The sequence below is a fragment of the Phascolarctos cinereus genome, unplaced genomic scaffold, assembly GCF_003287225.1.
Source record: "Phascolarctos cinereus isolate Bilbo 61053 unplaced genomic scaffold, phaCin_HiC Scaffold_3;HRSCAF=262, whole genome shotgun sequence".
NCBI lineage: Eukaryota > Metazoa > Chordata > Mammalia > Diprotodontia > Phascolarctidae > Phascolarctos > Phascolarctos cinereus.
In genome coordinates this window covers 82736449-82868369 of record NW_027555736.1, presented here as the reverse complement: position 1 = coordinate 82868369, position 131921 = coordinate 82736449, and the positions used below count along the sequence as shown (strand labels likewise).

The 131921-nt window shown below is 38.6% G+C and overlaps 1 protein-coding gene across 3 annotated transcripts; it reads right to left on the bottom strand.

Moving 5' to 3' along the window:
- Window positions 1–12366: 12366 nt before the first annotated feature.
- Window positions 12367–111205, bottom strand: SLC16A12 (solute carrier family 16 member 12). 3 transcript variants are annotated; one of them, XM_020964162.2, is made up of 8 exons: window positions 82105–82483; window positions 53105–53181; window positions 38526–38780; window positions 30170–30273; window positions 24886–25029; window positions 21769–22351; window positions 18486–18745; window positions 12367–15837 (listed from the first exon to the last, which is right to left on the bottom strand). In XM_020964162.2, the coding sequence occupies exons 3-8, from the start codon at window positions 38633–38635 to the stop codon at window positions 15578–15580; spliced, it is 1461 nt and encodes a 486-aa protein (XP_020819821.1). In that variant the 5' UTR covers window positions 38636–38780; window positions 53105–53181; window positions 82105–82483; the 3' UTR covers window positions 12367–15577. The 3 variants fall into 3 exon arrangements, with proteins under 3 accessions (XP_020819821.1, XP_020819819.1, XP_020819818.1); XM_020964160.2 differs by lacking the exons at window positions 53105–53181; window positions 82105–82483 and adding an exon at window positions 110953–111205; XM_020964159.2 differs by lacking the exon at window positions 53105–53181.
- Window positions 111206–131921: the final 20716 nt, after the last annotated feature.

The window sequence follows — 131921 nt, the reverse complement described above, 5'->3', positions numbered from 1 at the left end:
TTATCTTTTATGTTTTATAAGAGTACTTTCAACAGCCCTTTCAGGTAGGTAATGCAAGTATTATTATCCCTATTTTTTAGATAAAGAAACTGAGGCCCAGAAAGGTTATTTGACTTACCCGTGGTCCCAAAGTTTGAAAGTTTCAGAGCTGAATACTACCAACTCCAAACCCAGCATTCTTTCAATACTGTACAAACAAACTCCACCATGACTCTATCCTGGACCAGCTTTCCTACTTCCTTTGTGTACTCTTTCACTTGGTGACCTCATTCATTTCCTACCTTCAATTACCATCTGTATGCATATGATTTCCAAATTGATTTATTAAACCCCAATCTGTCCCTTGAACCCTATCTCTTTGACATATCAAACTCAATATGTCTGGGAAAAAAGTCACGTTTCGTCCCCCCTTCCAAACTTTCCTATTATTGATGATTATTGACACCAACATCCTCCTAACCACTCAAGGTTGCAACCTAGGTGTTATTCTCAATTTCTTGTTCACACTCATCCCACATTTCCAATCTGTTGCCAAGAAGTTTCATCATTTCTACTCTGCCACATCTCTCATTTGCATTCCTTTCTTTCTGCTCAAACAGCTGAAACCCTGGTGCAGGCCCCCATCACTCACATCAGCAATAGTCTGTTGGTTGGTGTACCTGCTTCAGGTCTCTCTCTGCTCTAATCCATTCTCTGTTCAGTTATCAATGATCTTTTTAAAGCAGAGGTCTGACATGTCACCTCCCAATTCAATAAATTCCAGTGACTCCCTGTTACTTCCAAGGTCAGATATAAAAAAGCTCTGTTTGGTTTCTAAAGGCCTTTACAACCTGACCCTTCCTACCTTTCTATTCTCCTTGTATTTTAATTCCTCTCCCCTTCCCCCTACACACACACATATTCTATAATTCAACAACACTGGCCTTCCTGGGTGTGTCTCCCACATCATACTCCACCTCCTGACTGTGTCTTTTCCCTGACTGGCCCCCAGGCCTATTTTGCTCTCCCTCCTCACTTCTGCCTCCTGGCTTCTCTGGTTTCCTTCAAGACTCAACTCAAATCCTGCCTTCTACAAGAAGCCTTTCTTGGTCCCCTCAATTGCATATACAACTTTTTTCATATTATGTCACCCATTGGAATGTGAGCTTTTTGAGGTCAGGGACCATGTTTTTGCCTTACTTTCTATACCCAGCACTTAGTACCTACCATGCCTGGTACATAGTAAGTGATTAGGAAATACCAGTTGACTAACAGACTTTGGTTACTAAAAATCATTAACTCCTATCTCACCTTTGGCATGCATGTCTGAGACTGTCAACTCATGTGCTAGCTAAATTATAGAATTACAGATTTTTAGAGCTGAAAGGGACCTTAGAGATCATCAAATTCAATATCTTCAAATCAACAAATATGTATGTAGCACAACTAGATGGCACAGTGGATAGAATGCCGGGCCTGGAATCAGAAAGACCTGAATTCAAATCCAGTCCCAGACATTTACTAGCTGTGATACCCTGAGCAAGTCACTTGACCCTGTTTGACTCAGTTTCCTCATCTGTAAAATGAACCAGAGAAGGAAATGGCAAGCCACTCCAGTTGCCAAGAAAACCCCAAGGGGCGGGAGGGAGGGGGGCGCACGACACAAAGAGTCAGACATGATTGAAACAACTGAACAACAACAAACATTGGTAGGACTCATTTTATAGATGAGAGCACTGAGGCACAAAAGTGTTTAGTCACTTGTCAAAGGTGCTAATGGCCCATCTGAGACTGGGCTTTAAGAATCTCTGAACTCAGGCCAATCAGTGTTTAATCGGCTCCAGTACACTACTTCTTTTCCTTCCTCTTTTTGCCAAGATCAGTCCTGCCCAGCAGAATTTAATTGTCAGACACTATTGCCATTGGAACTGGCCAACTTTCTGTGAGGTGTTCTCACATGCTTCCAGCAGATGGCAATGCTGCCTCTCATTTTGCTTTGGATTCAGGCCGACCTACTGAAGGATTTGAAATTCTGTCAGGGTATAGGAAGAGGGGGGAAAAAATCCATCTCCACCTCCCAGATGATTCTACTCAAAGACTTAAGGCTTGGCAATCCAGAGATGGGGAACAGAGATGTGATTCTTGATTCATAAAACAAGAAATCCCCACTCTCAGCCTGGTGAACCAAAGTTTATTCCTGGTCATAGAACATCACAGCTGGAAGGAACTGTGCAGTACTACCCTGTGATTTTATTGAGTAAGCAGACAGAAGGAAGGTTAGAGACTCTTGGACTTTTGTCAAAGGGACTAATTCTTTGCTGTATGTATTGTAAAGGTGATTAAGTCTGCATACAACTCTGCTGGGTTCAACAGCGGTCAGAGATATTGCCTCAGCACCAAAGAACTATGTAATTCAAGACCACATATACCAAGATGAATTTTTAAAACAAATTAATCCAGTCCTTTCAGCACTATCAAATAATCCACCACTGTTTTTTGGCAAAAATAAAATAGCAAATAATGACTTGTTCCAACCCATTATGAACTCTCAGAGCTGAAAGAGACCCAGGGTGGCATCTGGTCGCTGTGGGGGAGGAGAAAGAACATAGGATGTTGAGTTAGAAGATTTAGGCTTGAATCCCAGTTGTGTAACCTTGAACTGGTCATGGGATTATAGATTTACAGCTGGAAGGCTCCTCAGAGGTCACCTAATTGGACCCCTTCATTTACAAATAAGAAAACAGAGTCCCAGAGGTTAAGTGGCTTGCTAGACAGAGGTCACACAGCCAGCAAATAATAGAGCCAGGATTTTGTTGTTGTTAAATGGTTACAGTTCCAATTCTTCCTGACCCCATTTGGGGATTTTCCTGGCAGAGATGCTGCAGTGGGTTGCCGTTTTCTTCTCTAGCTCATTTTGTAGATGAGGAAACTGAGGCAAACAGGGTTAAGTCACTTGTCCAGAATATCATAGCTAGTAAGTGTCTGAGATTAGATTTGAACTCAAGAAAATGTATCTTTCTGACTCCAGGCCTAGCACTCTATCCACTGTACCACTTAGCTGCCTCTGATACCTCCCTTCAATACTCTTTCCATTACATCAGAATCTCTCACTATGTCTTTCTGCCTCCATCTCTACCTCTCTGTCTCTGTGTCTGTTTCTCTGTGTGAATGTGTCTCTCTCTCCCTCTTTCTCTCTATCTCTCTGATTCTCTCTGTGTGTTTGTCTCTCTATCTCTGTTTCTTTGTCTCTGTCTCTGTTTCTGTCTCTCTGTCTCTGTCTCTTTTTCTCTCTGTCTCTCTCTGTCTTTCTGTCTCTGTGTGTGTGTGTGTGTGTGTGTGTGTGTGTGTGTCCTTTAGTTTCCTTACCTAGAAAATGAGGAGATTGGATTAGAGCAGGGGTCCTTAATTTTTTGTGTGTCTTGGAACCCTTTGGCAATCTAGTGAAATTTATGGGCCCCTTTTCAGAATAATGTTTTTAAATGCATGAAACAAAATTCTGAGAATTACAAAAGTAACCAATTTTATTAAAATATAGTTATCAAAATATTGTTTAAAACAAGTTAAGGGACCCAAGGATAAGATCCCCTGGAGATGATCTCTTGGGCCCTCATCATCTTCAATATTCTGCAATAGATCAGCCTCTCACCTCAAGAAGAAATTCCTTGTGCAATCTACTGAGAAGGCGGTGGCCCAGCTTTTGCTAGCACACACTTCCAGGGGCGATGTTCTCATTTCTTTAGGAAGGAACTTCATTCTGTTTCTGCAGAATGCTAATTGCTAAGTTCTCCAAGGTGTGTCACAATCTGCCACCTCTGACTTCCCCTTGCTTCCAGCTCTGCCTTGCTCAATTAAGTCTAATCCCTGTTCGGTGAGGCAGTAGCCCTTCAAATATTTGAAGATAGTCATCATGTGCCCCTTCAAGCTAAACCTCCTCACAGTCTTCAATTAATCCTCACCTGATAAGGTCTTTATCTAGGCTCTCTCCTCTCCCGGATGCCCTTTGGATGTGAATTGGCTCATCAGTTTCGCTGAAAGGTGATGTTCTGAAAATAACACTCCTAATGTGCTCAGCAGAGGACAGTCTGTCTATGAAGCATCTCCGTCTTTCTGGGCAACATGTATATAAGTCCACAAGAGCTTTTGTTGTTTTGTTTTGTTTTTGGCAACAGGACCACATGTCAAGTTTGCAGCCTACTACAAGCTTTACAAATTGTTCTTCAACTACTCCAGTTTATTATGATCTCTCTATTCCCCAAGAGCCCAGAACCTATCTGAACAATGTCTCTAAATGAGCATAGTGTAGTGGAAAGATAGCTAGACTAAGAATGTCTGGATTCCAATCCTGATTCTCCCAGTCAGTCAGTCAATAAACATTTGTTAAATATCTATTATATGTCAGCCACTGTTCTAAGCTATGAGGATACAAATAGAACTTTAAAAAAAAACAATCACTACCTTCAAACAGCATGCAATATAATGGGGAAAATATACACAAAAGGAATCTGATAGGGATGTGGGAGGGGAGAAAGTACTGGCTAGGTCACCTTAAGCAAGTCACCTCACTTTTCTGGGCCTCAGTTGCCTCATCTGTAGAAAGAAGGAGGTAAAGCACGCTCTAGTTCAAAAGACTGTAATAGATTAATTCCAAATCCAGACATAAATCTTCCCCAGAAGATCTTCTGCATCAATGGAAAAGAAAGAGGCAGGCAGGCCATCCTAACTGAATCTTACCTGGGCTTGGCTAAGGCTAAGATCACACCCTAGATCACACCTCTTCACAGAGGCTAACATAGAAAACCAGTAGACTCCATGAAATTGGGCTGAGCCCATATAACATTTCCCCTATTTGGGTGAAAAAAAAGAAAACACCTTAGAGACAAACTTGCCTCTACTTGCTTCTATTCATATTCACTCTAAGAGCTGAAAAGCAGAGAGGTCATCTCATCTTATGAGTGTTGTGGGTCGGTTCTAGAAAAGCCAACACTTTCCCCTATGCCTCTCATATACTAACTATAAAATAGGAATACTCCTAGAACTGTTCCTTCCAGGTGTTGGTAGGGAGCTCGCCTTCAAGAATACTTAGTTAGAGAAGGGAACTTCAAGGTTAGGACAAAGTCAAGACCAAGTTCCTATGCTCTTCCATCTCTCTCACCTGGACCCTTGTCCAGTCTGTCCCACTGACAAAGACAGACTGTCCTGGAAACAGACTGCTCACCAGCTCGGCCTCCCACATTTCTAAGCATGGATGATTTTGACACAGGAAACCCCACTCTGGGCCACCCCACCCAATGGACCACTTTGCCTGTTGCCATATGAAGCTTTTCAGACACATGTGAGCCTTTAGGCAAGATAAATGCATGAGTCTGTAGCTGAGTATTGGCTCATCTCATTAACACAGAGATTGGATCCATAAATTATCACTACCTCAGAGACAAGTGTTCTTCACTGTTTGGAAAGTTGATTGTATATAGAAGCTTGGGACCATACACTGGACAGTCAGACAAGAGAAAATTACTACTGTCTTTGACAAGTGGCAAAGTGATAGATTTAAACAGGGACAAGCCTTTAAAAAAGGTAAATAAAATCAAGTCCAGCTTTTCAAAAATTATATTCCTAGACTATTAGAGAGAGAAAGGATAGTTCCCTCTTCAAAGATTGCTGACTGCTGACCTAATCCTTTTAGTTCGCATCTGCTATTACATACACACACACACACACACACACACACACACACACTAATATTGTAAGTGGATAAACAATTACTCTCAAGAATGACTTTGGGCAAGTGATTATCCTTCTCTGAGTTAGTTTCCTTATCTGTAAATGGATGTAATAGTATTTGCCTTGACTACCGCACAGGGTAGCAGTGAAGATTATGCAAGTCAATAAATCATAAAACTATTATTGTTGTTTTTATTGTTATTACATTGTCCTTCACTCTAGTGTTCCTCTGATGTCTTGTCCTGACATGAGGATGACACTAGATGCACTTTGTGTCCAGGGAGTTATTACCCACAATGTTAAGTCACTACTTTTTGGAAATACTTGCGTGGAAATATTTTCTTTTTGTGGACTTTTCATGCAGATTCTAATCTTCAGTGCAAATACACTCATCCACAAAACACTTTTTATTTGTGATATACTTTGGACCACTGAGGATCCTGAAGCACATCATCTCTGACCTCAAACAAAACTGAACTCAAGCAAAAGTATTCTGTACTAATGGCTCTCTTCTAGAACTTCAAAGTCCTCCATGTTTGCCATCTCACATGTCCTTGGGTAGTTGTGGTCCAGTAGGATGATGACTGGTGCAAAGGCCTCAGTTAATAGACCAGAACAGAACCAGCGAAAAACTTAGCCTGAGTGGGAAGGAAGGAAGGAAGGATATATGTCTGTGTCAAGGCTGTTCATTGCAAGGAAATACCTCTTTCCATGCTTCCTTTCACTTCACTTCCTACAAGGAAGTATAGGGTCTGACTGGGTAGAAATGAGGCATAGGTGTTCAATGGTTTATATCCATTATTATCAAATATAACAATTTCCTATATAATATACATTTAGCATACACTAGGTACATATGCACTAACCACTTACCACAGGTCAGGCTAGGCCCAGTGGGATATATAAAGGCTACCATTAAGTAAAGGGGAAAAGATATGGATAGAATTACCTATTAACACAGGATGAATAGGGAAGGAACTAGGATGACAAAACCTAAGCCGGAAGACCATTAACCCCAGTCCCCTCATCCCCAGGAAAATTAGGCCTAAGGCCTAAGTAACTTGCCCAAGGTCACACAAGCACAAAGTACATTTCAACCTGAGATAAGGGAAAAGTTGCTGTACTGGGGAGATCAAAAGATGCTTCATCAAGAAGACAGTGTTTGAGCTGAACTCCAATGGGACAACCACCATGAGGTATACGATGGAGAGTCGATTGAGGAAGAGTAAAAACGTTCCAGCATTAAGGGCCCATTTGAAATTAGATAACATAGTAGTGGACCTAACCAGCCTAGTTGTGTGACTTCCTCCATCTTCATTCAGTAGCACATGAATAAGGTCAGAAGAGGAGGTCACCCTCTGTAAGGGGATTCTAGAGTCCGTGCTCCTCACTCTGACTGTAGGAGAAAATTAATCAACTCAGCTTTGAGATACCACTAGGAATTAAGCTGTCCTGAAGGACTCACCTAACTCACCATATTTAGTCAGCCCCAGACTTTGCTTCACATCCCATCTAGCCACCCACTAAGATGCCTGGGTCTATCTGTCTGCCTGAGCATCTTGTCATCTGCATCTGCCCTTAAGTACCTTCCCTTGATCCCACCCCATAAGCACTGCCTTCTGGCTTTTGCTCTCACTCTCACTCTGGGAACAATAATCAAATAGGTAACATTATGGCTACTGAGAAGGGTGAGGCAGTCTACTGCTCTACCAATCCATTCACAATCCTTGTGCCTATCCAGACCAAACCTCCCTTCTCTGGCAATATTCTTCTATACATGCCATATCCCTTTATTAGATTCTAAGTCCTTTTGGATAAGAATTATCTCCTTTTTTATATCTATATTCCTAGCACATGGTAGTTGCTGAAATAAATGCTTATGGACTGATTAATTGATTCATATGGTAAGAGTAATCAGGGGTTTAACAAGGCATGAGAGTTAATAACATAAGGGCCAAGGAATCTGAGAGTGGAAGACCATTAATGTTGAATTGGTTAACTAAGGTAAAGACTGGGAAGAGAAAAAAGTGGTTTCAAAGCAGGGACGGGTGATGGCCTAGGAGAACACTGAGGGTTGGAGGGACTGGGAGTCATAGTGAGGATGAGGAACAGCTTTCAGAAACATGAGAAATATGGAGAGATGGAAGGATAAAAGATTATAACTGGATAGAAAAACTTCAAAATTGTTTATCATGGAAGTAGATGACTTGCAGCTGATGGTGGGGTCAAAGTAGTCACTCTCCTTTAGTGCTACTGGGGTAGAGTGAAAAAGTGGACTATGATAATTGAGGAGACTGAGGAACTTGGAGATCTAGGTGTTTGAAGGAACATGTTGAAGTCCCCTAGTGTAAGGGGAAGGCTAATGGTGGAGAGGAAGATTGTGATCCAGGTACTAAACACCTAGAGAAAGGAAAGAACATCATCTGTGGGTGGGAAGATAACTTCCACCAGGATCTGGATTGGCTGATTTATCTGGATAGAGTGAACCTCAGAGGAGGAAAGGTTCCTGAGTGATGGCATCAGAAGGAGGGTCAGGTAGCAATGGGAAGCATGGACAATCTCTTAGAACTCTTCCTCCAGAAGCAGTGTGTTCAGGACATGAAGAAATTAGTTGTGGTTCATTCATATCTGACTTTTTCTGACCTCATTTGGGGTTTTGTTGCCAAAGATACTGGAGTGGCTTGCCATTTCCTTCCCCAGCTCATTTATAGACAAGGAACTGAGGTAAACAGGGTTAAGTGACTTGCCCAGGGTCACACAGCTAATAAATGTCTGAGGTTAGATTTGAACTCAGGTCCTTCTGACTCTGGGGCCAGCACCCTATCCACTGTGCCAGCTAGCTGCCCCTGAAGAAGGGTCAGTATCTTCTTGGGGGAATCATTGTTGACACCTCAAAGACCACTGCCTCTCAGGCTCTGGTGAAGACAGACCCACACCTTTTGCCCAAAAGCCCCAAAAGGGGTAGCATTCCCACACCACCTGCACTGCTTCTAGTCCAGTTCCAGAAGCCATGATCCAGAAATACAGCCATTGTGGTAGAAGAGGTCTACCATCCCAGATAACACCAACACCAATTGCCAACCACCTACCACCTACAGACAAGTGGGCCCAAGAGCTCTGGTAATTAGAATAATCTCCTTAAGCCCTAGCTTACAAGCCCTGCATATAGCTTATCCTTTGTAGCCATCATCTTCACTCCACTTTACATCTGCTGCTCTGCCTAGTCTCAACTCCCCAGAACAAGATGCCCTTCCTGGGTTAAGGACATCACTTCTAATCTTATGACCATCCTGCTAACTCAAGTTCTGCTTGACACCACCTCTCTCACCCTCTTCTCCCCTAGGATTGGAGGGTAGCAGTGGAGAGTACTAGACTCCTCCCAATGACTTTCTTTATAGAGGGAAGAAACTAAACTTTTGGCTTACTCCAGTCTGTATCTGCTGCTCTGCCAGGCCTTAACTGCACAGAACAAGATGCCTTCATGCAAGGCATCTCCTGGTGCTCCCCATCCCTTTCTTGCCTCCTTTTGTATGTATTCTCCTCTAGATTGTAAGCTCCTTGAGGGCAGGGATTATCTTTTTTTAATTAATTGTATTGCCAGCACTTAGTAGTGGGCTAGCCTACCACAGCCTGGCAAATAGTAGGCATTTAATCAGTGTTTATTGGATTGAATTGGATTGGATCAGATCAGATTGGATTGGATTGCATTAGATCATTCATATTTTGTGGAGAGGTGATGTGGCAACCAAGTCTAGCTCTAGCCCCTCCTCAGTAGCCACAGTTACCAAAGTACCAGGAAGCAAAGTCCTTACCACTAAAGTCCTTGGGAACATCATATAGTCCAAAGAATGCAGTCATATTAATGGAAATGATACTAGAGAAGATGCATAACCATCAATTTTGTCCATGCATGCTAAGGACCACTGGGCCCTTCCACTTGACTTATAGCTGAAACTTCTTATGAGTTGTCTCCTCTTGTTAAAATGTGAACTGCTCAATACTAGTGCTAATTCTGTATCTCAAAGGCATCAAAAATAAGCAGGGGAGAATCTATTTGTACAAAAATATTTATTGCAGCTCTTTTTGTGCTGGCCAAGAACTGAAAATCGAAGGGATGCCCATCAATTAGGGAATGGCAAAACAACCTATGGTATATGAGTATATTGGAATATCATTGTCCTATAAGAAATGACAAGCAGGATGATTTCAGAGACACCTGGAAAGACTTTATATGAACTGATGCAAAGTGAAGTGAGCAGAACCAGGAGAACATTGTACACAGTAACACTGTATGGTGAAGGATTGTAAATGACTTGGTTATTCTCAGCAATGTAATGATCCAAGACAATCCCAAAGGACTCATGATAAAGCATACTATCCACCTCCACAGAAAGAACTGATACTGTCTGAATAGACTGAGGCATGCTATTTTTCTTCCTTCCTTCTTTCCTTTTTCTTTTCTTCCTTCCTTCCTTCCTTCCTTCCTTCCTTCCTTCCTTCCTTCCTTCCTTCCTTCCTTCCTTTCTTTCTTTCTCTCTTCCTTTCTTTTCTTTCTCTCTTTCTTTCTTTTCTAGTCTTCTTGTATAAAATGACTAATATGGAAATGTTCCCACGATTGCACGTGTATAAACTATTTCAGATTCTTTACCGTCTCAGGGAGTAGGGAAGGTCTAGGGAGCAAAGGAGGGGTAGAATTTGGAACTCAAACCTTTTTTTAAAAAAATGTTAAAAATTCTTTTAACACGCAATTGGGGGGGAAATATTATTTTAAAAAATATGAGCTCCTTGATAGCAGACACTGTCTTAACTTTTCTATCTATAGCCTTAGCTCTTAGCAAAGTATTTGCATGTAGTAAATGCTTTTGTTTATTCATTTATTCCGAGGTTATGACTTCTAGGTGGGTGCTAGGTAGAAAGTAAGACCCAGTTATATGGGAGCCATGGAATTCCTCTTAGTCCTCCTTGAAGGTGTTCACCAGGGTCACCATTCACTATGGAGAACACTCTCAAAGACATACCTGGGTGTACTCTTCCTTTCTTATCTCCACCTCCTGGCTTCCTTCAAGTCCCAGCAAAAACTCCACTTTCTACAAGTAGCCTTTTCTGATCCCTTTCAGTGTTAGTTAAACTAATTTAATGCTAGTTAATGTTAATCCCTCTGTTGATTATCTCCATTTTCTCCTGCATACATCTTGTTTGTAGATAGTTGTTTGTATGTTATCTTTGCTATTAGACTATGAGGCCCTTGACAGCAGGGTCTATCTTTCACTTTCCCTTGTAGCCTTAGTGTTTAGCTTAGCACTTGGCATAGTAGTCTTAGCAAATGCTTAAGCAACTGACAAGAGTAGAACACTCACATTCCCTACTGTAAAGCATGGCTTTGTAGAAAAGCTGTAGCAACCAGAGTTCTGACAAATAGGAATGGTTGAATATTATACTTTGGTTGGAATCAACTACAGTTAAAGAGATTTCAGAGTTTCCTAGAAATGGAATTGGAAAGAACCTCAGAGGTATGCGCATAAAATCCCATTTTACAGATGAGAAAACTGTGAAGCCATAGAACTCACACAGAAGTGAGTTGCTGAGCTGGGACTTGAACCCACATCCTCTTACTTTAAAGCCAAAACATGTGGAAGTCTTGCCCACTCTTATAATATGTCCTTTGGCTCCTACTTGCATCTAGTTCCCTATGAAAAAATTAAGGATCTATTTTATTATTCATGACCTTTTATAGACTAATACATCAAGAAATATTGTGGCAGACGTTACCTGCATCAATACATTCTTTGCTGCTATCTGTAGGAATCTTCCACTAACGTTCTTTTCTGATGGCATTTGGGGGGCACAGTGGATAGAGTGCTGAGCCTGGAATCAGGAAGTACTGAATTCAAATCTGAACTGACACTTAGTAGCTGGGCAAGCCACTTCTCTATCTGCCTCAACTGTAAAATGGGGATAATAATAATAATAATAATAATAATAATAATAAATAATAATAATAATAATAATGATGATGATGATGATGATGATGATGTCTACTTCACCTATTTCATTTGAGACAATAATTCTAAAGCATTTAGTATGCTGCCTGACACATAGTAGGTGTTTAATAAATACTTATTCCCTTCTCTTCTCCTTGCCTGATGCCTCATTGAATGGTGGAAGTTACCCTGGTTTCTCATAGTTAAGCTAGTTGGGCATAAGTTCTATACAATCCTACCTCATTGGAAAGGCTTTAGGATGAGTTCAGGGGCAGCTAGGTGGTGCAGTGGATAGAGCACCGGCCCTGGATTCAGGAAGACCCGAGTTCAAATCTGGCCTCAGACACTTGACACTTACTAGCTGTGTGACCCTGGGCAAGTCACTTAACCGCATTGCCTAGCCAAAAAAAAAAAAAAGATGGGTTCAGTGATACACTTTTTGTCAGGATTCAGGGGCTTATTCCCAGGTCAATAATGTTTTTGCTTTGTTATTTGGAGGGTGAAACTGCCTACCAATTTTAGAAGGGATGTAATTTGAATTAGTGGGAGAAGCACCAATACCAATGAAATTACACATCCTTGGAGTAATGAAGCATCCATTTGGATCAATTCTCAAACCGCCTTGACCAGACCCTTTGCCTGGGGGGGGCCACATAGGAACCAACAAAACTTTAGTTTAAACATGTAACTGTAAACTTTTTATTATGTCATTGAGATGAGAAAATATCAAGATAAATAATTAAATCTGGTAACAAGGCTACAATATGCATATGATATATCCCAAAAAATGAACCATTTTCTTGCATTTTTCTACCTATAACTAATTCCACAGTACCATTTGCAATAAGATAACAGCATATTTAAGAAAAAGAACTCAACTCTTTACAAATTGTTCCTATGAAACCCACCATTTCCCACAAATCCCCTGTGAAATAGCCAAAGTATAGGCACATAGCACTCCACTAGTGGGGTTTAATTAGTAAATGACAAAGTTCTAGAGTGACAAAATCTATAATTTCCTACAGGCTTTTTATAATGCTGTTCCCCAAATGAATAAACATCAAAATGGACAATTGCACATATTTGAAATATATCAAAGGCTTCTGGTCCAGAAAAGCTCAGGGATCTATTCTACTTCTCATTAACTTTTCTGACACTCTAAGGTAATATTTCAAAATTTCTCCCCAACCAACTTGTAAAAAAAAAAATCTAGGAGTATGCTGAAAAAGTCAAGCATCCTTGATCCCCTGTATAACTATAGTACAAAAAATTATGAAGATTCAAGAACTGATTTTGTGTGATGTGCTATTGAAAGCCGTATATATGGGTTGTTGCCTTTTTCTTTTTTTCATTTAACTGCAGGCTTTTACAGATATTTTCTCATTTTTTAAAATATATAAATGACAGTGATACCTTGGTGAATTCATGTCCTCATCAGTCTCTGTGCTTCCTGATTCAGAGCAGAAGCCCCCCACGCTTTCACATCCTGTAGGATTCTTACACGTTTCTCCATGATTCCTCCACAAACTATCTCACCTAATGTACTGAGACTTGCCCCTCTCCTTTTAGCATCTTAGAGACACCTGACTGCCCCCTCCCCCTTCTCCAAATCTGCCTAGATGATCCTTTTTAAATGCCTCTTCAGGTGCATGGAGAAGGGTTGAAATTACATAAAGAAAACCAGCCTAAGAGATAACAGAAAGATGTAACATCGACTTTCCATCTAATGGAGTTGATTTTTTATTCTGAAAGCTAAAGGGAAAGTATCATTTCTATTCCATTAATAGCTCCCATTTATCTAAAGTTTATAAAGTTATTTTTAAAGTTGCCATAAGGTTTATAAAGTTTATTTTACATTCATTATTTCCTTTGATCCTCGCAACAACCCTGTGAGATAGGTGTTGTTACTCTCATCTTCCCCTTTTATGGATGAGGAAATTGAGGCCCAGAAAAATGAACTACTTTGCCCCTAGTCAAATAGCTCAGGAGGGTCAGAGGCAGATTTGTAATTTAGGTCTTCCTGACATCAAGTACAGCATACTAAGCATGACGATGCCTTGTCTTTCAATCAAGATTTATTGAAAGGTTAAGCTTGGAGCCACGTGTATATGCCGAGGAGTGTGTAACTTGTTCTCTACCTTGTATGCAAGTACGGTTATTCCCTAAGCAGCCCTTTTTAAAGGAAGCTGCCCGGAACCCTCTAGGACACATATAAGGGTATTTCTGGGGATCTCTGGAATTAAAAAGGGATCCTGTGTAAAATTTTGCTTGCAGATCAGGAACTGATGGTTTGGTGAAAAGAATACTGAACAAGGAGTCCATTATCCAAGCCCTGCCATGAGAATTATCAGCATGGTCTTGAGCAAGTTATTTAACCTCTGCGGGCTTTTTGAAAATTTACTGGGTTGGACTAGATGATCTTTCTTAGTACTCAACTGCTATGCTATGAAATTCATTCTGAGAATTACAAAACCTCACAGAAGACAAGAGGAGAGAAGCAATTTCTTTGTCTTTGCACCTATACTTGAAAGAGTCAGGGAAGTGCTAAGTGCAACAGATTCTCCATTCTCCTCTTCCAAATGAGGTCTTAAAAGGTGATCTGAATCCCCACAGGAAAATCCATCCTTTCCTTCTCCTTTGACCAATGCTCTAGTGAAGGAACAGGCCTAGTGTTGATGTTAACCATCAGTGTTTTCTCATTCAATAGAAAGCCTCAAAGAGGACCTGATAACTTACATACATATAGAAGAACTAAATGAATGTAGTATGTCTTGGGGTGGGGGGAGGGGAGAAATGGGGAGAAAATCTTATGGAAGTGAATGTTGAAAGCTAAAAATTAATAAATATATTTTTTTAAAAATTGCAAACCCCTCCAAAAATGAATGTAGTATAAAAGATGTTTTGTCTTCATTATAGCATACCAAGAAGGACAATGTGATGAGAAGAACTACCTAAAATTCTTAGTTTGAGAAACAACATGCCAGGCTAAACACAAAAATCTTGCCATGTGATGATGGTTCCATCTAGAACATTTACGACATTAATAAAAAAAAAACCTACTAAGTCATTGATGCTTCTAATGGAATGTCCAGAAATATAAATTATATTTGGGGAGAAAAAAAGTATGGTTTTCACATTGTAAGCAAAAACCAGAAGACCTGAGGTGGGCTTTTATATACTACTAATGCACTGTAAGCCATTTTCTACATGTTTAAAGAGAGAATTTGGCATTGGATAATTATGAGAAAGTAGCCTTAAAGTTATCAGGAAAATAGCCTTCAAGTTGGAAGGCAAAAGTCATTAACTTGATGGTCTGCAGACATGGGCAGAGTGGGAGAAATTGGGAGAAGAATGGGAGAAAGGATTGAGCTGGGGATTCTATTTTGGATCTGGGCTAGACTAGATGGTCACTCAACCATGAGAAAATGTTTAGAATCTTTCTTCTACAAGTAGCATAATAAAGATAGAACAATCTGCTAAACATTTCAACTTGTCCCTTGCTGAGGAAGGTCAAGGACAGGAGATAAAGACACAAACCACCAAGAACTACAGTTTGGTGCACACATTCTGATGCCCAACAGAACCCAATTCTCAGGGCTATGATATTATTTCTAATTATAATCAGTGCTCTTAGCTACTTCCCCATATTACCCCTGTGGCAGAGCTGACAAAAGAATGAGATTAGTAGAATTGACCAGCACATATTAGAAATAAGAAAGAAAAACACCAGATGGGTCCAGTTTTCCTTTGTCGTTTGCCTTTTTATATCAGTTATCTTTTTCCCCCTATAAAAATATAACAGAGAATCATTCACTTGAGAGATCATATTTCAGGCAGAGAACATTTTGGCCTCAGCTCTCATATCTCTGAATGTTTCCAGGCTCTGTAGGCATTGGTCATGTGTTATAACTAGGTCCTCCAGTGGTCATCAAGTCCCCATCCCTCTGGTCTAGTTCTCCTGCTACAGAATAAGCTACTGTCCCATTAGGGCAAAGCTGCAGTTTGGGGCCAGGATCTCTGTCAAGAGACGGCACCTGGGATGTTTTCATCTTTTTTAGAAGCCTAGCAAAGCTGAGTAATACAGAACTGAAGATCATTGAAAAGCCACAGAGAAGGAAAGCTGCGGTATAACTTCGAGTGGTATCAACCAGCCATCCTGTTAGGGAACAAAACAAAACATCATCTTTATTATTTGCAATTACTAGAGAATATGCTACAAGATCCAAATATTATAGAAAATGTAAGTCATTGAACTGAGCAACTTGCTTTAAGATACCAACTCCAAGGCCCAGCCTCTATCCGTTATACCATTCATTTCTCCTATTCATTCCAAATCCCCTGCCATTAGAAGTTGTTAATGGAGAAACTAAAACAAGTTCTAGTAAACTTATTTTAATTCAAATTTCAGAGTGTTCAGAACATTGTAGTGGATTTGGAAGGGAGAATATGGAAGGCTTCTTCATTGAGGCCTCCAACATTCATACATAGGCCCCCTGTACATTGTATAACAAAATTATAGGAAATGTAGGTCATTGAACTGAGTGACTTGCTTTAATTAAAGTAGTATCAGAGTATCAAATTATTATCATTATTCTGAATTTTTGTACTGCAACAAATTCAATCTATGAGCAGCCAATCCTGAGCTGAATGTTGAAGAATAGGGATTAGACACAAGCCATAGTTTGAATCATAGATTAATACTTGGCAACTGAAGCCATGGAATGAAGGGAATAAAAGCAGTTCTTAACAAAATTTTTATTGTATAAGCTTCACAAAAATGAATGTATTTTCTTTTAAAAACTATTCTGATACAACTGAACAATCAGAATTTATATTTCAAAGAATTTAACAGAATAGATACACTACGCTATGACGTCTACACTAAAGGAAACACCCCATACTGATAAAGAACCAGCAACATCTTGGTCTGTAGCTTACATTTAAAGCGTGGTCAGCAGGCACTAAGGGGTTAAGTGACATGTCTGTGGTCATGCTGCTAATGTGAATCAGAGAGAAATCTTGAACTAAGGTCTTCCTGATTCCAAAACCTGATTTCTATCTGCTGTACTGCTCATTTCTCCTACACACTCCAAATAATTAGAAATGGTAATGGCAAAACTGTTAAAAGCCCCAGTGAACTTATTTCAATTCAAATTCCAGGGCATTTTAGGGAGGATGTAGAAGCATTCTCCATGGAGGCCTTCAACATTCCTATGTATGTCTCCTACATATTGTGTGATACAAATTAACTTAGCATGGAAAATAACCTAAATTTTCCAGTTACACTGGTTAGGCAGCTACACATCTTCCCTGAGTTTGCTGCATAAGCAGTGCCTATGGTCAGTAGTGGCCCACTGCAGTTCAAAGCAGATGCTGAGAGCAGAGATATTATTTCTCTGAGGAATTCTCATCCTTCTCGTACCCCTGATCTCTGAGTGTTCAAGGTTCCTAAGTAAGCTGCTTTTCTCTTTCCATACTGCCCTTCAGATAGCTTGCCAATTCTAGTGGTTTTACTTACGATCTCTATCTGAATGACTCCCACGTCCACATTTCCAGCCCTTACCTCTCTCCTGAGCTTGTTTCACATCCCTTTCTTCTTATTGTACAATTTCCACTAGAGATCTCATTGGATCCTCAACCTCCACATGTCCAAAACCTTCCTTAAAAAACTTAGCTCTCCCACTAACTTCCTAATTTCTATCAATGGCGACAATATTCTCCAGTCACTGACTCAAAAATCTCATCTTTTACCTTCTCTCTCTTTCGCTCTGAGGATGTCTTACCCTTTTTCAGTGGGGACTCGTCTACCTAACAGCACTTCTAAACTCCTTCATCAGGAAATGAAAACTATTTTTGTTATAATTGTTCAGTCATTTCAGTTGTGTCCGACTCTTTGTGACTCTTTTTGGGTTTTCTTGGCAAGGAAACTGGAGTGGTTTGCCATTCTTTCTCTAACTCATTTTACAGATGAGGAAACTGAGGTAAACAGGGTTAAGTGATTTGCCCAGGGTCACACAACTAGTAAGTGTCTGAGGCAGGATTTGAACTCAGGTCTCCCTGACTCCAGTCCTGGGACTCTATCCACTGTGCCATCTAGCTGCCACCAAAAAACAACTTTAGCAGAGATGAAAGATAAATAGAAGGGTAAATCTGTTTTCAATTTATACTAGGGAGAAAAAACAACAACCACCTAAAAATGATTTTAATGTATTGCAGACCCCAGATAGGAGATAATTTCAAATGCATGATGTTTTGAATCCCTCCATCAGTGTGTATAACTAAAAATGGCTTGTAGATGAAATTGTTATATATACTGAATAAAAGTGATTATGTGACTTAAAGTATACATTATCTAAATATATGTGCTGATATGTTGATATTCATAGATGTATAATGTGTTATAAACACCCATACATACAATGAGAGAAAGAGAGAGAGAGACAGAGAGAAAGAGGCAGAGAGAGAGAGAAGAGAGAGAGAGAGAGAGAGAGAGAGAGAGAGAGAGAGAGAGAGAGAGAGAGAGAGAGAGAGAGAGAGAGAGAGAGAGAAACAAGAGTGTTTACTAGAGTTTCCACCTAGTTTAAGAAAAGTCTAAGTTTGGAATGTCAGGTTGGAAGGTAGCCATTTTGTGAATGTGTCACTCTCCCAAATCCTCTGCCCCCTCTTTCTTTCTTTATTTACTTACCTATTTATTTATCTATCTGTTTGTTTGTTTGTTTAGTATTTGTGTGACTATCAGCTGTTCACTCACCAAACAGGGCTGGTGATTTAGAATGAGGGGGAACATCTCTCTGTGAAACTGACCTGCAATGGGCGGGCTCACTAGGTATGGGACTGCATGGAGGAAGTATACCACACCAAGAGCTGATGATAAGGAGGTGGTCCCCACCATTTCGGCCGTCACTACGGGGATCAGGGTGACATAGGCACCATCAAAATACCCAAAGGTACAAGAGAAAGGCACGAGCAGGGGGAAACTTTGGAGCATTGGAAGGAAGAGGTAACAGAGACCATCTAATCCCACAGCAAAGAGATAGCAAATATATCTGGAGTTCTTCAGGCACCTGTGGATTGGAAGAACAAGAGTGAGCATGGCACGCACAGATGTTCCTCTGTTCCCATTGAGGAATTTGTTTTTAACTCCCGGAGCACAAACTAGCAAATGCTGCAATTACTTCTTGAGGCAACTTCTCTCACTTTTCTACCACTGAAAAACTCAGTGCCCCTTCCTATGGGCTATCTGACTTCTTTTCCTCCCAACTTTTTGGGGGGAGGGCAGAAAGACTGAGGCATAAAAAAAAAGAGTTTTGCATCATTATCGGCACAAGGAGCCAAATCCTGATATCATGCCTGCTACTAATGCTCCTTCCATTACATACTGTACTGCTTTCTGTTGCTTCATCTCTGATCCTACTTAAATAACTTAACTGCATTCAATTCAACTCAACACACCATTATTGAGCACCTACTAAGTGCAGGGTACTGTGCTAGGCACTGAGGATTCAGATAGAAAAGAAAGAGTTCTTGCCTTTAGGGAGCATACGTTCTATTTGAATTATAGCTCATATGAATAAAAAGGAATGAGATTTGTCCAGCACTGTACAACAATGTCTCATTTGGTTTTCACAACAACCTTAGGAAGTAGGTGTTAATATTATCCCCATTTTGCAAACAGAAAGCTAGGGGACTTTTCTAGGGTCACACATCTTGCTGAGTGTCTGGCACAAGACTTGAACAGAGACCTTCCTGACTGGGTTAGCACTCTCTCTGTTATGCCATGCTACCTTTGGGGGAAGGGAGAGGGCTTGTCACTATGATCATGTAACATGCCCAGAGATAAATAAATACAAAGCATGTATAAAGTCTATATGAAGCAATTCCAAGAGGGGGAAAAGTACTGAGAGCAAGGAGAGGTTTGAGGTGGGGTGGGGGTGGCAGCAGGAAATAATGAAAACTTTAGTTTAGGAGATGATACCTGAGCTATACTTTAGGAAGATTAATTTAGCTCAGTCTGGATAATCTAGAGGGTAGCAAACATCTTAGTGCAGTTTTAACCTACTGAAGGAGAGAAAAGCTGAGAAGTGAGATAAATGAAGAGGCTTTCATGGCCAAGATCATCATGGTTTACTAATTTAGGATTCAAAACTCTCACGATCATTCACGACAGATCATCAAAGATTTCACTCCCTTCTCCCTTTCAGTAATATTGCCTTGTGTTTATGTGAGGCAGCATGATGGAATGATTGAATCAGAAAGGACTAATTTCAAATCCTCTAATACTTATTAGCTCAGTGACCATGAACAAGTCACTTAACAATTCTGAGCCTCAGTTTCCTCATTTGTAAAGTGGGAATGTGTACCTCTTGCTCTCACCCAATGAGGTTGTTGAGAGAATCAAACGAAATAGTGTATAAAATGATCTGTTAAACTTTAAAGTACTGCACAAATAACACTTATTATGTTGCTGTTATTATAGTTATCATCATTCACCACTCTATTCTTTACAAAGTATTTTCTTATCCAATATTTCATCAGATCTTCACAGCAACCCCAGCTCTATGAGGTAGAGCGATAGAAATTATCTAAGGATAATTAGTAACAGGAAAAGGCCACTTAAAGTGAATCTACTCAAAACAGGGACCACCATTTATTGCATAGTAAATAATGGGGGGGGGGAAAGGTTAATTAGAGGTTTGTCTTGAAAAATAATACTAAAAATTATTTTAAAATTAGGTCATTTCATCTGATGTCTAAAAATTTTAATTTAATTGCACCTCTATACTCATTTTTAGGACGAACAAAACACACCAAATGTTCATTGTTTCTTTGGTGCAATTTTTCTGTTAAAAGGATATGATGGCATGACATGATATCCTTCACTTCATGATTGACCTTACCATTCTTCTAAAGCAGGGTTATTGTTGAAACCATATTTGAGGACTTCATGAATTTGCCCAAAGGCCTCCCTTAATTCTTTGAGACTCATCATTCTTTGAAGCACTTGCAACAACAGGGAGCCTTTGCTCATTTTAAGCACAGAAGGATCTTTGGGGAAGGGAGACTGACTCAGTCCAGTGCCCTTTACACTATACCTTGTGACCTCTCTCTGGTGTTAAATGGAGTTGTTTATGCACATCCATAGACACCTATATGTATGTGTTAAAAATAAGATGTTAGAATGAAAATAAATTAGTAAGACTAGAGAATGATGCTATGTCCCTGCTAAGTGACAGACACATCCTTGTGGATGAGAAACAAATGATAAATCAATAAAAATTAGTTCCCTTAATTCTTAATCCTTTCCTAATGGACTAAGATTTGGGATTTTAAATTTTATTTTTTTCGAGATAAATTTCCAATTAACCCTTTTCCTCCATTATTTGCTATGAAATAAATGTTAGTCCCTTTTTAAAATAAATTCACTTTAAGTGGCTTTTTTCTGTTACTAACTCTCCTTTGATAATTTCTCCCTTTCTATCTCATGAAGCTGGAGTTGTAAAGATCTGGTGACATAATGGATAGAAAAATATTTTGTAATGAGTTGAGTACTGAATAATGATAATGATGATGATGATGATGATGATAAATGGAGTCTCTTAGGACCAAATAAAGTAGAGTTTTTGCTGAAGAAACTACTAAGTTTTTTTTTCATGGCTTGGACCAGTAAACCTCCATTGTAAATTATAATATTTGCTTCTCACTCTTATGTATGATGACATAACTGAGGATCAGGGAAGTTAAGTACTTTTACACCATACTTGCCTCCAAGTATCTTGAAGGCAAATGGAATGACATAAGATCACAAGATTTAGAACTGTAGGGGACCTTGGAGGTCATATCATCCAATTCCCTTTTTGCATAGATGCGGAATGAAAGCTAGAGATGAAATGAGTTGCCTAAGGTAACGGAGGTATTATGAAGGAAAGGCAGGATTTGAACCTGTCATCTTACTCCAAAACCAGCGCTCTTGCTACTATATCACAACTGCCTCTTAACGCATCAAGGACTTTTGATAAGGGGCACCTGGGAGAATTGGATTCCTAGGTGTTCCTCAATGGATATGCGATTGTTATTTCACACATTTTACCTTCTATCTGTCAGCCATCCAAAGGTAACGTTGCCAACAATGTCAATCACGCCAAGTATGGACATGAGAAATGCGGCTTGCTGATGACTCACTCCAACACTCAGAGCATAAGGCACCAGATACACGAAGACAGGGCTGCAGCCATAAGCCATGAACAGGATGGACGTGGCGAATACCACAAAGTCTGCTATGAGTAAGAAGTGGTATTCTTGCTGCAGGGAGCAGCACAGACAGGGCTGAGCACATTCTTTCAGTAAAGGTGAGCAGAGGGACAAAGGTGGTAAGTCCTCTTTTGGCGTTTTGGAGACAGGGTCCTGCTGGGGGAGGTTTTTGTGGTCCTCCTTCAGGGTGATGGGACGCATCAAGGCACCGCAGACACAAAGGTTCAAAACGAAGCCTCCAAGAATGAGCAATGCCCCTCGCCAGGAGAACTGCTCAATCAAGAGCTGAACCACGGGAGCCAAAATAAAGGTCCCAATGCCACTCCCTGACATAGCTATGCCATAGGCAAGGGCTCTCCTCTTGTTAAAGTACTTGCCCACCATGGCTATGGCTGGAGAATAGCAAAGTGCAAATCCAAGACCTGGAAAATAAAGAGGATTCTGTTAGTATTGGAATACTATCATTTTTTGATCCAGACAAATTCATGTCATCAGTATGGGGGTACTCCAAGTGTGGAATGCAAATTGACAGTCTATCTACAACTTATAGCGTTAGAGAGTTGTCTATGGCACTTGAAAGCTTAAATGACTCGTCTATGGCCACATAGCTAACAAATATTAAAAGCAGGGCTTGAAACCTGGTATTTCTGTTGGGGCAGCTAGATGGCACAGTAGATAGAGTGTTGGGCCTGAAGTCAGGAAGACCTGGATTCAAATCCAGGCTCAGATATTTACTAGCTATGTGACCTTGGACAAGTCCCTTAACTTCTGCGTGCCTCAGTTTCCTCCTCGGTAAAATGGGGGTAATAATAGCATCTACCACCCACGGTTGTTGTAAGGATCAAATGAGATAATATTTGTAAAGCATTTAGCACAATGCCTGGTACACAGTAAGTGCTATATAAATGTTAGCTGTTGTTGTCATTATTATTAAGTATTATTGTCATTGTTGTGAGTGCCAGTTATGGGAAGGAAAGTTCCACCAGCTATGGGAAGGAAAGAGAGGAAGCATTTGTTAAGCACCTACTATGTGCCAAGCACTTTACAAATATCTCATTTGATTATTTGATCAAATAATCCTACAGATAATTAAATAAAAATAGTAAAGATAAATAAATAAATAAATGCAGTTGCAAAGCGATCTCATGTGATAACTTTCTTTGGAGTAATGTAAAAGTGACCTTCCACATTTTCCCTATGTTAAGGTCCTTTAAAGCTCTCACTTGAAAAACTCTCCCCAACCAAAATCTAGGCTCTCTATGGTAAATAAATGGTATTCTTCTCTCCGGAAATATTTTAAAATTGTGACTCTGTAATCAGAAGTGGAAGAATAATTTTAAACTATTTCCTTTACCAAACTGGATCTAGGCAAACTATTTGAATAATTCCAATAGAAGAAATCTCCTTTTCTTAAGTTTTCTTTCCTTAGATGATCCAGGCATTTGACTCATTCTCCACTTGACTTGATCTAGGAAGACAGCCATGATATTCTGGACATTTCTATGAACTATGTTGATAAAATGAATGCCTATTATTCCATGCACTATTGCTGCTGCTGCTTGTCCTTCATTCTGGAAGAGGACCAATGACATCAGGGAGGTGATGTCATGACATACAAGTGAATTGGATTTAAGTGAGGGAGTGCTGTGCAAAGTCACCAGCCTCTCTTTCTTCTCTGGAGTTATCACTGAAGTTCAATACAGATAGGTAGGGAAGATATTCTAATCTGATGCTTGAAAGTAATAACTTCTTACATATTGACTATAATTACTGCAAACAGATATTAGAAAACCAAGTAAAGGCCTGGGAAATCTTTAGAAATACCCCCTTCCATTCCATTGATTTTTAAATGGTCTGGCAGAAAGGCAACTGGACTCAAAGTCATAATATTTAGGTTTAAATCCGCGTTCTAAAACTTACTAACTGCATGATTTGGGGCAGTTAATTTGCCTGTCTGTGTCCCATTTTCCTCATCTATAAAATAAGCATAAACATAACAAGAATTCTAGCCTCAAAGGGTTGTTGATAAGAAAGCACTTTGTAAGCCCTAAAAAGTTATAGAAATGTATATGTTCTTTTTGTTTTTAACCAGGAGCCATTCTGCAGCACAGCATTACACCACCAGAAAAGGAGGATACCAGACCACACCAAGCTCCAGTGTGCCTGACAGCAGTAACCTCTTGATTATTGCTAGCTAATGTAGAAGGAAGGATTTATCATCTTTCCACGAGGCTGCATTCTTTACTGCACTAACTCAGGCCACCTCCTATGGTGTGGTGCCTAGAAATAAGCAAGTGGTGTTCTCAGCTGTCCTCTGGGCTGAAAGTCAAATCGCTGTGTCAACATTAGCCAGCCCATCACATTATCTCATTTCTTTCCTAAGCATTCCCAGCAAAACAAAGGCACTGTCAGCCTGCTGCTTAATACAAGCTGTCCCTCTTGAAAAAGATTGACCCATAATTACTCTCCTAAAGAAGTTTCCTTGGCACTGGGAGAGCTCATGTTACCAGTGTTTTGGTTACAGGGGTCTTTTTATTTGGTACAAACCTTTTTTTTAATTTGCAAAGGTGAGGACTTTATTACTGGAGTAATACACACACACTGAAAGAAGGATTTTCATTTCCTGGCAATAAAGCTGTTAGAATGACCCCAACTACAGACTTGCAGCTCTGTAGCTACCTCCTCGTTATGACTCAGCTAGGATTCTCTATGTGAGGAAGTCAGTACTTAATTTTAATGATACAGTTGAACTTAATGGATGATGCAGTATGGTGAGGGTAGTATAATCAATAGAGGCTCTCAGCTCTTTTTCTTAACTATTAAATGTGGAGAAAGGCCAGATCCTAGGCGATTTATGGGAATGATGGAATCAATAGTTCATGAATTGCTTCTCTGATAATGTATTATCAAACACTAAATGGTGTGGGAAGAAGAGAGGTGATCTAATTGCCCTTACCTGTTAGAACTCCAAGAGTGAGGTAGAGGTGCTTCAGGCTGGTGGCAAATGAACTCAGGATGAGACCAGTAGAGGCAAGCAAGCCACCCAGCATGATTCCCACTTGACAGGATAAATAGTTACTGATAACACTCCCCAGTGGAGCTTCAAAAATAATAATAATTATGGTCAACATCAAGGCCTCCAGGGATCTTTGAAATGGCAGAAGCTTTGCATTGAAAAAGACACATTACCCCAAGATCTCAAAGCAGTTACCAAAACAACTAACTCATCTCTTGGCCAGGAAAGTCGCTAAGTTCTCTGCATACAGTATTTCATGTAAGAATTAATTTCTTATACTATAAGCAAGAAATGACAACACAGGACTCATGGGAAAGATGTTGGGATGCTATATGGTTAGCCCAAGGTTATGCAGGAAAAAATATTGAGGAGAAAGCTTCAGTGTTATATCTTGTGGTTTGGAGGTAGCAATGTTTCTTCATCTATAAATGAAACATCTACTCACAAGGTTGGTATAAGGCACAAGTGAATATATGTAAAGTACTTTCCAAATCTTAAAGTACTGTATATGTATAAGAGTAGCAATTACACAACTTTCATATTTTACAATATGGTATAATAAGAAAAGCAGTAGATTTGGAGTAAGAAGATTATAGTTTTGAATCCTGACTCTGTCCATTATTACCTGCATGACCTTGGGCGAGTGACATCACCTTTCAGGGAGCTGCATTCTCTAGGGCACAGAACTGCACCTACTTCCCAGGGTTGTTGTAAGGATAAAATGAGATAATGTTTGCAAAGCACCTAGCACAGTGCCTGGCATATAGAAGGCACCATATAAATGATAGTTACTATTGTTATTGTTGTTGTTGTTACCTTTAATACTCCTTCCAGCTCTAAATCTTATGATTCTAAGTTACAGGATCAATCAGAAGTCAACACTCAAGTCACTCAAAAAATCCCTCCCCTGAATAAATTGTTTAATAGGGACATAAGCTGCCCTACTAGACCACAGTTGGTTGAGATTGGATTTTAAATTATTTTTATCAAATCTATTTGTTGTTTGTAGGAGATTTTGGTTTTTGTTTTTACTTTTACAAGGTTTGTTAAAGACCACTTTTGATGTGGTCACAACTGAGGTTAATAAGATTAAAAGAGCCAATGCTCTTGACACTGTATTTATATGATTTTTATTATATGTAAATGATCCTTCCCTCTTTAAATTTGTCATAGCACCTTTTTGGGGCAGGAACCTCTACTTTGCATGTAGGATGTTCTCTCTTTTACCATAGTTTTTGGTACTCAAATATTTTCCACAAATCTTAAATTGAAAGTTTCTTGATATCAGAGTCTCTCTCCTATTTACTTTTGTATCCAGAGCCCTTCACTCAATACCTTGCAAAAAGTAGGTACTTAATAAGGGTTTGCTGAATTAAATGGAATTATACTGTTGCTACTAAGGTGGCCAGATTATACAAAGTATAATCAGACTTTGACCAAAAGATTCCATTGGCAAATTTCACCTGCCTCTTTGACATGGTCCAAAAGGTAGAATTGCTATTTCTAGGCTCTTGCCTATCTCGAAGCTTTGTAGGCGGTCTGTGAAGACTCAGGACAAGCAATTTTTTTGGTTTTATCCATCTTTGCCAAGCTATCTCTGCTACAGTAAAACAATTAGGATTGTCAAGACTTTCTAGTAAAAAAAAAAAAAAACAGGTTGCTTTCCTATTTTTATAGGCCTGGAGTATCATGGGTAAATGTGACAATTCATGAAAGTACCAACTCTCCTCACTTGCTAAATGAAACTCAACCATTGGTCATTTGTCAAAAAACGTAAACTCAGTGAAAAGATTGGTCATACCCAGATGTCATTTGGGAGATATATATTCCCTGCTCTGAATTTATCTATTGTTAAGGTGTGATTATACTGAATGAAGTACAGCCTGCCTGACCCAATGCCATACTGTGAAGTTTAAAGATACCACTTCCAAAATTACCTTACTGAGCCTAATGACTCAAATTGGCATTCTGTTCATTAATGGTCACCAAAGGCTGCATACCCCCAAGTAGACCTTTCTTGAGCACGCCTTGCATCAAAGGCTATAAGAGTGATATTATTCTCAGAGGTCACATAATCTCAAAGTTTGAAGGGACAGCAAGGACCAACCCATAACTGAACAAGTGTCCCCTCCTCAACATACCCAGCATCTTTTGGGATGAATGAATACATGAATGGAAAAACATTTATGAAGCACTCACTTAATGCATGAAGTACTACTGAGAGCAAAGCAGAAAGCACCCCTGTTTTCAAAGAGCTCACACTGCAATGTCTGGAGACAACGCATATAAGAGGTTTCAGGCACAAATAGAAAAGACTCCATGATCCTTAGGGGGAAGCGGCAAAGTCAGTGGGACTGCTAACACAAAGACTCCACAAAGGCAAGGAACATCTTTTCTTTTCTCCTCCTACCTCCCCTAGCTTATCCCATCTTATACTTAGTTGGCACTAAGTAAATATTCATTGAATTAAAGTCCTCACTAAAATATGAAGATAAATAACTATGGTACAAGGCGGATGGCATTTTTCCTCCTAAGGAAGGCCAGGTAATGCTTGTATTTTAATACGTTGGCTCCCTTAAATTCTTTCATTATTGTTGGTGAGGAGGTGTTACCCTGTCCCGCTGAAACTCGTCTTAGATGCAAAATGTCCATCAAATTCCTCTCTAGGGCAGGGGAACTGATTTCTTGAACATGTTTATATTTTTTCTAAAGATAGAAGTGGGTTTGGTGCAAAGGACTCTAATGCAGTAATTTCATGAACTGTTGGGTTAGAGATTACTTCTGCTAACACCAATCTGAGAAGGCCCGGTGAACAAGGAGATCTGGGACATTTGGATTCTTCCTTATGAAACAATTATATAAGTCTAGGCTATAATGATGTTATTTTAACTCAATTAAGTTCACTAAAGGCTTTCAGAGCCACTTTCATAACAAATATCTCATTTGATCAGATTGGAAATGAGCAATAGTTTCTTCTTTTACCTCTGGGTTAGAGGACTTCTGTAGTTCACTAAGTTCTAAAGCGCTGTAAAGCACAAGATCACAGATTTGTGGCATGAAGGGAATATACAGGTTTAGGGATAATAGAATTCCAGATAACAGATATGAAACATTGTAGGTCATGTAGTCCAAACCAGATTAGAATTTGGTTAAGAAATGTTAAACAAAATAAATAAAAATACAACATAGATAATGTTAATTTGTGGTTTTCTAAGTTGAAGTGATCACTTAATTCTAGTCCAATCCTGTTTTACAGATGAGGAACCAGATCACAGAACCATAGACCGAGAGCTGGAAGGAATATCCAAAGCGATTGAGTCTAACACATCCTTTATGTAGACGAGGATCGTGACACACAGAGTGGCTAAGTGACACGACCCAGGTCACACAGCAAAGCATTTAAACTCAGGTTTTCCTAACTCCAGGTCTATCACTAGATCTACTATATCATCTAACTGTCTAATTGAGAGCCAGCGAAGATAAATCACTCACCCAAAGTCACACAAGTATTAAGAGGTGCAGCAATATTTGCACCCAAATCCTCTGACTCCAAATCTCACTCATCGGTTTATCTTTATTTTAAAATAATCAAGTTTCATATCATTTCTCTGATTTCCCAAAGATAAAAGAAACTGAGGCAAATTTCTAAAAATAAAAGCCATCCCCCAATTGATAAATGGTCAAAGGATATGAACAGTTTTCAGAGAAAGAAATCAGAGCTATCAGTAGTCTTATAAAATGCTCTAAATCCCTAATAATTGGAGAAATGCAAATTAAAACAACTCTGAGGTACCACCTCATATCTATTAGATTGGCTAAGAGGGTGAAAAAGGGAAATGACAAACGTGGGAGAGATTGTAGGAAAATAGGGACACTAATGCACTGTTGGTTAAGTTGTGAACTGGTCCAACCATTCAGGAGAACAATTTGGAACTATGGCCAAAAGGCTATAAAACTGGGCATACCCTTTGATCTAGCAATATCACAACTAGGTCTATGTTCCAAGAAGATCAAATAAAAAGAAGAACTTACATGTACAAAAATATTTATAGTAGCTCTTTTGTGGTGGCAAAGAATTGGAAACTCAACTGATTTCAGTTATTTGGGGAATGGCTGAACAAGTTATGACATATGAATGTGAAGAAATATTATTGTGTTATAAGAAATAATGAAAAGGATTCCCAGAAAAGCCTGGGAAGATTTATATGAAATAATGCAGAACAAAGAGAACAATATACATAATAACAGCAATATTATAAAGACAATCAACTGTGAAAGACTTAGCAACTCTGATCAATGCAACCATCCTTGACACCTCCAGAGTACTCATGATTGAAAAATACAATCTGCCTTCAGAGAGAAAGAATTGATGGACTCAGAATACAAAATGAAGCATATTTTTCTCTTCATTTTTCTTGTATTTTTCAGAATATGGCTAATATAGAAATATGTCTTACATGACTTCTTATCTATAATGGATATCATATGTCTTGCCTTTCAATGGGTGGGGGAGGGTGGAAGAAGGGAAAACACTCGCGACTGAAAATAAAACAAAATTTAATTTAAAAAAATCTGTTACCACAATTTATGAACCTAATTAGCTAGAAGTTTAAAACCATTTGACGCTCATTTAATTTTGTGTTTCAATAAGCTTTATTAAATTAATTTTGAAGCTCATTTAATAATGAACTTCAAATACAATTTAACAAATATGGTCAAAGATAATTTAAAAAAAAACATGGAAAAGAGAAGTCAATGCCTACTGGCACCTTACTTTCACAATAATGAGTAGTCAAGACAAATAATTCTTAGCATTGAATCTCTGTCCATGGAGAATCATATAGTCTATATGTTTCTTTTTTATATATTAACCACAAGACCACCAGCTGGCCTCGGCTGCTTACTTGATCATCACAAGCTAGGCTGAGTTTGGCTGAGGGGTAGAAAGATCGTGGCTATGGAAGTGTTTTGCATGTCTTCTCACATATAATGGATATCCTATTGCTTGCCTTCTCAATGGGTGGGAGAGGGACTAGATCAGGGAAGAGAATTTGGAACTGAAAATTTAAAAATGAATGTTGAAAGATCATTGCTCGTATTCCCTTAATCAATTCTCACCATAATACTTATAGTTAGAAAAATCTGTAATGAGAGCTGATGGGAAGTCACTACCAGATACAAGTAAAGATAAGCCCGTTCTTTCTCCTTGAAAGGTAACACTCACCACATAGCATGGTGACACAGTCTACAATGGAATGGATCCATGCTGTTTGTGCATAATCCTGAGCAAAATATGTCTGGAACTCCACAAAAAAAATGGAGATACATCTGAAAAACACAAAACAATTGTTTTATACCATGGGTGGATTTCATGGGACCACAGACTTGAATTGACCAGGACCCAAAGGTTTCGTGTAATTGACTATTCAAGTCTTCATGGATCTGAATTGGCACTCCTGGAAATTCTAGCATGATCACCAGAAAAATCAGAAGTGTACCAGAAGTATATACTCACATCAGTCTCCATCTTTGTAAGTACCAAGGACTGAGGCTTGGGTACAATTAATGGAACTTTCCCTGGTCAATTGACTGCATGGCTCAGTTCCAAGTCAACATGGACTAAAGCAAACTTAGATAAATTAAAATAATAACAACAACACCAATATTTGCCCTTTAATGTTTTCAAAGCACTTTACACACATCATTTCATTTGATCCTCACATCAACCTTATGTAACTAAGTATTACTCAATATAAGTATTATTACCTCTTTTTTACAGATGAAGAACTTGGGACTCAGAGAGAGATTGTGCACTGTCCATAGTCACACAGCTGAGTACCAGAGTCAGAATTTAAACCCAGGTCTCTTTTGACTCTGAGTCCAGCATTCTTTCAATTACATCACGCTGCCTCTCTCATTTAAGAAATTCATACAGGATTTGCACTAGAATGAGATATAGTAAGGCACTGAGGCATGAGTCTAAGGCAGTATGACCAAGTGGTGCTTATTTTTAATACACCTATATTCATCCCACCATTTTGACAGTCTATAGAATCCTGGAATAGTCCTATAAACATTTATCTTCACTCCAAGATGGGATTATGGAGGATTGTAGCAGTGATCAAGGGCTGGGGCATAGGGGAGAGGAGTGCAATGGGGGGCCCAGGATCCTTTCTTGCCCTGACTCCAAGCAGTGGCTGTAAAGAATTCAGTCAAAAAGGTTTAAAATGTAGTGCTTCACTCCCAGATAAAGTCAATGTTTGCACAAGGCCTAATGCCAGGGATCCATATCATTCAGGGAAGAAATAGAGTAATGAAACAAACTGACCCCCACTACTTAGAGTTGGTGTGTTATAATGCATGGAGAGCTTTGCATAACTTTTTTTGATAATTGAACTAATTTCATTTAAGACACTTTTACAGATTTGAATTGTAAGAAAAAATCAATGAATCACTTTTCAAGCAATCTCCTTTTTGACTGTTCATTACCTAAAAAGCCAAATGTTGCAAAGGATAGAGTGCTATAACTCTGTGGAAGACTTAGGTTCAAATCCTACCCATTAACACTTGCAGCTGTGTTACCATGAGCAAATGGGTACAAATGACTTAACGTCTCTAAACCTGTATTTTCTCATCTGTAAAATAAGAATAATAATGCCTCTGGTAGCTCTTACGCGGAGATGTATGTTTGCAAACTTTAAATTGTTATATAAATGTCTGTCTGTGTGTGTTTTGCTGTCTTGACCTGTGATTTCACCAGTACGGGCAATTTGCAGTAAGGAAACTCCCTCCATTTACGCAGACTGGCAACAGTTCTGCAAGTTAAAAACTTAGGTTGCTGCTCAGGAAACTGATCAGGCAAATGACTTATACAACATCACACAGTCAGCGTGGGTCAGAAGTAGAACAAGCTGTTCCTGACTCAGAGGACAGCTGCCTATCCATTATCCAATACTGCCTCACAAGAGTCAGCTATTTTTACTACCTAAATATTGTCCTTCCTAAAATGTGATGCTCAGAACTGAATTAAGTGTCCCAGATGTGGTCTGATAAGGAGTGAATACTGTAGGACTCTATATTTCATTTAATACAGCCAAGATCATGTTAGCCTCTTTTGAAAACCAAGTCAAAAACTGAGAAAATATTTACTTCAGAACAGACAAATTGTGCACAAGCCAAATAAAAAATCCGATTTTTCTGGCCAAATCCAAGATTAATGATTTCCATTAATCCCTTTGCAACTGAACTTTTTTCTTTTTATTCCCAGATGCCTAAATATGGCCTGTTCTCATTTGATTATCTTTTTAAAAATTAGTATTTGTTTATTGATAGAACTTGACAAATATTATCAAATATGAGCATTTCCATATACAAAGAATAAGAGAAACCTCGACTCATTGTGCACATCTCTTAAAAATGTATAATAAATTCAGCACATTAGTTACAGAACTGCCTTACTTGTCCCCCTCTATTCTCTTCTGTACAGTTTTTTTAATTATTATTTCACTGGCTCTTTTTCATGTGACTGTAAATCTGTAATACCCTAACCTTGGTTGGGCCTCATAGGCTATGATATCACTGAGGAACATTCACCAATCTTAATCTTTTTTACTTTGCACTGAATCATTTTGAGGAAGTTTTGCTTTTGTGTCTGACAAACTACACAAGTTTTCTTGACTTTTTTTTTCACTCCCTCTCCATCACCACACTCAAGATAATCAAACCAGTGAGTGTGAATATATACAAACACCACCTAGAATTCAGGAGTTCTTAACCTTTTCTTGTGTAGTGATGACCCAATCTGGTGAAGCTTGTGGACTCCTCAGAATAATGTTGTTAAAAGCATAAAATAAATACATAAGATTTCCCAAAAAATCAATTATATTGAAATAAATATTTTTTTTCCATCCAACTTCATAGATTCCCCTGAAGTCCACCCAAGGATTCCTTGGGGGTCTGTAGAACCAAAATTAAGAACCCCTGGCCAGGATGAACTTGAGAGAGAAAAAAATATTTCAGGAGTAACACTTGACCTTATCACTTAAATATACAAGAATCCTGAGAACAAATTATTAAAATGTCACTAGTTTATTTCTTTAATGTTATAGTTTGAGGGAGTATGAGAGGGGAAGGGTTATTCCTCCTTTCATTTGGCCTTATGGGAACAAGTACCATAGAGATTTCTGAGCAACAATGTTTTTGGCTTATGTTTCTAAAAACAAGTTAGTACCCTAAAGATAAAAAAGTTAAATATATATACATATGTATGCATGTGTATATATACATATGTGTATATATGTGCATATATTTATATATGTATGCTAGGTGGTACAGTGGACAGAGAGCTGAGGCAGTCTGGAAAAATCATCTTCCTGAGCTCAAATCTGGCCTCAGACACTTACTGACTGTGTGACCCTGGGCAAGTCATTTAACCCTGTTTGCCTCAGTTTCCTCACCTATAAAATGAGCTGGAAAAGGAAATGGCAAACCACTATAATGTCTTTGCCAAATGGGATCACAAAGGGTTGGACAGGACTGAAACAACCAAATAACAAAAAATAGTGTGTGTATTTTTGTATATATGGATATGCATGTGTGTGTATGTATGTATGTGTATATATGTGTATGTGTATGTGCGTGTATGTATCTCCAGCTTCCAAAATGGGAGGCATGCACACATACATGTATGGACGTACAGACTTGGGCAGTCTTCCTAGCTGTCATTAGTCCGAGGTCTGGACTCAGAACTGGCCTCAAAGCCAATAAAACCTAACAGTGAAGTCCTACTTCTGACACATAGTGACCCTGGGCAAATCATTTTATTTCTCAGCATTTTAGGGCAGCAATTCTCTAAGACCCTAAGTTGCCAACCTGCACTGGTGGAATTTTCTCATCTAGGTGTTCCCTACACCAGTGACATCAGAGATCTAGTCCTGATCTCCACTTGTTAACTGAGGGGATTGGACTTGATCTCTAAGGTCCGTTTTGGCTCTCATACTCCATGCCTCTAATTCACATATTGGTCTTCCTGTCTCCGTGTTGCTTGTCCACAGTGTTTCACCCCTGGCCGCTGAGAGAATGATCTTTGAAAACAACTGGCATGTAGTGGTAATTGGGTGGCTGTGACCATTGAACAGGAACCGTGGGACATCTTCTCAGAAAGCAACAGCTTGGGGACATTTATGAGGACTCCTCTCTGATCACAAAGGGACCGCGTTCGGTAGCATTTCTGCCAGTCAATTGCTTCATTTTGCACATTTACAAATGGGGATAACAACAGCACCTGCTTCACAACGAGGCTGTGAGGAACTAATGAGATAATCCTTAAAAAGCCTTAAAGTGCTCCCTAAATGTATATACTAATAAATGTAAAATTTATGATTTTAATGATAAAAATTATTGTTTTTATAATCTCAACCCCAAGAATTTCAGCAAAAGTTGGACTAGAGAGACACTTTAAAATAACAGTGTTTCTTTCAAAGATCAGCCACCTCCAAAGGAGTGAGTTTACAATTAGACCGCAATATGGTCAGTCAGTCAATAAATATCTATTAAGTTTCTGCTCTATGCCAGGCACTGTGCTAAGGATACAAAAAAGAGGCAAAAGACAGACCCTGCCCTCAAGGAGTTTACAGTTCAATGGGGGAGAAATAAGCTAACGAATATGTACAAACAAGCTATATACAAGATCAATGGAGAATAATTAAAGGAAGGAAGGCACTAGAATTAAGACAGGTTAAGAAAAGCTTCCTGTAGAATACGGTATTTTAACTGGGACTTAAAGGAAGCCACGGAAGCCATTAGGCAGACATGAGGAGAAAACATTCCAGGAATAGGGAACAGCCAGGGAAAATATTTGGAGCCCAGAGATGGAAGATCTGGTTCATAGAACAGCAAGGAGGCCTCTGTCATTGGATTGAAGTATGTATAAAATCAGCACTATCAATAAACCCCTTTTATAGATAAGAGAATTTTTTTCAAAAATTCAATACATAGGAACCAAGAGGGAAAATAAATACACTATCTCAATAGTTTTTCATGACTTTAAAATGACATACATGTTGTGCTCCAGAGAAAGGTCTCCAATGAAGACAAGTATTTCATTCCATTGTTAGCAGAATGCTCATAAATGAGGTCACAGATCCATTGGAGGATTGGTGTCACATTAAAACGAGATCAGAATATATTTATACAACAATTTACTTACCCTTTGTACCAGCACAAACCTTTTTGTTTGTATCATTTTATTCAACAAGAAGAAGTAACTGGTTTAAGTGAAACATTATGCCTGAATTTTAGATTAAAAGGCAGAAATAATATTTGGGGTTTTTTAAGGAAGGAGAAAAGGGCACAAAATTTAGCAATACTAAAAGAGGAAACACTACCCCACACTTCGAAAACCATTGGCCATTAAAAATCATGTGCTGGAAAACTTCAGTTCATGGATGGTATCTGAATTTCAGTTTAATTTCATCCAGCATCTAGAACTGATACAGAGTAGCAAAAGGTGATGTCATTTCTGTCTAGAGTTGTGAAAATGTAAAATAATTTCCCCAAATCAGTGTAAATACTAAAATGAAAAGTTAAAAGAGAAAACTTTCTCCATGAAAGGAGAAAGTAGGTTACCATTTCTCGGTGAGGTAATATTAGACATTCCCAACTTTATAGAGCAGGAAGTTAGCATCTGTTCCCATGGAAAATTAAGAGAATGGAAGATTCTGATGCTTTGAAAAATTAAGTAAGAATCAAAAACCTTTGTACTAAACTGATAATATTTGCCTATACTTTTAATCTAGATGATTGTATTTTTTAAAATTATTGGTAAATAAGTTAGATCTTTGCCTTTCAGCACTTCAGCCAACAATGAAGTCATGAACCTCTCTCCTCTTCTTACCCAAACCCCTGCCTCTAACTTTATTATTCTCTCAATTTCTAGAAGCACAGAATCTCAGCATTTGAAAGTAACCTCTGAAATCATCTAGCCAATCAGTATCTGAACATGAAGCCCTTTTTGTGATATCCCTAACAAATGGTCATCCAATTTTTGCTTCAATTCACCCACTTAGGGACCATTCTAACTGTAAGATAGTTTTTCTGTATGTTACACTGAGGTCTTCCTTTCTTGGAACTTCTGCCTGCTGCCCTCTCTGGAACCAACAAAAAATTCTAGTGCCTCTTGCCCACAACAGCCCTTCCAAAACTGTTGACATCGATCATGACAAATGATCGGTCAACATGCATTTAATAAGTGCCTTCTATATGCCAAGAAATGTGCTGTCACTTAGCAAATATTTACTAAGGAATTACTCTGTGCCAGATCACTATCCCCCACTAAGTTTTCTCTTCTCCAGCTTAAACATCCCCAATTCCTTTGATGGATCTTTGTAATATATGGTTAAGATCCCGTAATATCATGATCACCCTCCATCTGAAATGTGTTACAGTTTGTCCTTCCCTATGTGAAATATCTAGGATGGAACATCGGTGTGGTCTAAGCAGGGCAGAATACAAAAAGAATGTGTGTGTGCACACACGTGCATATATGTATACATATATGTCTATACATGTACATGCATATGTAGGCATGTATGTCTCCATATATATATTTGCGTTCATATATATACATACATATTTCAATGCAGTCTAAAATTGTACTAGCTTTTTTTGCCTTCAGAGTCCAAAAGATGACTCATAACTCCACTTGTAGTCCACTCCTAAATTAAACTTAGATGAAGGCTGCCAGAAATCATAAGATAGTACATATGTTTCCTTCCTGCCTTTTCTCCACCATCTTGGCTCTGTCTCTAGAATACATGTGTTTTCTGTGGGGGAGGAAAATCCTATCTAAGCTTACAGACAGCAGAAGGTACAGGGTTAGTGTGCTCACTCTCCAGCCCTATCCTACTCCACCTCTTATCAGGCAATATAATCAGTAACTTTTAAAAATTTTTCTAGGATGGGAATCAATGTTGTGGGAAAGTATGTATATATCCATACCTTTGTATAAACTCATTAACTTTATTCTCTCTCATCCTTGAAGGGGTGAAGAGTTGGAGAGCAGGAACTTGGCATCCTGATGTTTTTAAGGAAACCAACTTCAAAACCAAGTGAACGCTGAACTGTTTTCAATCCTCTTGATGGCTCTTAATGACTATTTACTACCTGTGTGACCTCAGATAGGTCATTTACCTTCTCTAGGCTTCAGTTTCATCATCTCCAAAATGAAGGGATTTAACTAGATGATATCCAAGGTCCCTTGCAATTTTGTGTTCCCTTAGGAAGGGATTAGCAATGAAGTCCACAATAAAGTTGTAAGACAAGCAAATGCCTGCCCTTTTCTCTACATCAGACTTTCTTATTGGAGAATGCCTTGCTCCCTCAATTGAGTATACCATCAAATTAGGGCAAACTCATTTCATTGCCAAAGATACATCTAATCAAAAGACAATGAAAACTTCTATTTGCAGTAAAGCACCAATAGGGAACACAGCTGTGTGACCTATAATAGTAGCTTGCATAAGGTGTTATTATACATATATATGCATATATATATATGTATACATATATATATATGTATACATATATATATAGTGTGCATGTGTGTATATATAGTGTTTGTGTATATGTATATATAGAGAGTGTGTGTGTATATATAGTGTGTGTGTATATGTATATATATAGTGTATGTATATGTATAAACATGTATACATTATATGTGTGTATGTATATGCATATATGTATATATTTTTAAATCTGGGTCTTCTTTCTAATGCTTGTCTTGACTTTCAAATAGAATGTCATAACACCATTCTTTTTTCAAACAGCTTATCTTTGGGGTGACTTGAGAGGGTGGGTCCAGAGCTGCACGTTCAATTCACTCTGAGTCCCCCTTAAAGATCACTGAGCAAATTTCAAATTCAAAATAATGAATGAACTCTATGAAAGGAGCCTTCAGAAATCATCTCATCTATCCATTTGTCTCTAAACAAGTTTACACCTAATTTATCTCAGAAAGCAATGACTGCTTTACTATTCTTAAAAACTATTTTTAAAGAGCCCTGACAGACCGTGACAAGTCCCTTTTTTCTTTGAGCCTCAGTTTCCTTATCTGTAAAATGAAAGGGTTGACTTCTATGATGTTTAATGGACCTTTCAGCCCTGAACCTAAGGGCGCACACTTTTTAGCAAAGAAAGTAGTATGAAATCTATTAATAGCTAAGGAATGTATTCCCTAAAACAACAGACAAAAGCAATTTCCTCATTTGGTTAGCTTATTGGGCATATAAAACATTTTTCAAAACCTTGTGAATTGCTTCTAAAGAAGAATATCTGAAGAAGCCGCCTCAAAGCTCCGGTGTCTTCGAAAGAGTAAAATTTTAGACTGTGGATAGTTTAAATGGAGATAACTCAAGAACAATGTTAAATAAATGTAGATATTTGAGAAGATAAGGTGCCTATAAGAAAATCAGTTTATGGATTCACTGGCTCAGTCAAAGAATCATGCAAACCTAGAGGGGGGAAAAAAGAAGAGGGACACTGAACAACATGAAAAATTCAGTAATCAAGGTATTTCCACCTACCTTGTGACTGCCCTGGTGCAGATGGTGACAAGGAAACAGCCGGCCACAATCATCCAGCCCCACCCTCCATCAGGTGGGGAAATGTACAAAGTTCTCTTTGGTGCTGCCATAGTTATGACTGATGACTTCTAGTCTTTGCCAAGTTACTCCAAAAGACTCAGTTTTTGTTTCGAAGATGGTTTGCTGTCCCAAAGAATTCCTGTTGGCATTCAAGGGTGGCATGGAATGCTACCTGGCACATTGGTCACTGGCCATCTGAAATCAAAATTAGGCCATGGCTGCATTTAATCATTGCAATAAGTTAAAGCTGAATTTTCCATTTTTGCAAATTTCCATTGCATCTTCCACATGTACTATCATATCCATTCAGTTATTCCACCATCGAGAGGCAGTATGGGATAGTGGAAAGAGCACTAGCATGCAAGATTAGAATCAGGATTCTAATACTGGCTTTTGCTAACTATTTGAGCAGCTAAGCAACTGAGCAATTCCCTTCACTTCCGTGGTTTTTGGCTTCCTCCTCTGTGTCACCACGAGAAGGAAGGCAAGGCAGCTGACCCGAGCCGCAGAAATGTAGCAGCTGTCATCGCTAGCCCCAATAAGAGCACCATCCTACTCCTAATTTGCAGCTACCTATCAGCAATAGATAAATGCAGGAAGGGCCTGGGGGAGGGAGGTATGTATTTAAACTTGGTCTTTATCATAGGATCATAAAGCTGCATAATTTTTTAGGGAAGAGGAAAACCAAAACAAGGGAGATCCCACTGAGGTAGAAGATGGTGGCCCAGGTGATTTTCCCTGAGTGCTGGCATTTACATGTGGGAGAAAGGGCACAATGATTTGGGCTGTGCTGTAAGCTCCTTGAGGTCTTAGGCATCGAATACACCAAGCAGTCATGCCAAACTCAAATGGAAAGGGAAGAAGGGCACTAAACTGTACATAAAGATTCCTGCTGGCTATAGAATGACAGTTTCAAAATGCCAGACAGTGTCTGGTACATAGTAGACATTGAATAAATGTTTGCTGACTGATTGCCAATTCTGAACAATGTTCTGTCCCGTCTTCCCAAAAGTTCACTGCACAAGGTCCATCCAACATACCAAAGGCATTCCTTAATTCCTGCCAACATCATGAGGCAATAGCGAAGCACTTTGGCTGGCTACCACTCTGTGTCACTGTTGTCTCGCTATCAGCCAGTCTTTTTTTCTGTCTTATAATTCTTTGATGCCATCCTATATACTCCTTTATTTCTCTGAATTTCCTCACTGATTAAATGCTGTAATCTTCTCATATTCACAATGTACCTATTCAATGCCCTTTATGTGATGCTCATCTTTAGTTATTTGAAGACGACAGAGATCTAAGCCTCACTGCCATATAGCAATACTGGTAAAATTTTTGTATTAAATTTATGGGAATATTAAGATCAGCAAAGGTGCTTTGCAATTCCCCCAAAGTAATCCAACCTGTTCCCTTTTTTCTTTTCAACTCTAGGCCTAACTCACCATCCTTCTTACTCTCTGCCCCAGATATTCACACTACAGAAAAACTGTATAGGGTGTCCATTCAGATTCACTTTTAAAATGTACAAGAAACATTCTTTAATCATTTAGTCTTTACTGTGTATATAGGCTGACCAAAGTCCTTTAAATGCTTATACATCTCTTCTCGATATTACTCTGTAATATATTACTCTGTAGTATCTTAGGGCTTGATGAAATCAACATAATGTCATCCACAAATAAGCATCTGAAAACCCTCATTATCTGCAGGGAATCCGTCCTTGACTTGGACTCTGTGCTGGATCTCCTCCATCTCCATCACTTTTGACAAGAGCATACATCTATCTCCCTGTGTCTCACCTAGAATGTTGATTATCAGAACCTCTTGATAAGTGGATGGGAGACTCTACATTGTAAGAGAGCTTGTAAGGTCATACTTTGCTCTACCCGATCAAATATTTTTTTCATAATCAACAATAAGCACAGTGTGGTCTTACAGCATTCCCTAATTTTTTTCAGCCAATTATGAAATGATAAAGATGTGATTCTTTGTTGAATATCATTTTTGAAAGTGTTCCCTACTAAGTATCCTCTTTAAGGAAGCCCTCAATCAATGTCTAGGAAACCTTCAAAGTTTGTATAGATGGGAGTTTAGATATATTGTTGTTGTTCAGTCATTTCAGTCATGTCTGCCTCTCCCTGACTCTTGGGGTTTTCTAGGCAAAGATACTGAAGTGGTTTGCCATTTCCTGCTCCAGCTTATTTTACAGATGAGGAAACTGAGGCAAACTTGCCCAAAGTCAGACAGCTAGTAAGTGTCAGAGACCAGATCTGAACTCATGAAGATAAGTCTTCCTAATTCCAAGCCCAGTGCTCTATCCACTGTGCCACCTAGCTACATCTGGTTAGACATACAGGTCAATGGTCATTGATGGCCCTTGTTTACTTTGTGTGTGTGTGTGTTTCGATAAGGTCCAAGATTATTTCCACACTTCTGGTATCTTCCCCTCCTTTAGATGCCATGTATATTGATCTCTCAGTGCCCTTCCAACTGTAATATCTCCAGCATGAATCTACTCTATACTCAAGCCAACCCATCTGATTTTCTAGTCTTTGTTCTCTTTAGTGCTATTTCTACTTCCTCTGTAAGCATTTCAGGGACAACGATGCTAAAGGTCCAAGTATGGTGGCTTCATTATACTTGATAAAGAAAAGAACTAATTTTAATAGTTTCTGCAGTCTTTTCTGCTGTTCTTCTATCTGTAGTGTTTTTTTCCTCTTGAAATGACCTTGGGATGACTTTGCTTACCTGGATACTTGCCAAGCATATTTTAGATAAGTATTACCCTCTAATGTTCCTCTCTGCTTTACAAATTGATACTGCTCATGATCGCATATCATCCATCTTCACAGGATTTTGCAAAAAAGTTTATATTCAAACCTGTTGCTGTCTTTGACAGCCATCTTTTCCATTTGGCAAATAAGTCAAATGTTCGCTGACTAAGTCACTTTCTAGACTCTTTTGATCTTGTTGCAAATAATTTACATCAGTTGAACTTACGAATGAAATTTTTATAGCCAGAGTTGACTATTTCTCTTGTTTATTTTAGAGGCAGCTGCTTGACACAGTGGATAGGATGCTGGATCTGGAGTCAGGAAGACCTGAGTTCAAATCTAACCTCAGATATTTACTAGCTATGTGACACTTGTCACTTAACCTCCATCTGTCTCAGTTTCCTCAACTGCAAAATGGGGATAATAATACCTACCTTGCAGGGTTGATGTGAGGATAAAATGAAATATTTATAAAACGTTTAGCACATAGCAGGCACTTAATAAATTCTTGTTTCTTTCCTTCCATTTTTTCAATTTTTTCAATAGTTCATTTAAATAAGTCAAGGTTAGGTCTTTTTAGGTAGATTCCACATATTTTTCTCATTACTGTTCTTGTTTATTATAAATTCTGATCTTAGTTCTGGCAAGTCAATAGTCCAACTGTATAGATAGCAGACTCAGCTGCATACGTATTTAGACATGCATAATATACAACTATTAGATTTTATATGTGTATGTATGAATGTGTACAATGATATCTATCTATATATCTATGCACATATATCATATATTATGGGGGTCTAGTGCATGTATAAACCCCACATGTTTATTTGACTGATGCAAGCTCTCCATGTAGAAGTTTCTTGGGAATTTTCTTCCAGGAGAATCATGATTTATAAAGGAAATTCCTTGGAGAGATTGTGGAACGTGTATTACACAACTAGTTTCATGGTTAACGTTTAGTAAAGGGGAGACTCTCTGGAGGCATTCAAAACAGACATGTCAGCATCCACCATGATGAACTTTGCCTCATTCTCTTTTAGCTTCATTTGGTGACTCCTTAATCCACAGCATCTAGGAAGAAACCAGGCTGACCATGAGAGCTCAGAAAGGTTGGGAGATAAGACATAGGAATCTGGAAGTTGGAGTTCAGGTGGTATTTGTAGTCAGCACAGCATCAATACCCCAAGCAGCAAACTTTGGGAGTAACCTTTGGAACTGCAGCCCAACCATGCCTGAATAAGGACTCATCCAGTATTGATGCTACTTTTAGACGTGAATTTGGTGGAACCAGTACTATGCAGGAACTGACCTAAGGTGGGGGGAGGGGAGAAAAGGGGATTATATGTACATTTATTCTTGCTTTATCTTCGAAGTAAATATCCTTTTGTAAACACTAATTAATATTAAGTATATTAGTTACAAGCCCCTAACAATGAAAGGAACACATTTGGGGGGGGGCTTGAACGAATGTCAGTAAAAGAAGAGATACCCCAAACCTCTCAAGGTATCATAGAAGCCTGAGGGGAAAATATAGTATGCCTCACTCTGGAAATAAGCCAGAGCATATCCCCAACCCACACATATACTACACACACACACCCCTCTTTTAAATCAAGCCCAAGGAACTAATTCATGCAAGATTATTACTTATGCCCTTTTTGCAAATGTATGAATCTGGAGAAATAGCATGGTACCATCATTAATGGGTTGGCCTTTAAGAGTCAGGAAGGCCTCCTACACATACTAGCTGCATGCTTTTGGCTAAATCTCTTTAGCCTCTTAGTCATTACAGACACTTACAGATGATCTGATCATCTGTGCCAGTGGTGAGAATTTCTGTATTGAAGAATTCCCTACACCAATAAAATTACAGGGATAAACCCCAACATCCCTTTACCTCACTCTCAAAATAAAACCAATAGTCCATGTGTATCTATTACCAAGTTAAGTTCAAACTATGCAAAAGTGGTAGAACTTCAAATGGATTTGGAAAAGGACACAAAACAAAACATCTTTTTCTTGGCTAGTTTATTAAGTCATTTTACTATATCATGTTCAATGCTAAAAGCTTATGTGAAGTTTTACTCCCTATTTTATGTTTTTATTTTGTTATTTGTGTTTGTTGATAATTACTATGGCTTTAAAAAAAGCCTTTGCATTAATATTAATTGCTCATGGGTAGGCTGAACCAATATAATAAAAATGACAATTCTACCTAAATTAGTTTATTGTTATACCAATCAAATTACCAAAAAAAATATTTTATAGAGCTAGAAAAAATAATAACAGAATTCATCCAGATAACAAAAGGTCAAGACAGAATATCAAGGGAATTAATGAAAAGATGTAAAGGAAAGTGGCTTAACTGTACCAGATCTCAAACTGTATTACAAAGCTGTAATTATCAAAATAATCTAATACCAGCTAAGACATAGAGTGGTAGATCAGTGGAATAGATTAGGTATACAATATGCCATAGTAAATGACCATAGCAATCAGTGTTTGATAAATCCAAAGATTCATGTTGTTGGGACAGGAAAATTGAAAAGCAGTTTGTCAGAAATTAAGTACAGACCAACATCTCACATTATATGCCAAGATAAAATCAACATGGATATATTTTAGACATAAAGGGCAATACCATGAGCAAATTCAGGGAACATGGAGTAGTTTACGTGTCAGACCTATGGATAATAGAAAAATTCATGAAATAGATGGTATTACAGGATGTGAAATGGATAATTTTTAATTACAAAATATTAAGAGGTTTCTGCACAAACAAAACCAATGCAGCCAAAATTAGAAGGAAAGCCCAAAATTGGGGGAAAGTTTTGTAGCAAGTTTCTCTGATAAAGACCTCACTTCTCAAATATTTAGAGAACTGAGTCAAATTTATAAGAATACAAGTCATTGTACTGACAAATGGTCAAAGAAATTCAGATGAAGAAATCAAAGCTATCTATAGGCCTGTGAAAAAGTGTTCTAAATCACTATTGATTAGAGAAATGCACATTAAAACTAATGTATTACCTCACACCTGTCAAATTGGCTAATATGACAGAAAAAGGAAATGATGAATTTTGGAGGAGATGTGGGAAAAATGGGATACTAATGCACTGATGGTGGAAATGTGAATCAATCCAACCATTCTGGAGACCATTTTGGAACTATGCCTAAAATGTTATAAAATTGTGCATACCGTTTGACCCAGCAATAGCACTACTAAGCCTGTATCCCAAAGAGATTTTTTTAAAAAGAGAAAAGGACATATGTGTTCAAAAATATTTAAAGAACTCCTTTTGTGGTGGCAAAAAATTGAAAAGTGAGAGGATGCCTATCAGTTGAGGAATAGCTGAACAAACTGTGGTACATGATTGTGATGAAATATCATTTCGCTATAAGAAATGATGAGCAGGATGCTTTCAAAAAACCTGGAAAGACTTACATGAACTGATAGAAAATGAAGTGAACAGAACCAAGAGAACATTGCATATAGAAACAGCAATATTGTATAATGATCAACTGTGAATGACTTAGCTATTATCAGCAATACAATGATGTAAGACGTTGCAAGGGATTCATGATGAAAAATACTATCCATCTCTAGACAAAGAACTGATAAGAGTCTGAATACAGATTGAAGTATACTTTTTTTTACTTTCTTTATTGGGGGGGGAGTTGGTCTGTGTTTTCTTTCACAACATGACTAATGGAGAAATATGTTTTGCATGACTGTACGTGTACAACCTATATAAAAGTGTTTGCCTTCTCAGTGAGAGGGTAGTGGTAGAAGAGAACTTGGACCTCAATTTTTTGAATTAATGTTAAATTTTTTTTACATGTAATTGAAAAAAGATATATTTTTAAAAGCCCCTTTGTATTATTTAGCCAATTTCGACCATATGACAAGAAACATCCTGGCTAATTTAAGACAAATAGAACTTAATAAAACAAAATAGAAATCTTAAGCCAATAACTGTAACACATATAACTCATCACACACACACACACACACACAAGAAACCTTGAGTGCAATGGATAGCAGAATTTTCTGGCATTGCAAATATAGACACTAATCATGCTGACAAAACCTGGCAAGTGCTATAAAAAACCTTTACTTTCACCTTCGAAGAAAGAGGACAGGCACCACTCCAACATTCTCAACAACCAACCAACTACTTAGTCAACTTGTCTCTTTTCTAACTAGGTGCCTGAAGCCCCATCTTCCAGGTGAGGAAGACTTCCATGTTGAAAGGCCAGGCACAATGGAAAATCAAGCTTGTAGCAGACCACCAATCAATGCTCATGGGTGTGGATGGTGATTGCAAAGCAAGAGGATTTTTGTCCTGGATTTTGTGGAGTTTAAAACTGTCCAACCTACAGTAAAAAAACAAACAAAAAAAAAGCCTGAGGCATAGCTCTGAGCCAATGGCATTTCATTAAAAGGTCCGTGGTCCCCTCTAATGAAGTGAGCCTCAGATCTATCTCATCTTCTGGGATGCCCCCTTCTTCCAAGGCCTTATTTTTATAAGGTCTCATACCAAGTTTGATAACTGAACACTCTAGAGAGGCTACACAAAATACAGAATCCCATTGGTTGATGGACCTTGCTTCAAGGGCCAAAAATAATGTATCAGCCAAAAACTGGTATATCAGCTGGGGGTGGGGGGGTCAGGCTGGGCTAAGCATGGGGCATCTCCACTGACCAAGTGGTCATAAGATGGTCAACTGTTCATGTTGGACACTAGAGAGTAGTCTGGAGATATGAAAATAAGTTGGAGGATTTTCCATGTCATCAGTCACCTCTGCCAAGCTGGGCGTGGTCACTATAATAAAGGAAAAACAGGGGTGGAGGGCCTCTAGTTAGCTTCCCATGAGTAAGCTAGTGAACTTACAATTTACAGTTCACTGCTCTGGGGTTTAATATACAAAACTTATAATCACTAGTTCTGTGGAATCAAATCAAACTGATTAATACAGATAGGAATAAAGTGGGGGTCCAAAAGAATCATTTCTCACACAACTCAATTTCTAGTTTTGTTGCAAAGCACTTATTTCTGTCATCTTAAGGGGAGATTTCTAGATGAAAGCACGCTGATGGGCTGTCAGTAAGTCATTTCCAGTCATGATGAAATAACAATAAAATGCCTGAAGTGACTATGAGTCAGGTTTTTTGTTGTTGTTTTGGGTTTTTTTGTTTGTTTATGTTGTTGAGATGTGGGGGGAGAGCAGTGTGATCAAAACCTGAAATTTTATACTTGTGAGAAACCCCACTAATCTTAAATCTTAAAAGATTTAAATCTGTATCTTAAGGTTAAATCTGAATCATAAAAGATTGTTTAGTGCACTGAGAAGTTAAGTGACTTGCCCATGGTCACAGCCAGCAATTGTGAGAGGCAAGACTCCAACCCACATCTTCTTGCCTCCAAGGACAAACTCCACTACCCTAGAGCCTTACTGTGGAGCAGGGGTTCTTAACATTTTAGAGAAAGACCCCAAGTATAGAGAAGGCTGTCATTGGGAGACAGAATAGAAATCTCTACACTACCCACCCTTCTCCAAAGGAAACCTTAAGTCCTTACAGTAAGGGAAGCAGCAGATTGGTGCCAGAGGTCACTCTGCTCTCCTCAGAGAGAGGGCATACAAGATTAGAATTATATCAGTCTGCTTCCTTAAATATTTTAATCTGATCTCCCTTAATATTTTAATACATTATAAGGTTCAAGTTAACTTGTGATTATTTTTTCATTTTGAGGGGAAAGTAGAACCTCAACCTCTATATCCAAGGCTTGACCCCTTTCTCATCTAATACTAATTCAACACTGATAATGAAACATATAGCAAATAGAAAAGAAACCTATCTATCCAAATCATAGCAAAACAGAAAGCGCAAAAGGTATACATAAGAGAATGTATACCAGATAATACAGAGTGAAGGAGCTCTCCCATTGGGAGCAAGATAGCTCAGTTCGACCAAGAGAGAGTCCTCCATCTTATTAAAGGGAAAATTTCCCACAGTCTCCAAAAATAGCAAGCTGGGGATAGGGACATGAGGGACAATGCCAGTTCCTCCGATGTCTTCCCAGAGTCTTTTCCTTCAGCAACCTGAAGTGGGATTGGCCTCTTCCATTTTCCCTCTCCAAACTGGAAGCCAGAAGTTCCTGAAGAGACTTGAAGCTTGAAGAGTCCCCAGGAGGACTAAAGAAGGCTGGAGGTCTCCTGCTCTCACCATCTCTGTCCCACCCTTGATGCAAGGTAAGCCATTTATCTTGACCAATAAGAAGAGAGTTCTATATCAATGGGCTTTGGGACAGAGGTTACAGCTTTTTTTATGTCATGGACCCCTTTAGTAGTTTAGTAAAAACTATGGTCTGTTTCTCAGAAAGATGTTTTTAAATGCATATGATAAAATGCAGAGGATTACAAAGGAAACCAATTATATTGAAATACAGTTACCAATTTTTTTAAAACACAGGTTCACAGATCCCGGCTTAAGAACCAGGACTATAAAGTTAGTCTTCACCCTGATTCGACATCTTTTCTTGTTCCATGAAGGTAAAGGAGAGACAGTTTAGCCTGTCTCTAGATGCACAACATACCCATCAGATGACAAGCTCCTCAAGCGTAGGGATGGTCTTTTGCCTCTTTTTGTATCCCCAGAGTTTAGCTCAGTGCTTGGCACATAGTAGATGCTTAATAAATATTGATTTATTGATTGATGGATTGATTGTTCATTTTTGTTTTCAATTCCTTCAAAAGGAAGGAGGAAAATAATCTAGTCAAACCATTGCTTGATCTAAAGGTAAACTTTTAAAAAAAACCCAAAGCGACCAGTTAATCCCATCAAAATTACATGATGAAGTACATCTCAAGAAAGCCATAGATTATATATTTTTGAAGTATTGATCATGGGGCAGCTAGGTGGGGCAATGGATAGAGCACCAGCCCTGAAGTCAGGAGGACCTGAGTTCAAATCCGGCCTCAGACCAAACACTTAACACTTACTAGCTGTGTGACCCTGGGCAAGTCACTTAACCCCGATTGCCTAAAAATCATAAATAGATAGATAAATAGATAGATAGATAGATAAGTAGATAGATAGATAGATAGATAGATAGATAGATAGATAGATAGATAGATAAAAGTTTTGACCCAAATTTTTGGAAACTTTTCATTGTGTAAAACAAGCTTTGCCTGGAAAGAGGTAAAATCTGTCAAGATTTGAGGTATCATTGCTGTAAGAGATTCTCATCATGTAGCAAAATTGGTCTGTAGGTAAAATTGACACCCTTTCAATACCTTACGATTTTAGAGAGCTGCCTTGGAGCATAAAGAGATGAAGCTATGACCCGTGGTCACATAGCCAGTAACTGTTGAGAGGCAGGACTTAAGCCTAGGGATTGCAGACTCCAAGGTGAATGCTCTATCCAATTTTCCACACTGTTTTTTGCCTATATATTATATCAGGTGATAGAACAGAAAGAAAAATAAGCTAAATTTTCTAGCTCATAACCCAAAATGCTCTCATGCAATGGATAGGAATAACTGGATAAAAAGCAAACCCACATTAAATATGACATGCAGTTATATATATTTAGGACTACTGTTTATAGGCAAATAAATGTAAGTAAGAAAAATCCTGGACATTTTCTCAGGACTAATTAATCATAACAAATTAAATCTGACCAGTTGGAATATGTGTAATCATATAATGTGGATCACTATGTAGATGATAAACCCCTGCCCAAATGAAAACATTTTCTTTTCGCCAGAAGGAATCAAATATTGTTATTCTTTATTTATCCTCTGCTCTGATCCGATGATTTCCTGTCTTTTGTTTTAGTTTAGTGTGGAACTCCCATGTTTCATAAGCTAATATTTAGAAAAGAAATATCATGTGAGGTTCTCTAAAGCAAAGAACACAATTTTGCAAATCCCAAAACAAATAAAAGATGCAAGCAACAATCACAATCATAGTTACTGTGGTTAAAGGGTCAGACCCTCACTTCTCCTTTGGGTCAGAGAGCAGATTTTTGAAGGAAGCCTTCCTTTCAAAGGTTTCCAGAGGTTGAGAATACATTCACTTAAGAAATACAATTCAATCCAACAAGTATTAAGTAAGCCCCTGCAGTGTGCCAGACACTATGCTAGGTGGTGGAGATACAAAGTCAAAATGTGCCAGGTGCTGTTTTTGTTATTACCAGAAATAGCACCATTATTAAGAAGGCCTTGCCTTTGTGAAGTCTGGAAAACACTTTCACAATTCTAATCACATCTGATCCTCTCAATGACCCTATGAAATAAATAAGAAATGAAGGCCCAAGGAGATTAAGTGGATTTGGATGAGTTTAAACTTATGTAGCCTCTGGTAGAGGTGGGGCAACACTCTCGGTTAGGAACCTTCTAGGGTTTAGAACTGTTTCCCGCTATCCTTTTAAATAAAGACATAGTCAGGATAAAGTTTCTAAATCAGCTGTAAGAATTTAGGAGCCTAAATATGCAACTAGAAAAATAGAACAGAAACACAAAGTGTGTGTGTGTGTGTGTGTGTGTGTGTGTGTGTGTGTTGTGTATATCATACACAAGAGTGTAGTTCTGCTCATCCAAACAGATCATATCATTTTAGAAGGCCATATTTCATGGATTTATGTCTTTATGGGAAGAGAGATTGGGGTGAACTAATGCTAATTTAGTTACCTAAATATATTGAAGTAGTTGCCTTTCCTTTATGAATAACTTGTCTTTTTTTTTGCAAAACAGACAAATAAGCAAACCAATGTGATATGAGTTAAAATATTTTGGAAGAGTCTTGGTTAAGTTGCTCTACTGCGCTTACAGCTATAACCAAGGTACCCTACTTGTCAGCGGATCAAGGGCCTGGCCAATAGAAGTCTAGTCCCAGAGTCTGTGAATCATGCCCTGCCTATTGCAAGTCCATGTGGAAGAGACTAGGGGGCCTACTAGAAAGGCATGATGATGTACAGTGGAAGGACCTCATTCTCTGATTGGAGCATTCACACACATTCTGTAATTGTCACATGATAAAGAGACACCTGACAACACGCTTCTGAGCCAGAACAGGAGTACAATGGAAAGACGTTGCAAAGGGAAGCCTTTTCTTCCTGCTGGCTGCGTTCAAGTGAGGGGGCGAGGACTGCTGTAAGCCTTTGGTCACTTCATCAATACCTCAACCATATGACCCACACATGCGTGGCCCTAATGTGGTATTTGTCTCTGTTGCCTGTTGTTTCTGATTTTAGGATGAATGTGTATTGGATCTATATCTACAAACTTGTAAACTTCAAAATATCAGAGCATTAGGCTCCAGAAGTCCAAGAACTGAAGCCCAGGCTGAGATTTGCCAGAAGCCAGATGACTGAGTGACTGGACTGATCCAGCATGGGTCAAAGGTAGCCAAGAGAGAGCTATAGAGATTTATCCATGAGCTATGCCAAATTTGGAAGTGAATCTGGTGGGGCAAATGCCATGCCGAAAGTGCTTTAAGTTTGAGTCTACTCTCCCAAGGGGCCAACATAATATGAGAGAGTGTGTCCCAAACGTTGGGGGCCGGATATGCTGCATAATATCTCTTCTTACTATATCTTTGCAGTAAATACTATGCTCTGAAAGATACTTAAGTCTGGCTGACTAAATTGACTCATCATATAATATTGGGGAAAATACACAAGAATGGAGCTCCAGCCAATAGCACTAGAAAAAGATTTCCTTGATCCTTCAGTGGTACCCCAGAACCTTAAGGAAGAATTTTGGTCTAGGAAATTAAATCCAGAATGTGGGCTACAACAGATAAGTGATTCCTTTGTATTACTCATTACAAAATCACAGAAGTTTAGAATTGGAAAGGACCTCATAATCCATCAAGTCTGCTCTATAGAGGAAATATTCATGGGAAATATATATGTTTACACATTCAGTCAATCAGTCAAGTGTTTAGTAAGTACTTACCATTTGCCAGGCACTGTGCTAAGCTCTATAAACCTCATTCCTGACCTTTAGGAGCTCACATTCTAATGGGGGAAACAATATGCCGATAACTATGTATGCATAACATATAGACAGTGCAAATGAGAGGTAATCTCAGAAAGAAGTTACCAACAATGAGTAAGTTGGGTGGTGGAAGGGGGAGCAAGAAAAGATCTCTTGAAGGAGGTGAGATATGAGCTGTCTTGAAGGAATCTAGGTAAGGCAAGGAATGGGGATGGGGAGGGAGGAGATTCCAGGCATGAAAAACAGCTAATAAAAAGGAACAAAACTGGAAGGTAGAGTGTCATGTTTGAGTGAGGAACAAAAAGAAGGCCAGGATCACTGGATCATAGTACATGGAGGGGAAGTCAAGTGTAAAACAACTTCAGAGGTAGAAAGTGGCAACGTTGCAAAAGGCTTGAAAAGCCAAATGGGATTTTGTTTTGTTTTGTTTTGTTTTATCCTGGAGGTAATAGAGAGGCATTGGCATTTACTGAGTTGAAGGTGACATAGTCAGACCTATGCTTTAGGAAAATCACTTTGGAAGCTGAGTGGAAGATGGATTGGAATGGGAAGAGACCTGAGTCAGGGACACCACCCAAGAGGCTACCACAGTAGTTCAGATGTAAGGTGATTCATGGCAGTGGCTAAGGGAGTAGATAACTGTTGTAAATATCGACTTGGAAACAAATTGAATATGTAGGATGAGTATGACAGATGAGTATAACAGTCTCACGTCTATTGGGTGGAATAGAGCAAAATTAAAAGTTTGTACTTTTGATGTTTTCCTCAAACATCACTCTGAAAGTCACTCCTCATTTCAGAAATGAATGAATGAATGAATGAATGGAAGAGAGAGAGAGAGAGAGAGAGAGAGAGAGAGAGAGAGAGAGAGAGAGAGAGAGGAACTGGGAAGTTAACATGTTGGAAGGGCCATCAATATGAATGTGGAAGTTCCCTACCCTGAGGGCAAATGTTGGAGTAGAGAGAACAACTGTGAATCAGTCATTCAACTCCATAAAGAAGAAAGGAGAATATTTAGGAATCAACAAATAATAGCTGCCAGAATCTTGTGATACATTGAATTAGTCTGTATAGTCACTTGATGCTAAGGAAATTTTAAACTAGCTGCCACTGTGCTAGTACATGTATTTTGATCATTTAATTTAATTATTTGAGTTGATACAGTACAACATAATAGCCTAAATATTGTTTCTAGACTAAGGAAAGCATATGTTAGAATGGACATGGATAGCCTACGATCTGTAGGGAAGGTCATGAGGTACACTTAGAGACTTCTCCCATTAGTACATTAATAGAATGGATTTATCAAATTATTACATTGTTGCCTTGGATGGCAGGGAGAGCTTGGCCCCAAGAGAATGAGCTATAGGATGAGAATTAGGAGGAATGCAGGAGGAAGTCACAGAATGGACCCACTAACTAAGGCCAAGAGGCTAAACTAAGGCATCCATCCCTGGGAGGTTTCCGTGCATGAAAGCACCAGCCTGAAATCTACTGGATCCCATAAGCTAGCAATTCGTTGATTGGAGCCGATACAGTGTTTGATAGTTAATTGGATTAATAGATAAAATATAGTATAGATTCATCCATTCATGTTTGCTAAAGGGGGCATTTGAATTAAGATTAGTGTCTTTGGGAACAGGAGCAGTGGCTTGGGTGTTCCTGGGATGCCCACCCAAAATAGCCAGGGAATAGCTGACTCAAAAGGTAGCTGGTCATACTGACACTCACAGTGAGTTAAGAAGCCAGATGATGATCATTCTTCAGTTGGTTCATCTTGGACCTGACAGCTCTGTATTTACTCAGGGCTGAAAAAGTGAGAATAAGGGTGAGGATGAGACAGGTTTGGCCTGGGAGGTGTAATGCAGCTGAGAACCCTCAATGCTTTGTCATGAATCTCTTTATCATTTGGAGGTGTAGAGGTGTTCACGAGTATCTGTTAGTCTGGACCTGTAGATTGTGCTGCTCAATATTTCCCCACAACCACGCAAGCATTGAAGAAATAAATGGTGATTAAAGCTGGAGGTCAGATCTAGCAGCACTTGGCCCCCACTTGCTATCCCTAGAAAAGGGTTCTTAGCAACAGATACCAAAAGTCATATTTTCCCCAAGCCAGTTAAATATACTGGGCAATCTCAATTCATACACTGCCAGGGCAGTGAGAGGAAAAAGTGAAAGTCACTTTATCTGGAATTCCTATTCTTTTAACGCGTGGAAGGCAAAAAAAAAAAAAACATTAAAACCCAGCAACTAACATTTATACATGACAACCAACTTTCTTTTAAAATAGCACAGCCTATTAATCAACAGGTATTCATGAATATCCACAGAAAGCCTAGGCAATGATGCCAGCAACTACTTAAAAGCTCAGTTCTTTAATATACAAACCAGAAGGTGAATTAAGATAAGCCCTTTGTGAGTATAGACCAGGGAGAAAGAATTATTCCCCAAACCCTTAAACAAAGGAAGTGTAATTCCAGGGTTGCAACCTCATTTAACAGCATGGTTTAGGGAAATCATGCACATTAGCGAGCAATCTTGAAGTAGTCAGAAGGGAACCTTATTCAGGAACTGTGACAGTGTGGTGCAGCAGAAAGAATGCTGAACTCTTTTTGTGGTGGCAAAGAATTAGAAACTGAGGGATGCCCATTAATTAGGAAATGACTGAACAAGTTGTGGTATATGAATGTAATGGAATACTATCATGCTATAAGAAACGATGAGCAGGCAGATTTCAGAAAAACCTGAAAGACTTACATGAACTGATGCTGAGTGAAGTGAGAACCAGGAGAATATTGTACACAATAACAGCAACATTGTGCAATAATCAACTATGATAGACTTAGCTCTTCTCAGCAATACGATGGGCCAATACAATTCCAAAAGACTCATGATGGAAAATGTTATCCACATCCAGAGAAAGAACTGATGGAATGTGAATACAGATCAAAGCATACTGTTTTCACTTTCTTTATTTTTTTCATAGCCTTTTCCTCTTTTGTTCTGTTTCTTCTTTCACAACATGAGTAATGTGGAAATACGTTTTACATGATTGCACATATATAACCTATATCAAATTTCTTACCATCTTAGGGAGGAGGAAGAGAGAAAAATTTGGAACTCAAAATCTTATGTAGAATTAATGTTTAAAATGTCTTTATATATAGTTGAAAAAAAATAAAATACTATTTAAAAATAAAAAAGAAAGAATGCTGAATTTGGAATTAGGAAGATCTAGGTTCAAATCTTACCTCTGATACCTATTAGCTTCGTAACCATGAGCAAGTCATTTAACATCTGTGAACTTTGGCCCCCTCATTTTTCAAATGAGGATAATAATCCCTATAATACCTAATTCTTGGAGTTGTTGTAAGGCTCAAACAAGATAAGACATATAAAACATTTCACAAACCTTAGGGTAGAGGTGTCAGCCCACAACACTCCTGACTGTCTAGGAACCAGATTGAAATGTAATTGGGTAATTTTTAGCAAAATAAATAAAAATACAGTAAAGTATAGATAACATTATATTATAAAGCTAATTCAATATGCACTCGTGGGGAATTTTTATATATTGGGTTAGTGGCCTCTGTTTCTGTCTGGGTTTGACAGCACTGCCTTACAGCACCATATAAATACATAGAGAATGTATCCATGGACAGATTCAGTTTCTCACAATGCAGGTGACCAAAATATCATCATTCGTTGGGGAAAATCCTCTGGACTGCACTTCTTAATAGGCTGTGTGTCAGGCCGTGTTGCAATACCATGTTGCATATTGCATATATATTGTACCTTGCATATATATTGTATATAGCTATACAACATGAATATATAGTACATATTGCATGTATGTTATATATTGCATATACTCTGGATCAAGAGACACTTGAATATGAAAGGTTTTTAAAAAAGGCTCAAAAAACTAAAAAGCAACATCTGTGGGAGAGATGACCAGATGACCAGAAACATGTGATAAGGCACGGTTATGGAGTCCTGAAACATTAATACCTCTTCCAGATTCTGATGATAGCTGTCTTCCTCTGCCACCAAGAGAAGTCAACACTGTTTTCTAGCTGCTACACCAAAGTTCAGTCAAGGGATTAAGCTGGAAAACTTCAGATCATAATCTTCAATGGGGTGCTAAGAATGAGAAAGCCACACTCCCTCTCCCACAGTGTTGAAGAAACAGACTCAGATGCATTAACCAGAGTGTTTAGTTACAGCTTGCCTTGAGGCTTAGGAAGAGGTAGCTATTTGAGATGGGTACAGAGAATTTACTCAGCTAGAATGCAGGTAGATTCAGTTCGTTCTTGTTTACTTTGCTGTTCTGGTTCATTAAATGCCTTTTGCACTGAGTTCATGTATCACCTGGCATGGTCTGACATAAAGATGCATTAGTCAGGCTTGGAGCCATGGTTTAGAATACACTATTATCCAAAGTGTATTCTGAACCCGGGCCTAGCCAAAAGGGATTCTCTGATCGTCAGCTATTATTGTCATCCCCGTTCACAACAATGTCTTAAAGTGCATAAGCTGGTGGCCATGCAGAGAAGCATCCATGGGGGAAGCAGGTCTACCTGGGATCCAGAGTGAAGCAAAAATCTAGGAAAACATAAGAAATCTTTCCTCTCTGCCCTCATGGAATGCAGATTTCCTGGCATAGCAAGGAAGCCAAACCTTGTTCATTCACTCTATATATATATGTGTATGTATGTGTGTACGTGTGTGTGTGTGTGTATATACACATGTGTATGTGTGTGTGTGTGTATATATATATATATATATATACCTACATACATAAGTAATTTGTTGTTGTTCAGTTGTTTCACTCATGTCTTACCCTTTATGACTCCATTTAGGATCTTCTTGGCAAAGATATTGAAATAGTTTGCCATTTCCTTCTCCAGCTCATTTTACAGATGAGAAAATTGAGGCAAACAGGGTTAAGCTACTTGCCAGAGTCACAAAGCTAGCAAATATCTGAGGCCAAATCTGAACTCAGGAAGACTCGTCTTCCTGACTCCAGGCCTGGCACCCTATCCACTCCTCCACCTAGCTACCCCATATATGTTAATAGCTAGCGTTTATACACTGCTTTTTAATGTTTGCAAAGCTCTTTACATATCTTACTTCATTTGATCCTCACAACTACACTGCAGGGTAAGGCCCACCTATTATTATGCCCATATTGCAGATGAGGAAACTGAATCTAAATAAGATTAAGTAATTTACCCAGGGAAACACACTGCTTAGTGCAGGTACATCACCTATGCTACCTTCCCCTGCCCCCTCCCAAAAAGAAATTTCACTCTTCAGAAAGGATCATTACTTCCTTTTTCTCTTCTTTTTTTTTTTTTTAACAACAAGCTGTTTTTATTTTTCAGTAACAGGGCAGTAAATAATTACTTGCTTCAACCAGAAATTTTTGGCTGTCAGTCCAAGACCTTTGGGCCCGAAGCTGCATATTGACCTTTGCTACAGAAACTGCTATAGTCTCTGCATTCTGTGAGACACTTATTAGGAGCGAGGAGGACACTTTACAGAAGACCCAGAATAAATAGCACAGTGATTTATCCAGTCATAGTCTGCAGAATGTCAAAGGAAGGTATGGCTGACAGTTCACAGAGCAATCAAAGAGGCTAAAAATGTTCAGTTTCCTCCTTTGTAAAATAAGGAGGTTGAACTAAATGATTTCTAAAGTTCTTTCAAGCTCTTGCAAATTTTTATAATTTATCCATTTTGTACTAATCTTTAGAACAATTAATCCTGGAGAATTTCAAGAAAATGCTAATGTCTTAAATTTGGCAACCTACTCACAATGCCATTAATAAGCAGAATCAATTCCCTTTTCCATTTTTGCTTCCGGTTAAATTTCCCAAGTAACACTAAGCCCAGTTCCCTCTTGTTTTGAAGAATGTATATGTGAAGATCACTCAGTAGGATTGTAGGGAGTAAAGTTATTACACAAACGAATTCCTCTACTATTTTCTGGAGCCTAACACATTTGTCTCTTACAACCCTGAGCCTAATCTTACATCCCTGAAGAACATAAATGAATACATAAAAACATATTTATTAAGCACTCACTTCCCAACCCCCACAGCAACCTTGGAATTCCACCCCAGGTCCCTAGGCTCTGATGGTGAACTTTCATCTTACCTTGCCAGGAAGCAGGTCTCCAGATCAGTCTATGCCTCCTCTAGCCACAGTAGGAGGGGGAGGAGGTCCCTCTTCCTTTTATGTTTTGTCTTCCCTCATTAGATGTAAGCTCCTTACTCATATGGAATTATTTTATGTGGTTTTATTTGTGTTCCCAGCACTTAGTACAGTCCCTGGAACATGTCTGTCTGTCTGTCTATCTATCTATCTATCCATCTATCATCTATTTATCATCTATCATCTATCCATCTGTCTACATTTATCTATCTATCATCTCTGTATCACCTATCCATCTATCATCTATCCACCTACCACCTCTCTATTACCTATACATCTATCATCTATCATCTGTCTACAACTATCCATCCATCATCTTTTTTTATCTATCCATTTGTCTCTATCATCTCTGTATCATCTATCCATCCATCTATCATCTATCAATCTGTCACTTCTCTATTACCTATATATCTGTCATCTATCCATCTATTATCTCTGTCTGTCATCTATCCTCTATCCTTCTATCTATCATGTATTCATCTATCATCTCTCTATCACCTATCATCTCTTTTTCTATCATCTATCCATATATATCTAGCAGCTATTTCCTTTATCTATCATCTTTCAGTCTGCCAAGCACTGGGCTAAGTGATGAGGATACAAACACAGAAGTTGGGAGCTTACATTGTAATAATGGGAGCCAAAACCTAAGGATTGGCGACCAGGGAAGGGTGCAGAGGAGGGGCTAATGACTACAACGGTGACAAAAAGTGAGAAGAGGTACTGATTAAGTTAGCTTAGCCATGAAAGAGAAGAGATATAGGAGGACAACTAGTGGACGATGAATGATGGATGGATGGATGGATGAATCAAGTGAGTCTTCTATCAGGAGGAAAGACATTGGGATGTGTGTAGGAAGCAGCCAGTAGACAAGGAAGAATTGAAGATTACAGAGTAGGAAAGGAGAGGCCATCTTCTAGAAAAGATGCAATTAAAAAGATATCACTTACGCATGTAGAGGTGTTTGCCTTGGCAAGAAGAACCACCTGTTCATGTGAGACAGGGACCAAGGAGGAGATTAGATAATGGGGGAATTATCTGAGTGATCCAAGATGAGGAGGAGGAAAGATAAGGGAGCTCTCAGTGTATGGTCCCATTTTTTTGCATGTGAAGTATGAGTCAAAGTTTTCAGCTGAGAGAGTAGAGTGAGGGGATGCCATGGGAGGCATGAAGAATTACACAAAGGTTTGTAATTGTTGCTAGAGTGAGAGGGATGGCAAATCCATTAACAAAGTGTAGAAAGATTTCCTTGTCACAGTGAGGGCCCACACTCCTGTCTCATTGATGGGTTGGAGACTTGTTGGTTACTCTCAAACTGGCTCAGCCATCTGCCAAGACAGTTTTACCAGGGCACAGCTGCTGTGCATGCTACAGCTTCTTGGAGCCACTCGTGAGAGTTGGGTGACAGGTAGACACCAAAGGTGGATAAACAGCCCTAAAAAAGGCTTGGCAAGCCCTCACACCAGAGATGCTGGTCCTCCTTGAACACCCCATACATCTGGTTCAGGTAGTCCATAATCGAATGATCCTATAATAGGAAGGGACCTTAATATGCAGGAGAAAAGTCTTTCCTGCCACTGACTGTACTAACTGGAACTGAGCCACGAAGTAATATATGAAAGAAAAATGTCAGGAAACTGCATCACTTCCATTAGTAAGATTCTGAAGATCATCTGGCAAGATAAGGCACTAGACACCTGAGGTCCTTTCTCCAGCTGAGCTATCAAGCATTCAAACTCTACTGCAGAGAGTGCACCTCCAGTACTAGCCATGATGCTTGAATGGCAAATGTACACTTACCTAAAAGACTATTTTACAGACAACTCACATAAGACAAGCCCTCACGTGGAGGTTGGAAAAGTGATATGAGGTCAAGGCCTCTCTGAAAAACTTTGGAATCACTTGTGAGACATGGAAGACCCTGGCACAGGACCGTTTGGCATGGCATGCCAGCCTCAAAGAAGGTACTGTGCTTTATGAGCAAAGCAAAATTGCAGTAGCTCAAAAGAAACACGAGATGCACAAATTTAGAGACATCTCCACTCCAAGTGTTCATATGGACTATTAGCACCCAACCCGTGATAGAGCCTTCCAAGCTCATATTGGTCTCATCAGCCACAGCCGGACACACTGTACCTTGGCCCCAACATAGTGATGCCATTTTGGTCCTCCTAGAGAAGGAAAGACAACCAACCAACCAACATATGAAAGAAGGCTAGACAGGAAGCTAAGCACCAGGTTCTAGAAGCTCTTAAATGCCAAGCTGCGGAATTTGTATGTTTATTGGTGGATGTGGGGGAAGACTGGCCAATGAGGGCCTGGCCCTTCAACCATCCAAAATATGCTCTGTCTGGTGCCAACAAAGCACACAGAGCAGGCCCAGCCTGCTTCTGGAAGTACATGATGACACTACTCTGCTCCAAGTATGCTATGACTGGTTCTTGCCTGGTTGCTTCATGGTGGAGAAAAGTCTTTTAATAGCCTACGGAACCAGGATTGAGTGTATATACGAAAGAGTCCACCAGAAGAACATGACTTCTCTTTCCTCCCTGCTGTCTGTGAGGTGCAGGGATGACCCTCTGAGCTCCAGAGAAGCAGTGGGAGGGAAGGGATCACCTTGCCTTTTTTCCGAAATGGCCCATATGAAATGGCCTGTGTCTGGGATAAGGCCACCTCCTATCTGTTCCTTCTTTACATTATGTAATACAGGGCCACGTAAGATATTGAAAGGTTGAAGGAGACACTAGAGGTCCGGCAGCAAAGCCTAGGAAGGCACCCATCTTGAGGAAATGCTCTGCTTTACCCAGCCCAGAAGTGACTCAGTTGGACCACTGAGATGTCATACCCTACAAGGAAGAGTACAGTTCTTCCACTGGCTACACTGCACCCAGAAGTGAACTTAGTAGTTGGAAAAATGTTTTTCTCTACCACTTAAAGTTTGAGGTCACTATTCTTAGGGACAGAGGTCTAGGCTTTGGGGAAATGCTTCTGGACTTTGACTGTTGCTAGCTTCTCAGCAAAAATTCCTTTTGAAAGGTTAATTGGGGTACATTTATTAATCAATATTGAGGAGACATCAAGTACTTAAATTAATAGTGGGGTAGTAATCACTGATTTCAGGAGTACCCAGGAGCTATTAATCAACATGAGTGAAGTGATACTGGGGGGCATATAGGAGAATGGGGACTTGAGCTGATAACATTAAAAGCACCTCACGGGCCCTCCAAGGTAGCCATAGTATTCTGAGAGGAAATGGAGCAATAACTGGAATTCAGGGCATCTGAATTGCCAGAGGAGCTAGGCTGGGATATGCCTACATCTATCCCTAAAAGCAAATAGCAGCCAGTGATGAGTTTTGAGTAGAAGATTATCGTAGTCACCTTTGCAGATTAACAAGGAGAGAGACTAGAAGCCGGGATGCCTGGAGAGAGGTTCCTCTTATCTGTCTCCTTCTTAATGAAATATGTTTTTCTTAACATTAAGTGAAATTTTGCACACACAAAAATCTCCTTATGAACTACCATACAATAGGTAGCTGTGATAACAGATCACTAAGTAGTTTACATTCACTTCGGAAAGTGACTAAATACAGACAAGGATGCCCAGCCCCAGCTCCAGCTTAAGCCTCATTCAGTCCTAGAAACAGACTGAGTTGGTAATCGTGTTTTTTGCTATTGTTATCAGGAGTTATATTAAATGAAATAATGTATCATGCCACTTTGAAAGTCTTGAAGAGCTATGTAAATATTTGCTGTCATTATCATTAGTAGTTATGATTATTATCTCATTCTCCTTTTTGATGGGGTTCAGAAATGGTTTTGAGATAAGTTGCCATCCTATTATTCCTTTATATGTGCTGTAGGGACTGTTGCACAGGTAATAAAAATAATTGCTTTTTCTAGATGGATAAAAATATTTGTATACAAGCTCACCTCTGCAGACTCATTGAAAGCATACTTCAGTACAGGGCAGCAGAAACAACTCACCCTCTTCTAATATGTTGTTTTTCTTTTAACTTCTTTGGCCAGGTCTCTATACTTAGAAAGCTTTGGAAACATCTATTAAAAACAATGCCCTTATGTTTTTATGAATCAGTGTTATGTCTGGGAGACTTGGGGCAAAAGTTCAATCTGTGACAATTGTCTGGTTCCACCAGTTTATTTTAGGATATTTTGGGATCTGTAGCTGTAGAATGGGGATTTGTCATCTGTTAGTCCACCAAAGACAGTGAACTTCTAACGTATAATTCTAATCACCAGGTCATGTCTTCCTAGGCAGTCAGTGGATAGGAAATTTTAATAGCCTGTAATGATGGCTTGCATTATTCTCCACCATTCCCCTGCATCATCTACATTGATCATCAAGTATGGCCTCCTTGAGGATAACCTTTCGTTGGTTTCTAGTTATGATAACCTGGTCCTGAATGGCCACCATAAACTCCCCTGTCTCTACAAACATGAAATCTGCAGGATAATCATTTGTGCAAGGTTTCTTTGGCAACGTATTTATGGCTGGCTGAGGTCATGTGGATTTCGTCACCAGAGGTGGATTCCACTCTTGGACCTTAGTTTCTTTGAAAAGCTCTACCCAGAGATGCCACTTTAGGTTGCACTCAACAAATCGATTTCATCACTTCTTGTTCTCCACGCCTCAAGCTCCTCCCCACTCGAGTCCATTTTCCACACAACAACCACACTGGTTTTCCTTAAACACAGATCTGATCTATATCACTCTCCTACTGGATCCACTCAGTGGCTCCCCATTACCTTAGGACAAATTATAAATTCCTCTATTTTTAAAGATCTTCACAACCTGGCCCCAATCTATCATTCCAGCCTCATTGTACACTACTCCCTCTCCTGTATTCTTCAGTCTAACCACATTGGGCTTTCTTTCTGCTCTCTATGGCACTCTATCTTCAATCTCCATGCTTTTTGCAAGTGCCATTCCTCATGACTAAGATGTCTTCCCTTCCCAGCTCCACCTCAGAATCCTTCTATTCATTCAAGACACCGTTCAAATACCACTTTTATGTGAAGTCATTCCTATTAGTGCTTCTTTCCCAGGGATGGGCTGGTAAATGTTTAACAACCAGCTTGACACAGTTTTTAGTTTAAAATTCATTATTGACATTTTTTTCATTGCTTTCTTAAACCTAATCAATCAACAAAACAATACATCAAGCCCAATTTATAACATTTGCCAATTTCCCAAGTGTGAAAAACACTGAGAATTTAACAGTCAGCTTTGAGCTGGCTCCATCATATCTCTGCCTCCCCTCACTAACTACCTATATGTGTACTTTTTGTCTCCATGCATTAAAATATAAACTATTTAAGAGTAGGAAATTTTTCATCCTTTGTATTTGCATCCCTAGTGCTTAACACCATGCCAAGCACAAAGTAGATTATTATGGGACAAGATATTGGTGGAACTGGGGAAGCATGAGTTATACCCCTTCCCCCTCACATAATACACACTCCCACATCACCAGCCAGAACTGCTGCAAGCAAGAAAGTTGTGGTACAGATCTGGGCAATTTGTGTCAACTTTGCCCCCAGGTGTATCGCTCTGGAACACAGTTGTGAGCCCTTTGGGCAAGAAGAGTATAGATGCTATTTTTAGAATTTTGGCAGACAGCTCCTGAGACGCCAGGGAACCTCCTGCTGACTGTTTTCTAGTCTTGCTGGCAGTTTTTATTTGTTTTTTTTCTTCCCAAACTGCATTTTAGCCACCTTGAGAACTGCTTCTACCTGAGGATAATGGAATATGATTTTAATAAAAAAAGATTGTTGTTCGAACCCTTGGGCTCTGAGTGATCTATTGCATCAGAGGAGGCACAGCTACCAGAAGGTAGATATCTAACAAATGCTCGTTGTTTGATAAGAGTTTTACAATTCTGAAAAGACGCCTTAAAACTGGTGTTTGCACTTTTGCTTTGGCTCTCCCAAATGGTTGATGTGCTCTCAATCTTTGGACTTGTAGGCAAGATTGTGCTTGGCCCCATGGTTGACTTTTTCACATTGTTTCCATTTCTGGGTAGGTGACCAAAATTAGCCTCTTGGTGGATGTGTCTGGGCTTGAGGGCAACCTCATGACTCTGAGAAGTCTGGAGATCCTGGCTAACACCAGGAAAAAATTCTGCATCAGAGGTGTCAGCCACCAACAGGAGGACTGGCTAAAGATTGACTATTTCAACAGCTGAAACACTGAGAGTTGTTTAGACAGTACAGAATTAAGGTGAAATGTAAAATGCCTAATTAGCAATCCCACAGATGTATGTTCTCATGAGTTTAAGTATCATCCTCCCAAAATGCTGGTAGTAAAACTGTGTTATGTTAGTGAATCCTATTTTAAGTTTGTCAGTGCCTGTTTTTGATGGTTTTTTTTTGTTTTAGCATTTCTTGTGTGCTTAGGAAATAAATACCTGTCCCATACCTTTTCTTCCAATTCAGCTTTTATCTCAGAGTGCTTATAAGACTCTTAATATTTGGTAACATCCTTTTTCTTGATATCTTTATGCTTAATTTGTCTTGCCTAGAGAACAGGTACTTGTAGATATTGGCTTCATCTGTTAGTTCAATGTGACCTCTGTATTATGAATAATAATAATTTTTTAACAATTATTTTCATTGTCCTAGTTGATGATACCTTGAGAGACCATAACTACCAGAGGGGCCAGAAACAAAGCAGAATAGTCAGGCAAACATGGCAGTTCAAGGAAGGGAAGAATTATGGTGTGGAAAGAAGAATCTATCTCTGTAACTAAGCCTGTCATTGAGTCCATCCCACTTCTTCTGCAATGAGATAGTAATGAAGAACAATATGCATCCTATATAAACATGCTGATATGTCAGCCCCACCAAGAAATGGAGAGCAGGATTAGAGGTCTTAGCCAACAATAACGAGATGAGCAAGGAAAAGGAAATGAAGGAAGAATCAGGGCCCTGGTCCACAATTATACCCTGTCCCAACTGGATATTGACCCTTTGGGAAACCCTAAGCAGAAAAGCAGATGGGGGTAGAAAAGCTTGCTAGTTTTCAGAAGGAGCATATAATACTACTACTACTAATAATAATAACTGCTAGCATGTATTAAGCACCTATTATGTGCCAGGAACTGTGCTAAATGTTTTACAAATATTATTTCACTTGGTCCTCACAATAAATTATTATCCCATTTTACAGTTGAGGAAACTGAAGCACAAAGAGGTTATGACTTACCCAAGGTCACAAAGCTATTATTAGAGGCCAGATATAAACTCAGATCTTCCTGATTCCAGGCCCAGCTCTGTAGCCACTGCGCCACCTAGACGCCACAGCTGATGGAGAGGTCTGAATCTAAGTGCATTAAGTGTGTTCTTGGGTTTGGAGTGTGCCTACAAGATGACTGAAAGGTGCCTGGGTATTGGCACTCAGCCCATATGATCATTTAAAAAATAGATTTAGTTGTATTCCTTTTGCTTCATTGATCATAAGTAATGAACTATATTCAGTCAAAATGGGATTGTCAAATTACATCCGCTCCTTCATGCCATTCTCATTTCATGACAGACCACTGAAATGCAGTGTGAAAGAACGAATAAAGGCAGAGTTTCCAGTGGTTGGGACCCAAACCAAGAGTTTGATTAGGTAGTAAAAAATGGGACACACCCTACCCTGAGAAGATCACTACCACACAGAAAGGAGCAGAGCTAGAAGATAGTGGTTGTCAATTCTTTAGAAACTCATAAAGAATCTGTTATTTCTTCTCAGCCATCTTTGGAGTAGATAATTAGCATAATCACTAATGCAAGTATGGGAGGAAGAGCCCCTGGCCTTCATCCTCAAAAATCAGGAGGAGATACCTGGGCATCAGTGACAGCCTTGTGATTAAAAAACTTCAGAGTGGCTGAACAAAGCCCAGGCAGTGCTTTTCCTACCCCAGTTCAAGACTTATTCCATTCTCTGTCCCAGTGGAATGTAGGATAGTAAACTCAATAATGATTTATAGATCTTTATTTTCATGATTTATAATTATTCACAGTGCTTAAATCATAAGCAAGTCATATGTCACTTGGAATCTTTCCAAGGCAGATGATTTAGCATACTTGCTATTCCAAAATAAAAAATTCATCTTATTAGGATGCTTTCCTTTTGGTATGAGACATTACTAATAGATCTACTAAGAAAAGTACCATATACCCCAAAATGTTTTTGTAGTGGCAAAGAATTGGAAAAAAGTAGACACCCTTCAATTGGGGAATGACACATGAAAGTAACAGAATGTTATCATGCTCTAAGAAACAATGGATATTATAAATACAAAGAACTATCAAAAGACTCAAATGAACTGAGGTAAAATATGAAGTACAACCAGAGAAACAATATACACATGACTACAACAGTCTAAATGGAAAGAACCATTATGAATAGTTAAAAATGAATGTTGTAAAAGAATGAGCTTGGCCCTAAAGAAGAGATATGAAAAGAGACTTCCTCCCTCTAACTCTTGCAGAGTTAGGAGTCCAGAGATATGGAACATCTCATATATCATCAGATTTTTTTCAACATATTGTTTAGTTTTGCTGATGTTTTCTCTTTCTCTTCTATTTTTTTAAAATTATTTATTATTTGGGATGGTGGAGAAGGAAGGGTACAGCAGGAAATTTAGGCAAAGTAAAAACAAAAGATATCAATAAAAAGGTTTATATGTAAAAAGGTTATTGTGATACACAAGAGAAGTGATGACAGTCTGAACTAGAATGATAGCCTTGTTAAAGTAGAGAAAGGGATTATTGTGAGAGAGGAAGAATTAACAAGGCTTGGAGCCAAAATCACAGAATCATGGACTTAGAGCTAGCTGGAAGAGACTTTAATCCTTTGGTCATTTAGTCCAAACACCTAATTTTAGAGATGAAGAGACTGGGCCAAGTGAGATTAGTTTATTTTTTGATGTTACAAACAGAGTAGGTGGAAGAGTTAGAATTTTAACCCAGGTCCTCTTACTCCAAAACCATCTCCTTCTGCATTATATTGTGCTGCCTCCAATTGGATTTGAGTGGTGAAGAGGAGAGAGAAGAATGAACGGATGGATGGATGGATGGATGGGTAGGTGGATGGATGGCTGGGTAGATGAATGGATGGATGGATGAATCTATGAATGAATGGAGTGAATAAATAAATGAGTGAATGCCATGTATATGCCAGGCACTATGCTAAGTGCTAGAGATACAAATATAAGAAAACAAGACAATTCCTGCCCTTGAGTAGTTAATGCTTTGAGGGAAGACAACACTTAAAGGGGAGCTCTTAAGGATAGGAGACAGGGAAACACACAAAGCAGCATGATTTGGAAACGTTGGTCAGGGCAGGGATGTGGAGGCCTGATTCCAGCAAAATAGTCCAAACCTCACCTATTCGAATGAAGGGTGGATCCAGGAACAGAGTCCAAGGTTCCAGTGGGACAGGAACAAAGAAGAGAAAGACAATGGCCAAAGTACAGGTGACATAATTTGGAAACAGTAGCCAAGAAATGACCACTTAAAGAAAATCACTTTGGCAGCTCTGTGGATGATGGATTGGAGAGGGAAGATAATTGGCACAGACACCAAATAAGAGTCTGTTGCAATACTCTGGGTAAGAGGAGATGAGGGCTGAACTAAGGTGATAGCTGTGTGAACTGAAAAATGGGCTCGGATGCAAGAGATGTTGTAGAGATAAAAATGGCCATGTGTCACAACTGACCAGATATCTGGGGTGGGGAGAATGAGGTGTCAATGATAACATCAAGGTTATGCGCCCCAGACACTGGAAGAATAGTGGTGCCTTGGAAAGAAATAAAGAATTTTGGAAGAGGGGAAGGGGAAAGATAATGAATTCTGTTTTGGACATGTTGAGACTGCAATGTTTCTAGGATATCCAGTTTGAAAGCAATTGGTTATGTGGAGTGAAACTTAGGTGAAACCCTGGAATTACAGGTAGATGATAGATAGGTAGGTAGATAGATAGATAGATAGATAGATAGATATAGATAGATAGATAGATAGATAGATAAGTAGGTAGATAAAAGATAGATAGATAGATAGATGATAGGCATATATGTATACACATATAAATATATGTATATGCATACATATGCATGGGTATGATAATTCAACCCATTGGTTCCCAAGAAAGTATAGAAAGAAAAGATGGCCTAGGATAGAGCCTTTGAGAATACCTGCAATTAGGGGACGATAAGCCAGCAAATAAGATGGAGAAGGATCAGAGAGACAAACAGAAGGAGAGCCAGGAGAGAATAGTGCCACAAAAACCCAAAGAGGAGAGAGTATCCCGGAGGAGAATGTGGTCAACAATGCTGGCATTTGAATGCAGCAAATCAAGTGGGAAAAAAAGATGAAGACTGAAACAATACCACCAGATCTAGCAAATAAGAGATTGTTGATACCTTTGGAAAAAGCAGTTTTAATTGAGTGATGAGGTCAGAAGCCATATTGTAAAAGCACTAAGACAGCTAGATGGTGCTGTGGAAAGAGTGTTGTGTGACCCTGGGCAAGTCACAAAATCCCGTTTGCCTCAGTTTCCTCATCTGTAAAATGAGCTGGAGAAAGAAATGGCGAATCAGTCTAGCATCTTTGCCAAGAAAACCCAAAATGGGGTTATGAAGAGTCAGGCATGACTGAAAAATGACTCAACAACAACAAGGAGAAAAGAGAGGACAGAAAGTGGAAGCAATGGGGATAGAGAGCTCTTTTGACTAGTTTGGCCAAGAAAGAGGGGGCACACAAAGATAGATATTTTGAGAGGATGGTAGATTCTAGTAAAGATTTTTTAAGAAAAGGGGGAAATTAACCAGGCATTATGGTGCATGCCTAAATCCCAGCTACAAGAGAAGCTAAGGCTGGCGGATTATCTGAGCTTGGAAATTCTGAGCTACAACAGGCTGAGCAGACCAGTTATCCGTATTGAGGCTGGAACCAGTAGGAAAGCCCCAGGAGCAAGAGACCACCATGCTGCCTAAGGAGGAATGAACCAGCCTAAGCTGGGAATGGAACAGGTCAAAGCTCCTGTGTTAATCCATAGTAAAATTGGGCCCATGAGTGGCTGCTGCACTTCCAGACTGGGTGATATAGGAAGACCTAGTTTTTTTAAAAAAGGAGGAAAGAAAGAAGAAAAAAAGAAAAAAGGGATAGAGATTTGAGAATTGGGTATGTTTGAAGACAATAGAGAAGAAATCAGTAGATAAAGAAAGGTTGCAGATGAGAAAGATGGCCAGAGAGAATAAGCAAACAAAAGCTTTTCATCTCTACCCCCTTCTAATCCATCCTACATACCATGCCAGATTAATCATCCCAAAGCACAGCTCAGTTATGTCACTCTTCTAGCACTCTCTACTGAATAAAGGCCAAATTCTTTAGTTTTCAAGGGCTTCCAAAATCTTTCCACAAACTATCTTTCCAGCCCCATATCTCACCACACTCCAACAAGGCCCAGGTGAAATAATACTTCCGGAATGATTCAGATTAGGGAAATCAAATTCACCAGCTAATGACTCAACTCTCTTTGGCAATAGGGCCTCTGAGCAACCCAGGGCAGTGATAAAGAGCAGCAGGAGATTTGGCTAGAGGATTAGGATGTAGTACTCCATTTGAATGCTGTTTCTCTTTCTCATGCTTATTTTTTATGATTATTCTACTTCATAATTTTGCAGTCATTACAAATAAGAGGAAAACAGTCATGGGACCATAAGTTTAGGGACCTTGGTGATCATAGATCTAGGGCTGGAAGGTGCCTTAGAGGTCATCTAGTCTAACCCCCTTATTTTACAAATATCTGGGCCTCTCTGAGGTAGGAAGGGGCAGAGCCCCCTTTTAGGAATTGGGGAGACAGCAAGAAGGCAGTATTATACTGTCACTGGCTTTGCCCACTGCCTAGAACTACTCTCAGGCTCCAGGGTGACCCAAATTAATGCTCTTCTCATGGAACTTCATGATTGGTTTGGGAGGGAGCCATCTTTTCTGCCACTCCTGCTGATGGGGATTTTGATATCACCCTTCTGGGGCTGGGTCAGTGTATTCTTCTCCCTGCCCCCCCCATCTTCACTCTCATGCAATCAGCTTTAGATTTCTTTGCTGCTTTTCAAAATATGATTATTTAGTAAGTGAAAATAAAAACTGAGGGGAGTTTTGTTTTGTTTTGAAGTAGAGGTTTTTGCCGAGTCAAATAAAACGGGAATAGGTAACATACAAAAGAGATGCTTTTTTCATCTGAAGTGTCCTGACCTATCTAAAGTGTCCCACTTAGCTCTAGATTTTTGTTTATAGTTTTAGGCTGGTCATGAGAATGTTTTAAAAGACCATTTTTCTAAGAGAGAGTTTTATTTTCTATTGGAGACCCTCCACCAGAATGTGCTACTAATAAATAGAAAAAAAAAACAGATTACTTGGAAAAAGATAAAAAAGCAATTCCTCTAACAGGAAACTACTATATAAATAAACCCATTCCTTTTTTCCCTTAGATATGCAAAAAAAAATCAGTTACTATACTTAAAAGCACCTAGAAACACTGCTACAAATAAGACAGAGCAATATTTAATCATTAAAGCTGCTGATTTAATGGACTTACCCAAAACCACAAATAAATTTTTTTCATTTTCATCACAAATCACTTTTCACTTAAAATAACTTCCAAAATTACAATGAAAAAGGGAGATCAATGGGAGGAGGTGCGGCTACTTAGAATTTAGCACAGTGCTCCATACATACCAAGGATTCAATATAGCCTTGTTAATTGGGGGTCATACCTGATATGGGCAACAAATGGATGAATCCAAATGGAATGCCAAGTTCAGAGGAACAGCAAGGCAGCTTCAAAGAGAAGTCCTTGGCAAAGATCCTCAGCCTACATTCCTGTCTTTCACAGTTGACTTGTTTTCCCCTGAACCTGATGTTCTGTCTCCTGCCTTCATGAAGACTTTGTTCAGCTGCACTCCCTGCTTAGAATTCACTCCCTCCTCCACTCAGCCTCTTAGAATCTTCAGCTCCAACTCAGCTCAAATTTCACCTCCTATTAAAAGTCCTTCCTGCACCATCTAATTTTTAGTAATCTCTCTCTCCTCAAAATCTCTCATATTTACTCACCTGTGTAAATGTCATTCCCTCCATCTTCCCCCCAGTAGAATGTAAGATACTTAAGGTCAAGGATTATTTTTCCCTTTGTATCCCTAGCACGCAATACAGGTACCTGGCAAACAGCAGATACTTAATAAGTGCTTGTTTTATTGAATTGAATAGACCAGCCTGAATTCTTTCACTCACACTTGGGTGGGCTATACTCTAGGACCACCCTTTTCTTTATTACTGAAAGATAACCTTCTCTCCCAGATCCTTTCACCTTCCTAGCCTATTGTGGCCTATGTAGCTCTGGGAAAATAAACTTCAGTAGGCCTTCAAGGTCTGTTACACTCTGAGAATGTTGGTCTTCTGTATCTGCATATACATGGTTAAAGTAAACATTTTTTTAAAAACATACTTATTCCATCCAGCTGTCTTAGGATTCTTATCTAAATGTCTCTCTTGTAATGTGCTATACCTTGGTGAATAGATGAGTAGGATTTTATTAGAACGTAATGTTCTTTTTCATAGCATTTTGGAATCACATGAGAGGACCAATGATCAAAATATAAAAGACGGATGTGGGCCATAAAGCCAAAATAATTTCCCTTCAAAGAGAGTACCTTTGAAATGAAAGCAGAAAAGAAAATCCCACAGCATGTTCAATAGATAATAAATTGTTCTCACTGAGAATAATCTGAGCCACACTAATAAAGAATTGCAAGGCATATTGGAGAAGAATTCGGGGCTTGGAGTCAGAAAGAGTCAAACTCAAATGACACCTTTGACATGTGACCCTGGTCAAGTCATTTGGTCTCTGTGTGCTTTAAACAGCATTGAGGACTTATCTACGATAGTCACAGATGAGTCTGCTCCGTGTTGGTGAACCCAGTCCAGGAGTTCCCTACTTTGCTGAAATCACAAATTACTTGTGTTAAGATTGGAAAAATTACTGTTTAGCATGATTTCCTGGATACTTCCTGGTCACTTCGTGCCATAACAGAAAATCAAGATATTTGAGTAAGTACGTTGTATAAATTAATCTATATCATACAATTAAAAAGCTGTTAAGAGTCTCAAAAGATCATTGAAATGCAAGAGTTCTCTACTGCATAAAAAGCAAAAGCCCCTCATGAGACTTCTACCCTAGTGCTTCACGTTGATCTATAAGTGACCCAGTGTTCTCAAGAGCTTGCCAGTGGAACTCCAACTGTATCAGGTTGTACCAAGCTCGAAAGATTTCAGGTACAGTTCTAGAGACAGACCATGTCTAGCTCCGAGTAGCAACCTCTGAAAAAGGTAGAAATATTAAAATGGCCCTCAGTCCTGTGTGTTCCTCTGTGATGGTGGCAGTTGTAGGAAAAGAGAACTCACTTGAGAATCACAGTTTTACAGGCAGATTTCAGAAAAACCTGGAAAACCTTATATGAACTGATGCTGATTGAAGTGAACAGAACCAGAAGAACATTGTACACAGTTAACAGCAACATTGTGTGATGATCAGCATTGATAGACTTAGCTCTCCTCAACAATACAAGGATCTAAGATAATTCCAAAAGACTCGTGATAGAAAATGCTATCCACACCCAGAGAAAGAACTGTGGAGTCTGAACGCAGATTGAAGCATACTGTTTTCACTTTTTTATATTTTGTTTTTTGTTTCTCAAAGAAGAGCTGAATTTGGAATAGAGCTGAGCTTAAGTCTCAGAGACGAGCTAACCTGGGAGCATAACTGACCTTAGAGCTTAGAAGAGACCTCAGCACTTACCCTGCTACCTAAAATCTGAGAAGTAGAAAAACCTCAGAAACCCATCCAAGAGAGTAGACCTAGAAAACCTCTAAAGATACTAGGCTTACACAGCCTCAACAGGAGAGCAACCAACAGAGAAACAGCCCTCCCGGGAGGAAAGCAAAGAGGCCCAGAGGTGGAATGACCTAGGGGTAGCAACCAACAGAAAATTAGCCAACCAATCAGAACAGAGAGCTCAGATCAGTGAATTCTTGTGTATACTATCCCTAAGGGAGACAAAGATATCATCAAGGCCCACAGTCCAGAGTCGTGACCTGCCCTAGTAATGTGTTCCCTATTCATGTACATCTTTACTATGGTTCTGTAAATTTGTACCCATTGTCCTCACCATGGACACTGTGAGCAACGGTGAGAGAGAATTCCTTTGTTTCTGGGTGGAATGTTGCTATTATTGTTGCTTTTTCTTCTGTTTAGTAAATGTTTCTGATTAAGAGTTTATAGAGTTCGTCTTGGCTGATTTGTTCGACGGGAACCACATTTGAATTACCAGTGTCAGTAGTAAAAGCACAGCTCCCCCAACACCAGGGTTACCTATTACTCTGAGAGAATGATTTGTGACAGTGTGTCTGTGTGAGAGTGTGAGAGATGGAGTAATCAAGCAAGACAGGAAGGGTGGTGACGAAGGGTAGGGGGTGCAAAGGAAAGAGTCAGGTGCCATGCCCTATGTTACATATGCTTAAAAAAATAAAACAAAAAGCAGTACAATAAGGATTCACAGTTTAATACACAATCTTCTTTTTCTCTTCTTTAAATGCGGAAATGTTCATGGTTGTCAGTGGTTGTCAAGGTCATATTTGTCATGGTTGTCAAGGTCATAATCATGAAAATTAATTTAAACTTTTAAAAATAATTAAATTTTGGGTAGAGAAACACCCTCAAAGAGGGACAACAAAGAGAGCTTCTGTCTGAATAGACCAAGATGGATCACATCAACTCATTTAAATTTTTAAAAGTCGCAGAAGACAGAATCAAGGGCAGGTAGTGAAAGATGAATACAAAACATAGCATGGCACATATTTTTTCCTTTCCCATCTAGATCTCTCTTTTGCTTCTGCCAAACTACCAGAGTGCTTTGCTCATGGAAAGCACTTAATATATTGTTGTTGAAATTGTGACATTCCCAACCTTCAAAATCCTGCTAAAAATGTATCCCCCTGAAGACTTCTCATTAAATCCTCCTTGACTGGCTAATCTAGCCCGTCTGGGAAACCCTTCAGCACTCACACTGATACCTGCGCAATTGTAATTAATGACCCTCCATACACTTCAAGCTTGCTAGCTCCGTGACTTGTATTAGACTGAAAATTCCTTAGGAAACAGGGATCACAGAATTTCCATTATGTATTTCAGTGTGCATCCAGTGCTTCTTACACTGTAGGTCATGACCCCATATGGGGTCACAAAAAATTTGGCCACAATAAAAGGCTTCTGAATGTGCCACGGCCAAAAATTAATTTAAAATCCAACATGTAATGAATCCGAGGTGTTTCTGACAGCACTTGCTCGTGTTGCCTCTGGCAACTTCCATGCAGCCTTGGTTCTGAGCACAAAGCATGTGCACTTTGCACTGCGCATGCCCTCGGGCCACGTAACAGCTGTCTAAATGGGAAAAGGGGTCACAAGTGGGAAAAGTTTAAGAAGCCCTGCTGCCTATACTTAGTGTGCAGTTGGTTAAAAAACTACAATGAATATGTAGTTATACGTTGTCTAGCTGGATTCTCAGCTCTCTGGAAATCTCCCCTATCCGGAAAATGGCTAAGAAATAGAAACTAAGCCAAAAAGATCTTTGAGCAAAGGATGTCACAAAGTCCATATGATTAAACATGGGGCAGTGTGAATGCAATGGAAAGAAATTCTGAATTCACAGAACTTGAATTCAAATCCTGCTCTGCTGTACCGCCTTGGAATATTTATAGAATCTCTCTGGGCCTCAGTTTCCTCATATGTGAGACAAGGGGGTTGGACTAGACCTACCTCTGGTATCTATGAATAGATCTATAATTCTATTCATAGGAAAACATCTTAAGATCTCTCTCTCAAAGAGTATATTTACCTTTATTCCAGATACCAGACAGAAACACAGATTTCAAAGGCCTACTAATTTGTGCAGGGACCACACTGAGCACTTTAAAATTCCTCACAATATTGGGAAATACATGTCATCATGATTATGATTATCATCCTCATTTTACCATAGAGGAAACTAAGATAAGCAGAGGTTAAGTGACTTACCCAGGGTCACAGGGTTAGTAATTGTCTGAGGCTGGATTTGAACTTGAGTCTTCCTGATTTCAGGCCCACGGCTCTAGCCATTATACCCCCTAGCTGACTCTATAGTTCTTAAAATTTTGGCCATCTGGTTTCTAAGTCCAAGAAACAATCAGAAAGTTTGCCAGGGGCTACTACAAGGAGGGAGAGGTGTAGGGCTGTATGAACTTTACAAGTACAGAATACTCATAGGGTATAAATAATTCCAGCATACAATATGTTTTAAATGAATGATGTGTGGGTCTTTTTTGTGTTCATACAATCATAGAATTTACAGATGGCAAAGTCCCTTCATTTACCTAGTCCAGTATTTATTGGGGCAGAGAGGGGAGATCTTGTGATTTGCAGATTATCCACAAAATCTTGGTTTTAAGTTAGATTTTTTATGAGCTAGAAAGGCCCTTAAGGATCATCTAGCTCCACCCTATCATTTTACAGATGAGGAAGCTGAAACCTATAAAGTCTTATTTATAATTCCACCTGCTCTGCCTGAATAACTCTTTTTGGTGTCATAAAGAGGAATTTTGTTTACACTAATCCAAAAGGATCAGTAATACACTTCTTGGGACAGAATGCACAGATTTTTATCTACACTTGGCCAAAAAAGTACCTAGTTATTTCTATCAATTTAGACAGCTAATTTGGTGAAAAATATCAGTCAGTCAACTGTTTGGCTGAACAGTCCAGTCTAATCAATCAAAACAGTTGGTCTAGATTTGATTTCCTAATTACATCCCATAGGTAAGGTAACAGCTAGAACCTAACACATAGGCAGATGCCAGGTCTCCACTGTGCATATGTGAACTATCAGCTAAAATTATCACTAGGGATAGGAAGATGGGAGGAATAACATTGTGAGGCAGAATGCATACTGTATTTCCAACTGGAACTTAGCCCTTGCTATCTGCAAGGACTGATTGAAAGATTTTTTAGTAACATTTCCCCATTAGACTACTAAGATTTGAAAATTATTCTTTACAGAGAAGAGGAACATGCATTGGACTTCCAGTCAGGAAAACTAGAGCTCAAAACTTGCCTCAGACTCTTAATAGCTGTGTGACCTTGGGCAAGTCACTTAAACTCTGTCTGTCTCAGTTTCCTGGACAGTAAAATTCAGATAACAATAACACCTACCTCTCAAAGTTGTGAGGATCAAATGAGATAATACAAGGGTGTCCCAAATCTTACTACAGGTTTAAGCTCTCATAGCTTAAAACCTTAAACCATTTTAAATTTTAAACTCTCATGGCTTAAGACTTTAAGCTATGAGAGCTTAAACCTACACTAAGTAACTTTTGGGATATTCTGTATATGTAAAACTATTTGTAAACCTTAAAGTGCTATATGCTAGCTATAATAATTGATATCACTATAATTATCATAATTATTATTAATTGGGGATTTTTATAAAAAAAAAAACTTCAAAACTATGCAAAGGACAACTGTTCCTGGGCATTCTTTCCCTTGGTCAACTCATTCTGTCTCAAGGAGTCAATTATTAGCTCCATGAAGATGATCTCTAACACTTTATAACCAGCCTTAATCTCTCCCTTCAGCTCCAGTCCCACATCTGAACTGACGCTAGAGATCTCTTCCTGGGTGTCACCTCAAACTCAAACAAAGTCATTTTGACTATTATAAATACCCAAATTTACTACAAAGGGCATAAGAAGGAAGACGCTATCTGCATCCAGAACTGATAAGTAGAAATATGTATAGAATGATTTTACACACACACACACACACACACTCACACACACACACATATACATATTTGTGTCTAATGGTAGCCATCTCTGGGGGGAGGAGGGAAGAAAAAAGGGAAAAAAAAGAAATTTACATGATAACTTTATTTTATATTTAAAAGAAATAGCAAGTTGTACATAATAGATTTGAAGTTTCATGTACAATCTTCTTTATTCTACTGTTATGGAAATATTTATTTTATTTCATAAATTAAAAATAAAATAAATATTTTTAAAAATGAAAACAAACTCAACATTTTAAAAAACTGAGTCCAGATTTCCCCCTTATCCAGCCCCTCCTACCAAATACTTCATTTCTATTGGGAGCACTAACATCCTCCCAGTAAGTTTTGAAATATCAGTCACTTCAACCCCAAAAGACTAATGATGAAGCATACTATCCACCTCCAGAGAAAGAACTGATATTGATTGAATACAGGCTGAAGCATGCTATTTTTTTATTTTCTTTCCTTAGTTTTTTTACTTTTATTTGAATTTTCTTGTACAAACTGTCTAATATGGAAATGCTTTACATAATAGCATATGTATAACCTATATCTGATTGATTGCTTACTGTCTCAGGGAGGGAGAGGGGAAGGAGGGGATAGAATTTGGAACTCAAAACTTGAAATAAAAATGTTTAAAATTTTTAAAAATATATCACTTTAAAAAAATAAATATCAGTCATTTTTGTCTCTTCCTCTCACCACCTTACCCCCACATCCAAACAGTTTCCAAGTCCTGTCAACTCTAGCTCCATGGCATCTCACACATCCGTCCCCTCAGTGTTCAGGTTGTCATCACCATTCATCTGGACAATTGTATTGCCTTTCTAATTAGTCTTCCTGCCTCCAGCCCCTTCGATTTCCAATCCAACCACCACACAGTCACCAAAGTCATCTTCCTAATCCACAGGTCTAATCATGTCACTACCCTGCTCGAGGACCTTCAATAGTGTCTTTGCCCATGCTTCAAGCCCTCACAATTTTGCTCAATCTACTTTTCTAATCTTATTTTACATCACTTCCCTTCACATACTCTACACTCCAGCTAACTTAGGCTATTAGCCTTTGTCATTGCTCACCTATCCACTCTTCTAGCTGAGGCCTTCATCAGCTCTTGCCTTTACTTTGCATGTGGTTGTATGTGCTGCTATCTCTGATACAATGTAAGCTAATTGTGCTTGCCTTCTCAATGAGGAGGAGAGTGGGAGAGACTTTGGAACTCAAAATCATTAAGAAAGCAGGTTAAAAATTGTTTTTACATGTAATTGGAAAAAATAAAGTATTTTTTTCAAAAAGAACATAAATTATATGGAGGTAAGGAATATTGCTTTCATTTCTGTATCCCTAGTGCCTGGTACAATGCCTGGCACATAGAAGATATTTAATTAATACTTGTTGATTGGTTTTTAGTGTTTACTTGTCATCTCTCATTTTTTTTTTTAACAAACTGTTCCACATGCCTGGAATGTCACAGGAAAGATAGGACTTTGGATTTGGAGTCACAGACACCTGGGTTCAGATCCGATCTCTGACCCTTGGGCAAGAAAGTTAACCTCTCTCAGCTTCATTGTTCTTAACTATGAAATGGGCACAATAATTGCATTACCTCCTTCACCAGATTGATATGGAGCTCCAATGAGATAATATATGTAACATGCTTTGCAAGCAATAAAGCACCACAAAGAGTGTCAATTATCATTATCATCTTCATCATCATTAGCTGCAGCAGCAATATTATCATTATTACTTTTCCAGCAGTCTTTAGCCAACATTTTGTTCCATATTATGGAACACCTACTAATCGGATTATACAGACCTGTAGCTTCTTCTTTGAGTCAAGGGAAAGTTAAGGTTAATTTTTCATTCTGATTTTATTTGTTCTTGAGGAAAATGAGTAGTAATTAAAGAAATTCAGTGGTTTATTTTTGTACAGCTAAGGAATGTGTTTTATTCTAATTAAATTGAAGATCTTATAATTTGGCACCCAACATTTCGAACTTCAGAGACTATGTCTATCTAGACAAAGCAGAACAGAGTATTGAGTACTAGACACAACTGAATAGTACATTTGGACAGTACAGCTAGCAAGATGGCATGGCTCGGTGGAAAGAATATAGGAAAGAGTCTGGAGACATGAGCTCTAGTCCCAGCTTCACCAAAGATGACTCTGTGTGTGTGTGTGTGTGTGTGTGATATCTCAGTCTTCCCCACTGTAAAATGGGAATGATACTTCAGAGTTGTTTTTGAAGTCTAACTAAGATCATATACGTGAAGGTTCTTTGAAATGTATAATATAGTAATAAACATATGGCATTATTCTAGATAGTGCTGCATATAATGGCACTTAGTGCTAACTGTAGAGTAACTGTAGAGTACCTTAATGGCTTGATATTACTAAGGTTTGTCTTCATGCCAGAAGTTTGAAGCAAAGCCACAAGAGTCAGGAAGGACTCCTCTTGCCCTGCCAAGACTCAGCCTTGGAATATTCTCACATTCCACTGTACAATAGAGATTCATTCTTCTCATTCACGTAAAACTCCTCAAGAAGCCCATCTATAATTAGTGCGTCAGCTTCCTTTTCTCTCATTCTTTTTAACTTTCTACAATCTGGCTTCTCACTTCATCATTCAACTGAAACTAATGTCTCCTAAGTTACCAGTCCTCTCTTCATGGCCAAGTCAAATGGCCTTTTCTCATCTTTGACCTCCCTGAAGCTTTTGCCAGTGCCAGTCACCCTCTTCCCTCTTCTCTGTTCTCTCCTCCTATCTGTCTGACTGCTTCTCAATCTCCTTTGCTGGATTTTCATCCTGACTGTACACTATCCTATCCTCTAAGGCTCTTTCCCGGGCTCTCCTCTCCACTCTCTCTATACCACTTTGCTTGGTGATCTCATCAGCTCCTACGGATTCAACTGTCATCTCTATGCACATGATTTCTATACCTATTTGTCCAATTCTAATCTCTCTCTTGACTTCCAATCTGCCATCTCCAACTTCCTATTGGACTTCTCCAACTGGATATCTTATACACTGTCCAAAACTGAACTCATTTTATTTCTCCCCAAATCCTCCCATTTTCCTAATTTTTCTATCACTGTCAAGAACACTGTCATCCCCTCAAATCATTCAGGCTTGCAACTAAGGTATCATCATTAACTCCTCACTTTCACCTCCCATAACCAATCAGTTGCCAAGTCCTACCCTGCCGTCATAACATCTCTTATATACGCCCACTTCTCTTCTCTAACATTACCATTGCCATGGTACAGGTGCTCATCACCTCATGCCTGAATTATTGCAACAATCTGCTGGTTGATCTCCTACCTCAAGGCTTTCCCCACTACAATCCATCCCCATTCAGTTGCTGAAATGATCTTCCTAATGTGCAGATCTAGCCATCTCATCCTCCATTCAATAAACTCCAGTGGCCCCCAGTCATCCCCAAGATCAAATATTAAATCCACTTTTTGGTTTTTAAAGCCATTCATAACTTGGTCTTTTCTTATTTTTCTGGTTTTCTTATACCTTACTCCATTGCATATATTCTGTGATTGAGTAGCATTGGCTTCCTTGCTCTCTCCCACAAGATACTCCAACTCCTGATTCCAGCCCTTTTCATTGACTGTCCTCCATGTCTGTCCTGGGGCTCAACCCTTCTCATCTCCACCTCTTGACTTCCCTGGTTTCTTTCACGTCTCACCTGAAGCCCCACCTTCTTCAAGGAGCCTTTCCCAGTACTCTCTATCTTAGTGCTTTCCCTCTAAAATTAAATATTCTGAATGTTGTTTGTACGTAGTTGTTTGCATAATATCTTCCCATTAGACTCTGAGATTCTGAAGAGCAGGGACTTTTTTTGCCTCTCTTTATATCCCCAGCCCTTAGCACAGTGCCTGGCATATAAATGGAGCTTAATAAATGTTTGCTGACTTGACTTAACTCCAATGCCATCTGACCTACACAGAGCTTTATTTGAACTACATTGAGCTCAATGCTTCTCCCCACCCCCAGCCCAGCAGGTGCAACAATATACCCTCCTAAGCCATAGAGGGTAGAAGGGTCACCCTCTCCAGGATCCCTGGCTTTTCAGAGACAGCTGGACAGCTTTCATCAAAGCCTCCCTTCTGGAAGCCAAAAACAACAGTTTCATGTTTTGCTTTGTTTTCTCAGTTGAAAAATTGTGTAAAGAAAAGTCTGCTCCAAGGCACTTCAGAGAATATACTGATAAAATGTTCCTAGTATCATGGTCCTGGAACCTCAATTCATGCATTTCCAAATCCAATACTGGCACATTTATAGGTGAGTGACATAACTATGACAGCTTGCTCTTCCCCCATCCTGACTAAAAGAGGGAAAAATAAGACTTTACAAGGGCTATTTCAAAAAGTCTCATCTGAACAGCCTTTCAAACACTCCATTCATTCACCCCCAATTCTACACTATTTCTAACAATCCATGTTCCTTTTCCTCTTTCAAAACTGTTTCAAAATTAACCTCCTCCAGGAAACCTTGCTCAAGCCTGTTCAAATAACTTCTTTACTCTCTGACCCTGGTTGCTTATCTACTATGCCATAGTCATTCCATGCTATACTGTACTTATATCTTATTTCCCAAGTAAGATCAAAGATTGTCATTGTTGGAATGAGCTTTAGAGATCATCTAAGCTCAGCCCTTTGCTTAAAGGGTAAGGAAACTGAAGTCCTAAGAGACTACTCAAAGTCACACAAGACTCAAGTATTAGAACCATAACTTGAGCCCAGGTCTTCTGACCCCCAAATTACTGTTCTTTCTACAAATAATAATAAATGACACACACATGTCATTTCAAAGTTTCCAGTGCTTCAATATACATTATTTCACGTGAGCCTTACAACAATCCTGTATTATATAGCTCTCACTAACTTCATTTTGCAGATGAGGAAACTGAGGCTCAGATACTGGTGCACTGATACTACTGAGATCTGTCTTAATGCCAGCAATCAGAAGCAAAGCCATCAGGGTTGGGATGAGTCCTCCACCTCCATCTGACCCATATAGAGTTTAATTTGAGTCCCATGGAACAAGTGACTTGCCATTCAAAGCCACACAGCTAAGATGCATCACAGGCAGAATTTGAGGCTATAACTTCCTGATCCCAAAGCAGAATTCTATCTCCCATGCTGATGCTATATATCCTGCACACATTGTTAAATCTTTTTCAATGTTTATGTACATGTATTCTAAAATACGAGGGCTTTTAAGCCTTAACATAGAAGATTTAAAAAAAAAAAACAACCATCAGATCCACCAAGCCCAGAACTCTTAGAATACTACCCATAGAAGTTGTGATAGCCTAATTCAAAAGCGAAGAGAAGGGTTTCCAAGGTCACTATGTACAGTTAGATTTGACTGTCGGAGAGTCTTCTGTAACCACTCATACAATTCTGGTACCAGGGAGTTAACACGTTGGTCCTATGCACCTTCTATCATAACATATGTCCTATCATTCTATCATTGTTCTCATCCATCTTACATCATAATATTCATTGGTTCCATCCCTTACTACATCATAACAAATGTCCTGTCACCCATTTATTGGTCTCAGTCCATCTTACCTCATAACAAGTGTCCTATTATCCTCATTAAAAAGTGCTGAATTATGACAGGGAAGAGACTGGTTTTGCTCCCTATGAGCCGACTCTCCTTTCTTCTGCTGAGATTCTATCACTCCATTACTGCCCTCATCACTCCCCTCGCTGTTGCTATCCTCTCAACATCAGGGCTGCCTTGCATGTTTTTGTAGCTTCCTCCAATTCTCTTGGATCTTCACAACACGATTGCTCATTCTTTCCTGTCCTGTTTTGTTTGCTCATCATAAGCTACATGAGGTCAAGGTCCCTGGTGTAGTAAAGGGAACCTTGAACTAGAAGTCTAGAGGCCAGCTAGAAAGAAGAGCAGGCTCTGTCACTCAGTCCCTGTGTCACGTTGACCAAGTCATTCTCCCTGTGCTAGACTTTCTTCATCTATAAAAGAAGGGGGTTAGACCAGATGATGCCTAAGATGTCTTCCAACTCCAGCTTTCTGGGACTCTGTGCCTTATTTACTTTGGCTTGCCCACACTGTTGCTCATACCTAATACTAGGAAAGGAAAGCACAGCTAAATTAAACAATGACTAGGGGAGATGTGATAACCATGAACAAATATTGGGAAGGTGTAAACAAACGATGGGAGAGGAAGAAGCTGCCTGAAAAACTATGTAAGTGGACTGAAAGGGGAATAATGATTTTACTATAAAATGGGAATGATGCCTGCAGTGTCTGTTTCACACATTTATTGGAACACTGAAAGGGGATAAGGTACAGAAAAGAGCTTGGCAAGCTCAACAGAACTATGTTAATTAGTTATGAATGTTAGGAAAATCATTTCTGATGTAGCAGCTAGAGAGTTGATCTCAAAGCCACAAAGATCGAGGTTTAAGCCCTGTGTCTTATACATAACATCTATGTGACTCTGAACATATTACATATCTTCTCAGAGTTCTAGGCCGGCTGTTCTCAAAGTGGTCTGCAGCACCCCCCTCCAGGAGTCCCTGAGACCCTCCATGGGGGTCTTTGAAGTCAAAACTATTTTCATAATACTACTAAGAGATTATTTTCCTATTAAAATAGTCCTACTTTTTCCAACTATATATCTGTATGAGTTTAGATTTTCTTCAGATACTTCAACTAAATCAATAGATTTCAACAGACTGAAAGCATAAAAAGATATGAGAATCCTGCTGTCTTCTATTAAGCCAGACATTAAAGAGATTTGAAAAAAATATGCAAAATGATGCCATTCTTCTCGCTAGATTTGTTTTGTCTTAGGAATTATAGTTATTTTTTCATAAAAATGTCATGTTGACATGTAATGGATTTGTTATTTTTAATGAATCCAATATTTTAAAATGTTTATCAGTTTTCATTTCTGATATGGTAAATATCAATACATATAACCCACATAAACAAAAGCTCTTTTCAATCTGCAATAATTTTCTAGAGTGCAAAGGGGTTCTGAGGCCAAAAAGTTTGAGAATCACTGCTCTAGGCAACTCTCTAAAACTAAAACTTCCAGAATAGATGTTAAGGGCAGTTAGGTGGCGCAGTGGATAGAGTACCGGCCCTGGAGTCAAGGACAACCTGAGTTCAAATCCGGCCTCAAACGCATGATACTTACTAGCTGTGTGACCCTGGACAAGTCACTTAACCCCAATTGCCTCACCAAAACAAACAAACAAAAAACAACAAAAACAGAATAAATGCTAACCTGCATTGGTAAAGGGAGTTTCCTCTCCTGGGAGTTCCCTATACCAAAGAAATCATAGATCCATTCTTTATTCCTATTCCTATACTTGCGCACTGTGTGGTAGGGGAGGTAGCTTTCAGACAAGCCAATAGCTCATGGTCATCATGGTCTTCAAGGCCAACAAATGAAAGTCAATCCACTAGCACTCATTAAGCATCTACTTTGTGCCAAGAACTGTGCTAAGCAAATAGAAAAAAAAGTGTGCTGCATTATTACTAAGTTCATTTGTCAATACAGACAACCGATTTAATCCTCCAAGTGGATTATTTAACCTCAATTACCAGAGTTGGCCCTGCACTGTGCAGATACAGAATGCTCACTACTATACTGAATTCTAATAGACTGGAGATTATCATCTGGTACATAATCTACACAGAGAGCTTAACACAATGCCTTGGTACATACCAGGTATTTTTTAAATGATTATTCACAATGGTATATAGCCTGTTTTACTTTGGAATTCAGAGTAGCCTGAAGCCCACATAAATATTCCCTGTATAACTAAGAACTTCTTTGCCTTCAATCACTAGCTCCTGGGTAATGTATTTAGAGGTGATGGTATTTCTTTGGCCGCTGAAGTGAGTGTTAAGTGCCTTTAGCCCTTGGGATAAGAGGCTCTACCATATAAACACCAGTCACTATGCCTGCGTGTGTGTCTCTGACATTGCTGAAGGTAATGCTCCTTCCACAAGCAGTCCGCATTAAAGTTTGCAGCTGCCAGCCCCCTCATGTGGGCAGCCCAGGCTAGAGAGCAATGTGATTGTTTCAAACTTGCATTTGGCAGAGGATCAGGAATCCCCAACCTCCAACATCAGCCCTGGCTCTCGATCTGGCCAAAGATAAGACAACAGCATATTCTCTCTCATCTATACCTCTTCATTAAAGGCTACAGTTGTAAGGAAGAGCAGAAATCCCTTTTCCCCCTCCCCTTCCCCCCCAAAAAAGTGTTCTCAAGAGCCACATTCTGTTTAACAACAAGAAAACAGAAGCCAGGAAGTACCTTGTCAAAGCAGACAAGAACTTTGATCTTTCTTTCCCAGGTACATTTTAAAGAAGGTTAAAGAACAGTTAAAGAACAACTAGTATATAGAGGATGAGCCAGCATGTTCCCTTTGTGCAATGTCTTCTTTGGTCTAATATTAAATTATACATCTATTTCTCCATTAACTAGTTTCTACCTTTATGAAATTACATTTTACATCTGGATTATCTTGCCTAAGCAATTTTTGCAAAATATATATATTATATATTTCCCATATATATGTTTATATGTATATGTATATGTATGGGAATATGTGTGTGTGTGTGTGTGTGTGTATATATATATATATATATATATATATATATGTGTGTGTGGGTGTGTATATATGTATATATGTGTATATATATATATATGTGTGTGTGTGTGTGTGTGTGTATATATATATATATATATGGTAAATGACAAAAGGGACAGAAGTGGGCCACAAGATGGAAGGTCCTTTGAGTCCACCCATCTCAAAAGGAAAAAAAAAACAATATAAATGATCTTAAGAGAAGGTTAACCTAAGTCTTCCATTTGAGCTCCATAGAGTATAATCTTCACACTGTTACAAAGAAAGACTCTACTAAATCTGCAAATTCAATTCAACAAATATTGATTAAGTGACTATTAGGTATAAAGCATTGTGTTGGGCAGAAAAAAAAATCCAGTCCCTGCCCTCAAAGAGTTTACATTCTACTGAATAGTAAGGAGCTTCTTTGTCACCCTAATCCCTTAACCACATATAGCAAGGGTTCTTAATATTTTTTTGGTGATAGACCCTTTTGGTAAAGCTAGTAAATCCTATGAAGCCCTTCTTATAATAATGTTTTCAATAATTTGGGAAAATACTAAATTTCAGCCATAAGTTAGTAAAAATAAACATGTAAAATTTTTCCCATCCAAGTTCACAGACCCTGTGAAATCTGGGGTCTATAGATCCCAGGTTAGGGACCCTAGACTACAAGTTGGTGAGTCAGGAGTATGTACCAGAGAAGGGTTAAGTGGAGATTGTGAGTCTAGTAAGTGAAAAGAAAGTCATGAGATTTGCATGTAGAGAGTGGGGTTACAATGGTTATTTAAATGAAGGAGGAGAGAGGCATAGACTGAGAGAAAGTACCTTGGATCAAGACTAAAGCATACTGGGAAGCCAAAGAAGGGTTCTAAAGAGAGGGTTGGAATGATCATAACAGTGGTATGGTCACAGCAATGGTGGATAACTTCGACAGTGAATTTGGGAAACAACTAGAGAAGTATGGAAAATAGTGCTTATGGCGATGAATTTTTTAGAGAGGAGTTTGAAATATACCAAGCCAATGATGATGCAAGCCTAGACACAGTTGTGGCTGGAGAGGCAGTGAGGGAGAAATTCAAGAGATATTGTTAATGAAAAAGTAAGATTTAGCAATAGATGGCATAATGGGACGCAGGTAAGGGCAATATAAAGTCCAAAGTTACTCCGGGCAAATGTTCTAGATATAGTGGAATGATCCAGCTTAATAGAAGAGTGTGACACAAAAGAGAATTGGAGAGGGCATATAAGACAACATTTACTGAGAACCTGCTGTGTGCACATTGTGCTTGGCACTGAGGAGGATGTTTCAGTGGGGAATGGGGGTAAGTGTGGGGGAACCAAAGGGGCAAGGAAAGAGCTACATGTTCAGATCTAAATAATTTCTTCATTCTGATGCCATGTCGGGAATCATTTTGACAATTTCCCTTCAGTGAACATAAGAATGCATAACACCTAGACAGTGAATTTTCAACATCAAAAGATTAAAACAGACTATGATACAGGGTAGAAAGGGAGCAGATAAAACTAAAGGTAGAAGTGTGTCAATATTGGGGAGAAGGGGAAATATTAAAGCATTTGTACCCAATAAAATCTCAAAACTAGCCAGCCTCTTAGTAATTGGGTCACCATATTTGCTGGATGACTCTGCTCTTGCCTCCCCTATTGCCACTCGCATTAGTGTAAGCCCCCGGTCCCTAAGAATTCAAAGCTATCCAAAGAGTCAAGAGACCTGAGTTTAAGTCCTGACTCTCACATATACTGGCTATGAGACCCTAGGAAAATCATTTAAACATTATGTCACAGGCAACTCTGTAAGACTATAAATTTCAAAACAAGTGTTAATCTACTTTGGTGAAGAGAGATTCCTCATCAGAAATTCCCTACACCAAAAAAATCATAGTTCCCATAAAAAAATAGTAATAATGATAATAATAATTTAAAGGTAGGAGCAAGTAATTGCTGAAAGTACAAAGATTCTGACTCCAGGGAACTTACACTGACTGGAGATACAACATGTATACAAATAAAATAGTGCAAATTAATTAGAGGAGGAAAGGGACACTAAAAACTGGGGGGATCTGGAAAGGCTTCTAATAGGAGGTAGCAGCTGAGTGGGAGCCTTAATGAAAGATAAGGATTCTAAGAAGTAGAAGTGAAGATGGGGTATATTCTATTCAAGAGCCTATGCAAAGTCACAGAGGTGGGAGATGGACACCCAGTTCAAGGAGAGCAAGAAGGACAGTTTGGTGGGAATACAGAATATGATGAATAGTGTGAAATAAGTCTGGGAAAGTAGATGAGAATGTTTTATGGTTTTAAATGCCAAGGTTTAAAATGCCAAACTAAGGGTTTGCATTTTGTCCTAAAATTCTTGAGCAGGGAAGTAGGACAGTCAGACTTGTGGTTTAGGAAGATTATTTTGGCAGCTTGCATGAAGAATGGATTGGAGAGGCAAGAAACTGGAAAGAAGGAAACCAATTAGAATGTTGCTCTAAGGGTCTAGGCAACAGGTGAACTAGGATGGTGATCATAGAGTGAAGGTAATAGATGAAAGAAATGTGACAGTAGAATTGACAAGATTTGGCAACTGATTAAAATATAGGAATTGAAGCAAAAGGAAGACTAAAAGATAATTCTGAAGTTAGAAACCAGGATGATTGAGAAAACTGTGATACCCTCAACAGAAGCAAGGAAATTTAAAGGAGGGATAAGCTTATGAAAAAAAGTTCTATTTCAGACATGTTGAGTTTAAGATGCTGGTGAAACATCCAAATGGAGCTGTCAGAATAATACCAAGAAGAGAATAGCCATAAGCAAAGCAAACTTTCTGATCCTAAAGGAAGATTAAAAAAAGAAAAAGAATTAGAGTCTAAGGGCATACCCATTGATTTGGAATGACTAAACAAATTGTGGCATATGAAAGTAACAGAACATTATTTTGCTGTAAGAAATGATGAAGGCAATGATAGCAAAATATTGCAGGTACAATGAAATAACAAAGTCAAGTGAACAGAATCAAGAGAACAATGCATAGAAAGATTAATGCAATGATTAGCAAAGTCTCCAGAGGACCTACGATGAAGCATATTACTTCATAGAGCATATTTCCTGACAGAGAGTTAATGGACCCAAAGTGAACAAAGGAATATACATTTTTGGACATGTCCACTATGTAGATCTACTTTGTGTGACTATGCTTATTTCTTACAAGGGTTTCTTTCTCTCAATTTTTAATCAGCGCAGGGGTGTGACTTGAGAAAGAAATAGGGGATAGCAATTGTGATGCAAAAAACACAGGGTCATTTAAACATTTTTTAAATGCACAAAACGTAACTGAATGAAGCTCAGAAGGAAGCAGACAAACAGGTCTGAAAGGAACGTGTGGAATTATTATATGCATTAATATATGTATATATATGCTATATAAGAAGATATACTTTTAAATATATTGAAGCATATGGTTATACCTATATTATAATTTTTTAAAATATAGAACTCTTTTGTTCAGCTATAAAAATATAAATTTTTGGTAATTAAGTTTAGAATTTAATGTTTTTAAAGAAAAAAAGTCAAATGTTCAATATTCTTTATTTGAGAAGTCAGGAAAGTATGTAATGCATTTATAAAAAGAATTCCATATAATAGTTAATATAAAAATTTGTGTGCTTAAAGGACTTCATTTCCTTATCTAAAAATTTTAATTACATGAAACATCTCATTTCCTAAGATGCCAACTTTAGATTTGTCACATGCAAATTAAGGCTGCCCAACTGAAAATGAAAATCTTAGCCAAGTAAAGATTAAACTTACCATGCTATGGCATGTTGGAAAGAGTACTGACCCTGGAATCAAGAAGACCTGGGTTAAGGTCCTGCCCATGGTATGTACTAGCTTTGTGACCATAATCAAATCACTTAGCTTCATGGTGCCCCAGGGAACTCTCTAAGATTGAAAGTTACAAAGACGTCACCCATCTGCTCAGAAATCTGAATTCTTTCCCCTCAAAAATTTTTTTCAAATTTTTCTTGTTTAGTAATTCCAGTTTAAACTAACAATGCAAAGGTGGTCTCCAGCTCTTATTTAATTAGTATCAATGAATGGCCTTTTGCTCTATGCCTCTTTCTAGTATAGTATTTATTGGATTAATTCAGATATGATTAATCTTTTGCATTTACATTTCAGTAACTGGACATATTTGTTGATTCATACTCTATTCCCTTCATGTGACTTTTGCAACTCTTTTATTTAAATTTTTTAATAATAGTTGATTTTTTCCCAATTACATGTAAAGACAATTTGTAACATTCACTTTTTTTTTAATTTTGAGTTCCAAATTTTCTCCCTCTCTCTCACCTTTTCCCTCCCTGAGGCTGAGTATTCCTTTAAGAAATCTGTAGAGACCTTTATGAGTGAATAAAGAGATGAAGCAACAATCTTGGGTCTAGCGGCATTGTTTCGTTATGTATCATTTAAAATGTTATTCCTTTATCACATACGATTTGTCTTCATAAGTTCCTCCATGAACCTAAAACCGCTTTACACACATCTCATCTATTACACTCCCATTTAACGAAAGAGTTTTCTCAGTAGAGTAGTTAATTTTTCCTATATTGGTGCCATCATACCATGATAAGATGTCTGTGTCTGAAAATGCTCAATGATGATCTGTGACACTATCCAAGCAGAACAAAACGCAAGTCACGCTAAAGAGTAACATCATGAAAAACACGTAGCTTTCCAGTGAGATGGGATTGGGAACAACAGTGGCACACAGAGGCAACAAAGAGCTTAGTTTAACACTCACTAGCTGTGTGACCCAGGGCAAGTCACTTAACCCCAATTGCCTCACCAAAAACAAAACAAAACAAAACAAAACCAAAGAGCTTAGTTTAAGTAATTGATGTGTTTATATTCTATAATGCTTTTTAAAATGGGAATGAACACAGGAAAATGAAATATGAGGGAGAGAGAGAGAGAGAAAAGGTTTTTAGATAAAGGTTCTAGAGGTGACCTTCATGTCATAAGCAATTCTGCACAGTCCAAAGAAAGCATATTTTTCAAAAGCATTGACAGATAGAAAGGACAGTTTGAACTTTTCTATGCTGGCAACAGAAAATGAAAAAAAGAGTCCCAGAATTTTTCCTCAGATCATCCAATGCCATGTATCAACCTTGATCACCTTTAAGACCAGGGGCACTAAAGGAATAGAGTTAATGGATCCTGGAAACAATTTGGCAAACCATAATCAGCTCTTCTCGTTCAACTCAACAAACTTTTAGTACATGCTTCCTATGTGCAGAGCCTTTCTGTAGGCACTGGGGGAAGATATAGTCCTCAGATAAAATGCAGTTCTTACCTTTATGGAGTTTACATTCTAGTATCAAGGTGTCAAACATGGTGCTTGTGGGCCAAATGCAGCCCACAACACTCCTGAGTATGGCCTGAGCCATATTAAAATGTCATTCCTGTCTGATTTTTATGTGTGGATATATTATTAAAAAAAGAAATATATAAACATGTGTGGTTTTTAAGTCAATATGCAGCTCACAGGTATCCTAATGTATGCTTTAGTGACCCTTATTTCTATTTGAATTTGACACGAATGATCAAGTAGATTACTGGCCTCCTGACTTTCTGGCTTCCTTCAAGTCTCAGCTAAAATCTTGTCTTCAATTGGAAATATTTCTCAATCTCTCTTAATTCTAACTGATTAATCTGCTGATTATTTCCAAATTTTCTCACATATACTTTGTTTTACATAGTTATTTGCATGTTGTCTTCCCAATTAGATTGTTAGCTTCTTGAGATCAGGAACTGTCTTTTACACCTAGGAGACACTTAAATGCTCATTGACTGACCAAACACCTTCCCCACCACTCACTACTGCTCAGAATTTACACTATGTTAGTATCATATTAGCAAAATGGAATCATGGCATAAAATTGCATGTAATGTGTTGTAATAATAAGAGTCTCCTATCTTAATTCCCCAATTACAGATTTGATGTAGTATCAGTAAAATGATGTCTGTTAGAAAAAAACTGATTTAGAATTATGGAAATATGTTGCCATCATAACCATATCATACTGTGAAATTCAAAAAAATGCACAAAACTGTCACATTAATCTTCATAAATTGTCACTTTTATCACAACATACCCTTCTTCAGAAATTTTCTATGATCCCCTCTTATCTAAGGAATAACATACAAATTCCTTAACCTAGAATTAAAGACTCAAAAAGATGATCCCAAATTACTTTTCCAATCTTATTTCCCATTACTTCTCTACAGAAATACACCACTCTGTGAATCAATGTCTGTATAAATGAATGCATTGATTTATTTAAAAATCATATATTAAGTGTCATGTGCCAGGAACTATGCCAAGCACTGGGGATACAAGTACAAAAACAAGACTGTTTTGTCATCAGGATAACAAAACAAAAAATTGGAGGTTGTCTTAGCAGGTATGTAGTCCAACCCATTCACAAAAGAAGCTTACGTTCTAATCTATAATAGAAGGACATAACATATAAATGGGTATGGTGGTTCAGGAAAGTAGTGTCTAGGGAGTCATAGGGAAAGTGAATTGAGTTGAACCATCATATAGTCAATTGACACACCATTTCCATGAGTAGTGTGGCAGTACTGATTTGATCGCTGAGTCCATAGTAAAAGATGGGAAGGGAAGTGGGAAAGGTATGCATAAGGTGGCTAGATGTCCTGGGTAGACAACTGGATGGCATATGAAGCATGATCTGGTCTAAGGTTCTAGAGCGAGTAGACATAATAAATTGGCTGAATGAATACTCAGTCACCAATCAAGACAGCTCAGCCCAGGACAGGAGTTCCTTAACTCTCTTAGGAACTAGGACACTTTTTCAGACAGTCAGGCTTGAAGACACTGCTCTAGTTAGAGAGAAGTGGCATTACCCAACAAATATTCACTATCCCCATAAAAGTGTCTCATCTATTTTTACTTCTTTGATTTTCCTCAGATTGCTCACTCATTTTAGAATGTCCTTCCCATCTCCTCTCTGCTGTGAATCCTACAAAATATTAGCATTGAACACAGGAGCAGAAAAGCACAGCTGAGGTAGCATAACAGAAAGCAGAGCTTACAGGAGTCCCCTCAATCTGGTGCATAAAAAGAGCAGCTACAATTAATAAGTAAATAAGTAGAATTGAATTTTTAAAAAGAGCAGCTATTCCCAGATACCTTTGTCACCACCTTCTTTGCTAATGTACCATTGTGAGACTGGCCCAGTCTATTGTGAGGTTTGTAGTTTAGTGTGTGGAACAATACAGGTACAATTCAGTTCATGGTGGTTTTAGCTATGGTGGTCTGAGCTTTTAATCTTAATTTCATCAGTCTTGCAACATGTGGCCCTGGCTGCAATTCCTGCAGGAAAAGTCATCATTATCTTTGTGGTGTGTCTGGTTATGACCCATATTACGTCCAGAGATAGGACACAGGATATTGTATACACTCAAAAGGGAATTTGAGCAATGATGTAGACTAGCCTTGAAGATTCAGGCTGAGAGCCATGTATTTAGTTTTCTACAAATGGTCTCAATATCTTATCATGAGAAAAGATTGCCCACCAATATACATTTTTGTATAGTGGTACTGATGGAGTCATTTCCTTCTTGCTGATTACCATGGAAGAGGAACAACAAGGCAGTAAATAAACCAGGAGGAAATTTAATAAGATTAGCTTTCTGATGACTCTGCCCCGAAAAGCAGCTCCCCCTCGGCAAAGCTACTAGAATTCCCCTATCTATTGTGAGAGGAAGGAAAGGGACATGCTAGCTTGTCTTTACCACATAAACTAGCCTCCAAGATCCAGCCCCACATGTTTGCAACTGATGTGGATGGCCATTAACATTGGAAAAGTAAAATGATTAAATAGTGGATTTGGGTTTGGGATTACTGCATGAGAAGAAAAGTCTTTTATCAAGGAACTATAAGTCTGTTCAAGACAGAGTTTCTTGTAACCTTTGACTAGATGTAGAAAAAGTAGGATGCTATAACTTTGATGGTGAGATTACAGTAGAGTAATGAAGCCTTAATTAAATATATCCACAAATACATGGAAAAGTCAGAATTTGAACCCAGATCCTGTCACCAACTGTATGACCTTGGGCATGTCACATAACTTTGTCTTTTCCCTATCTATAAAATGAGCTGGTTCAACTAGCTCTTGTGAGCTGTAATTCTAAGATGTTCAGTATTAAACAATCACTATAGGCAGAAAACAAATGTCCAGAAGAATGAGAATGGTCAAGTGAAATAAATAATAAGAATAAAAGTTAGTGTTTACATAGCACTTTGAGCCTTTTACATAGATTAACTCTTTTGGTCATGAAGACTATGACTAGTTAAGCAATCAGATGTTAATCCAATGATACACTTTATTAAAGCAGCGGTAATTTGGGAACACGTACATGTCAGAGAGACTACTCTGCCAACATTACCTATCTGCTCACTCACAAAGAGGATGACATGAGGGGTATATTATTTTCCAATAACATCACAATTATTTAGAGGGTTGAGAAATGGTTTCTTAGCCCACTGTTAGATTCTGATGAGAACTTCTATGGACAGCCCTATCAAATCAGACACCAAAGAGCTGTACCTGATCAACAGCTAGTCAAAGCCCTCACTCAACTATGTAATAAGATTTTATGGAACTATCTCAACAGACTGTTGAAGGAATCAAACTCTGTGTCAATCAAAAGGAACGCCTGGCCCAGGCAGAAATCAAGGGCTCTGTTCCAATAAAGGCTGCTCAAACCAACCTGATTTATTATAAGTATAATCAATCAACTAATAAACAATAATAAATAATAAACAAATCATTAATTTAGTGATTAAGGAATAATGTTATTAATATTAATGGTTACTCACTTGTATAGTGGCACTGATGGAGTCGTTTCCTTCTTGCTGATTAGCATGGAAGAGGAACAACAGTCAGTAAATAAATCAGGGACCAATTTAACAAGATTAGCTTTTTGATGACTGACTGCCTCTCAAAGCAATAACTTTAAATATAACTTATTGATGTTAATTATAATATTATTGATATTAATAGCATTAATTATTATCTTAATCAATAAACACTTACTATTATATGCCAGGCACTGTCCTAGGTGCTAGAGATACAATTACCAAGAATGAAACAATTCCTACTTGCAAAAAGCTTACATTCTAATGTGAAACAATTTAAGTTTAAGTTTATACAGAATAAACATAAAGACAATAAATACAAATAAGTACAGTAAAAGTGAATTTCAGGTAGTTTGTCACGGAAGGCGCTAGCCGTTGAGGGACCATATAGACCAGGAGTTCTTAAACTTTTTTATTTCATGGACTCCTTAGCAAAATCTGGTAAAACCTACAGGCTTTTCAAAATAATATTTTAAATGCATAAAATAGAATACATAGGATTATGAAGGAAATCAGTTATATTAAAATATAGTTACCAAAATAAAATTTAAAAGCAGATTACAAATCTCTTACGTAAATAGTTATGCTTGAAGCATGTCGTGAAGGAAGCTGGAGATTCTATGAGACAAACATGAGGGGAGAGTGCATTTCAAGCACAGAGGATAGATGGAAGGTAGAGTTTCACAAATAAAGAACACAGAGACAGATAGTTTGGCTGAATCACAGAGTATGGGAGAGGGAATAATATATGAGATTGGAAAGATGGGTTGAGGCCAAGTTGTGAAGGTCTTTCAAAACTAAACACAGAAATCTATATTTTATTCTAAAGCAATAGTGAGCCACTAGAGTTTGTTGGGGTTTTTTTTAGAACAACGAATGTATTTTCCAGACCCCAAAACAGGATGCATAGTCTGACACTGACACATATCCCTTTTATAAAGCCTTCTCACAATAACGTCTGAGGCATAAGACGTGCTAAATACCAGGGACTGTGTGTTCTACTAGTGTGCACTTCTTACAATCAAGACCGTTCCACAAAATTCAGGACATATGGTTGCCATAACTATAACGCAAACTCTGAGTTACATGTCTGAAACAAAGAACAAGGAAATTTTGAAAAAGCAGTGTTTGCCTTAGGGAGGAATAAGTGAGGTCATGATGTTCTTGCCGTTTTTCTCTCTCACTCCCCCTTAGGCCTCTCTCATTTACTCCTTTTCTGAATTCTAGCTGGGTATGCTTGTGGTGATGAAGTGAAGTACCCGGACTAACTGTCCCACAACACATCTTGCCCTATTTTTCCAGTTCACTCACAGGGAAAAGAAGAATGAGCTGAATCTCCAGGCCATGGGTAAAGATCAGGCTTCTGAAATCCTTTTAAAAGAAGTTCTCTGAGGAAATATATCTATGACAAGGGAATATGCATTGGAAGTAGAGTGAAAAGAGACCTTGGAGATAATCTAGTCTGAGGACTACCAAAGCAATGTGACTTGTCCAAGGTCACAAGATGAGCCAGGATTCAAACCCAAGCATTTTCCAACCACAAATCCAGTTCGCTGTGTCTGTCTGTCTGTCTCTCTCTCTCTCTCTCTCTTCACCATGTCCCTTCTCAAAAGTGTTTCGCTTCTGACCACCACCTTCCCCAATCTACCCAGCCTTCTATTTGCCCTCCCTTCTCTTATCCCACTTCCCCTACTTCCTTGTAAGTTAAGATAGGTTTCTATATCAAATTGACTATGTCTGTTATTGAGCCAATTCCAATGAGAGTAAGGATCAAAGTTTGCCCACCTACCCCCATTTTCCCCTCCACTGTAATTTACCACATTCTACTTCTCCTTTCCTTCTTCTCCCAGTGCAATCCTCTTTCTCACTCCTTAATTTTATTATTTATTTTTTGGATATCATTCCAACATAGGCAACTTACACCCATGCCCTTTGTCAATGTATCCTTCTTCTAACTGCCCTAATAATGATAAAGTTTTCAGGAGTTACAAATAACATCTTTCCATATAGGAATGTAAACAGATTAACCTTATTGAATGCCTTATGATTTCTCTTTCTTATTTACCTTTTTATGCTTTTCTTGAGTGTTGTATTTTAAAGTCAAATTTTCTACTCAGCTCTGGTCTTTTCATCAGGAATGCTTGGAAGTCCTCAATTTCATCAAACAGTCATTTTCCCCCCAGAAGCATTATGCTCAGTTGTTCTGGGTAGGTGAGTCTTGGTTGTAATCCCAGCTCCTTTGCCCTCCAGAATATCAAATTCTAATCCCTCCTCCCTTTTTAATGTAGAAGCTGCTTGGGTTATCTTGACTGTGGAATTGTTTATTTCTGGCTGCTTGCAATATTTTCTCCTTGACTTGGGAGCTTTGGAATTTGGCTATAATATTGCTGGGAGTTTTCATTTTGGAATCTCTTCCAGGAGGTGATTGGTGGATGCTTTCCATTTCTATTTTATCTTTGGGTTCTAGGATATAAGGGCACTTTTCTCGATAATTTCTTGAAAGATGATGTCTAGCTACTCTTTTTGATCATGGCTTTCAGGTAGTCCAATAATTCTTAAGTTGTCTTTCCTCAATCTATTTTCTTGGTCTGAGATATTTCACATTTTCTTCTATTTTTTCTTTCTTTTGGTTTGGTTTTATTTCTTGATGTCTCATGTAGTCATTAGCTACCACTTGCTCAATTCTAATTTTTAAGAAATCATTTCAGGGCAGCTAGGTGGTGCAGTGGATAGAGCTCTGACTTTGGAGTCAGGAGGACCTGAGTTCAAATCCAGCCTCAGACACTTGACATTTACTAGCTGTGTGACCCCAGGCAAGTCACTTAACCCTATTGCCTAGCCAAAAAAAAAAAAAAGAAAGAAAGAAGTTATTTCTTTATTGAGTTTTTGTACCTCCTTTTTTTACTTGGCCAATTCTATTTTTTTAAGAAGTTTTTTTTTCAGTGAATTTTTGTACATCTTTTTCCATTTGGTCAATTCTACTTCTTAACGAGTTCTCTTCAGTCATTTTTTGGTACATCTTTTGCCTTTTTTACTGTTTTTTCAACTGTTATTATCTTTAGTAATTTTTTTGTGCCTTCTTTGCCAAACTGTTGGCTCTTTTTTTATGATTTTCTCATAATCACTCTTGTTTCTTTTCCAATTTTTTCCTCTATTTCTCTTATGTGGCTTTTAAAATCCTTTTTGAGCTCTTCCAAGAGTTTTGGGGTTTGGGTTTTTTCTTTTGTACTGAGATATATTCACACTTTTCTTTGAGACTTTGCATGTAGCTGATTTGATTTTATTGTCTTTTTCTGAGTTTGTGTTTTGATCTTCCCTGTGACCAGAGTAACTTTCTGGCCCGTGCTCTGGTCTGTGAGTGACCACAAGCACTCTTTTCCATCCTGGAATTGTAATCAGGACTCCCACTCCTGCTATAGCTCCTCCTGCAGCAACCTGGAACTGTGCGTGGGCAATGCAACAGAAGCCTGCTCCCAGTGCCAGCAAAAGGTCACCTGTCCTCTCCTTCTGACCAGTTTCTGACCCCCTTACCAACTGTGGGTTAAGAGCTCCTGGTGCTGCCACTGCTTCCAATTCAGTCACTCCCCAGGCCTGCTGCCAGCTTGCCAGGGTGCAGCATGTGCTGGCATGGCCTGCACTGGACTTCACTCCACTCACACCCCAGTAAGAAAGATCTTTACTACTGACCTTTTAATTTGCCTTGGGCTGGAAAAGTATTTTACCTCAACCTTTTGTTGGTTCTGCTGCTCCAGAATTCATTTGGAAGGGTTATTTTTAAATTGTCTGGAGGGGAATTTGGGAGAGCTCAGCTGAGTCCCTGCCTTTACTCTGCCATCTTGGTCCCTTCCCCTTATTCTATGTGAACTTAGGCAAGTCAATTAACCTCTCAATGCCCATTTTCTTCATCCATAAAATGAGGCAACTGGACTAAATGGTTTCTAAGTTTACTTTCAGATCTGATATCCTATGCTCAATCCAGTGTCACTTTACAAAATAAGAAAATTTGCTTGCTTGGTGTAGCCCACCATCCTAAATTGCAACAAATTCAGCCTAATTATTTAAGCTCTAAAAACCCAAGCAGCACATTTTTCGTACAAGGAGAGGCACAAAGCATCCAACGGAAGGTTTTCTTCCCCAAGAAAACTCTGAAAGGCATAATGTTGAGCCCTAAGAAGAGGGGCAGCATGGAGACAGAGTGCTGGATTTGAGTGAGGAAGATCTGAATTCAAGCCCTGCCTCTGACACTCAATAATTGTGTCATCATGGACAAATTATTTAACTTTTCTGAGTTCCAGTTAACTCTCTAAGACTGTATCATATGAGTTGAAAGGGGATAATCAGGATAAGCTAGAGTAAGAAAATGATCAAGGAAAAGTTGTAGATTATGTATTTGTCAAGAGAAAAATAATTTCCAGTTAGTCACCATTTACTAAGTCATGACAATATTTATTTAGTTCTTCACTATGTGCTGGGCACTGTATGAAGCACTGGGGAGAAAAATAAAGGTAAATACAAACTCCCTGTCCTTAATAATTCTAATGGAGAAGACAACATTTGGACTTCCCTACAATTAACCCACACAAATTGTCCCTTCCTTAAATCAGAAAAAAATAATAATAATAAGTTTGACTAATCCAATACTCACTCTCTCTGGCCAATAGATTTTTCCACCACCTGGAATCAAGAAACTTATCTGCATTCTTTGGACATTGCAATAAAAATAAATTGTTTACCCACTGAACATTGACCAGTTCTTGTCTTCTGGGAGTTCTCAGTCTAGTAGTGAGAAAAACACAAATGATCCCCACACTCCAGCCCAATGAAAGTAACAACTTGACAGAAGCCACAGCATTCAAAATAATTCATATGAGCTTGAATGACATTCCTATTCTGTTATATTTTCAGGGTATATGCTGTCATCACTGGAATTGAAGAGGGATTAGAAATTGTTATATAGAAGTACTGCTTCCTGGGAAATACAGAAGCTTCGTCCTTGATGGTTAAAACAAGTGAAGGTGTGCTTCAAAACAGAAGCCAATCATTCCCATCTTTCAGCAAACCAGATATTTCAGTACCATCAATGGATGGTGTATAATGTAAAGGCCCCTTTGCCCTACCCAAAACATAGCATAAAGTGCTATGCTGTCTTTATGATTTCCTCTGTGGTAAGAGGACATGATGATGGCTATTTCCTGCCTTGATCTTCTCTCCCCAGAGAACTATGAAATTATGTACGACTTTAAAATTCTGTGATTCTGCCTTTTCCAGAATAACACAGGTGGGATTCTACATGATGTGTCTGGCACGTAACATAATTGTTGTTGTTGTTTTTTCATTCAGTCTATGATTCTTATTCAGATATAGATTCGAGCAGACGGCCCTTAAGGTCTTCTTCCAACTCTTAAATTCTGTGGTTCTTTGATTCTGCTATGGACTAATTTTCTCCTTCCCAACTTGTTAGGGAAAGTGTCACGTCAGGCTCACTGAAGCAGAGATGTTTGAATGGAGATTTCAGATCATCTATCTCAGAGAGTCAGATAGTTGGCCAGAGCCTGGTCATTGAGAGACCAAGATCATGGTAGGAGGTAAATCCCTCTATGGGCAATTAGCTTCTTGCACATGTGAGGTTCCGTATATTGTATTTCAGAAGGACTTAACAGTAATAACAATTTGTCCCTTGAAATGTCTAGTGGGCAGACTCAAACCCAGAATTCAAAGAGGAAAAGAGACAATGGGCTACTCGGCTCTGAAAATAGAAAACAGCATTGCTGGCCTCCTGCGATACAGCTAACTTCAGAAGCTGATGACGCCGCTCTGTGCCAAACTGAAGTCTTCAGCACCTCTCCCATGACCCATACCACCCACATGGGTTGTGACAAAGCTGCACAGCTGAAGGCCTGATGGTCTTCAGTGGCCCATTTCAAGACCCAGAGAGGATTGTATCACACACTTACATGGGAAAAATGACAAGAAAACTTCATTAAAGCAGTCTCAATTAAGAACTTGCTGACAGACCCAATGATTCTGGCTATAGAGCTGTTGTTTTGATAAATTACAGTTTAAGCAAAAGTTAGCGAATGAAATTGGAGGTGTTTAGCTAGTCTTTGGGAAAACACTATTCTGAGTATTAAACAATTTACGTCTCTAAAGCAGGTACTGGTTTGTGTATTACGTAATTAACTGAACCCCTGACATCGTACATGTGATCTTCTGGGTGTCACATCTATATGGAATAGCCATGGTGCATGGTCAATTTGACTACTCTAATTAATTTAAATCTTCAGCTACATGTAAGATCATATATTTGGAAGGATCTTTATTTGTCATTGAGTCCAACTTCTTCATTTTAAAAATGAAGAAACTGAGGCCTAGAGAGGTTAAGAGATTTTCCCAGGGTTGTACCAGAAGTAAGTGGCAGATTTGAACTCAGGTCCTCTGGTTCAGAATTCAGCACTGTTACCATTACACATGAAGCTACTGCTGCAACACACTAAATTGTAGGGGGAGGGAATTGAACATTATCACCAACTGCATTTTAAGAGAGCCAAAGTAACTAGAGCTTTGCCCTAGAACACTAAGTTAAAGGGGGAGTCCTTCTAGGGGAAACTTTTCCTCCCCAGGAGACGTCTTCCCCTTGTGAGACAGTCACCTGGGGCCTTATAGCTTAAAGTTTTCTACCTGCCTGCATGACCCTTCTCTTGAGCCCGGTTCTACCCTCCAGGGTCCTGTCCATACAGTTCCCTTCTCCTAGGTATGTCTCCCCCTAAACTTCAACAGGTGCCCATGGTCTCATGTCTTCTGAACCCTGCACTGCCATTCTCTCCCTCCCAGCCTCCACCCCATCTTTGGCGGACTCTCCTCTGAACCACTGCCTTCTTTACTCCCCATCCCCACACCATTCCTCACTAAACCATTTTTTTCCCAGGTGAAAAGACTACTAGCTATGGCTCTGGGTTATACCACGTAAATGTAGCCACTGTCAGTTCCATTTGCAGAAATACCATCCATCTCTGTTACTCTATAGTTTGGTTTTTTCCTACCTTGAGTGAAAAATTAACGTGAAAGTTGAAACATGCCACCCAAATAACTAAAGCAAGGTAGAAGACAGAATATAAGAAGAAATTACTGGTAGGACCCAATCCCATCATATGGCCCATCCTTTTGCTGTTAAACAACACCATACTAAGTCTGGCATAGTTCTTAGTGTTGTATGTTAACTTTCATACATAAGCATAAGACCACTGCTCCCATCAGCATTCTGAATTTTTTTAACCATGAAGATGAATTTGCTTGATCCACTCACACTCTTACTAGGTCACCTCATTGACCATATTTCTAAAACATCCAGCCAGGCAAAAAGGGGCAGACTATGGCAGTGAAAATTTGGAAAGTTAACTCTTCACGTAGACCAAGGCGTTCAAACCCTAAGCCTTATGTGAACTACTCCATCTCTAACAACTGAATTAGCCAGTCACAAGCGATGGGCTTTTTCTACATGAGAAAAGCAAAACTGATTTTATGTGGATTTGAAACAATTGAAAAACTGCTCCTGAAACAAAGAGCTCTATCTGACTAAACTTCCTTAGGTTTCCTGACTATGAAGTTGAAACTTGCTGGATAATTGATTGCTGAAATCTCCCATTACTATCCCTACTATATAGAGAAGTAGCCCTTTTGTTTCATGCTGGATGTGGAATTTCAAGAGAGGAATCTTCATGGAAAAACTTTCTCAGCTAGTTTCCATGCCCTTGACTGTCCCCTCCCTAACTCCTATGAGAGCTGTGTAAAAAAAAAAAGTGTGGGAAAAGTATTTCTCATCGAATCTCAATGTGGATGTATAGTAATGACTAGGAATAATTACGAGCTCTATCAACCAAGGCTATAATGTGTATTTTGAAATTAAAACGATATGGAAGAGTATAGGGCAATAAAAATGCTGATTTTGTACAAAAACAACAATGAAAGTATGATGAGAAAAAAATACTAAAGGGAATAGTCCATGTGAGGATTCTTCTGAACTTGCATAAAAATTGATTAAACAACATTCAAAGTAAGACAGAGACTACAAAGTCAATCAGATGAAATATTGAAGACTATGACCCAATGACCACATGATTGATCTGATTTGGTTATTACACCTTCAAAAACACAAGATCATTAAACTCAATAAATGCCTGTTAAGCACCTACAATGCGCAAGGCTAAGCACTGGGAATAGAAAGAATCCTTGTCCTCAAGGAGATGACATTCTATTGGTGGGGGGGGGAAATACAAAACAGATAAGTAACAAAAATATTGGCAGAAGGGAAAATTCTAGTAACTGCAGGAAATGCAGAAAGGACCCATGTAGGGAGGTGGGAGAGGGAGGAGGGGAACACCTGAGCTGTCTTGAAAAAAGCTAGAGATTCCAAAGGCAGCAGTGGGGAGGGAGAGTAATCCAGGCCAGGGAAAAGTGTATGAAAAGATGGAGGGGCCCCCAAAAGACAGTTGCACATGTGAAACAGTAACTTTGGCTGGGCCATAGAGTGTGTGAGGGGGAATAATAATGAAACTATATATATATATAATATATATATATATATATATGTACACACACACATACACACACATATATATACACACGCATATATATATATATATATATATATATATGGATGGATGGATGGATATATGGATATATGGATTTTTTCGAATGAAAGTCAGGCACGAAAACCAAAAGCCAAATGAATCATTCTGATTGAGTCTATCAGTCACAAAGGTATGCCATTTAAATCATATTTCTTTCCCATGCAAAAGCTAAATTCTAAGTCAAAACATTTTTAATTTCTATATTTTTTTAAACTTATGCTAGGAGAGGCCCAAGCAACAGGAAATGAAATCTTTTTAGCTCTAACAATGCATAGTCTGACCATAGCCTACCTTGTCAGATTTGACTCACGTAACTGCCCTCGCCATACTTTAGATTCTAGTCAAACTGGTCTAGCAGATGTTCCTAAAATAAATCTCCTACCTTGGTGCCTCTTACAGGCTGTCCCTCAAGCCAGGAATGCACTCACTTTTCCCTCATTTCTGCCTCTTAGAATGCTTAGCTTCCTCCCATCCTGCCATCTTAACCCCAGCACCATGTTCCACAGTCAATCTTTTCCCATCCAAGCCTAGTTGTTAGGGCTCTTTCTTTCTTCAAATTATTAAGTAAATGTTTATCCATTTATATAGTGCACCTCTCCCAGGATGGTGTAAGCTCCTTGAAGACAATGACTACTCCTCATTTTCATCTTTATATGTATGGCTCCCAGCCCTGTGCATGTAGTGAGTACTTTATTAATGTTTGCTGACCAAATGAACGAATGAAATGAATAAGACCATAAAGTTAAAAACTGATAAAGAAGTAAAGATGTTATAATCACTGATGATATACTGATGAAATCAGAAGCTCTTCTAAAGTATTAAGTGCTTTTTCAGTCATTTTCTGGTCACGTCAAACTCTTTGTGAACCCATTTGGGTTTTTTTTTTTTGGCAAAGATACTGGAGTGGTTTGCCATTTCCTTCTCCAGCTCATTTTACAGATGAGGAAACTGAGGCAAACAGGGTTAAATGACTTGCCCAGGGTCACACAGTTGTAAGTGTCTGAGGTGAGATTTGAATTCAGAAAAAGGAGTCTTCCTGACTCTAGGCCTAGTACTCTATCCACCACACAGTCTAGCTGCCCTGAATAATTCTTACACAATTGAATGCAAATGGTTGTAAATGCTTTAAAACATTTTGGAAAATTCTAAGAGTCAAGATCAATGTTCTTTCAAAGCAGAAAGGTTGACTACTTTATCAATAAAAGAAGATATATGAAGAACAAGGACACACCAATATGACAAGCAAATGGTTAAAGATTAAAAAGAAAAAACATCCACTCATTTGGTCATGGGTTGACATAGACTGTACCTATGTGATGTTAATTGATCACGTACCTAAAGTGATACCAAAATGCAAATTAACTGGCTCTTCTAGTTGGCTTGACTAGATCTCATGTTTTAACATTAAATAAGCATGACCTCCATTAATTTAATAAAAAATAATCCCTCAAATTAATGAGTTGACTGAATTTTTTACATCTTCCCATAATTGGGAGTAAAAAGTGAAAAAATCAGACATCATTATAATTCCATTCAGCAAACACAGCTTTAACAGCTGTGTGCCAGATCCCATTGGATATTTGAATTTTTTTTTAATTCAAATATCTATTCAATCAATGAGTCATTTCCAAGTATCTAGATTTGAGTGTTTCATAGTACAGTTATCATAATCAAAAGATGAAGGATGGGAGTAGGGGGAATCTTTCATTGAGTTTATTTGATTCTCTCCCCATTTTTTCCCACTAAATTAACTAAATTTATGTCTACATAGCACCATTCAGTCAAATCAGTTAAAAAATCAAATAGTCATGATGTAATCAAATAGCTCCATTAATTGAGTAACTTTTCACATTTCAACTGGTTTGATATCAACCTAAACTAAGCTTTGGTGCTACACAGTCTTATAATGAATACATCCCACTCTTGACCTCAGCCTCTGCTCAATATGGTGTCAGTGATTTCTTACATCCTGACCATCTGATAATAGCAAAGACAACTGATACCCACTTGCCTGATTGACTTGTCTTTGAAAACTGGAGAAGCAATTGGCTTCTTCCTTTAAAAGGATTTACTTTTTTTTTTTAAAGCAGCTCCTATTATGTCCTCTGGCCTGTTTATTTTTGAAGCCACAGCTTCAAAGAGATGAAATTACTAAATCAATGATTCAACTGGGCTGGAATGGGGTCACTCATGCAGCTGTGTGTTTTCTCAGGCAAATCAGTTCACCTACCCACCGTGGAGATTGACAAAAACCACCGATTGGAACCAGAGTTTATGTGTTAACAAGTAGGTAGGTATACTTTCAATTGTTTTGTGGCTGGAATGTAGTGCTGGAGTTAAAAGTCAGAGGTGGCTAGGTGGCACAGTGGATAGAGCACCAGCCCTGGAGTCAGGAGGACCTGAGTTCAAATGCGTCCTCAGATACTTGATACTTCCTAGCTGTGTGACCCTGTGCAAGTCACTTAACTGCAGTTGCCTCAACAACACAAAAAAATAGTAGCTCACCTAAAAAAATGCCTAGAAGGAACTCAAAATCTATTAGATTCTAAGGTAAATAATTATAATGTTGAAATATTCAATATGATAAACAAATACCACTTAGCATGAAAATTTGAGGATAAGTACTGCTCTTCAGAATTAAGATTTGAAAGTTATGGGCTTGTGTCTTTTAGACGTTCAATATAGTGACTGTTAGTATTGCATGGGTACACATAAATGGGAACATTCTGTCATACCTCCTGATCTTCATGAGGGTCAGTGGATGACTGACTCCCAAGAACATAACATAACAAAACATGTGTATGAGCCCACACTGACACCAATGAATTTTTAGTTAGGGTTTTTGCCAGAGACATTTTGGTCAGACACATCTATCCACTCATTATATTTACCTACATATTACTTGGGGGGGAGAGGGGTGATAGAGAAGTGGTATATAACATGTACACAGAAAAGTAAAGACAGTAGAGTTAACAACTGGAGAGATGGACATCTTTATCCCTTTTCATGGTTGTTCAGTCATTTTAGTCGTATCTGACTCTTCGCCACCCCGTTTGGGGTTTTCTTGACAAAGATACAGAAGTAATTTGCTGTTTTCTTCTCCAGCTCATTTTACAGATGAAGAAATTGAGGCAAGCATAATTAAGTGACTTGCCTAGGGTCAGACAGCTAGTAAGAGTCTGAGGCTGGATGTGAACTCATGAAGATGACTCTTCCTCACTCCAAGCCCAGTGTTCTATCCACTGCGCCAACTAGCTTCACCCCCTTCATCCATTTACCACAGCTTTATGGCCAATATGTAGCCAGCTGCAGCAATTTATCTAGGTGTAAGCCTGGATGGTGGATGGAATCCCTGAAGAACAAGGGGCATAAAGGGAGAAAAGATTCATCTCTCCTGGATGCCTAGGCAACTGAGCAAGTGATCTCTTGAGCAAGATTCAACAGATGGTAGTAATTTATTGTGAGGCAGTAGAAAGCCTGGGAGTCAAGAGAAACAATATTTAATATCTGCGTCACTATGGGCAATTTATTTAACTCTTCTCAACCTCAGTTTCTTCATGTAAAATGGAGGTGATAATACTTCTAGTATCTGTTTATCTATCTATCTATCTATTTATCTATATCATCTATCCCCTAGGGTCATTGTGAAGATGAAGTGAGGTTTTATATGTGTGTGTATGTATATATGTGTGTGTGCATTAAATGCTTCAGAAATCTACAACATAAATGTCAGCTACTATCATTATTGTTATTTCCAAGAGTTTCATTATTTCCAAGGGTTTCTTAGTTTTCACCTATTCACAGTCATGGAGAATCCTAAACAGACATCAAAACACAGCTTCAGGTTTCCCTTGATACAAACCAAAGTAAAAGACAGACTGAGGGAAAGTATTGCTGAATCATCCAGTCTCTTCATGACTGAATTTAGTTTTCTAAATTAAACAACTGAACTACTTTAATGAAGGAGTTTTAAGAATATAAAATAAAAAATAAACAAATTATATAAAATAGAATTTGCCACTAGCACTAAACTGGGGTAGTTTTAGCGTATTTCCAGAAGCACTCTACAATAGGATTTGGGCCCCAGTTTCCACAACAGTAAAATAAAGAGTTTTAACTAGATTGGCTATCTAAAGATTCTTTTTTCTCTAAGAGCTAGGAACCTAGACTTCAAACTTGTATTAAATAGAAACACAAAGTGTTTGGCTAAAGGTAAAGAATGCATCAACATTCCACTAGACTGGACTAAATTCCTTTTTTTGGCTGAAGGTGACTGAAAAACAGCCAAGCACATTTTGATAATCCTTTCTTTAAAAACACACACATACACACACACTTAAACATGTCTCAGCTTGCATGCCAGGCCATTTTTGAAGCACGAAGTTTTCCTTAAAGGTTACTGAGAAAATGCTAAAGTTGGGAGTAGCTGATAAAATAATTAGATCCATAATAGATCCATCAATAAAATAAGAGTGACAACTCAGTTCTAAGGTTAAAGGAATAAATACAAGGAAATACAGAAACCAAAGCAAATACAAACTGAAAAACAGCTTTGTAACTAATGGTCTAGGTATTTCCGACTAACAAATTTATAATGTGAGTAACCAAGGGTGCTATGAGACTGAGATGGCAGAATGTTGGTGAGAGAACAACACTTCTCCCACATTTCTCAAAATTCTACCTTACTAACTGGCTAATTCTGGCTCACTAACTAGTTCTATTCTAAAGGAAATGTTATTTCATTGACTTCATAAACTGCAAAAAATAAGCAAATTATAAAAATTAAGCACTACAATGAATGTTGGTCTTAATTTTGGTTTTTGGTGCTATTATTTCATTTGCTTGGGGTACTCAGTGGCATGGAAGCTCCCTCCACTGATGCAGATCATTGTTATCACTTTTTCAACCTTCATAAAGGAAGTACGAAAGACTGAAGAGTAGGAGATAGGGAACTGACCCTGGAAGTCTTCTATCTCACCTCTGACACCTGTGACTTCATACAAATCACTTAACCTCTCATACTTAACCCCAGACCACTCTCTAAGACTGTAAATTGCAGAACAGTTGTGGTTTACACTAGCAAAGGAAGTCTCCTATGCCATGTAATAATAAGACGAGATGGCTCCCTCCTCCCACCCTACCTCAACAGCATAAATAGAATAATATATGAACTAAGGGTATGAATTTGGATGATTTTTCTCAATAATATTAGGCAGAAGGATGGGCCAGATGTTTTCTAAGGTCCTTTTCAACTGTGAAATCTCAAGATTCTATACTTTCACTACAAATAGGGAAGTATTATAAGATAGCAAGAGCATTGGGCAAAGAACTTAGGTTTCTTAAATTCTAGAACCAGTTTTGTCACAATCTACATGACTAAGGTAGTGTAGTGCAAAGAAACCTAGATTTGGGGTCAGAAGAAGTGGGTTCAAATCCTACCTAATCTACCTACTGAGACTTTGAGTGAACCACCAGTCTATCTGGACCTGTTTTTCCATCTATAAAATGAGGGACTGGCCTAAATGATTTCCAAAGTCCCTTCCATCTCTTTATCTTATGGCCTATGAACTGTGGTTTTTGGAACTTCACTTTTCCCCTTTGAAACTCAATTTCTTTACCCATAAAAGCAAGGAATTTGGATTAGGCAACCTCCAGATATCCTACCATCAGCTCTAAGTCAAATAAAAACATTCTCTAGTTGATATGAACAGGTATTTTTCAAAGGAAGAAATCCAACCTAGCTTATAGCCATATGAAAAAAATACTCTAAATCACTAATAGAGAAATTAAAACTAAAGCAACTCTGAAGTTTCACCTCACACCTATCAGATTGGCAAAATTGATGAAAAAAGGGAAAGGGCAAATGTTGGAGGGGCTGTAGGAAAACAGGCACAATAATGCACGATTTTGTAAACCTCTGAATTGGTCCTGTCATTAAGTAATCAGGAACTATGACCCAAAGTTCCTAAACTATGTATAGATAAATACCACTACTAGGACTGTCCCCTAAGGACATCAAAGAAAAAGGGAAAAGAAGTTTAAAATGTTTATAGTAAGTTTTTGGAGTGGCAAAGAATTGATGTACCTTTGGTGGCAATCTGTGGTCAACAGTGACTACTGCAAGTGAACAAGCTATCAATTTATTGTTGTTGTTGAAAAACAAATTGTAGCACAGGCAAATGGCATCTTTCTCATTCTAACAAACTGCAAACGCAAAAACTAACCATCTCATATTGTAGTATTCAATCTATCTGATTTAAATGGGCCTGGGAAACCATTAATTTATGTGTATATATGGCATTTCCCAGCCCTTATTCTACTCAAAATACTGTTGCTTTCACCAAAACGTGCTAGCTTAGCAACGTGGGAAGGGGATAAAGTTGGCATCACAAAAAAAGTTCATGTCCCCAGTTCTACCACTTATTCCCTTTCTTTACCCTCAGACAAGTAACTGAATAAGAAATAATCTCTGGACCTCAGTTTCCTCAGCTGTAAAATGGGTCAATGTCCTGTAAAGTGCCTTCCAGCTCTAAACCTAAAATCTTACTATTTTTTAATTACCCAAGTAGTTATTACTGTTCAGTCATGTCTGACTCTCCACTACCCCATTTGGGGTTTTCTTGACAAAGACAGTGGAGTGGTTTGCCATTTCTTTCTCCAACTCATTTTACAGATGAGGAACTGAAGTAAACAGAGTTAAGTGACTTGCCAGGGGTCACAGGGCCAGCAAGTGTCTGAGGCCAGATTTGAACAAAGAAAGAGGAATCTTCCCGACTCCACGCCGGACACTCTATCCACTGCGCCACCTAGCTTTGTAGCAAGTTAACGAAGAATTCCTTCTTTTCCGTTTGAATTTGAAAATCGTGAAAATCACAAACTAACAACTCCCAGTACTTAGGGAAACAGTGTGCCCTATATAACCTACTGCAAATATTATTCATGCATCCATGCACAAGCCTATTCAACAAAAACTAGAAGTCAGCTATTTGCAAACACTGTGCCAGGTGCTAGGAGGGATAGTTATATGAGACACAGTTCTTGCCTTCATGGAGCTTACATTCTATCACAGAGTTAAGACACAAACTCAGATTCCATAATAAACAACAGTATATGATAAATTCATCAAAAAATTGCAAGAGTGAGTACTCTATGAGAGCTGAGAGGCAATGCCATTTGTTACCAAGTTGGCAACATCTTAGTTATATCCTTTCCGAAAAAAAAACGAAAACATTTTAGGTCACTGTCCTAGAGCAATTGCTGTCCTTTGAATTAAGCTCAGTCAAGGAATCATGAAATCTTTCAAAGTTTAAAAGTTTTAATATTGCTCCATATCACAAGTAAAAAGAAACTCTTTTCCTCTAGTGAAAAAGATACAACTATGAAAAGAAAGAACCCAGAGGAAATGAGATTTGCATTTGGAAATTCAGGAAACCAGGAGATCAACAAGGATCTCTAAGCTCAGGCTACGTCCGAACCCCGTGAGAATCCAGAGGAGTCAGCCAAGGGGGGTGCCTGCCTCTCCCGACTTTGGAATCGCTGATTAGCAGAATGTTTGGTCTGATTTCTAGTGAAACCGGGCACCGTTTCCTCCTTCTGGATACTATACTGTGCTGGCAGAAATCTAGGTCAATGGGAAGCCGACGGTCCAATCCACCTTCTCGCTGCGCTTTTTTCTGGGAAGCGCAAGTTGGCAACGAGGCTGCCGCGGAGCCGCGGAGAACTGCGGAGCTGAATCCAGCAGCCCGAACGAGGTAGGACCCGCGCCTGAAACCCAGAACCCCTCTGTGTGTGCCTGCCGGTGGGCCAAGCCGGCAGAGAACAGCCAGGGAAAGCTGACCCTGCCTGCGCCGCCTGTCCTCTCCTTTGGGGACCAGGGCCCCCTCTTTCTCCAAATGCCCCGTTCACCCATCACCCTCAAGAGGTTACCTGATCCACCTAGTCTTCGAAAGTCTTCCCCTTTCCCCCTCGCAGCTGAGCAGTAGCCGAGCCCCAGCCCGATACCTTTTCAGAGGAGGAAGTGAAGAAGTTGGATTCACTTTTCCCTCAACTTGGACCAACAAGGTGCTTAGAAATCTCTCAGTGGCTAGCCCCCTACCTGGAGGCTGATCCCAGAGAATCCTCCGTCCACCCTCCACCATCCCCACCATCCCCATCTAAATGCACCCTCCAACCCTTCCCAGAGGACTTCATCTCCCACCCCGGGCTAGCCTTGGGGCCCCCCTCACCTCGTAGGAGAGGCTGCAACTTCGGGGCACTTGTAGCTGGATCCGGACATACCCCCGCCCCAGCTCCGTTCTTGCAGCGCCTAGTCCCTACCCTCCTGGCCCCTGGCTTACTCAGCGCTTCCGAAGGAAGGGGGAGGAGGGCTGGGGGGAAGGGAGGGGGCCAGCCATGGGGGGAATGGGAGCAGTGACACCGGGAGTCCGCGCCGCAAAGGGGGCCGCAGCTGCAGCTGACTGCAGTTGAGCTCTGGCCAGTGGCTGCGGAGGAGTCCCTGAGAAATCCTGGCTCCTCGATCCCTAGAGATCCAATTACACAGAGCGGCTTCGCTCTCCGAGCTCCTAACACTTTTCGGTCGAACTGTGGGTGGGGTGGTATGGGGGCTCGGAGGAGCGCTATAGCTCTGCATTGATGGGGGGAGGGGGAGGCAGGGTATTCGGGTGAATTGTCCACCGTACGTAAGTGAAGCTCAGTCTTTCACCAACCCAGAGGGACTGACCCACCGAGAGACAGACCTGAGGAGAACAGCCACCTTGAGTAGACCCATCAAATATGCCAATCAGGCCCTCTTGGGCAAGGTCATGGCTAGGATCCTGGAGAGAGAATTAGAAGGAACCACAGGGGTCATCTAGGTCGACCCCCTTATTTTACAGACGAGAAGCCATTTGAAATACCGAAGAATTTAATAAGAAAAACAGAACAAAGTAAACAAAAATATAGAAAGTGCTCTTAGCGCTTCTCCCACCTGCTAGTGTCTTCCCTCCAAAACGATTATCTTATCCAGTTCTACACATTTTGTATATATCTACATTTTTGGCATATACATATATGTACTGTTACATACGTGTGTAGATATACATGCACATATACCTTGTGTACAAATACCGTGTACTGATAGATCTATATGTAGATATATAGATATATTCCCCCTTTAAGCTGTAAACTCCCTGGGCTCGAAAACTATTTTGCTTTTGTCTTATTTTGTCTTTTTTGTCTTTTCCAGCAGGAAGGGGCCTGGCCCACAATAGGTGCTTTTACTAAATGCTTGTTAACTGCTTGACAGCTGTTGAATCCACATAATAACTCTAGGAAAGAGATCCTTTTCTTTATTACAGGAGGGATGTGACTTTGATTTCTCCATTTTACAGATGAGGCAACTGAGGCACCTAGATGTCATGGAGATCGAGTCAGTCAGCATGACCTGAAAAGACACACTTTGGAAGAGAGAATTGTTTGAGGCCACAGGGCAGAACACCCTGTCCACTGAGCTTCTGCCTCAGCAGCTCCTTTCAGTTTATTTTATGTATGTACCTTTCGGGAGAGCAACCTCCTGACAAACACAGCCTAGTGCCAACATCTCTGGGTTTAATAGGCAAAGTGGTGACATTTTCTTTTTCCTTGAAAATTGGAGTTTGGAGAATAAGAGATGAAGGGATAGTTTATGTTTGTTTCTAAGACAAATTGTGGTAGTTTAAATGAGACTGATTAGTAAAGTCATTAATCCCTCCTTCTCTACCTCTTCTGTCCTACCCACCCAAACTCCCCCCACCCCGGGCTTTTGTCATTTTGTACTTCTAGATAGACTCTTGGGTCTCCAGGCCTCTAAATTATAAACGTCAAAGGCATGTCTTCCAGGCTGTGCCTAGGGCTAACTTTATGTGATGATTAACTAACCGCTGTCTGAAACCCCAGGATTTAACAAATATTGTTTGATGGAGGCTTCATTAAACCATTCCAAATAAGCCTATAAATTAAGAGGCAGGACATGAGTCATGATATGCCCCTAAGAGATGTTCTTGAGAATTAGCTTCTGAGACGTTTTCTTTTCAGCTAAATGTTTTTCTTTGTTAGACAATTCTGAAAGTAGCAAAAGGCTACTTTGCTGTCAGGTAAATATTTGCCCATTATAACAATATTTGACAGCTGGCTTCTTTTAAAATTATTTGAGGAAAAAGAAAAAGAAACCTAGCCCTTCTTAGCTGACTTAATTTTCCACTTCAGTTTTGGAAATAAAACCCAAGTGGAGTGTATTGGCTCTTGCATAAAGCAATTCATTGATTGTTTAAAGAATAATAGGGTTTAGACATTTGACTTCTGTTTGTATGATCCTTCTAGAATGGTTCTTGGCACGCTGTGGGAGTTCAATAAATACACTGATAGTGATAATGCTTCTCCTTGCAATTACAAGCTATCAGTTGCATCCTATCTCCAACCCCCTCCACCTTCACCATCCCTGCTGCTCTTTTTGTGGGTGAGTAGAAAGAAGGAAAAAGACTGCTTCTCACTGAAAGAGTGGGAAATGGGAAAAGAGTGGAAAGGATGCTCCTGTGGAGAGAGGTAGAAGAGAAAGTACCTCTAATTCAAAAATAGAACAGAAGAAAGGATTCATTTCTAGATACTGGAGTTGCCCCAGAGGGAGACTTCTCTGCCTTCCAGATTTCGCAGTTGAAATCCAGGATGGGGCAGTTAGGTGGAACAATGGATAGAGTGTAGGACCTAGAGTCAGGAAGACCCAGGTTCAAATTCTGCCTCAGTCTCATGCTATCTATATGAGTTTGGACAAGTCACTTAACCTCTCTGTACCCTATTTGTAAAATGGGGGGTAATAATAGCACCTTCCTCCCTGGGTTGTTGCAAGGATCAAATGAGTAAAAGGGATAATTGTGGTTAAATTTAAAAAGGTTTTGTAGAAATAAAACAAATGTAGCCAAGATAAGAAGGCAAGCAGAAAAATGAGGGGGGGGGGATATTTTATAGATGGTTTCTCAGATAAAGGTCTCATATCTAGAATATATAAAGAACTTTGTGAAATCTGTAAGAATATGAGTCATTGTCCAATTGATAAATGGTTAAAGGATATGAACAGTTTTTAGATAAAGAAATCAAAACAATTTTAGTCATATTAAAAAATGCTCTAAATCATTATTGAACAGAAAAATGTGAATTAAAACAACCTCAAGATATTATTTTACACCTATGAGAGTAGCTAAAAACGATTGAAGGGAAAACCAACAAACGTTGGAGAGGAAGTAGAAAAATTGGTACACTAATTCGTTGTTGGTGGAATTGTAAAGTGATCCAACCATTTGAGAGAGCAATCTGGAATTATGCCCAAAGAGTTATTAGACTGCCTATACTCTTTGACCCAGCAATACCACTACTAGGTCTATTTCCAAAGAGAACCAGGGAAAAAAGGAAATAACCCATATATTCTAAAATATTTATAGCAGCTCTCTCTGTGGTGGCAAAGAACTAGAAATTGCAGGGATGCTTGGGGAATGGCTGAACAAGCTGTTTGTATATGATTGTGATGGAATACTATGGGAAATGATGAGCTTGATGATCTTTAAAAAAAATATGGATAGATTTGCACAAAATAATGGAGTGAAATGAGCAGAACCAAGAGAACGTTGCATATAGTAACAGCAATAGTGTTTTAAGAACAACTTTGAGTGACTAAGTCATTCTATTATAGATGTCCAAATTAACTACAAAGGACCTATGAAGACACTCTCTGCATTCAAAGAAAGAATTGGTAAAAAGAAGTATGCATAGAATGATTTTATATACGTGTGTGTGTGTGTGTGTGTGTGTGTGTGTGTCTGTGTCTAATAGCCATCTCTAGGGTAGGGAAGGGTGGAGCAAAAAAAAGAAAGAAATTTACATGATAACTTTATTATATATTTAAAAGAATAGCAAGTTGTCCATAATAGATTTGCAGTTTCATGAGCAATCATCTTTTTTATTATAGTATGTTCTGGAAATTCTTATTTTATTCCATAAATTAAAAATAAATAAATATATTTTTTAAAAGAATCAAATGAGTTAACACACGTAAAGTGCTTTGTAAACCTTAAAGCACTGTGTCAATGCTAGCTATTACTATTCTCTCAAAGAAATAGCATCAGAATTTCAGAGTAGGAAGCAGCCTTTGGAAGGCATTTGATCTATTCCATGCATGATCAAGAATCCCCTCATCATCTCCAACAACTAACCAAGCTCATGCAGCCTCTACCTGAGACCTGCAGTGGGGGTCTAGAATGCACATTCTGGAACTAGAAATGCTACAATTCACCCACAAGAGGGGTTCGAGAGCACAAAAGAATCATGGAAATAAACTTCTGCAGGTTAAACTGGAATCCCAACCACCAATTATAATGATGTTCCTATACTTAAATGCATTCCACACTCCACATTCCCAACTTACACACCAACATTACAAAAACAAATTAACTGCAAATTGTGGATTGTCTTTACTGGATCTACAACATATTTAATTAAACCTCTACCTGCTATATAGCCTATAATTAACAAGAATTGTAACTAAAAATCACATTGCACCATCATTTCATGGAATTAATTTTCAAATGAGTTTCTCAGAAGTTGTGCCACTTACATGGGCATTCATTATGAATGGAATCATTGGTACCTGGAGCCGCTCAAAAAAAAAAGACGTTTGTTGGACTCAACACCAAGAGAAACAAAGGAATTGACTCCAGATGAGTATTACCTGGGGTATTTTACTCCATTCTAGAACAAATCAAGAGGCTGAAAAAAAATGTAGCATTGGGCAAGTAGTCTAAATGATATTTAAAATTTATCATCTTGTTTTGTCTGTGTGGGTAAGCAATATGTTCTACTTACTGAGCTTGCCCTACATACACAAGGCATAGTCTCCATCTAAGTTTGAGAAAAAGAAGGAAGGAAGGAAGGAAGGAAGGAAGGAAGGAAGGAAGGAAGGAAGGAAGGAAGGAAGGAAGGAAGGAAGGAAGGAAGGAAGGAAGGAAAATTCATTGTCATGTTTGATAAAGGTTTCAAAGGTTTCACATACTCAAGTCTGAGTAAAATGAAAGTGGGTGGCAGTGTCTGCCAAGCAGTGGATTAAGGAAACAATTAGACAAGAAAATCACGAGCTAGATTTTCCCCTGTTCACCAATAAAACATACGTTTAAAACCAAATGACCTTTCAAATGGCCAAATTCTTAAAATCCCGCCACCCCCCCCAGAGCATTTAGCTCTGTCTCACTTAAATCCAGGCCACACTCAAGTCAACACATCACTCTCGTGAGGTTAGTGGTCCTCTTCAAGAATGAAGGACAAACGACAACAACTGACATGGGTTTATGGGGTGCTCAGGAAGGATTAGCACCTGTGGCGTGAGGACTTGCTGAGGCATTTTCAGGGCTGCTTGTCCACCTTTGGTGTCCGCCTGATTCACTTAACTCTGTCACCTGGAGCTCCAAGAAGCTGTAGCTTGTGCAGAAGCCGCATGCCAGTAAAACCTTCTCAGTAGAAGAGGCTAAACCAGGTTAAGGATAAGTAACAGGCCTCAAATTGTAGATGAGTTAAGGAATGTCTACCCCAAGCACATAAAGACTTTCCTCAGCAGAATGGGCAGATGAGAACAATTTATTCCAGTGGCCATCGAGGCAGCTGAAGCAGGTGCTGTGGAGCACTTAGAGCTTGGTCAGACATTGAAGACACCAAAGTCATCCACTGCATCCCAGGCCATTGCCAGGTGTCCTGACTTTTGTCTTATCAGTGGACTCTAATGATTCTGGAAGAGTGAGTGACGCTGATGATTGTGCAACTCTGCCTCACTTAAAGCCAATTCATTCGCACGTCAAGATATGGCCCTATGATGTCATTGGCCCTCTCTTTTTAAAAATATGAAGGAGGAACAACTAAATGATGGTAGCATATTGCCTCTAGCACTGTTCTATCTCCTTCTCTAGCACTTCATCTTCACTCTCCTGACCTCTCTCTTATTCTCTCTCTCTAATTTCTTTTTTATCTTTCCCTCATCTCTCTTTCTGTCTTTTCTCTCTATCTCTCACTTGCTCCCTGTAATTTCTCTTTCTGTCTCCAATCTCTCTCCCTTGCAGAATTAAGTCATTCTCACAACTTTAGCTATCATCTTTATGCTAGTGACTCTCAAATCTCTCATTCTAATTCCTCATCCCAATTTCTGTATCTTGAGCTATCCCCTGGCCATTCCTGCTTAAATATCCCCATGTCACCTCAAATTCAGCATGCCCAATACTGAAGCCAGCATCTTTCCAATAAAATTGGTTTCCTCTGTTAGCATCCTATCAAAGGCATCATCATTTGTGGATCAGTAGAATAGATTAGGTACACAATATACAGTATTTAATGACCATAGTAATCTAGTGTTTGATAAACCCAAAGACCCAAGCTTTTGAGACAAGAACTCACTATTTGACAAAACTTCTGGGTAAATTGGAAAATAGTAAGGCAAAAACTAGGTATAGACCAACATCTCACACAGTGTACCAACATAAGGTCAAAATGGGTACGTGTTTCAGACATAAAGAGTGATACCATAAACAAATTAAGAGAGCAAGAAATACTTTACCTTTCAAATCTATGGAGAAGGGAAGAATTTATGATCAAACAAGAGTTAGAAGGCATTATAAAATACAAAATTGATAATTTTGATTATATCAAATTAAAAAGTTTTTGCACAAGCAAAACCAATGCATCAAGAATAGAAGGAAAACAGAAAGCTGGAGGGGTGGATTTTATAGCAAATGTCTCTAATAAAAGCCTGATTTCTCAAACATATAGAGAACGGAGTCAAATTTATAAGAATATAAGTCATTCCCCAATTGACAAATGCTCAAAGGATATGAATGGACAGTTTCAGATGAAGAAATCAAAACTATCTATAGACATGAAAAAATGCTCTAAATCACTATTGATTAGAGAAATGCAAATTAAAATAACTCTGAGGAACCACCTCACAGCTATCAGATTGGCTAATATGACAGAAAAGTAAAATGATAAGTGTTGGAGGGGATGTGGGAAAATTGGGACACAAATGCACAGTTGGTGAAATTGTGAACTGATCCGAACATTCTGAAGAACATTTTGGAACTATGCCCAAAGGGCTGTAAAACTGTGCATACCCAGAAACAGCACTACTAAGTCTGTTTCCCAAAGAGATAAAAAAAAGTGGGGGAAAGACCTATTTGGACAAAAATATTTATAACAGCTCTTTTTGTGGTGGCAAAGAATTGGAAATTGAGGGGATGTCCATCAATTGGGGAATGGCTGAACAAATTGTGGTATATGAATGTAATGGAATACTATTGTGCTATAAGAAATGATGAGCAGGATGCTGTCAGAAAAGCCTGGAAAGACCTACATGAACTGATGCAAAGTGAAGTCAGCAGAACCAGGAGAACATTCTACACAGTAACAATATTGTATGATGATTAATTGTGAATGACTTAGCTATTCTCAGAAATACAACGATCCAAGACGATTCCGGTGGACTCATGATGGAAAATGCTGTCCATCTCCAGAGAAAGAACTGATCAAGTCTCAACGTAGATCAAAGCATACTATTTTTCACTTTATTTTTTCATGGGTTTTTTTTTGTCTATGTTTTCTTTCATAACATGAGTAATAGGGAAATATGTTTTGCATGATTGCACATGTATAACCTATATCACATTGCTTACCATCTCAGGGAGAGGTTGGGAGGAAGAAGAGAGAGAATTTAGAACTCAAAATTTAAAAAAATGTTAAAATTTGTTTTTTACATGTAATTGGGAAAAATAAAATATTATTCAAAAAATAAAATGCATCACCATTTTCCCAGTCCTCTGGGCTAAAAACTTTGAAGTCATCTTTAACTCATTTCATTCCTTCCTCCCTGATACCCAGTTATTCATTAAACCCTGTCTATTTGAAATATTTCTAATATCCTTGCTTTTCTTTCCTTTCCCACCACAGCTCCTTCAGTTAAGGCTCTCATCACCTTATGTCTGACTTACTTTGATGGCCAATTAATTAACTGACTTCCTTGACTCCCATCTCCCTTTCTTCTAATCCATTCTGCATAGTGTTGACAGACTAATGTTCCTTACCCTGCTTTCATCAGGTCACTCCTCTGTTTAAAGACCAAGAAAGGCTGTCTGCTGCTCAGCACATAAATTCCTCTTCTTGGCCATAAAGAGCTCTCATTATTTTGCCTCCTTCTATTTCTCATTCTTCCTCCCCACACCCACACCCACACCCACTCCCAATATGTGTCCACTTCTCCAGTCAGAGAAGATAACTCATTGTCTTTTTAATTTAACATGGTCAATTCTCAGTTATATGCCTTTGCTGAAGTCTTCTCCCCTTCCAGAAGCTCCCTTTCCTCCCTCCTTTATTTAAATCACACCCATCCTATGAAGCCTATCTCATGTTGCTTCTCCTCCATAAATCCTGCCCTCCTCCACTACTCCATCTCCCCCTTTCTTTAAACTGGGAGTTGTGATCTCTACCACACAATTTAACATTTAATTACATGCACTTCTATAAAATTTTCTAATTCTTTCATGTATGATAACCTTGCCTTCCCAGGTAGATTGATAGACGGAAATATCAGAACCAGAGGCAAGGCCAGGAGAGTTGGACATCAAACCCAGTACTCCAGACAGGATAACACAATACAACAAATACTGAACTTGGAGTCAGTAGACCCAGGTTGGAGTCTTGGCTCTGCCATTCATTTGTTGTTTGCCCTTGAACAAGTCAGTTAACCTCTTAGATACTCACTTTCATCATATGTCTCACAGGATGGTTGTGAGGATTAATTGATAAAGAGTTTGTAAAACATTTTGTAATGACAAAGTGCTATAAAAACATGAGTTATTATTACTATTATTATTACTCTGTTCCTGGGAGATCAGCTCATCTAAGTTAACTTCCTAAACTATAATGTCTACTGATTTGAAATTTCATTTTCCCAGTGCATTACTTTGAAATCTTCTTTCAGGTGATTGCCCACCCTTTACATTAATGGGGGATGATGTATGGATTTGACTGTAGCTCAGTTTCATTCTCTTCTCCAAGTTACTCATTCTTTCATAAAAGAATATTTGTATGAAAACCATTTGAAATCTGTAAAGTGCTATATAAATGTTAGGTATTATACATGCATTAATGTTAACAGCAAGACAGCATCTTGTGTCTGGGGATGTTAAATTTTATACTGGTTCAGAAGAGACAACTTATTGGAAACCAGACTACACAAGCCCATGTTTCTGCGCTGCTCTCAAGCTGCTATTCTTTTTAAACATTCAAGAAAAAGCATTATGTGAACCATTTCTTGGGGGGGGGGAAGAAAAAAAAGGCCTGTTTTCAATAAGCTAGTTTACTGAGTGACCAAGCTGCAGGGTTCTGAGAAGACTATTCTCATTTACTCATTCATTCATTCCTTGAAATCAAATCAACAAATGTTTCCTGAGTACCTACTGTGTGCAAGGAAGGCACTGTTTTAGGCTCTATTTGGGGAAATTAAGGAGTATGAGATATGACTCTTGCCTTCATAGAACTTATGATCTACTTGGAGGGAAAATATATAAAGATTTAAATAACATATTGATCAAATCTAACCTTCACTTTTCCACTACTTCTTCTCTATCTGTTTTTTAAAATTCAAATTATCTAGTGTTTTTTCTATTTATTGCTCTTTTTAAAAAAAAGTTATTTGTTCTTTCTATAATAAATTTCAATTTGTGCATTCCTTGTTTTTAGGATACTCTTTACTTTACACTTATAAATTAAGCAAAAAAGCATAAAGGCAAAGGAGAAACCTGGTCAATTATTTGGTCAATAATTTTAATGGAGAAAAGCCAAATTGGACCATTTAGGCAAAAAAAAAAATCCACTTCATGCTTTATCTAAGCATAGACTTTGCTAATAAGGAAGAAACTCTAGACATTTTTCCCTTATGGTTTTTAAGTTCTTAGGATGGACAGTACTAGAAGAACTTTCTATAACTAGCAGGGAACATAGCATTTGAAATGTCTCTGAAATGTCTTAATGTAGCAACTCGAGTCTGCTATAAGTAAACCCCATCCAAAATGATCATTTGTTAAGTCATTTTTCAATCGTGTCCAACTCTCTATGACTGTATTTGGGGTTTTCTGGCAAAGATACTGGAGTGGTTTGCTATTTCCTTCTCCAGCTCATTTTGCAGATGAGGAAACTGAGGCAAGCAGGGTTAAGTGACTTGCCTAGGGTCATGATGTCTGAGGCCAGATTTGGACTTATGATGAGTCTTTCTGGTTTCAAGCCCAGCACTTTATCCACTGCGACACCTAGCTGCCCTCACAATCATCACATTCTTCCCTAAAAGGGAATATCATTTCATATATTTGAAGCTTCTACTTTTGTTGTTGTGCTTTCGGGGGAGTAAAGTGTGAGGGGAATTGGACAGTACTAGTTTTGTTGCTGTAGGAAACTCCCAGGGAGGAATATTTTCTACCAATGCACATCTGTACTTGCTCTTCAACCTCTAGAGAACTGCCCGCAACGTGAGAGTTTAAGTGACTTGCCCAGGGTCACATAGCACATTTGAACTCAGGAAGCTGAGTCTTGCTGATTCCAGTCCTGGTGCTCTATCCAGGGTACAACCTAGCTAGCCTGTAAATTGAGTTAGGATATGAAGTACAAAACCTAGAGTTGAATACCTAGTGTATTTTCTTCTGGTCTATAGCTGATTTTTCTAATGGCTAAGCTAGATGATCTCTAAAGTCCCTTTTATCAAATTCTAGAATTCTAGGACTCATCTGTTAATAAGTTTTATACAACACCATAGCCTCTCTTGTTTGTCTCCTTTCATCTTTTTTTTCCCATCTTTTGTTCACCATTTCACAAATTTGGAACTCAAAATGTTTTTTTAAAATGTTAAAAAAAAAACCCTTCGATTTACATCTAATTGAGAAAAAATAAAATTAAAATTAAATGTTTTTAAAAGGATTATGATCATAGATATTTCTCGGGAGTCAAAACACCTGGGTTCAAATTCCATCTCTGAAGCTGGTACCACCTGTGTGGCCTTGGGCAAATCCCAACTCCCCTAGGCTTCAGTTTCCTCATATATAAATGAAGGAGCTGAACTAAATGGGCTCTGATGTGCCTCACAGCTCCAGATCTCCAGTCCTATCATCAGATCAACTTTTTAATTTATTTTTTTAGCAGAAGAAAAGGGGAGAAGGAAATAAGCATTTCTATAGGACCTACTCTTTGCCAGGCACTGTGCTAAGTGTTGTAAATGTCCCACTTACTCTTCACAGCAACCTTTTGAGGCAGGCATTATTATAAGCCCCATTTTACATTTGAGGACACTGAGGCAGATAGAGGTGAAGTGCCCTGTCTTGGGTTACACAGCTAGGAAGTGTCTGAAGCTATTTTGAACTCAAATCTTCCTTTGACTCTAAATCCAGCTCTCTATCCGATGGACCACCTACACACCAAGAGAAACTTAAAGCACAAGAAACAGATATTTTATTAACAAAAATGTATACCCCCTCCAAAAAAAAGGGATAGAGCTAAGTCTCAGTGGAGCAAAGGTGAGCATGTTTACTTTAATGTTAATCCACAGCAGTTTAACCTTAGCAAACCTCACAACTCATTTACAAAGGCAAATATTTTCAAACTGCCCCACATTGCTCGTTCCCACCACGTATCTGTCTTTTTCCCCATTTTTTTGTTCAAATTTTTTTATAAATAAAGCTACGGAGGTTACTTTACTCAGCTCCTGGCCTTCTCACACTGGAAGTACATTCCTTCCCTAAAGCTCCTGTTTGACTGATTCCTTTTAGGACCTCCATTTTCAGGAAAGATCAGCCGTGTCTTCTTTATTCTCCAGGCTCTGCTCTTGACTTTCTGTACTTTGTCCATCCACCACTGCCTCTGGAGGATACCTTCTCCCAACAATCTCCATTTTATCTTTCTTCTATGAGCTTTCTTCTTTCATTAGAATGTCAGCTCCTTGAGGGCAGGGACTATCCTTCTGCTTATTTGTATTGCCATTGCTTAGCACAGTACCTAGCACACAGTCAGTACTTAAGAAACACTTTTTGACTTGACTAAGTAAGTTGGAAATCAGAGTTAAACTTCTCCTTGAAAGGGCTTGCACATTCTCCTGGTGACTACACTAGGTATTCAACTCTAGGTTTTGTACTTCATATCCTAACTCAATTTACAGGCTAGCTAGGTTGTACCCTGGATAGAGCACCAGGACTGGAATCAGCAAGACTCAGCTTCCTGAGTTCAAATGTGCTATGTGACCCTGGGCAAGTCACTTAAACTCTCACGTTGCGGGCAGTTCTCTAGAGGTTGAAGAGCAAGTACAGATGTGCATTGGTAGAAAATATTCCTCCCTGGGAGTTTCCTACAGCAGGGGTGACTTTTCAGCAGACTGAGATGCAGTAAAAGTGATTAGCAGGAGTGTGCTGGTAAATGTTATATATTTTAAATATATTATGTTATTCATTATAAGCAACTTATATATAACATATACTTATAAGTTTGCATATACTTAATATACTATACTATTTGTTGTTCAGTCCCATCTGACTTTCTGTGACCCCATTTGGGGTTTTCTTGGCAAAGATACTGGAGTGGTTTGCCATTTCCTTCTGCAGCTCATTTTATAGATGAGGAAACTGAGGCAAACAGGACTAAGTGACTTGCCCAGGTTCATATAGCTAGTGTCTGAAGCCAGATTTGAACTCATAAAGAAGAGTCTTCCTGACTTCAGGCCTGGCACTCTATCCACTGCTCTGTACTCATGTATTGTGGGTGGGTAGGTTGCAAGGCTGTTTTGTTTTGGTTTTATCCATGTAGGTTATGTGCATCAACATGAGTCTGTCTAGATTTGGCTCACACACAGGCAAGAATAAATATCTCTAGAATGACCTCCTCCCATCTTCTTCCAAATAAGACTTTGATTCCTGCCAGAAAGGAAAGCAGGAGATGGGCTCCAGAGGCTAGTGACCCTGCTCTCCTGAGAGAAAGGTGGTATCAGGCTAGAACCATATCTATTTATTCTCTTAAATATTGTTATTCTAGGGGAAATAATTTTTAGGTTCAAGCTGAACTATTGATTGCTTTCTTTTAACGGGAAACAAGGCTCTAAGCCATATATCCATGACTTGACTCCCTTCCCACCAAATGCCATTTCCACAATGAACACATGTATCAAATAGCAAATAAACTCATTTACCTGATCTGATAGTAAAACAGAAATCAGCGAAAGTATACATGAGAGAATATATAACAAATAATACAGAGAATGAGGTCTCTTATTGAGAGTGAGATAATTCAACTCAACATAGAGAGCCTCAGATCTCCCGCAAGGGGAAATTCCCCACAGTCTCCAGTATAGCAAGCTGAAGTTAAGGACAAGATAAAGATTGTCAGCTCCTCTACATGTTGGCCTCCCAGAGTCTTCCTCTCCCTTTAGAGACCTGAAGAGAGGTCAGAACCACATGTCTTCTCTCTCAAAGTGAAAGCCAAAAAAACAGAATGCTTTTTTTGTAGCCCTCATCAACTCCATCCCTCATGCAGGTGCAGAGCACCAAGCAATCTCCTCTAATAAAGATAGTCCCATGCAACTGGTCCTTTAAGCCAAGGGTTACATAATATGTATGTATAATACACACACACACACACACACACACACACACACACACACACACACATCCATACACATATAAGCCAAGTATAGCAAGAATGCTAGTTTGAGGGCCACACAAAGAAAACTGTTCTTTCTTTAAAATATACTCCAAGGTGAACTTGACCCCAGATGGAAGAAGGGATCACAGAGACAGCATTCCATTGCATGCTAATCTCTCAACCAGCCTCTTCCTGCCTTCAGAAGATCAGAGAGATACCACTCCATCATTTTGCCAGTCTCCTACAGGAACCTAGAGGAAAAGGCTGGCTTCTTCCTATTCAAAAGGATACAGAGAGTATGTTAGTCTCCTAGGCCTGCCTCTTTCTGCTCATAAGATAATAGAAAGACACCATTTCATTGTGTGCTGGTCTCCTTGGCTAACCAATTTCTTTTCTCATGGGATACAGAGAACATGCTGGTCTCTTAGTCTGGCCTGGTCCTGTCTGCAGGTGGACAGAGGAATGCCATTCCACTGCATACCTATTTTCTAGACTGACTTCTTCCCACTTGTAGTGTATCCTTCCTATCTGCAGGGGACAGAGGGTGTCCACTCCATCCAGCCTATCTCTTGGCCTGTCCTGCCTGCAGGTAAAAGAAAGAAATGTTCCATTAGCCCCAAGCCTTTGGTCCCCTCACCTGAATTGCCTGCCACTCCTTTAGAGATGTTAACAATCAATCTGAACTCATTTGGCAATGATAAACAAATTCCCTCATCATACCCTCACCATCTCAGTGGTTCTGAAGAGTCATCACCTTACACCTGGACATTATAAAAGCCCAAAGGTTGGTGTCCCTTCCACAAGGCTCTCCCCACTACAATCCATATGCCAATCAGTCATCAAAGTGATCTTACTAAAGCATGTATAGAGAACAGAAAGAGGAAGAGATATAATGATAATGTAATTTTTCAAAACGTGGAAGAAATAAGGACGGATGTTATTCTATATCTGTTTCTCACCAACAAAGAATGAACTAACAGGTCATTAAGGTGGAAATGATGGGAACCTTGAGGGAATTGACCACTACAAACCAGAGCTGGTGATAAAGGAAAGGAAAACCAGGAATATTGAAGCTGGATATGCATCCTAGATTTTAGGACAGCAGCTTTCAAAGGAGAGGTAGGATCCCAGGACATAAAGCTGTACAAGGGAAGTTAGCCCAGGAAGGAAGGGAAGTTCTCAAGAAAGAAATTCTGAAGATATAAAGAGGAACAGTTTTCATTAGGAGAAAAAGGGGGAGATGCAGCAGGATCTTAGAATGTAGGCTGATAGTGTTTTGGTCTGCTGGGGAAAGGTGGAGCTGCCACATACAAAACTCTCCGAAAACCATAAAAAGTATGACATGCATAAGTAGGAGGCAAAATACTTAATGTGGATGCAAGGAGAACAGATCAACTAGCTTGTATTAAAAATACATATCTATAATCAGTCATTCCATAAGTCAATAAGAATCTATTAGTCCCTATTATGTACCAGGCACTGTGCTAAGTGCTGGGGAAACAAAGAAAGACAAAATACAGCCCCTGCCCTCCAGGAGCTCACATTCTAATGGGAGAGAATTCAGACAAACAAAAAGGTATTAAAAAAAAAAGCTGTACGCAAAACAATCAGGAAATAATTAACAGAGGGAAAGCATTAGAGTTAAAAAGGGAACAGGAAGGGCAGCTAGGTGGCTCAGTGGATAAAGCACCAGCCCTGAAGTCAGGAGGACCTGAGTTCAAATCCGGCCTCAGACCAAACATTTGACACGTACTAGCTGTGTGACCCTGGGCAAGTCACTTAACCCCAATAGCCTAAAAAAATCATAAAAAGGGAACAGGAAAGGATTTCAGTTGGGATTTGAAGGAAGCCACTAGGCAGAGATGGAGACAGAATGAGGATAAAGACTAGAAAGGCAGGGTCGTGTAGTGGATAGAGCACCAGTTTTAGAGCCCAGAAGACCTGGAGTCATAACACATACTGGCCATGTGACCCTGGGCAGGTTGACCAACCTCTCAGTGCCTGAGACAATTCTCTGTTATTCTAAGTTGCTGATCTGCCTCGGGAAAGAGAGTTCCTTCACATGGAATTCATTGCACCAAAGAAATCACACAGAGTAGGTAGGTGGTACAGTAAATAAGGCACCAGGCCAGGAGTCAGGAAGATAATAAATTCCACCTCAGAACTTACTAGCTGGGTGACCACTTAACCTCTGATTTTCTCTGTAAAATTAGGATGATAATAGCACTTAACTCCCAGGGTTGTTGTAAGGATAAAATAAAATAATAATTGTAAAGTACCTAGAATAGTTGCTGAAACATAAGTGCTATATAATTGTTAGTTATTATCATTATTATTATTATTATTATTATTATTGTTACCTGTAAAATAGGAATAATAATAGTACTTTCCTCCCAGCATTGTTGTAAGGATCAAATGAGGTAGTAATTACAAAGTGCTTAGCACAGTGCCTGACACATAGTAAGTACTATATAAAATGCTAGTTATTATTATAATTATACACATCTCTTATGTATAACAGTATAGCACCCTTCAGGACAGGGAGGTGGCACAGAGGATAGAACACTGGACTTGGAATCAGGAAGATTTATCTTTATGAGTTTAAATTGTGCCTCAGACACTTATTAGCTGTGTGACCCTGGACAAGTCACTTAACCCTGTTTGCTTCAGTTTCCTTATCTGTAAAAATGAGCTGGAGAAGAAAATAGCAAACCACTCCAGTATCTTTGCCAAGAAAACCCCAAATGGGGTCACAGAGAGTTGGACACAACTGAAAAACAACAACAAATATGACCCCTTTAGGGATACATGATAGAAGGCCCTACCCCTCTGCCCACCCCTCACTTCAGAACAGGAGCAGGTATCTTCTGATTGCTTCCTGTAAGTTATGAGGACTCCTAATTGACTGCTGAGCCAAAACTTCATAAGGATCCCTTCCTCCAATACGTACGCTGTGAGTGCATGTCTTCCTAGGATCTGGCCACCTCCTGTTTGTGCCTTCTTTCCTTAGACAATGAGCCAAGGTGAGATCTTAAAAGGTAATTAGTTGATGTCTTCCCCCTTCATGGGCAACAGAGCACCAGGGTATCAATGACAGTGAGAAGCTGCAGCAGCTACAGCAGCAACAGCAGTGTGGCTTCCCCTTGAAGAGGGAAAGAGTGACCCACAGGGAGGGGAAAAGAGCTTATGTGGTGCTGAGCAGTCTGTTCTCAGCGGAGGTGAAATGTTTAATAGCTACTAAGCAGTTTGCACAAAGCAGCTGTTTGCAAAGTTCCCAAAGAAGCTTCAATATTAGTCTCAGTTTTCATCATTTTATGATTTTTGTCATTTATTATTATATTCCCTTTTTGCACGTAGAAATAAAATTTCTTGTTTCATACTGATTTATGTTTATGTTACAGATATATATTTATTTTTTTAATTTCCTCCACCCCCTGCTGGAGAGGACCCCTTAGACTAGAGCCAAAAATAAAATTGTTCCTCAGGAATCTGAGGCAGGACTAGAATTGAAGCCCTGGGAGCCTGGTTTTCTTACTGAGATGAGTAACTCCCCAAGCAATGAAACCAGCAGGGAATTTTCTTTCTACTTGGTAATGAAACAAACATCTACAAAAATGAATCAAAATATGGATCAAAATATAAAAGTACAGGATATAAAGAACTTCTTGATAAATTCTAAAAGATTAATTTTTAAAAACTTTTTACACATCATAAAAATAGAAACCGGACCTTTCTTTGATTTCATTAATCCAGGGAACCTACTGATAAAGAAAGTACCTTCTATCAATTCAGGTCAGTACTTCCCCTGCATCTTATGGTCTTAGAGAATTGCCTAGAGAACCAATATGACCAGCCCAGGGTCGCAGAGCCAGTGCGTATCAGGAAGAGGGTTTGAAATTCAGGACTTCTTGGTATTAGAGGCTCACTCTCTATTCACTACCCCATATTTCCTCTCACCATAGCACCCTAAAATAGTATTCAATAAGAAAAATGTAATCAAAAGATACAAGCCTAGCTTCTGACTTAAAAATAAATTGCCAAACAATCCTTAGGTTGAAGACCAAATCTTAAAAATATAAAAATGTTATTAAAGGCATAAATTAAATACAGCAAAACTTATGGGATAGCAAAAGCAGTCTTCAGAAATAAATTTTTATCTCTTGCTAATTATATTAACAAAATGGAGAGAAAATTAATAAATTGTACAGCTAAAGAAATAGAAACAAATTAGTATATCAAAATAAATAGACCAAAAATATCATGACAAATTTATCAAATTAACAAAATTGAAACCAAAAAGAATAATTTAAATTAACACTTTAAATATAAGCACTGGGCTTCTAGATTTATAAAATGGAGAAGCCATTAACATATTTAACTAAAATAGAAATATGCTTTGCACAACTGTACATGTATAACCTATATCAAATTGCTTGCCATCTCAGGAAGAAGGGAAGGGAAGGAGAGAGAGAGAGAGAATTTGGAACTCAAATTTTTTTAAAACAGATGTCAAAAAATGGGTTTTATGTAAATTCAAAGAAAAGAGAAGGAACCAGATTTTTTATGAGAAAGGGGAAATCACAACGAATAGAGATTTAAAGTAAAAATTACAAGAATCTCTTCCGTAGAATTGAATGCCAACAAAATTAAGAATAAAAAAGAAATTAATATCTGCAAAAATATAAAATACCCAAATTGACAAAATAGAAATAGCCCAAAAAACCCCAATTAGGATGAGATATTAGACAGATTATTAATGACCAGCCACTTTTAAAAAAAACCAAGATTAAATGTATTTATAACTCAATTTTATCAAATATTTAAAAAACAAATCATCTATATGCTGTATAAACTGTTCTCACGAATAAAGACACCAAACCACTCAATTTCTTATATATAATAAACATAATAATAATATCTAGGATTTATATAATACCTTTACAATTTGCAAAACTCTTTACATGTTATTTTATTTGATCCTCACAATAACTCTATGAAGTAGGTGCTATTATTATCCCCATTTTACAAATGAGGAAACTGAGAATGAGAGAGGTTTAAATGCCTTTCCCAGGGTCACACAGTTAGTATCTGAGCCAGGATTCAAACTTGGCTCTTCCCAACTCCAAGTCTTGCATTCTACTCACTATACCATTTAATCCCTAAGCCAGGGAGTGATAGTTGAAAAAGGAAGTTATAGACTATGCTGATGTAAAAATGTTCATTAAAATTACTTGCACAGAAGATACAAAATAAAAAAATTATTCTTTATGATCAAGTTGAATTTATGCCAGGAGAAAAAAAAGATAGTTCAATAACAAATAATAGATTATAAAAATATCAATAATAAAAACCATATGATAAGATTATAACAAGAGATCAGGAAAAGATCCATGGTAAAATACAACACTTATTTTTTAATCATACACAAAACACAGGCATGAAGCATGTTCCTCCTTATGATAAAAAGCATTTATCTGGATTTTATGTAAGAGCTATATGAAAAACATTGGCAGCTTTCCGACTAAGACAAGGCTATCTACTCTCGCCATTACAAGTCAACATAGTTAGAAATGCCAACTGTAGCAAAAAGGCAAGAAACAGAAATTAAAGGAATAAAAATTGGCAAAGATGGAATTAAAATGTCTATTTAAAGATGGCATGAAGGTTTACTTAGAAAATCCAAGAGACTCAACAAAAACAATTTAAGATAATAGCATCAGCAAAATAGCAGGATACAAGATGAAGCCACAAAACCAGCGGCAATTATAAGTATTAATAGCAAAAAATACAGAAAAAATTATAGAAAGAGAACTATAATTCAAATAATAATACAAATGTATTAAATATTTGGGACTAAATTTACCAAGGAACCATCAATGTAAAAAAAAAACTAGAGAAACAACTTTTACAGAAATATTAATAGAAAAAATAATTTGAAAGATATTAAATGTAAAGGGTTGTCAAGCTAATAATCATAATAACAATGAGCATTCACATAATACCTATTGTGCTAAGCATTTACAAATATCTCATTCGATTCTCACAACAACCCTGGGAGGTAAATGCTATTGTATCCCCATTTTACAGTTGAAAAAGCTGAAGCAGAGGGTCAGGTAACTTTCCAAGGTTACACAGTTAGTAAGTGTTTGAGGACGGATTTAAACTCATGTCTTCCTGACTCCAGGCCCAGCCCTCCATCTACCCTGCCATTTAGCTGCTTGTTAGAGTAAAGACAACAATTCTATTTAAATTAACCTTTGAGTTTAATGCTACACAAATCAAAGTACCACTGGAATGTTTAATAGAAGTAGATAAAATAAAAATGTAATTCTTACTGATGAACACAAAGTCAAGACTTTACATGGAAATTATGGGAGGCAAGGACAGCAGCATTGCAAGAGCTCAAATGATATTCTAAAGAAACAGTTAAGGATACTATCTGACACTAGAAAAAACAGAATAATCAATGAGTACAGAAATCAGATTATCATAATATACATACAAATAGATACAGTAAATTAGTGTTTTTCTAAATACAGGATCACAAGCCACTAGGGGAATAATTCATCATTTTATAAAAGATGTTGGAGAAAACGGCAGCACTTTGGCCAAAAATGAGAGTAGACCCACTTTTCACAATATATGAACTATACCCAATAAATTTCAAATGGATCCATGATTTAAATTTTTAAAAACATAAACTATTTTAAAACATAAAAATTAAAAGTTAATGGAAGGTGATATATATGTAAACATACATATGTTGTTGTTGCTGAGTTGTTTCAGTCATGTTAGATTCTTCATGACCTCATTTAGGGTTTTCTTGGCAAAGACACTAGAGCAGTTTGCCATTGCTCATTTTACAAATGAGGAAACTGAGGCAAACAGGGTTAAGTGACTTGCCCAAGGTCTCACAATTAGTAAATGAGTTTAATAATAACACCTACCTCACAGGGTTATTGTGAAGATCAAATGAGATAAAACTATATGAAATGCTTTAGAACCTTAAAGGGCTACATAAATTCTAGCTATTATTATTATTATTAGAATCTTTTTGAGGTAGGGTTTGAACTAGTTAATTTCTGAGGTCCCTTCTCCTTTTCAAACTAGACATGTGTTTTTGTTAAAACCTATGAGGAATTAATTCAAAGCCATAGATATAGTTCTCCAGCAGACATTTGTTCAAAAGTCTTGAACAGGTAGTTCGTTAAAGAATACACACACAAAAAAAATCCACAATCAAATGAAAAAGTATTCAAACTCTCTCATAATCAGATAAAAACAAATTAAAACAATTTATTTGTATTTATCTGAGTATGAGAGAGTTTGAAGTAAAACAATTTAATGTCTATCCAGTTGGCAGAAAAACCAAAAGACAATAAAAATTCCATATAAACTGAGATCCTGAAAGTTTAAGGAACTGAATACTTTCTTCTTATAGCCTCCAAAGTCTCAGTTCTGCCTCAGATATTCAGATTTCTTTTCAACTTCA

Excerpts from the sequence above, each read along its gene's own strand:
- SLC16A12 (XM_020964160.2), bottom strand. The coding sequence starts at position 38,635 with ATGGCAGCACCAAAGAGAACTTTGTACATTTCCCCACCTGATGGAGGG. Across the intron at positions 30,274-38,525 it reads TGCACCAGGGCAGTCACAAG|ATGTATCTCCATTTTTTTTG; the intron begins GTAGGTGGAAAT and ends TGTGTTTTTCAG. Across the intron at positions 15,838-18,485 it reads AGTGAGCCCGCCCATTGCAG|GATGGCTGGTTGATACCACT; the intron begins GTCAGTTTCACA and ends GTTCCCTAACAG.